This window comes from Phoxinus phoxinus (genome assembly GCF_949152265.1).
Source record: "Phoxinus phoxinus genome assembly, chromosome: 16".
Lineage (NCBI taxonomy): Eukaryota > Metazoa > Chordata > Actinopteri > Cypriniformes > Leuciscidae > Phoxinus > Phoxinus phoxinus.
The window spans coordinates 25901258-26024687 of record NC_136891.1 but is presented as its reverse complement, the minus strand read 5'-3'; the positions used below and the strand labels follow the sequence as shown (position 1 = coordinate 26024687).

The window sequence follows — 123430 nt, the reverse complement described above, 5'->3', positions numbered from 1 at the left end:
GAGAGAGAGAGAGAGAGAGAGAGAGAGAGAGAGAGAGAGAGAGAGAGAGAGAGAGAGAGAGAAAAGAGAGCGTAACAAAGGATCAAGTGTTCCACTGGACTGGCCAGACCATTACTGACAAAACCGAGCACAAAAAAAAAAAAAAACCCTGAAACAAAGGACAGAGAAAGAGTGTGATGAAACATGAAGTATTAAAGGAAATAGGAAAATAACCTAAATATAAAACGCAGGAAGGAGTTTTATATGTGTATATACGTAGAGAGTGTGGAATGAAGGAGATAGCAGCACTGAGAAAAGCTTATTCCCCATCCTTAATGTGACCTTAAGCACAAGACTTCCACTTTTTAGCTCTCTCATTCTCTCAGTCACACACAATGGGACGTGGGGAGGCCAGGCTTTGATGTTGGCACAATAATCTCAGTCCCCAGAGAACGTTAGATAGAGAAGGAGGAGCAAAGGATAGCCCTGAAGGGAGTATAGAAATACACAAGATTATGTGCGTGTGTGTGGACTGTAGACTGACTCAAATGATGGAGGCAGGCACACACAGACCCAGATAATGACCCAGCTGCCAGTAAATACTTTTAAGGTCAAGGTATGCAACGGCATTTCCTTTTTCCATTTAATGGAGCCCATTTAGCATGCATATATACAATTATCTCATTCCAAAACCTAGTGAGCTGCATATGCAGGCAACAGTTTAAGGCATTACAGGCACACTGACTAAAAATTAAAAAAGGCTGTTCAAAAATGTTAAATAAGATATAGAATTTTATCAAAATTCAATGGCAGCAGCAGACGGTGGTCCATAAAGCACCGCTTTGGGCTCAGGGAAAAATGAATCCAAAATGGTGTTTAAGGTGAGATAAATATTATTTATAGATTCAATTCAGTAGTATTATTACAAATGTGAACATGTATATGTATTTTTTTTGTGCTATGTATTTTATTAGTGTTGCATCCAAATAATTTATTTTTCAAGAAACACCAAAATTAGTTTACATTTAGCCGAAAAATAAATCGATAAAGTTTCTGTAATGAAACTTGGGTAAATGGAAAACTGAACCTGGTATGATGTTGGTATGATCAATTAAAGCAGTGGTAGTGAAGTTATTGTATGTACAGTTTGTCCACGTGGTGTGCATGAAATAGATAGTGATTCGATCAATTATTTCCGCCCTCCAAATTTGTTTTGGCTAAAACCGAATCTAGTTTTTGCTGTTTCAGCATTTTCAGTTGCTGACATTTCAGTGCGTCACTTATTTGAGTTTTTTTAAGAGTATAAAAATAGCGTTTAGCTCAGCAACATACAGTACTAACATCAAACACAATCGAAATCAATTGCAAGTCAAGTCTCTCATGTGGAGTGCTATTTGTGATTTGCTACCCATGTAGAGCATTCTAAATCGGTCACTGGTGAGCTCCCATGATGCTTAAGGACCCTGCCTTAGAAGACAGCTGCTAATGCATCAATGTAGCAAGAAAAACCAACAAATCAGCAGTTCCAAAATTAGACTTTTATTGGTCATTTGGGCTGCAATGGGTCATAATATTCAACAAGTAATTGCAAACAGAGCCCACAGAAGTCTGGACAGCCATCGTCCATTAAAAAGCTGTTAATCATCTTATGGCTGTGAGCCTCATGAGTGGACTGGCCTTGTACTTCCATCCTGCTCTTTTGATTGGCCCTCTCTGACGGTATCCAGTGATACACACACGCACGCACACACACACACGCACACACCATTACGGTTCTCTAACAGGCAGAGACAGTTATGATGAGGGCTTAGGTCCACCATTACAGTTTAGTTCAAACGTGAAGATCCCGAAGGATCGTGCATTTAGGAGTATGGCCTCGGAGCCTTGAACGTCAGTCGACCTCTTTGATCCATGAGAGTGGCCCGGGGGAGAAGACAATGGAAATGCAGAACGTAGCAGAGAAGAACAAAGGAAGCGGAAGGTCAACATGGAATCCTTGACGAAAGACGTCAAGTAATGAAATTAGAGAACGGGCAAATGGAAGGTCATTAACTGGGCCAAAAGGGCGAAATGAAAAAGGAATGTTAGGTCATGAAAGGGGAGGGATGAAAACAACGGGTATTTGGACCAAACTTTCGTTCTCACTCATTCGCTTTAGTCTCATTCAAGGTGGGCATTTCTTTATTTGTGTGTAAATCAATTTCAGAAAGACCGTTTTATACGTAAAAGATAAAAACATGCAAAAATCTTTTGTCTGTAGTCCAAATTATACATATACAAGTTCTTCACGCCCTGTTCTTCTTCGTAGACTACATCAAAAGAGGAAAAACAAAACAAAAACTATGTACACGCCATTTAATTTACAGTGGAGTAAAAAATGAAAGAATACCAGGCATGAAAGAATACCAGGATGACTAAGGCAGATGACATTTCAAAAAACAGAATGTTTTCATTTGCAAAATACTAAATCACTTCAAAAAAATGCAGAGAGAGAAAATAAATGAACAAAACGAAGAGTTCTGCTACCAAATCATAATGCTCGTCTCCCATTTTGCAACCGGCTGCATAAGTTAACGTTTTGGTGGAAAAACAGTGAATATATTTGAAAAAAAAAATAGGAAAACGAAAAAAAAAAGGAAAAAAAAAGAACAAAAAAACCTGAAATCTATTTTCTAGCATACTGTACAAAGCTGTTCTCTCTGTCTTGCCTCTCCCATTCTTCCAAAGCTTTCGTTTTGATACGTGACGTGAACGAACAGCGTGATGGTGAGAAACGCAAACAGAAGCATAAACGTTATAAACAGGCTCACGACATTAAACACTCCAAAACTCTGAGCCACCAAAGCCATTGAACAGAAAAACAACATCATCAGATCAAATGAACAAAGACCGAAAAGAAAGAAAAATGTAAAAACGAAACAAAAAAAATGTACAAAAAGGCACGTAATATCCCAGTGCTTCTGTACTGTGAGATTCAAGTGTAACTTAGCATTCATTTAACGTTCTTTAAGCGTTCCTTCATACGTTTCGTACCGATGATCCTTCAAACTTAGGCGAAAAAATCCTGGACTGAACCAAACCTAGGCAGATTTCCTTCATTAGACCCCCTTCCGTCAACAACAGAGGGCCTCGGAGAGACCTGGTTTTGTTTCCATGGTGATCTTCCTTCCACTTTCTTGTCTCTTCATTCTCTGTCTCTTTAGGGTATATTGGTTTCTTCATTGTTTGATTCTGCACACTGTCCACGTCCTGCAATTAAAAAAAAGTGCCACACTGTTTTTTTGATGTTGTTTCTTTTAATTTTCCTCCTCCTCCTCCGGTTCTTCCTTCTCTTTCTGTGGTCCTGCGGTGATGGCGTAAGCTAGTCGTCGTTGCCTCCGTACATGTCGGCGAGTTTGCGGAAGCGAGGGCCCCAGTCTGTTGAGGTAGTCATAGTCCTGGTCGCCTCCGCTGCTGGAGGAGTGAAGGGAGCTGAGCGATCCGGCCGTGAGCCGCTGCCCTCGTAGTCGAAGACCAGCAGGGAGTCGTACGGAGGGGCCGTGGGATCGGTGTCGGCCGCCTTCAGACCCTAGGGAACATGACCACAACGGATGTGCTTTTAAAATAGACACGCTTCAAAGATAGCACATGATCATTGTTTAGTACAAGCGTTTTCTTGTCCAATTACTCATCTGGTACAACGTATTGCTGTTTAAGTGAAGAGGGGGATGGGATGGAGAAGTAGAAGGAACAAAAAGAGGAGGAGGAGGGGAGATGGGAGGAGAGGGAAGCGGAGAAGGATTGGGGTCGCCGTGCAAACAGATGCTGGCTCTGGAACAGGCTAAAGCGTTTATTTATAAGCGGCTGCGTTCTGGAAACGCCACAGCTAAGCGCAGTCTGAGCTCGCACAATTAAACAATGAAACACTGAATACACTGTCAGGGCACTGGATGAGAAACAACCAAAGTGAGAAGAGGAAGGAAGGAAGGAGGAAGGAGTGACAATAGAACTGAAACCCATTAAGTAGAAAATGTGTGTGAGAGCCATTTCACATACTGCTGCACTATTCTCTACTGTTTGGTAGAATGTGCAGGTGAATCCAAAATTTAAATGAACACAAAGACCACTGTGTACTGGCCATTATTTCCTGCTATGAAATATTGTGTCTTGCCTCTCAGGAAATCTGCAGTCTCTCCAACAATTAAAATGATCCTCTGAAGTTCCTCATAAAATGAACTTATAAGAATAAGGTAATCTTTAAACATCATAAATACTAATATATTAATCTTTTTTATTTTATTTTCATCAGGTCCCGACAGGTCGTAATACACACAGTTCTACCGTTATATTTAGCATTACAGCATAACAACCTGACACAAAGCTTGTGCTTTGTTTTGTTTTGCACAATGATCAATTGCATATTAAGCAAATAAATCCAATGATGGTGGAGGGGGTATGGAGTGTGGACACCCAACGGAAGAAACATAATTCCTATCCATGCATGTTTTGTCTGTAATAATAACAAAAACGATATATATTTTTTTAAATAAACTGTATGATGTAGTTCTTCAGCCAAGCAAGCTGATGTGTGGAACGTTGGACATTTCATGCACTTTCCCAGAGAGGAGCTAAACGTGCTAAAGCTAGCATTGGAACCATAGTAGTAAAAACAAGTAGTAATAGGTATATAGTACAGCATTTCTGACGTAACTTAAGATAGATAATGCCACAGAGGCAAACACATTCTATAGACAAGATCACATGTCTACCTAGACAACATTTTGGGGTAGATTCAAATATTTGATTTACATTTGCCCAACCAATTTTGGCAGTGAATCGAACATCCAAATGCATGTTCAATTTGAATGTTTAAAATGCCTCTGGTGCCCAAAAATGCGGTCTAGGTAGGCAGCTCACTTGGTTTTGAAACACCGCCATATTGTACAAATAAAGTTCTATTCTTAGCATAACACTATCCAGACAGAGTGCTAACATAGACTAAACACTGTATAGACGTTCAGCTGACATAATTCTGAATCCTGAAGTCGCTTGTCCAAACAAATCTTTCTGCAGACATAAAATGACTATAAACAAAACTCATAAGTGACAATTTCTTTTCACGTTTGAATGCTAAAAAGAAAAAGAGAGCTAAAAAATCCTAACTGACGGGTTTCTTTAAAATACAGTTTGGTCGAAACGATTGGCAAATGCTGATGTATAAAAAGCCTGTCTGTCTTTTAAGTGCGGCTGCTTACATTTAGCAGTAATGTTTAATTCATTACCTGATTTAAGCAGTTTCTTGCTAATCTCACCCTGCTTTGAGTGCAGTCGCACTGCTTAGAGCGTGTGAGGTCTGCATGTGTGCGTGGGAGGGCGCGCATCCACAGACTGTAGCATGAGTTATTGGATCCCTGAGCCTGGCTAATGATCAACAAAACTAAAAGGACCTTGGTCCAATTAACCAATCAATCACCATTAAGTCTTATCACTGGTGCCATCGAGCCATTTTATATGGCGCAGCTTCAGAAGAGCGGACACACAGCGTACCTCGTGGATGAACTCTCCTATGTCTCCGGGATGGGGTGCGGCCGAGCGGATGGGGTAGTTCGGATGCTCCGAGTGCATCGGTCGCTCGTCCATCCGGCGGATCCCGACGGGCTTGATCATGTCTGGCTCCAGAGTATCGGGCTGTTGCAGCTGGCTCAGATCATAGTCCTAAAGAGAAACACAGATAGACAATCACAAACAGGGTTAGAGGTCTGCTTCAAAGCCCGTGGTTTTCTGGAAACATCTGCATGCAAAACAAGGAACGTTTTGACTATAGTAATGCAATTTAAATTCGCTTTGTTCCATATGAAGGACATTCATGTGGGTTTTCTTTTCAGAAGTTAGCTAAATTTGATTTAAAAAAAACCTTCCTATGGGAAAATTAGGAACGGTCCATATTTGGAATGAAAATACTTTAATCTTGATGTAAAATAAATATATTCTTTATTCATACTGATGTTTCATTTCTTTTAGGTTAGCGAGTGGTGATAATTAGCTTTGTATCGATAGCTTAGACTTGTCATTAGCCGCTATAAGCAAATAACTAGAAGAATAACAAAGTGCAGTAAAAAGTAAAACAATTTGCGCTACAAACTAGTGTGTTTATGACTAAGATGATACATTAAAATAATGTGACAAAAAAAATACCAGTTTGCAATATGAAGCCACATATCAGACTGTTTTTATAAATATCTGAAAGCACATTTAAGTTACAAATGGCGACGCCTGCTGTTACGTTAAACATAAGGTGGATAAAAACAATCGAACTCTACAGTATTTCCTCCTTTACATAGTTAGCCGATAGCCGAAAGTATGTTTCGATTTGCCGCTACATTTTGAAATCAGCAGGGTTGGTGTAATCCAAACTTTGTATGGCGCACACACACATGCCTTTAATTGACTGCACTAATTGGTTGGTCCACTATGTGGCAATACTCACAGTTGGCTCGCTGTTTTCAAGAACTACTTGAAGAAGACGATGGAAAATGCCATTAAAAATAACCAAAGAAGAAGGTGGAAACAACAAAAATGGATATGCAAGAGGTTAGAATATACCCACGACAAGTTTGAAAGATGACATGTTTGTAAGTGCTCATGGTCCATGGTCAAGTACTTTGAAAAGCTAGAACACTCGGCCAAGATGTAGGCGGGTGGAAAAAATGCAGTGTACCCCAATTAAATGTTTTAATTAAAATCCAAAAATGCCAAACGGTTTCTGTGGGGGTTTAGGAGGTAGAAAATATCATTAACTCATAAAAAGTCTTCAAAATGATAAAACTGAAAATGTGTGTGTGTGTGTGTGTGAGCATTGAGACACTTTACAAAAACCAAAGTTTGGTTCAAATGCAAATGCAAAAATATGTGCTCACACCACCAGGCAAAGCAGGAACGGTTTCATCAATTTAAAATGAGTCTCTAGCATACTATGACTTGTAATCATCATTACTTGCAAAATGAGTGCTGGAACTTTTTCATCGATTTCAATCCGCACTACGCAGCTCAAATTAAAATCGTGAAGATTTAACGACTGCTTAAAATCAAATTTTTTAACATGTTTTTATTAAACAAGCTAGATGGTCTCAAGTTATTCTGAGCTGAAATAATTGTGTATGCCCAGCAGCAATAGCAGTAGAGAGGGAGCATGTACCTGGTCTTCCTCTCCGCCGCCCTCCTCGTCGTATTTGAGTATGTTGTCTCGCACGTCGTCCTCTGGATCGATCAGCAGCTGCTTGGCCTGTCTCTCTTTATCCCGTCTCTTCATCCACATCACAAACATCAACACCAGCACTGCAGAGAGAGACGGAAAGTGAGAGAGAGATCAATATAAAAACCAGCAAAATGACTTGAGATCAGACAGTTATAGGTGCAGTGTGTCATTTTTAGCACCACCAACCAAAATGTACATTTCTCCTAGCTCCACCCCCTCAGTTTCTGCTTCCTCAGACAAGATTCAGAAATGTCCGTGAGGAGTGTGATTTTTCAGTAAAATGAGCGCATAAGATTGATATTATTCAGCTATTATGTGACACTGCAAAGTATTTCATCTGACGTTTTTCTTTAAAGTAAATGAACACAAGTAATGCGATTTAAAGCTGTAGAGATGGAGAATCCGAATTGTGCAAGAGCAAACCATAAGCTGTGTTTCCATCCAAGTTCCAAATTGAATTTAACCTGAAAACAGTTTCTACATCCCATGTGTTTGAGAACAAAATTGTCACTTACATAGGAGTTTGAGCAAAATAGAAATGGAAGTTGTGGCCATTGGGAAACTACTGTGGCTCTTTTATTAAATGTAATAAATTACTTTAGAGTGCAGAGACATTCTGACAAAAATGTCATCGCTGGTGAATGGTGGCAGATGCCTTATTTTCGGGAGGCGACAGCATGTCAGACAGTTTTGGTGGTGACAGTAGCCAATCATTTTGATAACAGGCTTTGGCAGCATTTCATGAAGACTAGAACCATATTTATGCAAGAGATTGGTCCAAAGTGAATTATTCATATTACTTTTTTTATGCGCCTCTAGAAATATATTCTATAAATGTTTCCATTGTAGTTTGTTTATGTCTTCTTACTGAACAAAGCATTTATCCACCTCAAGTGTGCTTATACGTTCTTAATGCACATTTTTTGAAACTGCATTCACTTCTTGGTGTTAAACCAACATTTTAAAAATAAATAAAATATAAAATAAAAATGTGGATAGAAACCCAGCTAAAGTCAACCAAAAAGAGAAAAGCATCATTCGATTTCGATTCAACTGATAACATTGGTGTAAGTGAACAGAACTGTTGCTATCATTTTCCACAACAGTCTCGCTATGGAATCTTTTGTGACTATATCGACCAAAAGCAGATCACATGTGCTCGACAGAAATGTGACCAACTGATAAGAAATCCACTGCCTGGAAGAAACAATCTCTGTCTAGTGTGTGTCTTACCCAGCAGGATGATGATGCAGATAAGAATGGCGATGATGGCTCCGGTGCCCAGCCCGGCTGCCATGATGCGTTCCATGTCCACGCAGTCGCCATGGTGATCGCACTGGCACACTTTGATGCGCAGGTAGGTGATGTTGGACATGGGCAGGTTACCCGAGTCTGTGATGCTGATGGGCAGCTCATATATCCCACTTTCCAAGTAACTAATTTTCAGACTTAACTGAGCATAATCGCCTACAAACCAACAAGCATGACAAAACACGTGCGTCAGATAAAGTCTGGCAAGACAAATAAAAGCATAATTGAGAAAAGTGTTTTGATGTGACATTGTGGCGTACCACTAATGCGAGTCAGTGTCCAGTTCCTGCGGATGTCAGAGGGTCGGTTGGGCAGCTCGAAAGCATAGGGCCCAGCGTTGGGGTTGAGGTCTCCGTCTACAGCTGTGATATTGATGGCGTTGGGCTCAGGACGCTCGCACACTTCTGCTTCTTGAGGGAAGACTCGAGGTGCGTTATCGTTTATGTCCAGCAGGTAGATCTGCAGAGTTCCCGTCCCACTCGCAGGGGGGGAACCTGACAATGGACAGAAGAGAAAAAGAAGGGAAAATCAAAACAAACATTGTCTCATGCAGCCAGACTTTTGACTAAGAATAGTCAACTAGTCACATGTTAAAACTGTTAAACACTATTTTCAACACGCAATCTAAAAAACGTAACCAACGTGACGAGATGTTTAAAAACAAAAGATGCAATAAACTTGTGCATCTTGACTCTTGTGCATCTTGAATCCATACAGCCCTTGCTGTATATTGCACATGTTTTTGTGTGCAATATGCTTCATGACTGTGAAAGTTTCGTGGGCGTGACATCTGAGCCCGAGACTAATAGTTGAAAATTGACAATACAGATGAACTACAGCAGTTAACGACTTTAAGGTCCACTCATCTGGGTCGGTTGGCATGATAACTCATTTATAAACCATAATGCACAGTCTATAAGATCCAATCAAACCAGAGCCCCTATAACCACCACAGACTGGACCATCACTACTTAGAAAAGAGCTTAGTTTCTTTTTCAACAAGAGTAACAAGACCTTTCGGCTTCACTGATCTTTAAACAAAGAACAAGAGACAGGCAGGCTGACGGAGCTGAGGCTTTCTGTTCTACTCCTGCTGGCATTCACAACACATTTTTAATCCGTTCCAGCCTGAAAACAACTAAATCAAGTACGACTAAGTATCCTTAATTTATTGAATCAGGTGTGCGAATCAGCATTGAACTAGATACGGCTTCTTTGTGGCAAAGGGTTTCGATCAGCACTATACTGCTATTTGCACACAAAGATTTAACTGAGTTGAGGCAGGAATTCACTAAGAATGCTTAGTTAGCGTTGTGCATTTGCACCCGCTGCCTTAGCGAATTGTTTTAAAAAGTTTACAAATTTAAACTATGCAACTAAAGAGAATTAGCAATGCAATTCTTGCTCCATAACATAACTTTCTGATTAACTACCATAGTACGATGCATCCTTGGAGAAATGAACTAGCTAGTCACAAGTGTTTCCTAACTCAGTCACATGTAAACCATGTTGGTTCAACAACAAAGAGCTGACGTAATTGACGCCACACAGGAGATGGAGTAATAACTTCTGCTATTTAATCGGTTTAGCGATCGAATTAATGACAGATTATTTGTATCTGAAGATTACTTTGCTATGTTTGTTCTCTATTGTTTAGCTTTCTTTACTCCAACCACACAACTTTGTGATGCAGTTTGTGAATGTTCATTGGATCTATGGTTTCGGGAAACACAGAAACACTGAATTATTTAGGTAATGGCTGAACTTGTGACTGTAGTTGGCACTGCAATCTACCTTTAAAATGCCAAAAGTGCACTTTACTACAGCACACAGCTGGATATAACACTCTTCTCCATAATTTCATCAATTACTGATTGCAAGAAAATGTACACAAACATCCCTTTTAAATAAAAATGTATTTAAATTAAATGCAATTAAAAAAGAATTGCTTGATAACATTACCATGCAAGTAGCATTGATTTTGCGCAAATAATGCTGAACAAAAACGACAAGACTAATTTGCATAGAAGAGTGTGTTTGTGCTAAAAAGAATGAGAATGACTTCATTTACATACAGTGCCTTGCTATTTCAGCGCATTTAAAGTGGATAACAGGTGGGGTTTTACACTGAAATACCGCATACAAAAATGGCACAACTGTTTAGTGAGTGTTTCAGGAGACAAGCTTTCAAATTTACAGCGTGTGTGTGTGTGTGTGAGAGAGAGAGAGAGGGGGTTTGTGTCAGAGCTCTGATGCAGCGAGAATGTTAAACACCACAGCAGAATAGGGCCTAGCAGACTTCAGTAGACTCTTTCACACAGCGGGTAGTGTATGTGCATATGTGTGTGTTAGGAAGAGAGGGAGAGCCTGCTTCAAAGAATAACCCAGAGAAAGTGAGTGCATAGGCATTCAGAATGAGTTTGCATATGTTGTTGGTGAGATCATTATCATGGATGTGTGGGCATGTGTATGTCTCTGTTCGGTTGCAATTCCTCCCTAGAGCTAAAATCAATAGAATCACTCGATCTCAAGTGTTTATGCATATATACACATACAAACACAGATGCTCCTACCGTTGTCAGAGGCCATAAATGTGGCATTGTAGAGATTGTTTTTAACATAGGGAGACTCTCGGTCCAAAACAGCAATTGTGGAAATTTGTCCATTGTTTGGGTCAATCTCCAGCCAGCTGGCAGGGTCAAACAATTTAGAGTACCTTTAAAACACAAACACAGATGGTTAACATTTACTTTTACATACAAAAAACACTGAAATGGGGGGGAAATGACAAAACACAAAGGCTATATGTGGAATAGCATACTTTCAATCTACTATTTACTGTACTATATATCCTACTATTTCTGCAGTGTATAGTATGTATTCTACATTTGTCAAAATGAGAAGGATACAACCGAGCATACTACGCTGGGCAATGTATCCCACACTGCAAAGCGTTTAACTTGGCATTCAATTTCCAGTGTGACCAGTGTTGTTATTGTTAACTAAAACTATTAAAACATTTTTTGGTAATTGAAATAAAGCTTTAAAAAAAAAAAATAATAATATCCTAGTCTTTTTCATATTATTTTTAGACCATTTTCATGACCATCCACTTTACATGACTATAACATATTCGGTTTGCTCCTGCACCTTTAAGACTTCTGTATGTAAATAACCTCTGACATGATTGACTGAGCGACAATTTCTGAGTGAATAATTTTTCCAGCTTAGTTTCCATAAATGTTCTGGCTGGACTAGCAGGAAAGCACTGCTTTGTTCTTCATAGTGCATTAAACTCTCCTATTTAAAAAAATCCTTTCCAAACGTGTGTGTGTAGATGCATGTGTGTGTGTTTTAATACCTAATACTCTGCTGCACAAATCTGTCTGGATCATGAGCAGTAAAAGTCGTTAGCCTCGACCACTGTGGAAGCCCCTCCTCCAGTTTGATCTGTTTGGGGTTTGGGTCAAAGTTTGGGCTTTCGTTCACGTCGATGACGCGTATGGATACGCTGGCTGTAGACTGGCGGGTGCGATGGATCCCGCTTGCCAGCGGCACCTCATTTTCAGCGACAACAGTCAGCATGAATGATCGATTCATCTCAAAATCAATTGGCTGTACACAAGGACACACACACACACAATCAAGTTAACGGAGCTGTTAGGGAAAAAAATTAAAAAAAATTATACAATGAATGGATTGTGTTGCAATCAAATACACAGAGGAGAAATGCTTGAATAATAATTAATGAATGACTCATTCTTAATTAAGAGACATAAACCACGAACTCAGCTGAACAGCAGGTGGAAGCTGTTTCCATGGAGACCGTCTTTTACTCTGTATTTGAACCCGTGCCGATAAGACTCTAGCGAGATTTTAGCGAATAGCAACACAACCCAATTGCAGTGTTTAAACAACAATTAGTTCTGGTCCACGGATCTGATTGGCTGGGCAAAGTGCTGGGACTTTTCACTGTTTGAATCACTCCGCTTCTCTGTGTATGCAGCATTGCAGACCAAAGTATGTGAGCGGTGCCGACTTCAAGTAGAGGGACGTTGTGTGATTTTCTCTCATGAGTGAGCAGAAAGTGTAAAACCCAAAGTGGTTCTGAAGCGGAATCGTTCACATCAGTTCCAGACCATCTGTCAGTATGTTTATTCCTCAGTAAGTTTGTGAGTGTTACCTTGACAACGGTGACAAGGCCTTCATTGGTAACGGGGTCAGTGGGGATGGAAAAGCGTCCGTCTGGATCCCCAGATATGATCCGGTACACAGCATTCCATGAAGGAGTCGCCGGTTCATCTTTGTCAGTCACGGTGAGATTCGTCACTATCACATTCACACGGTTCTCTGGGACCTCACCATGGAACTACAGAGACAGACAGAGAGAGATAGATTTTCAGAAAAGATGGCTTTCGCGAGACGCGTGTTCAAGTGTCTGTGTGTGTGTGCCACTCACAGTCTCTCGGGTAAACTCCGGAGCGTTGTCATTGACATCCAGCAGGCGTATGACAGCAGTGGCGGTGTTGGACAGACCATATGAGGGGTTTCCCTCCATATCGGTAGCCTGAATGATCAGGGTGTATTGAGGGACCTTCTGCTCGGCACAAAAAAAACAAAACAAGAAAAATTGGGTTGAAAACAATAGAAGGAAATGGTTTACAGCAGTGGCTCTCAACTGGATATGGAATGTGGGAAGTGTTATGTTTGCAGGGCTGCCAACTGACTCGCACAATTGATACTGTTCAGTACACTGAAAGAAAAGGTTAGTTTTTATTTGAAATAGTCTCAGCTTTCAAATTCTGTCAATTTTATTACGAAATTCAAACAATAAATATTGTTTTGGTGCTCTTAAATGTGACGTGACAGATCACTAAGTTCAAGTGGATGTGAACTGATCATCTCTTCCTCTTTACTACTAGTTAATAGTGAATACAAATGAACATTAGAAAGTATGTTAAAAGATACAGTATTACTTACAGAAAAGTATCATGTCTCATGTAATCGCTCAATCAGTGTTTAAACCGCATAAACAATATGTCACGTAATATTACATTTACCTCAGGAAAGCCATTTAATGACCATAGCATGTTAGTTAGCTAAATTTTTTTTAGCTATACAGGGGAGTATTTAGCTAAATATATGCACTATATTACATATTAATTATATTTTGACTTGTATCAGTAAAAATATTCTAACGTCATTATTATAAAAAACGCATTTTATTAATTTAAGTGGTTATTTTTAACCTATAATAATAATACCAGCTGACAGTGCTCCCTGTATGTTTACAGCATCAGCTGAAATATTTTTTTCCTAGAGAATAACTAGCATGTACTGTAGGTACTGTATTGATATTTATCCAAATCTCAATTTTATGAATTGAAATTGTGAAATTTGTGTCAAGGACTAATAAAAACATTAGCCTACCAGTCATTGTTCCGTGTAAACATTGTAATATTGTCACTTAACGTACTGAAATGATGTTTAGTTACCATGTTTTGAAAATAAAAAATACACTTTTTTTTTATACAATACCCCCAATCCCAAAACCCTCCCCCTCCATAATTCTCACTCCAAGCTAAACTCAAAAGTTGGCATCCCTGTGTTTGCATCTTATTATTTAACCGCATTAGACCAAATAAGCGGCTCATTGTTTTTGGGTTCCAACCCACCAGTTGAAAACAGTGCTGTTACTGTTAACTAAAACTATTAAAAATAGTTTCCAGTAATTGAAACTAAGCTAAAATAAATTTGTATAAGCTATATTTATTGAAAAACAAACTTGAAATAAAACAACCAAATGAAATAAAATAAGTTCAAGTACCAGAATTACTAACTAAAACTGAAATAAAAAATATATTTCAGCTAAAAATAAATAGTTAAAAAAAGACAAAAGTCACACAATTACTTAACCTTGAATTAAAATTTGTATTAAATAAAAAAAGTAAAAGATAATTTAAGACATTTAGAAATACTACATCAAATAATAAAACTGGCTGTAGTGTATTTTTTGACATTCCACTAGAACAAATTTCCTCGTACCTCACGGTCCAGGCCAGCAGCTACAGTGATGATTTTGCCGGTCTTGTTGTTGATAGTGAACATATTGGAGGAGGGGCTCTCCGGGGTCTGGGAGAGGATCTTGTATCTGAGCATCCCATTGGCTGTATTTGGGTCATCCTTATCCTGGGAAGTCACCGTCATAACAAATGTACCTAGAACCGAGCAATAAATGTCAGTTTTCACTTCATTGGTGAAGTCGTGTCATAAACTGTGTCAAAAGCGTGAATGCGTGTGTGTACCTGGTTTGGCGCCCTCATCCACGGTTCCGTTCCAGATCTGGTGTGTGAACTCGGGCCGGTTGTCATTCATATCGATGACATTGATGATGATGTCAATGGGGTTCTCCATCTGGTTCCCATTGATGTCCACGGCATGAGCACGTAGCTGTGAACGCAAACACACATTTAAAGTCACAGTTTACATGAAAACTCTTCATGAAAACAAAAGCTGAAACAATAAACACACAAGTCTACATCTAAGCAGCTATGAAAACATCTTACACTACAGTTCAAAACATTTTCTTCTTCTCTATGCTCACCAAGGCTGCATTTATTTGACAAAACTAAGTAAAAACAGTAATATTGTGAAATATTATTACAATTGAAAAGGTGCTGTTTTCTATTTTAATATATTTTAAAATGTCATTCATTCCTGTGATGGCAAAGCTGATTTTTCAGCATCATTACTCCAGTCTTTAGTGTCACACGATCCTTCAGAAATCATTCTAATATGATGATATAATTTGTTTTGAAACATTACTGTTAACTTTGATCAATAACAAACTAGCTATGCTATGGGATGCATGAAGTGAATTACTCTCAGAATCACGTTTGAACAACAATGAACCTCCACATTATTTTTCAGTGTTTTTATGCCATTATGAGCCATTTTAATGCATCATTCAGAAGAAATTGACAGTACTCGATTCACACATTTTCTGCAGCCAACTGAGAAAAACTGTAACAGCAATGGCAGTACAGACACACTCTCAGTATAAAAGAGGCTATTAACCGCCACACTCATTTACAGCGGTTAGTGGGGTTAAGCAACTGCTGCAGCTGACTTGGTTGCAGTTTGCATGCTAGAGCTGTTTTAAGTCTACTGTATATATGCATGAGCTATCCGAAGGAAGCCTGATGCTCCACCTTTGGCACCATTAGGAAGCAAATAATTTCATATTCATGTAATCTCTGCATAATTTGAATCTGAATGTGGATTAGGTAGACACTGAGGGAGGTTAACAGCCTCTCGGGTCCAGTAGTGAAGTGAAAGGGTATTGAAACCAGTCAAGAAAAGTTTGAAACTACTTCCAGTGGAGATTGAGGATTGTTCTTACTTAGGAAAAGCCAGATTTAGGGAATGCCCCCCTACGAGCACAATGAATGAATGTGTGTGTGTGACTTAGTGTTAGGATAAGCTCCTCCAGAGTTTAATTTTGCCTTCTCTCCTCTTCACGGTACAGTGGATTAGAGGGAAGTCAAAGGTCACATTCTCAGACTGGCTGCCATGGTAACTATGACACATGTAATTTATTGGGAGTTTTAGAGGGCTTCTCTCTGTCCTGGATGGAATGCACAGATCTAAAGACCAAAGGCCTGATGTTTAAACATTGTGTCTGCAAGAAACGGCATTGAAAAGTGCACAGGCTATAAAATTATTTTACTTTACATTAAAATTTAAATAATAAATCAACTCTTTTACTGGGCAATTAGGCGACTCCTGTGGCCAAATAACGAACTGAACAATTATGCTTAATTTATATTTAAATGCTCATTATGCTCGATATGGTTTAGTATCTCTCTGGAATGTAGAACAATGGTATAATATTTATTCTCAACTCCGAATCTGAAACCATATTCCGATGCCACTCCCCAAACCCAAGTATATTTTTAAGTACTTAAATTAATATCATAAATGTCGGACTAGTCGACTAATGGCTTAAATGAGTGAGTACTAGTCAACTAGAAAGTTCTTTAGGCGGTGGCAGCCCTACATATTTGTAAAGGAAATCTTGTGCAATCATTCATACGGTTTCATAAATCTGAATAATTTTGCGCACATGTTATTTAGGATAAAATGTACACAAAAGTTTGACATGACATCTCAGGACATGGAGTCATGAACACACAAACACACTTACAAGGAAGTTGGGGATGTGTTCTCTGTCCAGTGGTTTGGTGACAGATAGGATTCCTGAAATGACGTCGATGATGAACAGGCCATTGGGGTATTGGTCGGCTCCTGGTCCGGTCACACTATAGCGCAGTGTGTTACTCTTGTCCTTATCCGACTGGATCTGAAACACACACGCAAATTTCGCAGGATAAACATTAAATTTAACTCCATGCACGTGAATAGCAACTCAATGAATGAATCACCGTTTATTGTTATCGTACTTTTTCGAATACTTCACATGATGAACCAATGTTGTTTTTCTTTGTGTTTACACTTACTTTCACAAGCTCTTCAGGGAAGTGTTTTCTGGAGTTCTCAAGCACGTTGACAGGAGGAATGACCCAGTCTCTTTTCACGCGATACACACTGCCGTCGCCCTGATCGACCACACTGTGCCGCGGAAACAGTATCACTGGCACCTGGCAAAGAAAAAAAAACGGCGAAAAGAACAACAGTTAGATTCAAAAACACCCACACGGTCAATGTACATAAGGTGATGCGCACACACTCACACACACTGCAGCACTTGCAACACTTTTGCCCCGGCCCCGAATAATTACAGAATTAGTGTTATACAGAACAAAAAACCCTGAGTGTTCAGTTAAGAGTTCATTTCTAACTAACAACACAATACAACGATTGATTTCTTTATGCAAGTACAAAATCTCACAGTGTGTTAGCTTATAACGCGACACAATATTCGTCACTATCACATTCACACGGTTCTCTGGGACCTCACCATGGAACTACAGAGACAGACAGAGAGAGATCGATTTTCAGCAAAGATGGCTTTCGCGAGACGCGTGTTCAAGTGTCTGTGTGTGTGTGCCACTCACAGTCTCTTCTCGGGTAAACTCCGGAGCGTTGTCATTGACATCCAGCAGGCGTATGACAGCAGTGGCGGTGTTGGACAGACCAAGTGAGGGGTTTCCCTCCATATCGGTAGCCTGAATGATCAGGGTGTATTGAGGGACCTTCTGCTTGGCACAAAAAAAACAAAACAAGAAAAATTGGGTTGAAAACAATAGAAGGAAATGGTTTACAGCAGTGGCTCTCAACTGGATATGGAATGTGGGAAGCGTTATGTTTGCAGGGGTGCCAACTGACTCGCACAATTGACCGTTCGCAAAACACCGCCCTCGAACGGTTCTCGTCCAATCCTAGCTCAGCGACTGTAACTAAGGAGAAGGACCTCCGTCAAACATTCCGATTTCAGCAAGATAGAGAAAGGATGCGCCTATGGCAGTGAGGTCTGCACGGGCTTAAAACTTGCTGTATTTTATGATTGCTTGCAACTATTATTAAAAAATAGGCTACATGTACAAACACCGTTTCACTACGGCACTGCGGCCCCTCATCAGTAAGCAAACAAGAGAAAAAAAAAAGAGAAAGAGCACGGACTTACTAAAAACGAAAGTTTGATGTGGTTGAACAGGTACACACAGTCACAAATTCCTCTGGAACTCAAACATTAAACTTCAAAACAAAGTTTTCAGCGCGTCCTCTGATTGCAGTGTTGTGACTGAAATAGCGCGCGCGCATGCGCAAAACAGTTTTGTAAAATAATATAATATGATCAAATAAAAATTATTGATATGATATATAATTTTACAAAACTGTTTTGTGCATGTGCTCCCGTGCGCTATTCTGTCTATACTTTCTGTCGTGCCCTGGAGGATATGTCTGCTGCATTACTCCAAAACCAATCACTTAATGTATGGATCTCAACCCAGCCATGGCTATGGTTCTCAATTGTTTGACGGGCGTAGTAACAATAACTAAGGGGCGTGGCTTTTGCGAACGGTCAATTGATACTGTTCAGTACACTGAAAGAAAAGGTTAGTTTTGATTTGAAATAGTCTCAGCTTTCAAATTCTACAATAAATTCAAACAATAAATATTGTTTTGGTGCTCTTAAATGTGACGTGACAGATCACTAAGTTCAAGTGGATGTGAACTGATCATCTCTTCCTCTTTACTACTAGTTAATAGTAAATTAACACAAATGAACATTAGAAAGTATGTTAAAAGATACAGTATTACTTACAGAAATGTATCATGTCTCATGTAATCGCTCAATCAGTGTTTAAACCGCATAAACAATATGTCACGTAACGTTACATTTACCTCAGGAAAGCCATTTAATGACCATAGCATGTTAGTTAGCTAATTTTTTTTTAGCTATACAGGGGAGTATTTAGCTAAATATATGCACTATATTACATATTTATTATATTTTGACTTGTATCAGTAAAAATATTCTAACGTCATTATTATAAAAAACGCATTATATTAATTTGAGTGGTTATTTTTAACCTATAATAATAATACCAGCTGACAGTGCTCCCTGTATGTTTACAGCATCAGCTGAAATATTTTTTTTTCCTAGAGAATAATTAGCATGTACTGTAGGTACTGTATTGGTATTTATCCAAATCTCAATTTTATGAATTGAAATCGTGAAATTTGTGTCAAGGACTAATAAAAACATTAGCCTCCCAGTCATTGTTTCGTGTAAACATTGTAATATTGTCACTTAACGTACTGAAATTATGTTTAGTTACCATGTTTTGAAAATAACAATACACTTATAGTGATGCAAGTTTTTTTATACAATACCCCCAATCCCAAAACCATCCCCCTCCATAATTCTCACTCCAAGCTAAACTCAAAAGTTGGCATCCCTGTGTTTGCATCTTATTATTTAACCGCATTAGACCAAATAAGCGGCTCATTGTTTTTGGGTTCCAACCCACCAGTTGAAAACAGTGCTGTTACTGTTAACTAAAACTATTAAAAATAGTTTCCAGTAATTTAAATTAAGCTAAAATAAAAATGTATAAGCTATATTTATTGAAAAACAAACTTTAAAAAAACAACCTTTTTGGTTGTTGCTTCAACAACCAAATTAAATAAAATAAGTTCGAGTACCAGAATTACTAACTAAAACTGAAATAAAAAATATATTTCAGCTAAATATAAATAGTTATTAAGGCGAGACACTACAGGTGAATAGGGTACAATTTTAAAATAATAGATATCACCATGAAACTTCCTCAGTTGATTACTTACACAAGTTCATATAAAAAATGTATTACAAGTTTTTGAAATTTGTATGTTTAATTATGCAAATTGGGTATTATCTCATTAAATATGCACACTTTTGCATATATTTTCGGTAGATAGATCTGAACATATGATAAAGCCAGGTGAAAAAAGATGTTTAGAGGGATTTCAGAATATATGCTTTCATTACCTAGGAAATCAAAATATACTGTCCATAGCCTTAAACAAATCGATTTTCGCCATATTTTTTGGATTAAAATGTCCCATAAATCAGGCCAGGAATGATTTATTAACAAATCCCTCTGAACATATCTTCAGAATACTGCTAAGTGTATAACTGGAAAATTTGGTGTACATCGGTGCTACATAGGCTGAGATGTTTCTACTGGAGGATGACAAAAAAACCATTTTGAGAAAAAGGCATTTAAAGATTTGTAATGTAAAAAATCATACTTTTTTAGTAGAAACAACTATTTACTGACACAATATCTTATCAAATAATTAGCAACAACAATACAAACCACCTAAATCACATCAAAACTTATAAACACAGCATTTATGGCCTTCAACTGAGCAGAAAAACAGTCAAAAACACACATCTAAATGTCAGAGCGCGTCACGTGATGCATCTGAACCAATCACGGCGTCATAAATTGACATCAGCCAATGAGATTTCGCTTTTAGGGTTAAATGCCCATTTTACTTTCACGATTGGTTGCTGATTAAAAGGAAATGACCATATTTGGATCTGACAGCATTGTACAGAAGAGAGAGAGCTTTTCAGACGTGTGCGTGATTAAAGGAAGAACACAGAGATCGCGGAGCAGCGCGTTGATTTAGAACGCCAACATTTGTTGAATTTCGGAGAAATCTACAGACGCAAATAGACAAAGTTAGTAAAATAAAGACCTAAATGTGTATTTTGGACTCTTTTTCACCACAAGTCTGAAAGAAGAGATATTATTGAAGACAAATAGCCCAAAATCTCAAAATTGACCATTGAAAAAAACCCCGATGTTTTTGCCTGCCGTGTCTCGGCTTAAAAGACAAAATCACACAATTACTTAAGCTTGAATTAAAATTAAAATTAAATAAAAAAAGTAAAAGATAATTTAAGACATTTAGAAATACTACATCAAATAATAAAACTGGCTGTAGTGTATTTTTTGACATTCCACTAGAACAAATTTCCTCGTACCTCACGGTCCAGGCCAGCAGCTACAGTGATGATTTCGCCGGTCTTGCTGTTGATAGTGAACATATTGGAGGAGGGGCTCTCCGGGGTCTGGGAGAGGATCTTGTATCTGAGCATCCCATTGGCTGTATTTGGGTCATCCTTATCCTGGGAAGTCACCGTCATAACAAATGTACCTAGAACCGAGCAATAAATGTCAGTTTTCACTTCATTGGTGAAGTCGTGTCATAAACTGTGTCAAAAGCGTGAATGCGTGTGTGTACCTGGTTTGGCACCCTCATCCACGGTTCCGTTCCAGATCTGGTGTGTGAACTCGGGCCGGTTGTCATTCATATCGATGACATTGATGATGATGTCAATGGGGTTCTCCATCTGGTTCCCATTGATGTCCACGGCATGAGCACGTAGCTGTGAACGCAAACACACATTTAAAGTCACAGTTTACATGAAAACTCTTCAAGAAAACAAAAGCTGGAACAATAAACACACAAGTCTACATCTAAGCAGCTATAAAAACATCTTACACTACAGTTCAAAAAGTTTTCTTCTTCTCTATGCTCACCAAGGCTGCATTTATTTGACAAAACTAAGTAAAAACAGTAATGAGCTTCTCTCTGTCCTGGATGGAATGCACAGATCTAAAGACCAAAGGCCTGTTGTTTAAACATTGTGTCTGCAAGAAACGGCATTGAAAAGTGCACAGGCTATAAAATTATTTTACTTTACATTAAAATTTAAATAATAAATCAACTCTTTTACCGGGCAATTAGGCGACTCCTGTGGCCAAATAACGAACTGAACAATTATGCTTAATTTATATTTAAATGCTCATTATGCTCGATATGGTTTAGTATCTCTCTGTAATGTAGAACAATGGTATAATATTTATTCTCAACTCCGAATCTGAAACCATATTCCGATGCCACTCCCCAAACCCAAGTATATTTTTAAGTACTTAAATTAATATCATAAATGTCGGACTAGTCGACTAATGGCTTAAATGAGTGAGTACTAGTCAACTAGAAAGTTCTTTAGACGGTGGCAGCCCTACATATTTGTAAAGGAAATCTTGTGCAATCATCAGTGTTTGGAATAACGCCGTTTAAAAGAACGGCGTTAGGTAACGACATTATTTTTTCAGTAACGGGGTAATCTAACTAATTATTTTTCCCGTCGTTACAGCGCCGTTAACGTTACTGGACGTTAAATGCGGTGCGTTATAAGCATTGATTGAATAAACTGAGTAATCCGATTCCGAACGCACCCCTGGCTCACAGCTAGTGAGGAGGTGGGTTAATAACGATGTAAGCGACTATGATTGGCTAAGGCAGTCATGTTTCATGGTAGCCAATCAGAGCCAGTGTTTTTACACACATGCCAGCACACGCGACAGGCGCCACACACACACACACACACAACCGCTAAACAGATTTGACGGAGCAGCAGAGATGGCGAGTCAGGAGCAATCCGATGAAAAGTTGGTGGAGATATAAGCACTACTTCAAATTCATTGTGGTCAAAGGCAAGAACGTGCATGTAATGTGTACATTATGTCCAGGAGCGAAGACTTTGTCGACATCCGTTGTAAGCAACTCTAATTTAATGAAGCATCTCACATTGACATGCGCATCTACAAAGCTAGGGGCAAAAAACCCAGATACCTCCACCACAGATGCTTGTTCGCCAGGTTGTTTTCTTCACCAGTTGTCTCAGGTTGAGAGAGTTTGATTTAATTTGCTAGAGTTATGCACTTTATATGGTGTAACGGTTTACTTTTCTTACAAAGATAATTCTTGAAGTGCAGGATAAACCTCTTGCTGTCTGTCGATGTGCAATAAATATCGAAAGTTATGTACAAACACCCGTCTGTTCTACTAATTTCAACCGAATTGTAAAAACTGCGCAAAAAAATCCAAATTCTTTGGATTATAGCAACTTTTTTTTTAAACTGTAACGCAGATAGTTACTTTCCTTGGTAACGAGTTACTTTTATTATAGAGTAATTCAGTTACTAACTCAGTTACTTTTTGGAACAAGTAGTGAGTAACTATAACTAATTACTTTTTTAAAGTAACGTTCCCAACACTGGCAATCATTCATACGGTTTCATAAATCTGAATAATTTTGCGCACATGTTATTTAGGATAAAATGTACACAAAAGTTTGACATGACATCTCAGGACATGGAGTCATGAACACACACACACACTTACATGGAAGTTGGGGATGTGTTCTCTGTCCAGTGGTTTGGTGACAGACAGGATTCCTGAAATGGCGTCGATGATGAACAGGCCATTGGGGTTTTGGTCGGCTCCTGGTCCGGTCACGCTATAGCGCAGTGTGTTACTCTTGTCCTTATCCGACTGGATCTGAAACACACACGCAAATTTCGCAGGATAAACATTAAATTTAACTCCATGCACGTGAATAGCAACTCAATGAATGAATCACCGTTTATTGTTATCGTACTTTTTCGAATACACTTCACATGATGAACCAATGTTGTTTTTCTTTGTGTTTACACTTACTTTCACAAGCTCTTCAGGGAAGTGTTTTCTGGAGTTCTCAACCACGTTGACAGGAGGAATGACCCAGTCTCTTTTCACGTGATTCACACTGCCGTCGCCCTGATCGACCACACTGTGCCGCGGAGACAGTATCACTGGCACCTGGCAAAGAAAAAAAAACGGCGAAAAGAACAACAGTTAGATTTAAAAACACCCACACGGTCAATGTACATAAGGTGATGCGCACACACTCACACACACTGCAGCACTTGCAACACTTTTGCCCCGGCCCCGAATAATTACAGAATTAGTGTTATACAGAACAAAAAACCCTGAGTGTTCAGTTAAGAGTTAATTTCCAACTAACAACACAATACAACGATTGATTTCTTTATGCAAGTACAAAATCTCACAGTGTGTTAGCTTATAACGCGACACAATATTCGTCACTATCACATTCACACGGTTCTCTGGGACCTCACCATGGAACTACAGAGACAGACAGAGAGAGATCGATTTTCAGCAAAGATGGCTTTCGCGAGACGCGTGTTCAAGTGTCTGTGTGTGTGTGCCACTCACAGTCTCTTCTCGGGTAAACTCCGGACCGTTGTCATTGACATCCAGCAGGCGTATGACAGCAGTGGCGGTGTTGGACAGACCATATGAGGGGTTTCCCTCCATATCGGTAGCCTGAATGATCAGGGTGTATTGAGGGACCTTCTGCTTGGCACAAAAAAACAAAACAAGAAAAATTGGGTTGAAAACAATAGAAGGAAATGGTTTACAGCAGTGGCTCTCAACTGGATATGGAATGTGGGAAGCGTTATGTTTGCAGGGGTGCCAACTGACTCGCACAATTGACCGTTCGCAAAACACCGCCCTCGAACGGTTCTCGTCCAATCCTAGCTCAGCGACTGTAACTAAGGAGAAGGACCTCCGTCAAACATTCCGATTTCAGCAAGATAGAGAAAGGATGCGCCTATGGCAGTGAGGTCTGCACGGGCTTAAAACTTGCTGTATTTTATGATTGCTTGCAACTATTATTAAAAAATAGGCTACATGTACAAACACCGTTTCACTACGGCACTGCGGCCCCTCATCAGTAAGCAAACAAGAGAAAAAAAAAAGAGAAAGAGCACGGACTTACTAAAAACGAAAGTTTGATGTGGTTGAACAGGTACACACAGTCACAAATTCCTCTGGAACTCAAACATTAAACTTCAAAACAAAGTTTGCGCAGTTGCACAACTATTTACACAAATATATCCTTCTCAGTCGGCTACGAGTTATGAATGAAGAGAACAGCATCGAGAGTTGATGGTTTCAGCGCGTCCTCTGATTGCAGTGTTGTGACTGAAATAGCGCGCGCACATGCGCAAAACAGTTTTGTAAAATAATATAATATGATCAAATAAAAATTATTGATATGATATATAATTTTACAAAACTGTTTTGTGCATGTGCTCCCGTGCGCTATTCTGTCTATACTTTCTGTCGTGCCCTGGAGGATATGTCTGCTGCATTACTCCAAAACCAATCACTTAATGTATGGATCTCAACCCAGCCATGGCTATGGTTCTCAATTGTTTGACGGGCGTAGTAACAATAACTAAGGGGCGTGGCTTTTGCGAACGGTCAATTGATACTGTTCAGTACACTGAAAGAAAAGGTTAGTTTTGATTTGAAATAGTCTCAGCTTTCAAATTCTACAATAAATTCAAACAATAAATATTGTTTTGGTGCTCTTAAATGTGACGTGACAGATCACTAAGTTCAAGTGGATGTGAACTGATCATCTCTTCCTCTTTACTACTAGTTAATAGTAAATTAACACAAATGAACATTAGAAAGTATGTCAAAAGATACAGTATTACTTACAGAAATGTATCATGTCTCATGTAATCGCTCAATCAGTGTTTAAACCGCATAAACAATATGTCACGTAACGTTACATTTACCTCAGGAAAGCCATTTAATGACCATAGCATGTTAGTTAGCTAATTTTTTTTTAGCTATACAGGGGAGTATTTAGCTAAATATATGCACTATATTACATATTTATTATATTTTGACTTGTATCAGTAAAAATATTCTAATGTCATTATTATAAAAAACGCATTATATTAATTTGAGTGGTTATTTTTAACCTATAATAATAATACCAGCTGACAGTGCTCCCTGTATGTTTACAGCATCAGCTGAAATATTTTTTTTTCCTAGAGAATAATTAGCATGTACTGTAGGTACTGTATTGGTATTTATATTTATTTATAAATCGTGAAATTTGTGTCAAGGACTAATAAAAACATTAGCCTCCCAGTCATTGTTTCGTGTAAACATTGTAATATTGTCACTTAACGTACTGAAATTATGTTTAGTTACCATGTTTTGAAAATAACAATACACTTATAGTGATGCAAGTTTTTTTATACAATACCCCCAATCCCAAAACCATCCCCCTCCATAATTCTCACTCCAAGCTAAACTCAAAAGTTGGCATCCCTGTGTTTGCATCTTATTATTTAACCGCATTAGACCAAATAAGCGGCTCATTGTTTTTGGGTTCCAACCCACCAGTTGAAAACAGTGCTGTTACTGTTAACTAAAACTATTAAAAATAGTTTCCAGTAATTTAAATTAAGCTAAAATAAAAATGTATAAGCTATATTTATTGAAAAACAAACTTTAAAAAAACAACCTTTTTGGTTGTTGCTTCAACAACCAAATTAAATAAAATAAGTTCGAGTACCAGAATTACTAACTAAAACTGAAATAAAAAATATATTTCAGCTAAATATAAATAGTTATTAAGGCGAGACACTACAGGTGAATAGGGTACAATTTTAAAATAATAGATATCACCATGAAACTTCCTCAGTTGATTACTTACACAAGTTCATATAAAAAATGTATTACAAGTTTTTGAAATTTGTATGTTTAATTATGCAAATTAGGTATTATCTCATTAAATATGCACACTTTTGCATATATTTTCGGTAGATAGATCTGAACATATGATAAAGCCAGGTGCAAAATTCTTTTTTCATTTTGTTTACACACAAGATGAAAAAAGATGTTTAGAGGGATTTCAGAATATATGCTTTCATTACCTAGGAAATCAAAATATACTGTCCATAGCCTTAAAAAAATCGATTTTCGCCATATTTTTTGGATTAAAATGTCCCATAAATCAGGCCAGGAATGATTTATTAACAAATCCCTCTGAACATATCTTCAGAATACTGCTAAGTGTATAACTGGAAAATTTGGTGTACATCGGTGCTACATAGGCTGAGATGTTTCTACTGGAGGATGACAAAAAACCCATTTTGAGAAAAAGGCATTTAAAGATTTGTAATGTAAAAAATCTACTTTTTTAGTAGAAACAACTATTTACTGACACAATATCTTATCAAATAATTAGCAACAACAATACAAACCACCTAAATCACATCAAAACTTATAAACACAGCATTTATGGCCTTCAACTGAGCAGAAAAACAGTCAAAAACACACATCTAAATGTCAGAGCGCGTCACGTGATGCATTTGAACCAATCACGGCGTCATAAATTGACATCAGCCAATGAGATTTCGCTTTTAGGGTTAAATGCCCATTTTACTTTCACGATTGGTTGCTGATTAAAAGGAAATGACCATATTTGGATCTGACAGCATTGTACAGAAGAGAGAGAGCTTTTCAGACGTGTGCGTGATTAAAGGAAGAACACAGAGATCGCGGAGCAGCGCGTTGATTTAGAACGCCAACTTTTGTTGAATTTCGGAGAAATCTACAGACGCAAATAGACAAAGTTAGTAAAATAAAGACCTAAATGTGTATTTTGGACTCTTTTTCACCACAAGTCTGAAAGAAGACATGTTATTGAAGACAAATAGCCCAAAATCTCAAAATTGACCATTGAAAAAAAAACCGATGTTTTTGCCTGCCGTGTCTCGCCTTAAAAGACAAAATCACACAATTACTTAAGCTTGAATTAAAATTTTAATTAAATAAAAAAAGTAAAAGATAATTTAAGACATTTAGAAATACTACATCAAATAATAAAACTGGCTGTAGTGTATTTTTTGACATTCCACTAGAACAAATTTCCTCGTACCTCACGGTCCAGGCCTGCAGCTACAGTGATGATTTCGCCGGTCTTGCTGTTGATAGTGAACATATTGGAGGAGGGGCTCTCCGGGGTCTGGGAGAGGATCTTGTATCTGAGCATCCCATTGGCTGTATTTGGGTCATCCTTATCCTGGGAAGTCACCGTCATTACAAATGTACCTAGAACCGAGCAATAAATGTCAGTTTTCACTTCATTGGTGAAGTCGTTTCATAAACTGTGTCAAAAGCGTGAATGCGTGTGTGTACCTGGTTTGGCACCCTCATCCACGGTTCCGTTCCAGATCTGGTGTGTGAACTCGGGCCGGTTGTCATTCATATCGATGACATTGATGATGAAGTCAATGGGGTTCTCCATCTGGTTCCCATTGATGTCCACGGCATGAGCACGTAGCTGTGAACGCAAACACACATTTAAAGTCACAGTTTACATTAGTGTTGGGTCCGAGTCCACCTTTGTCGAGTCCGAGTCGAGTCCAAGTCCTTAACAACCGAGTACAAGTCCAAGTCCGAGTCCAAAGAGGGTCGAGTCGGACTTGAGTCCGAGTCCTTAATATCCGAGTCCGAGTCGAGTCCGGCCGAGTCCACAAAGATTTAAATGATTTGAAATTGACCTTTCACAAAGACCCGCCCCTTTTGGTTACTGTTGCTACGTCCGACAAGCCATTCCTCTCTCACTCCACATGTTCTCGGTCGGAGCAAAGAGGACACTAACAATGTGCCAACAGACAAGACAGAGCAGGGTACTTTTGGTTTGAAATAAAGTCTCAGCTTTCAATTTTTTTAATTTTTATGAAATTCAAACGATAAATACTGTTTTGTGGTGCTTTAATGTGTAGGCCTCAGTTCAAGCAGCACGTGAACTGATAATCTCTTCTAGTTATAGCACAAATTTCTAAAAAAGAAATCAATACACACTATTTTTCAAGTTCAAGTCCACTGCCTTTAATCTACTAACTGATTTGGTTTGTTTGTCGAACAAAAATGGCGTGTATCTGCATTATAATTGGTCAGATCACCTGTCAATCAAATCCCGGCGAAAGGTCTCAACACTGAGCTCTTAAATTAATATTTTAAACCTTACAAAATGATTGCAATGTATAGTTACAGTCATACGTTTACCTATTGTACATCTTTTAGAATCTGCAAGGTAATGCTTAATAATGCAACACGATGCAGTAAGAGCCAGGGGTAAACTTTTGAGCAAGATGAAGATGTTTAAATTTTTCTTATTGTGTTGTACATGCTAATATCTTATTTAGCCTCTGAAGGGTTGGACTAAATTAATGAATGCATTTTTAAACAAATAAGACCAATTTACACCAATGATCCAGTTCAAAAGTTTACACCTCTTGGCTCTTAACGGATGCTTCCTTCTTGTGCATCACTAAATGTTTGCAGGGTTTGTAATAGTTGTGTATGAGTCCCTCAGTTGTCACCAGTGTGAAAGTATGGATCTTACAATCATAGTCACTGCTAGTAAGGAGTCAAATATGCAGAAGATGCTGGAAAAGCAAAGAATGTGCAGGAGCTGGATGATTTTTCCTCAACCATTAAAAAAAGAAAAAAGAAAAAAAAGTTGTGGATCATTCAGGTAATGACACAATATTAAAATCGAGCCTATGTAATTTGTCTTTATTTTGTGTTTGTATTTTATTTAGGCTATTAAACATCTGTTATGTGAAAAAGCTTTTTCAGGGCAGTACTAAATAGAAACAATGTGTATGATCCGTCTTATTAAAAAAACATATAAAAATAACATTTTGGAGATTCTGCAAGGAGTATGTAAACTTATGACTAAAGTATAAATGCAACAAAAATGATAACATTATTAGACGCCAAAATGTTGCTATGGTTATCACGTTCTTATGTTGCTATGTGTCAAATCATCGCAATTTCATGACTCAAAGGACAAAAATTAAGTGGATTCAATCCCACATTTAAATGCAGTTATCACTATTTATAATTTACAGTGTGAACGTAACCACTGGTCCTCTAGAAGTATGAAAAACAAAACTATTTAGATTGTCAACAGCGCTTCCTTTAAGCCATCACTTACCGCGTTCGGCACTCTCCCTAAAACTCTCGTCATAAACACTGACTGAAGTTGTCTGCACTGCACAGTGAATATCTTATTTATATTGCGTCTAGAGAGACTTTATGAGGGGATTTGCGAAAGGATAAAGCTCGTGCTGATTCTAAACATACATTTTGAGCGAATTATTTGCATGCGGACTCTAAAACGCCTCTGATTTGCCACTGTGTTTATGCACTTAACTGTGATTGGCTACAATGCTCAACGCTGAAACAACGTTGTTTAGTTTAGTTTTTGAATAAAAAAAATTCCCAAAATTTAGTTTTGTGTCATCCAGTGCCCGGACTCGACTGGACTCGGACATTTTTCCGAGTCTAAAATGTCCCGAGTCCGTGTCAAGTCCGAGTACAAATTCATTCGAGTGCGTGACAAGTCCGAGTCCATTCAAAATTGGACTCGAGACCGGACTCGAGTCCGAGTCCGAGTTCGAGTACCCCAACTCTAGTTTACATGAAAACTCTTCAAGAAAACAAAAGCTGGAACAATAAACACACAAGTCTACATCTAAGCAGCTATGAAAACATCTTACACTACAGTTCAAAAAGTTTTCTTCTTCTCTATGCTCACCAAGGCTGCATTTATTTGACAAAACTAAGTAAAAACAGTAATATTGTGAAATATTATTACAATTGAAAAGGTGCTGTTTTCTATTTTAATATATTTTAAAATGTCATTCATTCCTGTGATGGCAAAGCTGATTTTTCAGCATCATTACTCCAGTCTTTAGTGTCACACGATCCTTCAGAAATCATTCTAATATGATGATATAATTTGTTTTGTAACATTACTGTTAACTTTGATCAATAACGAACTAGCTATGCTATGGGATGCATGAAGTGAATTACTCTCAGAATCACGTTTGAACAACAATGAACCTCCACATTATTTTTCAGTGTTTTTATGCCATTATGAGCCATTTTAATGCAACATTCAGAAGAAATTGACAGTACTCAATTCACACATTTTCTGCAGCCAACTGAGCAAAACTGTAACAGCAATGGCAGTACAGACACACTCTCAGTATAAAAGAGGCTATTAACCGCCACACTCATTTACAGCGGTTAGTGGGGTTAAGCAACTGCTGCAGCTGACTTGGTTGCAGTTTGCGTGCTAGAGCAGTTTTAAGTCTACTGTATATATGCATGAGCTATCCGAAGGAAGCCTGATGCTCCACCTTTGGCACCATTAGGAAGCAAATCATTTCATATTCATGTAATTTATTGGGAGTTTTAGAGGGCTTCTCTCTGTCCTGGATGGAATGCACAGATCTAAAGACCAAAGGCCTGATGTTTAAACATTGTGTCTGCAAGAAACGGCATTGAAAAGTGCACAGGCTATACAAATTTTACTTTACATTATTTAAAATTTAAATAATAAATCAACTCTTTTACCGGGCAATTTGGCCAAATAATGAACTGAACAATTATGCTTAATTCATATTTAAATGCTCATTATTATTGTTTAGTATCTCTCTGTAATGTAGAACAATGGTATAATATTTATTCTCAACTCTGAAACCATATTCTGATGCCACTCCCCAAACCCAAGTATATTTTTAAGTACTTAAATTAATATCATAAATGTCGGACTAGTCGACTAATGGCTTAAATGAGTGACTACTAGTCAACTAGAAAGTTCTTTAGACGGTGGCAGCCCTACATATTTCTAAAGGAAATCTTGTGCAATCCAATCATTCATACGGTTTCATAAATCTGAATAATTTTGCGCACATGTTATTTAGGATAAAATGTACACAAAAGTTTGACATGACATCTCAGGACATGGAGTCATGAACACACACACACACTTACATGGAAGTTGGGGATGTGTTCTCTGTCCAGTGGTTTGGTGACAGACAGGATTCCTGAAATGGCGTCGATGATGAACAGGCCATTGGGGTTTTGGTCGGCTCCTGGTCCGGTCACGCTATAGCGCAGTGTGTTACTCTTGTCCTTATCCGACTGGATCTGAAACACACACGCAAATTTCGCAGGATAAACATTAAATTTAACTCCATGCACGTGAATAGCAACTCAATGAATGAATCACCGTTTATTGTTATCGTACTTTTTCGAATACACTTCACATGATGAACCAATGTTGTTTTTCTTTGTGTGTACACTTACTTTCACAAGCTCTTCAGGGAATTGTTTTCTGGAGTTCTCAACCACGTTAACAGGAGGAATGACCCAGTCTCTTTTCACGCGATTCACACTGCCGTCGCCCTTGACGACCACACTGTGCCGCGGAAACAGTATCACTGGCACCTGGCAAAGAAAAAAAACGGCGAAAAGAACAACAGTTAGATTCAAAAACACCCACACGGTCAATGTACATTAGGTGATGCGCACACACCCACACACACTGCAGCACTTGCATCACTTTTGCCCCGGCCCCGAATAATTACAGAATTAATTTTACCCTCTGTAATGGGGTCATAAATATCACTGCTGCTCCATCGTTAACTCCCAGAGCAGTAACACCCACATAGTGAATGTGAAAGTGTGTGTCGAGCTTGCAGTATTGTTCCATTTCCTTTCTCCATGAGCCTTGTTATTCAGAGCCGAAGGCAGCCAGAGATGTGCTTGACCAGACATTTGCCCTGCTCTTAGTGTTACACAGAACAAAAAACCCTGAGTGTTCAGTTAAGAGTTCATTTCCAACTAACAACACAATACAACGATTGATTTCTTTATGCAAGTACAAAATCTCACAGTGTGTTAGCTTATAACGCGACTCAATATTCCCTCTCAGTTGATATCAACTAAGCCTCCCTTTCTCTTGACTTATCTTCTCTCTCTTCCTCCCGGTGGTGAAATATTGCCGGTAATGACAGTGACATGGGGGCGGGCGGCAGTTCGATGTTGAAGGAGGGAGATAGATTCTCTCGTTTTTCTCTCTCGTTGCAATGACTCAGGTGATGAGCTAGCTCATTACCCTTGTACCTACTCACAGTCTCACAATCTCTCCAAATGAACAAACCGACAACATAAACATTGACAGAACTGATGGAAAAACATATTTCACCTCAGTTCGTTCTCGTTTACTTTTCATATCTCCTGTTTTCTCTCTCATTCCACATTAATCGCCTTTCTATCTCTATCGGTTATCTCTAGCTGTATAAACTAGGGATAGGCTTTTGATTATATTTAATGAAAATCGAAATGTTTAATGAAATTAAAAACAATAAAAATCTACTTTCAAATAAGCAAGGCATGGTTTTCCTTTTGCAAGGCATCATGACTTTCTATGATTTATCCATGAATTAGCCATTTGTGAATAAATGATTGGATTTTTATTGAGTTTGCGCTTTATCGAGCCATCTGTATAAATACTTTTGACCATAACTATAAATAATTATATTGTCACCGCCATTTAAGATTTTATTAATTTCCATATATTGTCATGATTTTTAGAGCCCTGGAAAGCACAATACATTCCCTGATATTACCATTTTTTTCAGGATCGCTGGAACCCTGAATATAATCATTTTCATTCAAATGCACCAATAAATGAATGCATAGTAATAAACAGTTATATTTATCTATATTAACTATTTAAAAGTTTGGGGCCAGTAAGTTTTTTTTTTTTTTTTTTTAAAGAAATTAATACTTTTATTCAACAAGGATGCATTAAAGCACATTTCACAAACTGCTTTCAACATTGATAATAATAAATGTTTCTTGGACATCAAATCAGCATATTAGGATGATTTTTTAAGGATCATGTGACACTGAAGCCTGGAGTAATGATGCTGAAAATCCAGCTTTGATCACAGGAATAAATTACATTTAAAAACATATTAAAATAGAAAACAGTTGTTTTAAATTGTAATAATGTTTCACAATATTACTGCTTATACTGTATTTTTGATCAAATAAATGCATCCTTGGAGAGCATAAGAAACATTACAAAAATTGTGAATGCTAATGTTGAGTTTTGAATCGAATTTATTCAAACAAACATGAATCAACCGTACCCATTCAAACAAACATGAATCAACCGTACCCATTCAAACACGGTTTTTGCTACTGACTTTAAATCAGAGATGTAATTAAAACGTCTCACAAGATGACACGTTCTTTAGAAAACTTAATGGTCAAATTAAAAGCTCATTAAAATCACCATATTTCCAGTGTTGCTCGGTTTTAACATCACCAGCAAACTCATGGGTAATATATTATGACTGCCCACCCTTCACCCTCTCCTCCTCGACCATCTCGGCCTTTATCCGCTCTCATCCCCTGCTGGCTCCTCTCGTCCTCCTTCCCCTTGGCGGCAGTGTGTGGGCATGTGTGAGTCAGTAATAAAGAGTAAATTCTCCCTGTCTCTGAGCAGAAGGCAGGGCTATGAGACATATGGTTAGTGTTCCCAAGCTGAGGGTCCAGATCCACACTGTCTAATGTATCCTCCAGCCTTAATGTCTCTTTAGCATCGTTAAACATTAATTACAGCCCTACTATCAACGTGTTAGTGCTCTGCTAATTTTCTAATATAGTTTTATTAGTGCTTTGGCTTTGTCACAGAGGCCCTCGGATGAAGAGAGACATTTTTGTGAGCTCACATTCGCACAATGGCATTTTGATGGTGTAATTGCAGCGTGAGGCTAGTTTAGAAACACCATGCGTTGTTAGCGATCTGACACGGTTATAATTACTGTGATTTTTTGCAGTCACGTAGTCGCCGTTCCCTGTGTTAACGTGCGAGTGAGCCTTACTTCCTACCTGCTTGGGCTGGGTGAAGTTGACGTGTACCAGCCAATGCTCCTGAGACTTCACGTCCTTGGCCTTAATCTCCAAGCTCCGCCCCTTCCCATCAGAGAGCTGCAGTGTTCGCGCTGCGAAAACCGTCCCGTCGGCCTCTATCCGGAAATCTGCGGGGTCTCCGCTCTCGAAGCGCAAGCCAGAACCTCTGCCACAGTCCACGAAATCCACTGCAGAAGACAGAGAGAGAGAGAGTGGACTGAGTGCAAGCCTGTTTTTGTTTTTAAACGGCAAACAGGATTTTTTTTTTTTTTTTGCAAAAAACAAGCACACAGGAAATCACATTCCCGCTCCTCCACAAGGGAATAATGGTTTTACTTGGTTTTAAAAGTGAGGACAAGGAGAGTGAGAGATGGAAAGTGCGCACTGACACAGAGAGAGAGAGAGAGAGAGAGAGCGAGAAAGAAACAGAGAAGAGAAGAGAGAGAGAGAGAGAGAGAGAGAGAGAGAGAGAGAGAGAGAGAGAGAGAGAGAGAGAGAGAGAGAGAGAGAGAGAGAGAGAGAGAGAGAGAGATGGTAGGAAAGGAGAGCAGGTACAACTTCTGAAGCTCTTCTGCATTATTCATGCTGAGACATCCCCTGCAGGCCCCCAGGTGTGCTGAGGAGTGGAGGAACGGGAGGACGAGGAGACAAAGAGAGAGAGAGAGAGGGATGAGGGGAGGGAAAAAGGGAGAAAACGGAGAAAAAGCCGAGTTGAGAGATATCTGCGGCACATTACTGGAGGGAATCGCATTAGAAGTACAGACATAAACAAATGAACGTGCTTTATTTATTATGCCGCAATTAGAGAACACAGACAGACAATTACACGCCCAGAACTGAGGGAGACGCAGGGATGCTCTCCTATCAGGACGCATTTGTTTGCAAGAAGCCTCGTATTGACTGGGCTCATTTGTCTGACATTTTTCATCTTTCAAGCAGAACGCCAGATCTCATTATCCAGCCCAGGTGGACGGCGCACGTGATTTCACGCGGAACGTTAACGTGACACGGTATATAGCTCTAGTGGGCGCACGATTACTGACAGGGATTCATTTTACTGTTCATTAGTTCTGTCAGGACATGAACAATTCATAAAAACACATGTAAGCACATTAGGGAGGGTATGATACTAAAATGTTGGCCACCTCGATGCACACATGCACAGACAGTTGAATATGCAGGATCAATTTGCATTTCATTATAGTCGCATATCATTATCGGCTATACATTATATCACAGCACATAAAATTGGAGTTTTCAATTAAATTCTCCAAATATTTCAGAGCAAAATATGTTTCCTCAAATAGCAATTAACTTTTTTACAAATGAAGTCTGCAGTCCTTGCATGTCGTGCGCAAAAACACACAATGTAGTCCAATTCTAAACCAAATGACTCTTATGAAAGAAATCTTTTTAGTGGATCAAAAATGTGCAACACGACAATTGTAGCCTGATTCCCCGAATTAATGAGTCGGATCTTTTTCAATAAGAAAAATTATAAAGGCTGAAATATGACAACTTATATTATAAATACATCAGTAGCAGAGATCATTTCTTTCATACGTCAGCAAAATGGACATCATTATTATCAAAAAGACATCCAAATCTGTTGTGCCTTAACTTAGCAGTAACAAACTGAACCATGATTCTCATGCAGGAAAAGTTCAGCTCGTGTCACTTCCCGAACACTTCCTGTTCTTTCTCTACTATCACTGTCAATAAAAATGGTGCAAAAGCCAATTTTCCATCTCCATGGAAATTTCCACCCTTTCTCTCACAGAAAAACACACCAGCGAGAACAGGCTACATTTCCTCATCACAGATGAATTTCTCTCTCACAGGCTTTCTACCAATCCGCTCTCAGTGTGTGTGTGTTCCCTTGTTTTTGCGATTCTTTGCTCTCATGCATATGTGCAAGGAAAAAAGCAGATTTGCCGAATAGCAATTACGCACGTCCGTAGGTAAATTACACCTTTCACTCTTGTTAATCACCATTTATTATGCGAGGACCTCTCAGGGTATTACAGTAGTCTAAAATAATCGCTCACTATTATTAGACATGGCAACCAATGAGACCATATTCCTGATTATTAGATAAAGACCTGCTAAATGGGGCGAGCAATTATTACGTTTATCAGATTGTTAATATTGGTAGTCCCGACGTCCTTGTGCATTACTTGCGTAAAGAGCCTCCTATGTTGTTTAATTTTCGTTTTTCAAAATTAAAAGACTCCTCTTCATGGCCCCTGGCACACTGGTAACCATCACGGAGTAATGCGTTTAATGTAACGCGATTGCCCTGGTGGCACAAGATCTGCTGCTCGGCAGGTGCGAGGTAGATGCTTGTGGTGTGTGTGTGTGTGTCAGCCTAGCTTGACGAAGTGCACCGAGTACGTTTTATTAGATGGCTGCACCAGTTTCGCCTGCAGCTGCATTTTCTTGTGCAGTTTTCATGAGGTTGGGGGGAGGGTGTAGCGCTATATGTCTACCGCGCTGTCTCCTTCCATTACCGAATGCTGCTCTTCTAACGGATGAAACAGAGAAAACAGTGTCTTTGAGTCTTTCTTCTCGTCTGCAGTCTCTTTACGCATCCCTGCAAACTCGGCTTAATGCAGCGAGTAAAAGCCGCATTACTCATCACGTCTCGCGAGTAAACACGGTTACGGCAAAACAGTGGAAATTGATTTAATTATCAGTGTGATTTAATGTAAGAAGAGGTAAATGACTGAATTATTTTAAGCAAACTCTGAGGTAGCTTGTGTGTGTTTTCTCAAAGCCCTCAACAAATGAGTGCATGTATAGGTCTTCAAACCGCAATATGATTAGGATAAATAGAACAGCTTAGATGTTATTATACAAACCAGGTTCTCTAGTTACATTTTGTTTCATTATATTCTCGACCCAATGATATTAATCAACCTTGTCCATACCGAAGGGTCTGACATTTATGTCTGGTCTTATTTGTACGGTATTGATGATGTAGGATGTATGACATACAATATGCAATCCTTTAGCTACAAAATCAGGGGACAAACAAGTTTTTGATTTATCTGTAATAAACTGATACAATCTAAATAAGAGGCAATTAAAAAACACAATCCATTTTCTGTCACCTTGACCAATGAGATGGAAAATAATTTGTCAAAGTGCTAAATGCAAGCTGGAGATTTAAGAGGCTTGATATGCGCATGCATGCGTGTCTATGAATTTGCATCTATGTGTGTGACAAGGTGATCAGACACCACAGACGTGTTTGAGAAGCAAGACGAGCGTCGGTTGCCCTTCACTATGTCTCTTCAAAATCACCAGAATGATTTCTAAGAAGCAGATTGAAGAGGAACTGAGAATTTAAAGCAATTCTGCCATTATTTACTCACCAATCATGTCGTTTCAAACCTGTATGCTGTTATTTCTTCTGAAGCACAAAAGTAGAAATCTTTGAAGAACTGTGATGCAATTCTTGTCCAACAAAGTGCACTGTAATCAGAGGCTGTCAAGCTCCAAAAAGGACAAAAAACAATAAAAACATCCAAAAACTCCGCAGTATGACTTGTGCTCTATATTCCAGCTCATCTTAAAATCCCCCTGTAGTCAATCCTTTTATCCCTTAAAATGGATCTTTGATCACCAAAATTACATATTTAAAAGTTTTTTTTCTTGAATTTAGTTTTTCATGCCTTAGAATAGCTTGAATGCAACTCTACCCTTACCTCATTTAATATACGCGGCTCTATGAATATGCAAATGAGCCCCGCCTACGAATACAATCACATGGTGACTTGATTGGTTCAAGGTACTCTGTGGCGTCAGAAACACAAGCGATTTCAAACCTCGTTTTTGAGATTATCTTTGGTTCACTGCTGTTTTAAAGGAAAAATACTCAGCAATGGTGCTGACTTATGCATTTGTACCTGGTTTGTCTTAAAGCACATTTAAAACACATATAAACAACATTAAAAGCTTGGTTTTATGAATAGGCTGAAATTTAGGCCTAAGTCATTATCCAATCATTTCCCTAAAGCTCTCACCAACTTTGTGGACATGGCCAAAACACAACTTTCAGTGAATAACAACTATATTTTGACTTCAGAAAGATTGGATTACACGTCACTTGGACTACTTTTATTTACTTTTTGTCCTTTCTATTGAGTTTACAGCTGAACTGCTGTAGTATGACAAGAGTTGCATAACAAGTGTCTATTTTGCGCTCCACAGAAAATTATATCCATACAGTTTTGAAATGACATAAGGATGAGTAAATAAAGACATCATTTTCATTTTAAGATGAACTATCTTGTATACTTTTGCAAACGAGGGCCCGGCCACACGCTCACGGCTCATATTCAAGCTGAAGTGCTGATTTGGCGAGCCAGCAGAGGTGTGATGTGCTCTGTAAGCAATCTCTTTCATCCATTAGCATTTAGCATTCAACACCAACTACACATCTTTACCGCTCAAAATGTCCCCGCTATTCCCTCCCAATGGGACTCTTAGCTCATTTTAATACGAGCCGGCTACAACTGGTGTGAGCTTTTAGTAGCAGCAAGACATAAATGAGGAAAGTAATGGAAAAATAGTTTTGTTTAGCCCACCACCCCCATGAGAGAGCATAAAATAGCTGTCTTAATGTCGTCGTTTGGGGTTTCATGGTCTCCGAGACGTACTGAGCCTTCCTGTGAAAGAATTCAGATGGATGTGGCACTTAGGACCCCACTCCGCACCGAGCTGAGCTGTCTTTTGTACCGCCTGCCTATAATTGCCCTTTTTCCATGACTTTTCTAAGGGTGAGCTTCCTCTAATGGCCACATCGCTCAGCCACATCCCTCGGTGGGCATGGCAACTTAGGTTTAACTCGTACACACTTCCACGGCCAAAAATACACAAAAAGACAGACACATTCACATATACACCTAAACGCAGACTGAGAAAATGCACCAATGGGACCTAAATCAATTTGAAAACCAAAGTGCACATTAAACTGTTAGAGCTTTTCAGCTCATAAAGGGATTCATTATCTCTATTTGAAACCAGCACAATATGTAGCTCCTATAATGAGCCAATGGCTATTGATTAGTTGCCAAAATGTTATAATGGTGAGTAACAGCTGCTTTTATGTGTTCCTCTGTTAATGTGAATCATCTAAGCCTTTGATCCAAAAGTACAACTAACAACACACCGTATCTACTCGCCTCATGCTGTTTCTCCTCAAACAAAGCGAGTAAAACATAGAAAGATAATATGACATTCCCTCTTAAAATACCCCTCTTTCCTGATTTGTTCAGATTTAAACTTTAGATCAAAAGAACATGGTGAATCTCACGGCTGATTAAACTCAATCTCAACCTGTTAAATGACTTGATCACATGCAAATGCATGCGCGCTCGGATAAATACATGTAGAGAGAACAGCGACATTAAACTCATTTTCTGCCTCGTACCTTTTTCTCACACTAATGTGATGTTAGTGTAACAGAAGGCTTTCTGTGAATTTTGCTGATGTAAAGTACAGTTATCATTGTGAGAATGAGTTGTGATCGTCGTTTGTAAAAATGTGTTGAAAATTGTACATCAATTTCCAGCAAGAGTCTTTATGAATTTATTAATGAGTTTCATTAAAGTGGTATAATAAACAATATAATTATTTAATTTTATTTTAAGAAAATCTTAACATTAAATGGAGTAACATAAAACTTGTATAATATACAATATAGCTGCGATTGTTTTAATCCTAAACACATATTTTAATGACAACATTTTACTAATATATTGTTAGATATATAATGCATTTTGTTTTGTTTTGTTGACGATTGAAATAATAAACCTGGTAATAGAATGTTTTTGGGGGTCCTGTGATACCACACATGGTGGGATTGAATTAGGCTAAATAAAGAATTATTCACTTTTTAAAGCATAAAAAGATTTATATAATCAAAAAGTGCAAAATATCATGACAATGCATCATTATTGTTGTGCCCTGGACATGTTATTGGCATTGTATTTTGAAGTCACACATTATATTTTTGTATGGGTCATTTGGTTACTCCCTGCTAACAAGTCGGACATCTTCATTTGAATATTTTGGATTTACATGCAAATTTTGAGTTCCTGCAAATGCTTTGCACTAGAAGGTGTGTAGTAATGTTTTGTCCATTACCTGCTGGATGCTAAATGCTAATAAAATATATACCGCAATGCAGAATACAACAATACACCACCACATTTCACAAGCAGAGAATTTGCCAGCTTCTAACCATTAATGGCGATCCAGCTGACACCTCCAAAACAGACACAAATAAAATGTGCGATACTGAATGCAGAGGAGAAAAAAACTTTTTTTCTGGCATTCACTGGATAATCTCTGTCACAGACAAACTCAATTATTCATTCTGCATAATAATAGCACTAAGGGCCTTTAGGTTATTTTTTCAATCATAAATTTTTCAGAGCGACACTCCAGTTTTGCATGTGTGTTTGTGTATGTACGCATGCGTGCAGTGCCATTTTAACCTCTGACCTCGCTAGATTGGTGGTGTCTGCAAGGACTTAGGATTTATGACCGTGCACAGAGCCACACACACACATAAACACACACTAAAGCACACACACATGCAGCATATGGCAGGGGCTCCACGCCAACCCGATCCTGAGCACCTAAAGCGGGCAGCGCATTCCACTGTGGTGTGTCCTCCTCACACACAAAAAACACTTCTAACTGCTGTTTTACAAAACATAAACCAATATTTACGGCCTCTGACTAATTGTCAAGCACGTCTTGAACATTCATAAATGCGGTCCAGCAGTTAAACTCAACATTAGACACATTTCAATACCTTAATCTCATACCATTAACCAGAAATTGTTAAACACACCAGACTGTCACAGCAAACGGCTCTATCTTTTCTGCGCTAATTCACATGAAAACATTAATTGCACTACATTAATAACAAACTACATAATTCCATATTACATATTGTTCATGACTTTCTTTTTATATTTACTCATATAATTGCACTCTAACATGGAGCCTATTATTATGTGTGACCAAACGTCCATGACAATTACTATTATTTGGGTTTGAAAACCCAGAAAATTGCTTTTGTGACAACGTTGCCTGTGGGGACGCTGACTGGGTCACAAAATTTGCCGCGTCAATGGGCAAACATTACAGTAGCAACCTTCTTCCACTGCCTCTTTTACGTTCTCATGTCTCTTACACAAACTACACAGATAAAGCACTCACATTTAAGACAGCACGAATATGTGAGGAATATGGCTTCTTATTAGGGTTTCAGAAAGGCATACTTAAAGATCACAAAACGCCATTCACAACACATTTCATTGTGGTAATAAGGGTTTTTCAGGGTCAACCAAAGCATTCAGCAGGCAGTAATGTAGGAAAGAATTGTATGTATCTATTAGAGTTATGATATTAAGTTAATATTCTTTTGCACCTGGCCTTGGTTATGTTTCAGAAACCTACAATTTGATGAAAGCGCACATTTCTTTTCAACACTGTGCACCCATGCACATTATGACCATGGATATTTTTGATAAAGTATACTAGTCCAGTTTGATTTAATGTTGTCTTTAAAGCATCTCTCTGATTCTGCTATGATCTGAAGCAAGAACGAAATCCAAACTGTACGAGTTAAAGAACGGTTCATTGAAACCATATTGATCCGAATATCAATGTGTCCCTCTCAATATCTATGGTGGACACAGCCTGGTTCACTTTAAAGATTAGAAGAGCAGTGAGAGAACCATGTCTGACAGCTACACAACAGAAAAACACTGACCTATACTGCATTATACCAGGACAAAGCAGTGCAGTGTCATGAATGGACAACATTACAAAGAAAGAACTAGTGCGGTAATTTAGGGAGAGGTTCTTTCATTATTGTTTAGTAACAAAGCAGGAAATAAGTAAATGAAAAAAAAATGACATGTTGACTTAAAGCACAAGATCAACAAACAGCCACCCCTCCCCCCTCCTTTTTGACCAATGAATTTCCATGACCTTTACAGTATGGATTCATTCACTAACTCATTATTCAGATGATTTGATTCTTTGAATCCTGGAAAACAGAGAAAATATATAGGCTATAGTATAATTTGAAGAGAAACATTTACTGGGACATTGTGAACCTGTGAACACACACTCACACACTCTTCAGCACAAGTGTTCAGAGTTTGATGTAAAATGGATGGTAAGCCACAGGATTCATTAATTGGAGGTTGATGGAGGGAGGAGGGGATTATACAGGCTCCAGATTATGTGTGTGTGTGTGAGTGATTGAAGACTCCCTCGGGTCAGCAACGTTGACCACTGTAATTGCTCTTCATTGTGTATCACAAAGACTGACAGGAAATAACAAACAGCAAATAATTGCAAACATCTGCACTCTCTCTCACAGCGCTGAACGCAGATGATACTGTAATTTACCAAGATTGCTCAACAAACCGAATTCCGTTTTGAGATTTTGAAATAGCAGTGTGTGTGTAACAGATTTGACTGCCTGTGGTTATACACCTTGCTAAAAACAGTTATTTTAATCTACAAACAGATTTTATAATCTGCCTCTTCTAAAACACATGCCAGTGTTTTTATATACCTGCGTGACGACGCATGTTTTCACGACTTCTTTTAATCTGTATTTAGAAAGCACAGATTGAAAAAGCAAATTGCAAACAAACGAAGACAAAAGCAGGATTAGACTTCCTCAAATCTTGAGTTCCCGGGAAAATATGAGTGATTTTGAGCTCAAGCCCCGATTAAATATTTTTGTGTGTGTGTGCCATGTGTGCTGGCATCCCGGCGTTATTTGTTTAAGAGGTTCTTCCTCTTTGATCTCTTCATCTGACACACAACAGCTGAGGATAGACCGTGTCAATAAAGGTACGTTCACACAGACAAAAGCAAAAAGACAAGCTGTAAAACAAAACCAGAAAACGTTGAGGAGAATCATGGTAAACCCTGAGGGAACGATAGTTTCGTATGAGAAAATCTGCATAGCTCTCAGATGAGGCTCAAATACGATGCAAACGAAATTGTTAACGAACCACATTGTCTATTATGCACTCTCCCAATCACACTCGGATGTGGTGAGGGTGCAGAATTGCAGATATTGATTTTTTTTCTTCTTTTGGCTAGTAGAAATCCATAACCTCCTGTTCAGAACAGATGCCCATTAGATCCTGCAGTTCAGGATAAAAAATCCTTATCGTGGACGCATAAAAATAGAGATACAGAGTGTTTTTGAACAGGGTGTGTGAGGAAGTGAAGTACCTGTCCTCAGGTGTATCAATGATACAGGAAGACCGTGTGAAACAGGACTCCGGCGAGCCTACAGAGGTTTCAAATACACTCGCGCACACACACATAGTGCAAAATGAGCAATGGTGGATCGGCTTTCATTTATCGACGCTCCTCTGAGAGACACTCGATACCTTTTTAAAGGCAAAGGGAGGGTGTATACCTACTACAAATGCTAAAAGCAAATCTAATCTCATGCAGAAAGAAGTTGAAAAGTAATGCGTGTGCCTGAGGTGTTGTTTCTAATACTAGGTCAGAACTACATTACCCATAATGCATCAGGATGGCAGACTGGAGTGTAATGAGATTTGTACAGGCACTGACCCAGATAACCAAGCCCGCAGTGGAGGAGTGTGCGTGCGTGAACGCATTGCCGATTTGTCTTTGTGAGTGCAGAAAAGCAAATGTCAAGAATAAAGTTACACATGCTTTTGGTTTAGTGGACTTCCACGCATATTTAAACGTCTGTCAGAAGAAAGAACAAATGCATTTTGTGTCTCTTAGCACAAGTGTGTCAGCTTCTGTGTGTGTGAACGGTGACAGCTGGGGAGACAGTGGGATACAGTACTGCGGACAAGGGCGGACTTAGTACTTTGATATGTGTGCGAGTGCCGGGAGGTGTGTGTGCGCCTCAGGATTATCGCCAACTGAGCAGAAGAAAAATAAGCAAGAGATGTATTTCAAAACTCTCAAATTACATAACTATGTGCAGATGTAACACGCAGATAAAACTATCAAACATCCATCCTGAACAAGCATACGCGTTTGATTTGTAGTGGACGCCAAAGATTCCTCCGGCTGTGAGGTCACGTTCGTGCCTGGCTAGATTTTGTTGACTCAGGAACAATACTCCCTGCGCAACCACGCTCAGCCAAATGGGACGAATTAGGCCAGGTTGCCTAGCGCCATGATGGTCGCCCCTGACAACCCCAAGGCCTCCAGCTCGGGAGCAAAAGGGAAGGGTTTTGCAAAGGGGCGGAATAGAGTTTCATTCGGCCTCATGCTCTTACAAAACACCTCCCCCCAGGCTCGCAAAACAATGTCGGCCGTGTCAAATCAATCGGCAACGCCTAAGGACATCAATATGGGGCCAATAAATCTCACTTGAGGGAAGCCCACTCTCTCACCTCTCCGGCCATATGGGAAAGATGGTAATAACGTAGCTGCACCGCTCGACTAGCATAGATATGCACATTAAAACATTGCAGCACATGGGCGGTGCCACATTAACCGTGGCATTCGCACAGGTGATAGAGTATCGTGAAAATAAAAGACGGAAAGGTGATAGTGGAATAAAAGTGGGGCTCAGAACAGGGGAGACGGAGAATGTAACAAAAGACACAAAAGCTTGTCTCCTTTGAGGAACGGCTGAGTGTAAAAACCGCGAGAGCGTACACTAGTAAACGATGCTTCAAAGGAAAGGCTGAGACAATACAACACAAAGACGGGAATATCATGATGAGACAGGCAGTGGGAGAGTGAGAAAGAAAGAGAGAGAGAGAAACACAACGATCAAGGCGGAGGGAGACAGACCGAGATGATGTCAGCGCTGTGAGTTTTTGAGATGGCCCCTCTGAGCAAAGCTGTACAGATCCGTAGTTTTAAGGGGATAGTTCTTTCGAAAAATGAGAATACAATCTTCATTTGTTCACCCTCATTGCATTTCGTTCTTTATATTCATCACTGGAACATAGATAAGGATAATACAGTGAAAATGGATGTTGATTTATAATGCCATACCCCATTAAAAAAAAAAAAAAAAACATTTAAGTAATCCATATGACTTGTGCGCTATATAAGTCTTATTGTGAAGTCATATGATTTGTGTAAAGAACAGACCGTATAATTCACTGGAAATCTTCCCCTTCACCACAGGCTCAAAAATAAAATATGGCTACAGTCAATTCACTTGGTGGCCATCTTGGAAAGGTGTTTACTATACTTACAGTGATAATTATGAAACATATTTAAATTCAAGTATGAAACTGTGACAGTGACAACTTTGGTATCAACTGACATCAGTGGTCTCAAAACATTTTTTTTTTGTTCAAATCACATATAAAATAACTTTTTATTCCCAAACAAACAGTCTATGAATAGTCTATGAAAAGCTGACTGGCATATTTAACTGTAAGGCTGGACTACCGTATGCATTTTCATTTGAATTCCATTTCATTCCAATTCCAATCTATTTGTTTTTTGTAGTTACACAACAAACTATAACTATAAACTATAAAAAAGCATATTTGTCTATTTGCAGTAATTGCACAAATTGCTGACAATTAGCATAAAACTGTTAATTGTGAAAACAATTAAGTTTATTCTGTATGAAAATAAATATGAACATGGTTCAAATATGGCTAGCTGTGGAATAAGCAAGATTCAATTAGTTCAAATGTAACCGATTAGATTTTATTGATGATTATATAAAAACCTGATTATTGTGTATTTAAAACACATTCAGTTTATTACTGCTGATTTCAGAATACTTTGAATTAGAGCTGGAGAATTAATCGTTACAAGATTGCAATCTCGATTCAAACACCCACGTGATCTCGTTCCTAAATGACAACGATTCGCCCGTGTCTACAAAATCACACCAGATCAATCAAATCTGCGCTGCCGCTGACCCAGTGAAAACAGCTATCATGTATAGGTATGAAACCGTTTCACAAAAAGTCTTTTCAACCCCACAGTATGATTATTTCTGTGTTACAAATACTCAAATTATCACACTTATATTTCAGATATAAACACTGATGTCTATGGAAGCGATCAAAACAAATCACTTTATGAAAGTAACTTCATGCTTCAAATAACGATTGTATTGATTACATTGTTACACCACTAGGACTAGGTGTTAAACAAAGTATTTGTCATCGAATCATTCATTCAAGAGATTCATTCAAAAAGGCTGATTCATCCAGTAATGAAACAAGTGAAGTACTTATGAGTGAATCAATTAATTATTCATTCAAACCAATTTTTTACAAAAAAAAGATTTGATTTTCAATTTATCCAGAATCGTGCAGCTCTACTTAGAATAACAAGCGTGCATCTCTACTTAGAATAACAAGCAGTATGAACTACAATGATACTTTTCTGATGATTTTTGTGAACGTGGAATGTGTTGACATTACAAACCACTTTCCATATTCATTGTAAAGAGCTGCTTGATTATTCTCCTTAACATCTCCATTGTGTTTCACCAAAGAAAGAATATAACACAGGCTTAGTCCGTCACCGGGGGAAGTAAATGATTTTTGGGTGAACTATTCCTTTAAGCTGGAGAACAGAAGTCACATGAGCCGGTCCAATTATCACCTCCTGCACCCGCTAACTCCTGTGCCAGCTAATGTCTTTTCTCATTAAACACTAGAGAAATCATTTTAATCGCCATTCCTTCCTCTCCTATTGTGCGTGTGTGCATTTAAAAAAGCGGACCCATGTCGGGTACAGCTGCGATCCATTGTCCTGTATTAAGGTCATGCTAGCTTTACCCCGATCTAAATATATCCCTCCATCTTACGGGAAACGCAAGAATTCCACTTCACACTCTCTTCTCTCGCTTAGCTGCTGACACACCTAAATCAGGCGAGCGAGCTGATAGCAGAAGCAGAGGTGTGAGGAGAAGGGAAACGAGAGGAAGGGTGTAATAATGATGGGACAAGAGCGTTTATACTGCAGAAACCTGAGCGGCGATGGACACATGCCAGTCCAGCTGTCCCCTCTCTGATGTAGACTATCCTAACCCCTGTAAAACACACACACACACACACACAAACACACACACACACACACACACACACACACTTACAGAGGGGGAAAAAATGACGCATTTGTCTGAGACATGCCGATCTTGGCTTATCCTGATTGTCGGGGGGCTGGAGGGTAGGGGTACTTACAGCTGTCAACCGGTGGGCTCTGGTGGCATTATATGTCTTTATATATTTACACACATGCATATGTGAAAAACGGAAATCCAGTGCTGTTGTCAGATGCCATTAGGACAGGATTAACCCGTCGTTCACCATTATCAAATAAACGGCCTTTAGATCTGAATAGCTCACACACTCGTGCACAAATACGTCTACAGCTGCAACCTTTTATGGATAAAGATTAGAATAACACAAATACCAGCCAGATTAGGGGTGAGGGGGAGGGTGTTTTGGACGGGTGGCGAGACGGAGACGGGGTAACGTCTGCTGGGTTCGCTGGAATGTGTGCGTCTCTGAAGTGCGTCGACTCGCATTCTTCACGTCCGCGGTAGCCGTCCGCGCCACAAGTCAAGGCAACATAAACACTAATAAAGCATTAAAAGAGCTCCTGCCAGGCATTTTAAACCATCCAACACACACACACAACTGTACGCTAAGAGTGTGTGTCCCATATCTTCCCTCTGCAGGATGGGAGAAGGAGAGATTTGGCAGAGCATGAAATAGATCACGGCTATAGGAGCGCATTTACACACACACACACACACACACACACGCACACACGCACACTCAGACACAGGGAGGAAAGCATTGCTCCATTCAGTGGGCTGTTTTAGCACAGTGGTGTTTTGTTTATGCGCACACTGAATCATTGGGATGGTATTGATGACATCATAATTGGCCTTTCCATGTCACTGCGACACACTAACTGGATTTAGGAATGATTCATAAATTCACAACCACCATCTAAAATTATAAAGAAAGACATAAAGTCCAGTCATTTGTTTCTGTTCTTTTTTTCTGTCTGGGCTGTTTTCTTTGTTCTAACTAGCTGTAAAACTAGCCTACCTAATTTAAAAAAGACTAGTTAACCATTGTTGTTAGGGAAATTCTGTGTAATAATAAGCTAGACGAGACGTAATTGCATATAACATAACATAATAATAACACACATAATTTTATACAGATAAATATTAAAACTTAAATGTAATTCAAATGTAGTATATATATATATATTACATTGTGTTCTCCATTCCACTCCAACATTTGGATCTAACATTCATATCTCTCAATCATCCTCTCCCCCAAAAGCCCCTGACTCGGCCTGATGATTGAAACCAGACTTCAGTGTAGTTCAGCCACCCCCGCATTCTCACAGCGATCCAGAACACAGTCACCCAGGCATGCACCCAACCGCAAACTCCAGGCACGTAGAGGTCAGTGGCGCTGACCAGTGTGTGTGTGTGTGTGGGAGAGATCGTGAGCAGTGGGCTTCTGAACCGCGGGCTCTGTTTAGCAGCGGTCAGCCTACGATGACACAGTGAGGCCCAAGCACACAAAAAACTGCCTTTTACAGCCAGTGCTGCATAAACGCGCTCAGAAACAGAGCTCGGGTTTGCGATCCGATAGGGAACTCTTAGTCTCACCAAGTAACCACGCTGTGATTAGCATACATGCCACATAATTACCCGTTTCCTGCGGTTAAACACCATTACTGCCTAAATGATGTCTAAAATGCCTTCTGTTCAACGATCAATAATCCTCCGAGTATGAAAACTCAAACCACACCCATATTTCCCTCTTTTTCTCCTCTGTTTCTCTCTTTTCCTCTCTCCACCCCTCCTCTTGAACCAATATGGCTAGCACAGTGGGAAGGAATCCATCATTACTACGGAAACTAGGGCATCCCGTATGAACTTGCATAGTGCGCTTGTAAGCATGCGCGTGAGTGCGTGTGTATGCGTGTGACAGTCAAGCACAAAATTAGAGACAACAGTGTTTTTGGGTCACCTGACCTCTGATAACAAAAAACCTGAGAGAATGGAATCAGACAGTTGCCATGACACCAAAGCACCCAATAATAATCCCGCAACAGTCAAAAGTGGCTTACGCGTGCACATGAGAGACAGATAGAGAAGGACAGAAAGACTTGGTGTTGTCTTTGCTCAGTATTCCAACACCCTCAAGCAGTCTCGAAAAGAGGTTCAACAATAAAGACGGCCCAGGGCCCAGTGGGAGAGCGTTTCGGGCCAGTGGACAGGACAGTCTCTTGCTCTTTTGGGCCACTGTTGTGCTGTCACTACATTTACGTTCATTAATCAAGTGTTGTTATGCCTTGCAAATATTTGTGTGACATACTGAACATGATTGTTGAATTCTGCTAATTTAAATGCCACACCAAGGCAATGCTATGACTTTATTAATGCTATGAATTTAAAATAGACAGATAAACAGATCAAGCTGTTAGCTTTCAATTAATGTTCTGCATTTTCTTTATTATGTCATCAAAACAATATTTTGATTTGATTTACATGTTTAAAATTATTATGTATTTATAGTATACTATAGCCTATATTTTATGTACTAAATTTTATATTCATATATTATAGTACATTTATATTTCATAATTTATATTGTATACTTACATGAATATTTTTCTAACACCAAGGTTAAGGTTTGACTTGTCATCGACTTATAAAAGTCAGAATTGGTTAATAATAAACAAATCAGTAATGTTTTCCATGGTGTTTTTAATTATTATATACTACAAATATTCAAATTAAAAATCAAACATATATATTTCATATACTATACTTGTTCATATTTTATATTTTATAATTTCATATTTTATAGTAATTTTTATTTTTAATTATAATGTACAGATTTTTTATTACTGTTTTTCTAACACGTTTTAAAATGCTACTAAAAATAAATCTTATTTGCAGTGGGACCAGTGAAAATGTTGGCAAGTGCAAATCTGATCGACTGGGAAACCACCAAAAAAAAATATATATAAAATAAATCCTTATTGTTGATCCCTGCGTAAGCTTTGCCAAACCTACAATCCAGCTCCATGAGCAGCCAATGACAACCATTGAACACAGCCTGAGTACAGTTGTCTGATGTCATTCTTTACTCTTCGAAAATACAGCTTATGTGTTAGAGCAAAGTACTACTCTAAAAATATCAGTCGAAATGGCTGATGTCACACTGGACAGGTTCCACGCCTCCCCCTGTGGCACCAAACCTTGAGACCAGCTGACTAAAGAAACATTGTGAGATTTTTACAGCGATTTAACGCAACATTAACAGGTGCACATACACACAGACACTAATGAGAGAGTGCCGGATCTCGTGGTCCACAGTAATCCTGGTATGTCTGGTACAGACCACCCGAAATTTATATTGAACTATAACGTTCAAAGGTCTAGTTTTTTTCTTTGTCTTTCCCAGGTTCACAACCCAAGGATGAATCCATTCTTTCTCTTTCTTTTTCTTTCTCTCTTTTCCCACATGCATCAACTCTCTCACATATGCATGCTCTGATCAATACTCTTAGGGTCTTTGTTATGCCAGATCGATTTAGGGTAATGAAGTCCATGTGGCTAAATCCTACACGGAAAAAGAGAGAAGGATTGTCAAGCTCAGAGGTTTGACCGTATGCGGATCAGAGGTTGAGGCTTTAGAGAGGTCACGTTTTATTCTCATCCGTTCTTCTTTACCTCTTTAACACAGACTACATCTCCACACGGTAATTAATTAAGCACGTCCGTCCTCCTGTTGCATAAAGAATCGTGAAGATGCATGCGTGCCCATTTCTCCAGCCTTAAAGAGACAGTTCACCTAAAAATGAAAATCCTGTCATCATTAATTCACCATCATGTAGTTCCAAACCTGTATGAGTTTCATTCTTCTTCAGACAACATATGATCCATTGACTTTTAATAAACAGAAACATTTTTTAAAACAATTTCTTTTGTGTTCCACAGAAAAATAAAAGTCACATAAGTCTGGAATGATTTCAGTTTTCATTTTTGGGTGAACTATCTCTTTAAATGAAGACAGAAAGCGCAGTTGTTGGCGACGTGATCTTTAAAAACTATGACAGCAAAGGCCAAACTGGGTGACTCGCGCTGTCACTCAAGTAAAAGGGGGCGAATTAGGACTGAACTGCACTCTGGGACTCCAATTTTTGCGGTGAACTAAGTAGAGAACAATCCACTCCTGTAAAGCTTCCTCTCAGGGTTTTATGTCCCCGTCTTTTTTTTTTTGGTTAATTAAAAATGTCAGCTCATTATCACATGTATATAAACGCAACAAAGAATTTCGGTGCCTGAACAAATAAGACAATGGCACGCTTGGTAATCTTTAGACAGCTCATTAGGTACTTCATATTAAATTTAAAAACACTGAAAGGACAAAACACCAGGAGTTGCCCACCCCCCTCTCTCCAAATTCTACCTCTCTTTCTCTCTCTGTTTTTTCTCTCGCTCCCCTTGCGCCCTGTATTCCCGTAACCGTTCTTTAATTCCACCTCAGTCAGCCCATTGAGGGGCAGTGAACCGCATGCTGATGACCTCAGTGCCGCGCTCTGATTGGTCAATCTCAGTGACCAACAGCCCCCACATGGGCCAGACAAAAAAGCCACTCTGTCTCTGTCACTCTCTCTCCCCCCTCTCTGTGTTGACTCATTATTGTTTTTCAGCTCTTTTCTTTTACTTGTTCACAGAAAACAGGCAGAGCGGAAAGTTGTGTTTTGTTCGCTCTGATCGGAAGTGTTCAAAAACAAACACTGCCTTCTGGCTTGGTGTGATGCGTGAGCGCCAATACGGTAATCACCTCTCACCCACTGCATCTTCCTCTGATCATTTGCTCTCTCCTGTTTTAAAACAGATCAAACAAGGTACAAAACGAGTTCATGTGAACACAAGGAGAACAGATTGAGAGAGAAATTCGTGGGGTACACATACTCAGCAGTTAAAAGAGGCTTGAGTAAGGTAATTCATGGGAAAAAAGTTACAAAATGACTCCTCCAGTAAAAACAAGTTTGTCTTAAACTTCAAAGCGTTATCTCTGTTCAGAAGAGATGGGAGAATTATATGAGGAAAAGAAAAACAGATGAAAGCTGGAGAAGAGGCTTAGGAGACCTAAAAGGGAAAAAATAGTTTACTGGCATGTAGGGCTGTGCAATAACATGAATATTCATGATATTTTTTCCAATGGATGAATATTTCCATGGATAACACAATGATTTTCCTAAAAATAAAAAAAGTGAATGTGACTATTTGCATTAAACTCGTTTCTCAATCTGAACGTCTCAGGTGGACTTGGTGTGTTTGATTTATTTCCATGAATCAGGTCAAACTGTCCATTCCATATAAGACAATAATATGAAATGTTTCTTGAGCATCAAATCAGCATATTGGAATGATTTCTGAAGGATCATGTGACACTGAAGACTAATGATGCTGAAAATGTAGCTTTGCCATCACATGTAAATAATTTACATTTTACAATATATATTAAAATACAAAGTTATTTTAAATTGCAATGATGTTTTAGTGTATCTTTGATCAAAATAAATTTAGCTTTGGTGAGCATATAAGAACCCCAAACTTTATTATTAACTATAATGTAATAAATAATAATTTTATATATATATATATATATATATATATATAGGCTATATATATACCGGTATAAGTATGTGTTTTTAATTTTTATATGTAAATATTGCTGATTACTACTATCCATATTTGTGTGTACAAATGAAAATAAGTAAATAACTTGTGTTCATTTAATGCAAAATAAGTAGGAAAAACATGCCTTGATTTTTTTCTTACTTGGCTGTTGCCAATTGACATGTATAAAAATAAACATAATAAATAGTCAAGAGGGAAAAAAGTACTTTTGTTTTACTTTTATTATCGACATTTCCAGACTCACAGGAAGGAAATTAAAATCCTTCTGAGCAGCAAAGACTGCATAAGCACATTCTTTGGGTACGAATCACCAAGTGGGCTCAGTGAGACAGCACTAACTGTACATTCCTCTGTCCCACTTAAAAAGAAAAGGAGGGACCGAGGGGGAGAGAGAGTGAAAGAGAGGCTGCAGGGGAGAAGAGAAAGTCTTCATCCCTAAGTCATTTGCCTAAAAAGGATGTGATGAATGAATGTCAGGGACACAAAACATCCACCTCATGTTTAACAAGAGACTCACCCAGTCCTCGGTCAGGAGGGGTGAGATGGAGAAAGAGTGAAGGGGGAGGGAGGAAGATAGAAAGCAAATTCTTGTGTCCATTGGCAAAAGGCACTGTGCCTAACAGAGTTCACATTGACTTGCTAACCGTACAGGCCGAAATGGTAATGAAATGAGAGCCGCTTTTGTGTCCGCGTGGTCAATGCGATACAGCTCACCTTTCCACTGAAAAGGACATAGGAAGTGAATCAGTGAGTCAACTGTGAGATCAAATGACTGGTCTATGTGAGCGCAACACAACTCGGCCATCAGCAGTTCCTGACTCACGCTCACACACTTGGGAAATTCCTATCAGGGTGTGATATGTCGACTCTCAGTGTGAAACTTAAAGCTAGTGTTATCACTTTTATTGTAATTGTCACAGGTCTGTGCGTGTGTTTGTCCCACAGTTCGCAAATAGACCTCAAGAGGCACAAAGCTACAGCTTGCGAGCGTCTGTTCGTATTCCACAACTCGCTCTTCCACGGTAACCCATGAATAAGTCAACGATATGGAAATGTAAAAATAATATGTCACTTGTTAGAAGTCAAGTAATACACAAGTAAAAAAGAACAACTCCCTAGCTCTTTGGGACAAAAAATATTTTGCTTAGTGATACAACCAAAACTATTCTCCCGAAACAGCAAAAAGAAAAATACATTTTCGGTTTCGGCCAAAATAGTTTTTGAGGGACCAAACGGTTAATTAGACGCGCTTTGACTGTTTCAGCATTTGACATATTTCATCCACACAACTATAAGCTCTACATAGATATATGGGTAAGCTATAACAGGTAAACAAGTAGGTAGTGTGGATGCACATTACCACGACTGAAAAATGATGCTAGAGTAGCAATATGTCAAATTTGTCCGGCTGAAATATTGCGGGTCGGCTCGACAACGACCGGTTTAATAAACAACATTCCGAATTCTTTTACTCTAATTTTCGGCTAAATGAAAACTAGTTTTGGTAACACTTTATTTTGACGTTATTGCATGTACTTACTATAGTAATAACAGTAAATTGTGAATAATTACAAGTAACTAACCAAAACCATACCCTAACCGTAACTCTATAGTAAGTACATGTAGTTAATTAATATTACTCAGTACGTATTTGAGAAAAAAATTCGGTGCATCACTAATTTTGCAACAAAATATTTAGACTGAATCATGAGCCATATCTGTAACTGGCGGATTAGTTTCGTTTATCTACTGGAAATGTAATACATGTAGTTATGGCCTTTTTACAACATCATAATTAAGCAGGACGCGAGGATGTTATAAGGCCTCCCGAGTTTACAACCACAGCACAAATGTGGCCCCTGCCGGATTGACAGATTGTATTGAGATGGCTGACTGGGATCTGTGCCATCGACTGACTGTATGGATACGGACTGGTCTAATCAATGCCATCGATCACGACAGGGGGGTTTCGACCACGGCGGGGGAGGGTGATTCAGCCGCCCCCCAAATATTTCACACTGTGACCCTTCAAAACACATTCCACCAAAACACTGAGCTCTTCTCCCTCTCCATCTCCTTTCTTTCACTCACACATATATCCCCCTCTATAAACACCCCCCGCTAAATCAACCCTAACACTTAACCCCCTCCCCCTTCTTGTTCTTTCACATACACACATAAAGCCCACCCTTCCCCCATCCTCCCTCTCTCTTTCTCTTCCCAACAGAATCAGGGTGGAAACCGAAGCATGGTGAGGGAGCGTTTTGCTGCACACGTTCGATCTGCGTTTATTAAGAGAACAAATGCAAAGAAAACATCTTTGTTTACCTTTAAGAAGAAATTGTCCCTCAGTGATGACGTCGGCAGTCATGACGTTGTACTCGTTCTCGGTGAAGCCCGGTTGACATGGCATTGCCCCCGTGCCCTGGACTGCCACCTGCCAAAAAACACAAAAGCACCAGACAAATTAATCCCCTGATTAATGGTGATTAATAAACATCGCCCCTCAGCACGAGCCAACCTCCACCGCGGCGAGAGCCAAATATCCAGAATCCCGAGAGGAATCGATGGACATAACGATCACGCTCTTTCACCATAAACAGAGGAAATGAGGCAGAACTCACCTCAAGAAAAGCACAGCGATGAGACTTTCCAGAGCCGCCGAGTCCATCGATCAAGCTCCAAATGAACTCTTTAAATTAGCAATGCTGTTGTATTTTTCACCGATTACTCGCTAATTTGCAGCAGATCGGCAAAATTAAATAAGGTTCATTGCATGACGATTTACCGGGTTGCTTTTGTATTATGCCATTTTTCTTCATTCTGCTTTCCCCAAAGGATAGCGAGGGGTTTCTATCTCCCCTCCTCCCCCCTCGGGCACCAGGGCATCTGTTATTTTGAGGTGGGTGTAATTAGACTGATGAGGTCAGGAGGGCGAGACGTTAGAAAAGCAGAGCTGACCAGGCTACGCATACTCTGCCTTGAATGGCGTGGTCTGGTGGAGCACTTATCACATAAAAACACAAACACACAGTTGTGCAGCTGCCGTAAGCACTCCGGCGACAAGTCACAAACCCTTTCTTTATGGCTTACGCTTAAAACAGGCGCGCACACCTAGCCTTTAACGGCCAGGACAAAGACTTATTCATCCTTGACTTGTCTTATAAGAAAATAAACCACCAGCATTGAGTCATTCTGTCTTAATAGCATGAGCTGATATGACACACAAAGTCTGAATCTTAGTGTAGGCAAATAGGTGAATTTGTCTTTTAAAGGATGCTTGAGAAGATCAAAGGTGATGTCCACTGTGAAACAGCCTCTTTGTGTTGGAATAAGATCAGAGGCTTGAAGAAGACGGCTGGCTGTGTTTGTTAATGGCCCCATAGTCAATTCATCAAACATGTTAATTACTTGTTAGCTCGGTGGATGCTGACTTAATGCCCTACACACAACGACCAATCAAACATTTGCTTTTGTGCTAACAAAATCATCATCAACCATGAGCTTTAATTGCTCCGTTTTTTGATGTCGTCATCTAGCGCTGCCTGGTGTATCTGCAGAGCCCCTATATAAAGCTGGCACTACATGGGGTGTGTTTGAAAATCTGACTTTAAACTGTCCTGTCAGCAATTGCTTAGCAATATGCTGCCTCTGCACATCCACACAGAGCGAATGATTCTAGATGGAGCCGCACCAGCAGCCCTGCTGACATGAAGAATCAGAGGCAGCACACGCTATAAAGCCAATGGTGATTGTGTAGCCTATACACTGTCAGTATAGGACTTTATAGTACCTGAGATAAATTACAATAAGATTTGTGGTTCAATTAAAAAAATAAATTAAAAAGCATCTTCAAAAAGTGCAGTGATTATTTATTCTCAAACACTTTGCTTCTGAGAACTGCTTCTAAAAAGTTATTATTTTACACCATCGCTTGGTTCTTGACATAGCAGCACGGTGCTGTGCTTGAAACATTCCTGTTAATACAAATAAAAAAAATATTCCTGTTAATTTATTTATTTATTTATTAATAAGTCTATTTATTACAATTTCATGTCTTAAGTTTGTTGCCATCATGATTCAAAACATCAAGCCATTTAGATCCTATAATTTGTATTACACTGTAGACAAACATCATTCGTCTCTCTTGGCTGAAAACGTTTTTGCTATAAAAAGCTATTTTAACCAACTCTGTTTGTGAATTGACTAAACTGGCATTTAAATCAATTTGTAAACATCTTTCCAGTACGTTTAATTTTTTAACAGGATCGTGACGATTCAATAAATCATTCAGTTGTTCGCTTGAGAACAATTCAGCTCAGTTAGCTCACGGAATCGGTTCAAATGATACACTTGAAAGATTCGACTCAAATTGATTCGTTCACCAGTCGGACATCGCTATCAGTATCAAACACCAGAGGGGTTTTAAACATGGGACCGTTATAACACGCACACAAACAACACAAAAATGCGACATTGATGTTGCACTTTAAAAACTTGTCGAAATAAGACATCTACATGGCCAGGACTGCTACTTCTAGGCTACTGCAGACCACAAATACAATAAAAACATTGAAACCCGGACCAAATGGCTCATGACCAAATGTTAACTTTATTGCCACGCAGATTTCAAACGTTTGGTTCCATCATAACTTAAAATTGTGCTATAGTAATTCCTCATTTGAGTGTGATGGAACCATAACACGACGCTCAAATGTTAATTCTGCTGGACTTTGCATTTTCAGCAATTCAGAGGGCAGCAGACCCAAAACCTGACAGCACGACTCATTTCACCGCTCGATGATTCGGGTCAGAGTGATTTGTCATATTTGGGTTACGCACAGACCCGTTGTTCGCCGTGAGATTTCGCATTCGCACATCTAGAAGAGGACAGTCGCCTCGCGGCCGCCTCAATGAGCTGCTCATTAACTGATTATTGTAACATTTGTTTCATCACTCGGAAAGGGACCATTGTGACCTAATCACCTCCTCGAGGGCAACTTTTCAATCTCGTGCCAAAAGAAGCAAAAGCGCGTTAGAAAACCCGCATTCATCTGCGACTGGCTCCGGTTCAGCACGGGACGGTTTGAACGGGGCTGCTAGTACCATCCAACGGCTACACAACATAGAAAAAAACATCGCACACGGAGTCTAAACCTCTTGTGAATAACTGGGAGGCAAGGATAACAGAATAAAGACTGTCTAGAATTGCATTCGAAGAAAATTAGATGCGACATGAAGTCTTTAACCCTTCGAGATCATCAGAAAACCGTTAGTAACGTTAACGTTATTGAATTTGATCTAACGTTAGGCACTGACGCCCTATTTAAATATCCTGCCACTAACATAAAGCGTTCATTTGTATATTGACTAATAAAAGCACAAATACTTGCTCTACAGTTTACACACATCTAGAGTAGCTATAAATAATAGCAAGCAATTACGGACACGCCAAACCCCAAACATAAAGCAGCATCGCTGTAACGCACAGCTCGTGCCCGAGCGCACATCGCTTTTCGGACCCTTCATTTTACCTGCAGAGCGGCGAGAAGCCCCAGCATCACGCCTCCCGAACGGTACATCGTTTAAATTCCGTCCTTTGTGAAGAAACCGATAGAGTTTGGCCGTTTCCCGCTGCGTTATAATGTTCCGTAAGGTAGCGGCGGCATGTAGCGACAGAATCTTTCCTCCGTGTCTCTCTGGCACTGATCCGTGCTGCTCTCGGTCTGGTACTGACGCTCCGCTCGCTCGTGCACTTCTACGGCAGAGACGCGCGCTCAGTGGCGCCCTCTAGCCACGCTCAGTGGTACTGCGCCGGAGAGGGGGCTCCTTTCTTTCTGTCACCCCCTTCAGCCTCCGGAAGACACAGAGAAGAAGACAAGACCCCGCCTCCTTCACTACAACAAAAGGAAGATCTTCTTTCTTTAACCCCACCCCAACCCCCTTAATGCCCACTAAATCGGCAAGAGGGACTGAGCATTCCTGGATTTAAAGTGCATGTCTCTAATGAAAATCTAATGTTGTGGTAGTAGCCTACTTCTGAAAGCATTGTTAAAGAACCTCATGTAAGAGATAATGTACAGTCAGCGGGTTATGATTGCAAAATAAACCTGACAGGGTGATCAGGACGGGAGTCCTAAGAAGCTTAAATAACTAAATGGATAGCCGGAATATTGATTAGAGCTGAAATTATTTTATTTTGTGAGAAGAGACCGCAAAGTGTTACAACAAATTCATGTCCCCGGAGTCCTGATCGAGCTGTCAGAGTGTAGGCCTATCTATCAATGGTCACACTTTAGATTAGGGTCCAATTCTCACCAATAACTATATTAGCTATACTTTTGCCTCAATAAATTCATAATTACTGCTTATTAATAGCTAGATAAGTTTAGGTATTGGGTATGATTAAGGGACGTAAATATGGTCATGCAGAATAAGGCATTACTATGTGGTTTATAAGTACTACTAATATACAGCTAATATCATAGTAATATGCATGCTAATACACAACTGTGAGAATTGGACCCTATAAACTAAAATGTTACCGCCACAATGACTGTATAGCTTACTTATTGGAATATTTTGGAAACCATGAAACATTATTTGTAGAATCCGCAGAGAGATAGTAAACATTGTTTTTTTAGATGAATGGTCAGTTATACAGAATATTTGATCGCTGAAGGACCAATTAGAATCAAGTATACCAGAGACCTGTGTAATAAATCCTGACAAAGTAACTCAATATAAGCCAATTTGGCTTTAGTTATGCCAAAAATCTCATGAGTATCAGATGGGTAAAATTATGCCTGCCCTATGCTGTGAATCTTAAATAGTGTGAATTGACAATGTAAATGGATTTTATGACAGTGCTGAAACTTGATTAGGGGATTTGCTCAGGTGATGTCTTATTCCACTGCTGTCTTGTGGGCATGACTGCGTCTCTAGTCGTGACAGGCAGGGACAGGGACAGGGAAACTGGCACTTGGAGTGCCTGTGACAGCAGCGGATGTCTATGGAGCAGATGTCCTGTGCGCTCTGAGAGAGTCTCCGGTCATCAGCGCGCACCACCATCTGCTCATCATTACCGGCCCGGCCGAAACACACAAACACACACACACCAACCGTGGAGCCGCCGGTCTGTCTCAGTGACATCAGAGAGGTTGGCCTTGACAGAGAGTGAGAGAGATAAGCGGTAAAGAGGGGTGAACAGTGGGGAACCCGTAGTCCTAACATCAATTTTTAAAGGGATAGTTCAACCAAAAAATTAACATTGCACCATTTACACATTTAATACCAACATTAATTTTTGAAGATATTTTTTTAATACTTATAGGGTGGATTTTTTTTTTGTCACATTAAACATTGACAGCCCCAGTCTTCATTCACTTTCATTATGTAAAAGTTAAAATATTTACCTATGAAATTGCCTTTAGGGGTTCCATTGAAGAAAGAAAGAGATACATGTTTAGAATGACTTGAGGGTGAGTAAATGATGACAGAATTTAAAAAACATGCACCCACAAAGTCTATCTTTGTACAGTGGTGTTACCTGGGAATTTCATCACATTCGTATGTTTCAGGATTGTGTATTGTCTTTGGCACTGTTATTTTTCTCTGAATTTATTGTTGACTGGTCTACTAACAGAACTGGACAAGTGATTTCTTGTGTTCTCAATACGACGGCTTAAGAAGGTTTTCAAAGTTATCTGTTATATTATCTTCTTTCCATCTCATTAAGGTCCTGGAACTGCTTCACGGATCCTTATAACATTCTATCAGCTTGTGCAAATTTATACTAACAAAAAGTTAATAAGTGCTATATTGCAGGATTGGGCAAAATTAAGACTTTAAGAATGGGGCTCCTATATTCACATAATGAGTGTGAATTTGGATTCAAATGGTTTCGGTTCACATGATTTCACAACTGGAATTTGAATGGGAATTAAGAAGAGGAATTTCTCTGTTGTTATTCAAAGGAATTCACTACAGTCACAAAACATACAATGCATCCTTAATTTACAAACAATGCAAATATAAAAGTCTCTTCTACTCAACATGGCTGATTTTTTTTTTTAAATACAGTAAAAACAGGAATATTGCAAAATATTAAAAGAACTGTTGTCTATATGAATATATTTTAAAATGTATTTGATTTCTGTGTTTCTTGAGCAGCAAATCAGCATATTAGAATTATTTCTGAAGGCTCATGTGAAACTGAAGACTGGAGTAATGATGCTGAACATTTTTACTGTATTTTTATTTTTCTATTTAAATGCAGCCTTAAATTATGCTGTGAGCATAATAGACTGCTTTCAAAAACATTAACAAATTGTACGTTTCCAAACTTTTGACAGGTACTGTGTGTGTGTGTGTGTGTGTGTGTGTATAATCAAATAAAATAAAATTTGTAAAATAATAAAAAAACATTTTTAATCAGTTAATGTTTATTTTTATTTCAAGTATCAAGTTTTTGTTTTAGTTAACTACAATAACCCTGATTCCATTTTAATTCCACTTCTTTAAATTCAAATTGCATTTGTGCATCGTTGCATCCTGTTTGTTTCAAATTCAGGAAGTGAACGGGAATTTAACATTCCTTCTTAATTCAATTCTCATGGCATGCAATACTGCTACCTTGTGCCTTTACTTGATCGTTATGGTAACAGCAATTCATTGAGGTTGAAATGTTGATTGGCCCATTATGAACAACTAATCACAGCGACTACTTAATAGTCACACATATTTAGCTGCTTAATGAATTAGGTTCCTCTCAAAATCTATATAGACACTGTCCACTACTCTTGCAATGCTAAAAGCTTTATGGTCAGAACAGCACATTTTGGTCAGCTAGCTAAGTAGCCATCGCTTCTCAAGGGAGGCCGCCCCACATTTGAGCTTCAGACTCCCTACAGACTCCAGAAATAATTTGTTTTCCTCCAGACTACATTTTCCATGCTCTGAACCATATTTCAACCATACATGTTTTTCATGCCCTGACGTCCCTTTGAGTCATGAGTCATGCTGAATTGCAGCATCTGCTATATGAATAAAATGAAATTGTGCAAATATTACACTGTCCCATAAGGATATATGGAGATTTACTAGTAAGTCTTCATATGAGCCAGAAGTATTTAGAATCCAAGCATGAATGATGCAGGAGACATGCAGGAAACTGTAGCTCATTATTAATTTACTTCACAGTGATTGGCTTTTGAATGGGGACGCAGAGTCTCATTGGTCCACTGAGAGATGGATATGGATGTATTAGAGTACTTTAACAGTTATTAGGGTTAAAGGTTGCACTGAGAGTGTTTTTTGAGTTCATTGTAAAAGCTTATATGAGATGTGTTTTACATATTCAGGTTGTTGTATCATAGAGGACAGTCTTAAAAGGATTGTTCACCCAAAGATAAAAATCATCATTAAAAGGCCCATCATTCAAGGCCTGATATACTTAAAGCAAAATCGTGTAATATGTACAAAAAGTTCATTTAGGAAGTTTTTAAGTTCGCTTCGGATGGTTCGATCTACGTCCGTCACAATGATGTAATAGGTACCTGGGTGTGGGGGTCTGTGGCTCCGCCTTCTTTGACGCAGAAATCTTCTCCGGTTCATTTCTCCTGTTAAGTCCGTCGAGCCAACGCAATCTCGCGGCAATTCGTACGTATTTTATGATGTGGCTAATTCGAACGAATTCATATGACCTCACTCGTACAAATTAGATTTTTGCTAAATCATACATATTTTTGCCAAATCGTAAACAACGTAGGCTACTCACTCGTACGAATTCGTATGAATTGGTCGTGAGATAGCGTTGGATGAGCTCAGCTCAGATGGGAGTAAAAATATGAGCTCACTGGAGAGCTGCTTTATGAATTGAAGTTGCAATTCTAATAGAAAGGCACTGTTTTTTTGTGTTTTTTTTTTCATGTTTATTACTGTAAAGCTGCTTGTTTTAAGCAATATATGGTATACAGTGCTATATAAACAAGCATGACTTGACTGGAGTGCCGAATTGCAGAATTTGTTCAAACATATCCACGTCACTACGATCAGATGCTTTCTGAACTGTTATTTTTTTCATGTTTATTTTGTCAATGAGAGGAAAGCGTGCAGCAAACACTTAAATTCGTCAAACGGCACTCGTAGCAGTGTAGTGTTCGTCGGGATGTTCGCTAACAATACATCGCTGCAAAGGTATTTCAAACTTATTTTTACCGTATTTGAACATTAATAAACTTGAATATATCGTCGGTATTCAGTATTTACTCACCCTCATGTCCTTCTAAACCTGTATGACTTTCTATTCAACACAATAAGCTATTTTGAAGAATGCCTGTGTCCATATTGAAAGTCACTGGTCCAACATAAAACAGCGACATCAGTGTGAGCCTATAGGATGGCAGAATTAAAAAAAAAATGTGTGTGTGTGTGTGTGTGTGCGTGTGTGTGTGTGTGTGTTGGCTGTCCCTTTAAGACTAAATGCAATTATGTACGGTCAATGACTCTCAGTTTCATTCTCTATCTCTCTTTTTCTGTAGTGATTGTTCCCTGAGGGAGGGAAGTTATGAGAAAGCTCTGATCCTATCTCTTACTTATCCCATTAGCATGCCACTGTGTGTTTTCTTGTGAGTTTGAGATGCTCTGCATGTTGCATGTGTGTGTGTGTGTGTACACGCTTTGAGCTAAGTGGGGTCACATTCTCATGCACTTCACTACAGTGTGTCTAATAGTCTACATTCTAAATCCATTCCTTCACTTTTTCCATCAAAGCATCTTTCCTTTTTTCTTGTCCTGTTTTTCCTCCAGCTTTCACCTTAGGCCTCGAAGCACTGAGACACCTGGAAAAGACAATCCACTTTGAAAGGCTTCTTGACAATCTTCTAAAAGTCACAGTCAAAACAAAGTATCAAACCATATCAAGTGTAAAAAACAACGATGGTGCTGCGTGAATGGTTCTGATCTAAATGTCAGCTGCCACAACAGGTTTATATGAGTGAGCTGCAGAATTTATATTCAATACTCCGCTCTTCGTAACCATTCGTAAACCATCATCTTACAAGCTCAAATGACATGCACACTTTAACATGCCTTTAAGATTCTCTTTGCATCTTTGTATATTATACATGAAGAAGATATGCTTTACTATCTGACACATTTTGTGCAATAATGGTCTGTCACATCCAGGTTGTGAAAGTGAAATCTGTCGTAGTGGCTTGAAATATCATCAAACGCTTTTTCTCTTTTCTTTTGCCGTAGGATAATCTTATTATGCTCAGTTGCTCGACAGAAAACCATCTGGGTTGTTTAGGGAGAGCAGGAATGTTTTATATTTCCATTAACAGAAGATACTTAAAACAAATACTATGGGTGCACTAATCTTAGAAAACACACACACACACAAGCACACGCACACACATCCGAATGTGTTTTATTAAAATATAATTCATGATTCATCAATTGGTTCAAACCAAAATGTATTTTAAATTGATCAAATTTACAACCAACATGAAACCACATACAAAAAACTAGCAAAAAACATACTCAACAGTGGAAACAAGAATAAAAGAATGTGCCATGTTACAGTAATATGAAGGAATTTTATGTATTGATTTTTCACAGGTGTTTTACCAGTATTTTGAACGGTGCTTCGCATTTTGTTATGTTTTATGGTTGAAGGAAATGTCTCCAAGTTAACAGAGAAAACACCTTTGATTACCATATTTTTATACCAGATTTATAAATGAGGACGTCCCTAAAGGGAGGTTTTTGGAGATTTTGTGCACACACACACGAATGTGTTTTTTTTTAACATATAATTCATGATACGGATAATATTCATCCACACTATCTGTTTTTCTACTGAGTTGTTTCTTACAGTGTAGGCTATTTATTATAAAATAATTAGTGTATCTACAAATTTGTTATTTGCTCTGATTAAAAGTAAATTAAAACAACAGGACAAAATGCACTCTGGCATATGGCAAATAAGTATGACACATGGTTTTGAGAATTTGTATGAGTACTTTATGCACATAGCCTATACATATGAATCAGGTAGACTAGGGATTTTTGATAATAATGTCTTTATTTATTTAGCAAGAAATGTTTCATAAGTGAAGTGAAGGTAAAAAAAAAAGAACTAGCAAACATGGTGCATATAGCAAATGCAATGCTGCCTGCCCTCTCAAGTCAAAATTTAAATGTGATGAGCTCGTAATCACGACTTCAGGAGTGGGAAGTGGGAAATGTCCGATAGCGTGAAGGCAGCATAAGTTATGTTGGAAAGATCGTATTTAAGGGATAAATGCACAACCTCACCACAATGTCATAATGCAGACTGGGAAACTTGAGATTTTTTTCAAGCAGTTTTAGAGTTGGAGGCATTCCATGAGAAAACGTCAGATGCAGCATGGTAAATTAAAACACTTTTTTTTTTTTAAATACAATAAAAGTATTAAAGTTGCATTTTCAAAAGACAATTATGAATTATACATTTAATAAATAAATAAAAAAAGCAAAAATCACATCCAAAGCGCATTCTTTATTCAACATTTTGAAGATCTTGAATGTTATCAACATCTTGCCCCAACCAAAGTTATCTGAATGCACCTAAAGGCATTACTACAACTTTCCAACTCATAAATGTAAACTTCCCGGGAGGATTACATTGAACAATAGTCGTGTATATTGGAACTACTTCCGCTTGTCTGGACACAGAAATGCTGAAAAGCACAAGCAGTCAGACAGTGTTCAGTCACACTCACAGCACTCATTCAAACAGAGGGCTTGCCAGAGGTCACGGCAGTGAAAAGAAGCATCATCTGGAGTTATTTCACTCCACTAAATAATGACAAAGCTGAACGGGATATCTATCAAAGGCTCATTGGTTTTGTGCCGTTTGACCTTTAGTAGAAATGTAGAAGTTGTTGATTGATAATGTTCTAATTATTAATAAATGTAATCCTTTATGCTAAATGACTAATTATATCCTCATAAATCATACAAAAATCAGTTTAATAGGATTATTGGTATTGATTTTGATTGTACCTGGGAAGATGAATAACTGGCATTGCTCATCCTCACAAATATGCTGATATATAACAGAAAAATAACATTTAAAATCTCCAAAAAACTCAAAATAAAGTGTGTCTTGATCGCTTAAGTTTCATTAAAGAATGTTTTGTCATTTTAAAGTGCCCCTATTATGCTATTTTAAAGGTTCCTAATTTAGTTTTGTAGGTCTCGTAGACCATGAGTCCAAGATCAAAAAATACTTCAATTCTCTCATACATTGCAGCATCACCCCTGTCTGAATTGGTTCAATAAGGGATTCAGTCTCTCTAAACCCCTCCTTTCCAAGAGCTCAGATTGGTCAGACGGCCCAGTCTGTGTGTTTAGTGATTGCAGCACGTGTCGGAAAACAAAACGCTCATCACCATATCTGAATTTCATCTGAGCTTCCTCGACACTTGTATACACAGTGATATAAACAATAAGGAAGTTACACCGTATCAATTTGAGCCCGATTCCTCATCCTAAGTGCATGCAAAGTGGATTTTTTGATTTCACAGCTCGGAAAACAGCCTCTTCTAAACATGTCGACAACACAAACCAAACACTTCCAGGTCTCAGCTATACAAGTACAGTGTTTGAGGGTCAAATTAGACGTTGTTCGAGGGCGACAAATGAAGACCATAGGCTGGAATTATGCAAATGAGTTTGTGCAGGAAGTAAGACTAGAATACTGACGATTCGTTTCAGGCAGTTCAGAATCGACTCTTTCTTGGGAGACATTAACTCCATTCATCATGCACTTTGATCTTTGAAACCTTTTACATTCACAAACAGCTATATACAGTAACACACTTTATCTGAAAAATCATAATGGGGCACTTTTAACATTATATTTTAGCATTTCAGGGTAAAAACATTAAGCAAATTTTGTTGGGCATTCTAATGTGAAATGTACTTTTTGAGGTTACAATGTCTCTGATATTGATATGCACATGCTGTGCATCATGTTAAGCCAGAAATACTGGCCATTATACACACTTGTTCCTGTCTGTCGCACTCTCTAATGACAATATCCCATGCGTTCTACCCCGGCCCACATCTCTCACGCTCACAATGAGCCAAATTACCTTTGTGCAAAGGAGTTCAGTTCACTGTATTGAGGTGACTTGTTTTTTAGAGGTTGGTGAGCACTCAAACACATGAGTGTGTGTAATGGCACACACTCTCTGGCTCACACAAGGTTTAGGTAGGTGGCATGGGGTGCTGAGCAGATAATTACACCGGAGCAGTGAAGAACAAGAAAAGAGCTGAGAAGAAAAGGAACAGATCCCTCGTTTTCTCCTCTTCACTTTACACACTCCTTTCTTCAGCCTAATTATCAGTATAGCTTTGAGGTTAGGCAAAGGATTCTCACATCTCCCTCTCCTGAGCTTTTCATTTCATGTCAGCCTCTCTCTGAGACGTGGAACAACTCTAAACATGGAGAAAAGACAATCTGCGAAAGACTCAAAACTTGTATGTGAATTTATTTAAGGCTGATATCTGAGGTTCATTGTTCACGTGAACGGTTTCTCTGTGATTTGAGAGCTTTAGAAATGAGCTCAGGAGGCTTCAGTGAGCAAAGCAATGAAACCGATACAGATATACACAAGCACGGTTCTTATTGCTGGAGGCTACGAGGAGTTGCCTTGGGGATAAACATCTTTAACCACCAGCCTTCAGGAATAAGATCATATCTAAGAGTGAGTGACAAATATTATTATTACTCTCATATGCTGCTGAACCAAGCCATTGCACCTGTGCGCATTTGTAACAATAACACCAAGTTCTTTGTTTTATATAATGTTTTTTATTAATACTAGACCACCGTTCGAACATGCTAATGTCAAACTGCACAACATCATCAGTTGCTTCAGCATTATACTTTAGCATAAACATATATCGCTAGACAAGTAGTGATATAGCTATATATTATTAATTTACGGCTGCAGGTATATGTAACAATCAAAGTAACATTAAAAATAATGTCAGGAAGATATTAGTTCTGCTGCTGTTCATAAATACCTGTAACAAGTGCCTGGAGCTCTTCTGGACTGCTTTTCCTGTGTCCTGTCCCGTTTGCCATCTTTGTAGTCCATTGTAGTTTTCCTGATTAGTCTCATTGTTCCCAGGTGTGTCTTGTTAGCCTATTAGCCCTTGTGTATATACAGCCGTTGTTTTTCTCTCGGTCTTTGTCAGTCATTGTTTGTGCATGTGACATGATGGATGTCTTGTGTTCCCATGCTCCCAGTGTTCTTTGACTTCGGTTCTTTTGTTATTGTTTTCTTTTTCATTAAACACTCCTTTGCATTCAAACCTCGTCCATTGTCTCTGCTTGCCATCCTTCCACCCACCCACGCTGTTACAATAACATGTTGTAGAACACTAGCCAAGGACATTATGTCACCGGAAATAGAGGGATAGAGATCCTTACCAGTATCAAAATTTGTGTACATAATTGATTTACAATCTAGGGAGCTGATTGAGACACACCCTCAGTGTCATTAGCTTAGCAACATGCTAATATTAAACCATCAGTGCGTCTGAAATCGCATACTGTCAAATTCATTTGAATTTGAACTTACTTCAGTAAGTAGTAGGTCATCCGGGGACTTTTTGCCTAATGTTTTTCAAATAATATATTCGGACATCTCGTATCTCGTAATATAAATGTATATTCAGCATGTTGGTATGTTTTTCGGATATTGTATATAGGGAAGTATTCGGTTTCGGACGCAGCGTATGTCATGTTTTAGATCATATAAGAGTATTACTCGTATAGTGCTGAATCAAGGATTTTAGCACTATTGCATATGTGCACATTTATAACAATTACACCACATTCTTAGTTTTATTTATATATTTTGTGTTTACTAGACCTTTTTCTGACACTATTCTAGAGTTTAGCTCCGTGCACTAGACATCCTCTAAATCTGACCAAAATTCTATTGTTATCAGCATTATCAGACATCCTGGTTATTATCATTATGTTATTAGTCCTTGACCTCTGACCGGTCACTGTCTATAACCATACGTGTCCACTGGCACCGACTGAGCAAAGCTGAGCAGGCATTTTCAATTCATTATCTTTGGGAGCTGAGCGACAGGCTCGTGTGGGGTATTGTGGGATTGACAGCATTGAGAGCTTTAAAAAGTTGAGAAAAGCTCAAGTTTATGCAAATGAGAGTCGAAAAACACCAGGCGGCGTGTGAAGACAGTGATGTCTGTCATAAGCGTTTCAAAATCTGCAAATAGCACTGTAGGTTCTAGAGGATTCAGTGCTTAAAACACGTTGTGACATAGTCCTATATTTAATTCAGATTTCAAATGCATACTTTCATTACTCATGAAAGTATGCATACTGTTTCATGAGTGATGCATACTGTTACTCTTAGGTTCTAGAGGATTCAGTGCTTAAAACACATTGTGACATAGTCCTATATTTATTTCAGATTTCAAATGCATACTTTCATTGCATTGCTGTAGCTGAGTTAAAAAAAAATGTTTGTTATAATGTGGGTCAATTACATGATGCTTTTGTCCAGATCTAATAATTAATAGAAATATAAAATATGCAATTCATACATGCAATGACTACACCTCTTGATATGAAGCATGTTTTTATTATGAATTTTAAATTAATTTGGATTTTTTGGACGCATAAAGTCAAACGTGTCAGTTTGATGATATTTGACTATTATTTATTAGATAAATAACATATTAACAAAACTTCTTTATTGTTTAATAATATTTGAAAAATGTTTGTCCACCAAATTAAAGTAATTTAATGTGATCAACATGCAGGAAATGTCATTAAAGATAAATCAGGAAATGGTTGTTCAGGTTCTAAAATATAATGTGGTGTGACTACCCAATAACTTAATTTATAGTTATTAATATAAGTATATTAAACAAATATATTTACATTTAAAAACAAAATAAAAACAAATATGATGTGTACACTCACACAAATCATGTATTCAAGAAGAAATGGAAAAGAGCTTACATTTTGCGTGATGGTTGCACCACATGACATTATTCTTAGACATTATCTATATTTAAAATTATCTTGAAAATGGTATAAACGTTTTTCAAAACCAATAAAACCAACATGAATATAAATAGCCCATTTCTTAGGACTTGACACGTCTTTATAACTAGATAATGAGATTGACTCAACTTTGGTCACTTGTATATAGTAGGGCTGGGGGAACTCTTTGTGATTCATTTGAGATGTTTAACGCATTAAAATAATAATGCAATTGACGCAGCACTTTTTTTCCCTCGTTTTAATGACTTCCTGTTGCGGCTGCTATTATGAGTGTGCCGAACCAAGTCACCCTGTCATGATGGAGAAGGACAAGGATGGAGTTTTAGGAGGAATGTTTGCATTTAAAAAGTTGCCTGATGGCGCGTTTGACAAAACAAAGATGCTGTGTACAATTAGCAAAGCTAAATTCAAATACCATAGAAGCTGGATGCACCGAATTTTCGGCCGCTGAAAATGGCATTTTCGTTGTTTGGCCAAAAGAGAAAAAAGGCAGAAAATATAAGCCGAAAATATGCCGCCCGCCCCTTTGCGTTCGGCAATTAGGTTTCACGAGCAGGTCTTTTCCGCTCTCTGTGTGCGCCACGCTCTCCGTTCCGTGTGTGTGTGTCGGCACACTGCGCTCTCTGCTTAAAGCAGGGCTATGCAGGTTCGGGAATTTCTTCGCTGTATTGAGACCTGAGACACATCTCTCTGTAGGCAAGGGCGTGGTTAGCTGGTACCCTCTTACATCACAGGGTACCACAGCTGCCAATAGGAAAATTCAACTGCAGTAGCCACCGTTCAACCTGAAGAGGGCAGCACTAAGACGTTTTTACACCATATATTGTAGAAATAAAACACTTTATACCCAAATGTCAAAAAAATTACTTGAATCAATGAAACAGCATTAATAAAGCCCCAGTCTTACAGATCATTAACTAAAAAAAAGTTGTTTTAGGGTTTAGTTACCCTTTAAGGTTAAAAACCTGCATAGTTCACCTTTAATGTTCCGCTCCGTGTTTGCGCTGCTCTGTCATTCACGGCCCAAACGCTCCAATCATGCACCGATCACGCACTGGAAAAAAAAGTCTGCTCAAATAACATGAAATTTCTTAGTAGACTTCTGTTTGCAGTAGCCCTGCTGAGCTGGTATAGCCATGCTGGGCAACAATGGTAAAATTACCTGCTCTGATCACATACTCTGATAATAAGAGCTTTGTAGGACTATACTTTATTTTGATAAAAAAATAATAATCTGTTAAATCTGAGTATGTTGCATAGAACTGAATGATGAATAATATTGACATATTGAAGTTTAATATTATTTGAATATAGGGCTATTTTTTGTTCCTTTTTTTCCCTCTGTGTTTTTTAATTTAATTAGATGATTCTACGATTAAATGTGGATGATTACAATCTTGGGGAAATGCAATTAATTACAGCAAATTGTCCAATTAATGAGTTCATTTTTTTTTATTGATTCCAAGCCCTAATATAAAGTAAAAGAAAATTCTAAATGCACACATGCATATTATGATTTTATTGACCATGTATTGAAAGCAGTTTTGCAGTTTTTTTCCCTCAGCAGTCGCAGTAAGTGTCAAACTATGAGTCAGTGGCTAAGACAGACATGCACAACCCTGCTGTAACGCTGAGCAAGATGTAATAAATAAGTAAAATGCATAAATACATCCCAGATTAAGTTTAAAAAGTTTTTGTACTTTGCAAAATTTATTTGGCTCACATCTTCAGGATTTTCAGGGTTCTGTTGGATTTTCAGAATATAAACTCTCTCTCTCTCTCTCTCTCTCTCGCTCGGGCTGCCTCGCCAACATGCTTGTTAAATAATGTACTTTGATGTTTTTTAAACACATATCAGACGTGTGGGTTGCTAACCAACGGAGGCCTTTAGGGAGTGCAGGAAAAGAGTTACAGAAACGAGGGATAGTTCACCAGGGCACCACTTCAATTCAGCCCAGAATATAGATATCTCTGCGCTCCTATACCCATTTCTTCAATTGTATATTAAGCCGTGTGCTGAGGGGAAAACGTTTACGCCCTCCTCTGCCACTGTTACTCTTAAACAGACTGCTGAGAGATGTTCGAGCTCTTTCCACATTCTAAAAGATTTTCATCATGCTTTAAAGTTAATTTGAAATGGTTAGTGGTCTTCTTCCATATAAAATGTGTGGGCTTCCTTCCTTTCTATTTAAGAGTCTATTTCCCAGAACCAGTTTAATAAGAAATCTACCGGGCAAGTAATGCAATATTCACCCATATGGAAAATTTAGGTCAGACTAAGTATGTATATATATTCACTTTAATATTAATACGTTTCAGTGGCCCATCAAATATCAACAGTGTTTCATGTTGTCAGTGACCACTGCATAGTCCAAACGCTTCTAGTTTGTATGCCTGGTTCATGAGCCATTTCATACAGCCATCAAATCCCCAAGATGTGGTCCAAAATATCATCCACAAACATAGCTGCCATTTCTGATCAACTGAGAACTTACAGGTAATCAAACCAAATGGTGTTGTTGCAAGTCTGGGCTACGTTCCAAAACCTAGTTGGCAGCTTTTTAAGGCAACATATTTATTATTTTGGCCACATTCTAAGACAGCACTGTGGCAGAATGTATTGCGACAAGCTCAGTGAAAAGATCCATCACATTTGGTTGACAGAGAAAGAGTATTGCCACCTGTAAAAAAAAAAACACTGAAACCACGCCCACTCGCGGGAAAGCTGCTGTCGCCACACTCAACTCATTGATGGGCACGCACTGCCGATGATGGCGCCAGTTGTCGGCGCGACGGGAGGATGAAGGCCGAGGCGGGAGATAGTCGGTTCGGCCCCATTCACCAGTAACAGCGGATTATCAGTGAATCCCAGTTGTCTCCGACGAAAGTTTATAAAACTATACCGTGTAAAATTATCACTACAGAGGCGGGTTTTGGCGGTGATCCTCAGCTCTCCATCACGGTGGCTCTTCACAAAATTAATCCACCTCTTCTTGATGTGATCGTTTTTCGGAAATTTAAATAAGGACAATGATCTGTTTTGTACGTGATCACATCCAGGTAGTACGCATTTCCGTGACGAGGGCAGCTAGCTAGCTAGCAAACTGTAGGCTGTAGTAACTACTGATAGTATCTCACGATTGAGCGGAAAACTGATGTGAATGTGCTCTATTTATACTGTTAGGGCAGGGGCCAGCCTCAGTCGCTCCAGTGCGTCATCAAGTAGGGGCGTGTCCAGGAGCTCAGGGGCTCCAGTGCATCATCGAGCCCCCGTTTTAGCCCCGCCCAAAAAATCCGGAAAACAGCAATGGTGAAAAACTGTTTAACGGTCTAACTCCACAATTTAGTACTTCACAGTTTACAGTCTTTGTAATATGTTTTAGCAATACATTTCTAACATTTATAATGTGTTTAGATTTTTTTTTTTAGAATTGTCTTTACAGGGACTTTAATGCAATTTGTTTTATTTTGAAGAAACGACATTTTAGATGTGATTAATTCATTTGTGTGGATTGGTACTAACTATAAAAAAATCAAATGATACAAAAATACATAAATAAAATCTGCAATCTGTCTTTTAATCATGCCCTTCAATTGTTAGCCTGTTCCATAAATTCAAGCGTTTCATACATAAATAATAAAATATTATTTATATCTTTAGCTTATCAACTGTAACCCAGGTCATTAAAGGTAGGGTAGGTCAGAATTGTCTAAAAAAAACTTTTATTCAAATTTGTTTAAACTGTCTTTATATACCAATGCATAATTAAAATGCAAGTACTCTGAAATAGAGAGTATAAAAAACCGAGTGGCTCTAGTGTATTTAATCTTCAATAAACACAGCTCATTAATTCCATCAGAGAATGTCTAATAAGGGGAGAAGGTTCACTCTCACTACACTTCCGGCTTCTGAACTGGTTGCAGTTCCACTCTGATTCCATATGAGGGCGCTCACAGGACGAGTGCAGAATGAATGGAGGTCTATGGAGCTATACCCCTCAAAATCCACTTTTCTCAAGATATAATTTTTTGTCTAGTAATTTGAATGTTGTATTCGAAAGGAGATGCAAAGAAATTGCACATTGCTGGGTGTTAGATTTTTTAGAGTCACTTATTTGCTTTAAAAAGTCTTTCAAAATGTCAATGACGTCATACACATCGTACGACCAGAGATACTGCTTTACGGTAATCCTTTAGTCACTGTGGTGCTTTCGCGCTCTGCACTTTCTTTTCTCTCGAGGCATCGCCAGCACAGCTGACACAGGTAAATACACGGGCTAGAAGAGTTTCTGCTAGAATACATTCTGTTCCCGCTTCGGATGCCATGATGCCATCAAGCGGTATCTCTGGTCGTAACCAGTCCTTCACTGACCAATCAGCGTTCATTAGCAGAATGCTAGCGTGTTATGGGCAACAACAACTCAACCTGTAAGAAATCGAAAGGACATAAGTACTCGTTCATTCAACTTTCGACCTATAACCCATGTTGAACTTGCCAAACCTACAATCAAATCTGAGATTTCTCAACGGCAATCGGCTGAAAGAGACAAATTTAGCCGTCTAGCCCCATAGACTCCCATTCATTTTGCACTCGGGGACGATCGCCCCCAGTGGAACTCTGGTGGAACTACAACCAAAATTCGGTACAATAGGACTTAATAGGGAGTGAACAGGCTCTCCGTAGAATGGCTCTGATTCCATTCACTCCCACCTAAAAACGGGTGCGCGACTGCGCGCACGTGGGCAGAGCCAGTAATAGCGGCGGTAGTCATGGCGACGGAGAGTGACAGTCGCGCAAGCCAATCCTGTGATTCGTCCCGAATGGAAATAATGAGCTGTGTTTAATGAAGATTAAACGGTCTAGAGTCACTCGATTTTTATACTCTTTTTATCAGAGTACTTACATTTTAATTATGCATTGATATATATAGAAAGTTTAATCAAATTTGGTAAAAAGTTTTTATATAAATCCTACCTACCCTACCTTTAACTTGGTTCACTAATATTAATAATTTGTATTATTTTATTTATATCGCTATAAAACTAATAGTAAGAAAAGAAGAACATGAAGTAAAATGTATTTATTTTATTATAAATAATCCCAAAAGAAAGAAAAGGTTCCTGAACTTTGATTCCTGATTGGTGAGGTGAAAGGTCAGCTCCGCCCCCTGTTGGAAAGTTTCCAGAATATCGCGTACTGCAGAAATGTATGAGATAAACGAAAGTCAGAGGATTGAGTGGATTTGAGAACAAACGGTTTAATAATCCAGCAATAGATTATTAACAAGTGAGAAGTAGATTTATGAGGTATTAATTCTTTAAAAAGCTCACGCTTTGAGAATTCACCTTTGGCTAAGCCCCGCCCCCCTTAGTTATTGTCCCATACTGTCTATGGTTATTGTTGCTACGTCCGCAACAAAGGCGAATTGCCATCGCGACGAGAATTTTTTTTTTTTTTGTTGGTTCTCTGATTTATATTTATCCTTGGTGAGTACCAATTTATTAGAAATGTTATTAGGTAATGTGTGTATACTGTTGTGTAATGTGGTATCATTTAAAAAAAAAAAAGCTTTAGGCCTAAGTGTTTTCTAATAGCCTACATTCTGTGAGTGCATATAGTTATGTTTAAATGTTTGAAAAACGTAGTAACGTTATTTGTTAAGATTATATATTTTTTCTGTTGTGAAGTGTGTGTGCTGTGCCATAAGATACTTAGCTTTGCTAGCTCTGTACATAGACTCTGGTGTGTTAATCAAGCACATGGTGACTAGCATGTGTTGCCTTTATCCAAATAATTGAAATGGACATTTTGATAATTTGAAACTGTTTATTTAAATGAGTTACTGATGATTTTTTCGGCTTTGTTTTTGCAAGGCCGTTTTTTTCTTCTTGTGTTTTATTTTTCTCTTTTGTGCATGTCTGAAAAATTGCTGCTGTAATCCTGAATCCTGTCCTGGCTGTGGATTCTTATCCCTGGTTTGGACTGGCGAGCCATCCCATCGTCTCGTACCTGGAAACTGAGCAAAAAGAGTTGTGAGAGAGTTTTCTGATTGGGTAGGACAGAACTGCATACAGTACATAGCATTTTTCAAGTTTTCCTGGCTTTCCCTGAAGACAAAAGTAAGTTTGTTTTCTTCCTTTTCTGTTTTTTTCCTTTTCTCTTCATGGACTGAACTGCGTTCATTTTTGATGAACATTCCTACTCAGTAATATTTTGGAATTTGAAAACAAGACATTGAACTTGAAACTGAGAAACTGCGGTTGAATATCAGAAATTGATATTGGGATATTTTGACTGTGTTTATCATTTATTTGAAATAGGCGTACAGTGTTACTATAATCTATTTTTTTTCTTTTTTTTTCTTTCATCCTTTCAATTTCAAAAGATACAATTCATGCAAAAGAACAAACCGATAGAAAAATACACTTACCTTTTCATTAATTAGCTGCATTCCAGTGGTCTGAGTGGTTAATTGTTTTTATTGATTCTTACTATCATATTTGCTAATTTGTGCTTTAGTGAGTCGATCCAAATCTTCTGATTCTGGTCCATAGTTTTGCTTTTATAGCGACCTATTAACTGAGCCGTGTGCTACACAACATACTAATGTCAAACAAACTCTGTTATTAGCTTAGCAACATACTAATGTTTAAATTTAAAGGTGCTCTAAGCGATCTCGCGTATTTTTTTTCACATACCGCAAACATCTCCTCACTATCCGCTAGCTGCCTGTCCCCTGAACACACTATAAAAAAACGCGGTCTCTGCAGAGAGCCCAAGATCCACAAACAGCAGCAAAAACAAACTGAGCAATAAACGGAGCGACCCGCACCACGAAACATAACAAACTGTTCCAGCCAATAACCGACAAGAATGATGTGGGGTGGGGTTTGGGGGGTTATTGCGTGGATGAGGAGGAGGGAGGGTCTAGCTAGCCTCCGTTTTGTTTGATAATAATTCAAACATCAACAAGAGGTTACGCCAACCGAGATCGCTTAGAGCACCTTTAAGTTATTAGCTTAACAACATGCTAATGTTAAAATATATTAATCCAGGTCGGTGAATCAACTAAAATACCATAAAACCATAGATATATAAGTAGATTCCAAAGTACAGATTTTTGTGATTTTGCACAATATTACATGTTTTTACTATGGTAGCCTACTTTTAATGTTTTCACTTTTAATATGGTAACTTAGTTGATGCCTTCATCTTCATCTAGCAAAATCATCTGCTGAAATCTATTCCAATTATATATTCAAACATGCGTCTAACTACGGTTGCAGACACTCAGCCAACTTGCTCTCGAATGCTCACGGCTTTGACCGGTCCAATATGGCGGATGGCTTACATAAAACGGCACATAGAAACAGACACTGAGGTATCTATGTATATATAGCTATGAATAAAACAGGCTTAGTCTCGTTTAAGATGTTGTTTTTCAGCAGGGCAGTCACTTATGAGTAATGAAACTCTTACTTTTAAATGTCATATTGACCATCTTGTAAGCAAACTGTCAAAGTATGTCGGCCTGTTTTATAAGATCAGACACTTTCTTCCCATGTCTGCACTTCTTGTGTTGTACAAAACTCTATTTGAACCACATCTTAACTATTGTAATGTGATATGGTGCAACACCTTTACAAGTCATCTAAAAAAACTTCTAACATTGCAAAAGAAAGCCATACGGGCTCTGTCCTGGGCAGAGATAAATTCTTCTACTAAACATCTATTTTATAAATTTGAGTTACTAAGAGTAGTTGAGCTAAATAAATCTCATAATGCTTGCCTCATCTTTAAAATTGTTAATAAACTGAATCTCAGATTGAGTAGCCTTGTTCCTATCTACAGCCCCCAACATGCATACCAAACGAGAACTAAACAACTAATATATGGAAAATATCGCAGATATTTACGCACCAGTATGAGCGTTGCATATAGGGGGCCCCAGATTTGGAACGAGATTGACGATGGCCTTAAGGTGTTGTCCAATATCTCCAACTTTAAGAAACAATTAAAAAAATATTATTTATTTACTTATATTTAGTATAAAATGTATTCTCATGGAGTACTGGGATGTATGAGTATGATTGTATGTGCATGAGTGTATGTGTAGGTATGTATTATATGTATGTCTTGGTGCGTTTTGCGTGCACTTTCATCAATCATTTTAACTCTGTTGACTGTTAGTGATGTCTGTTAGATGATAGTGATGACTGTTGCCTTATCTGAATTATTTTAATTCATGTAAATTAGGGGCCCCACGTTATAAGCTTTTGTAGCTTCATTGGGGGACCCATTCGCATTTATCCAAATGAATGTACAACTACGACTGTATTATTATTGCAATGCTATTTGTGAATAAACTCAAACTCAAACTCAAATGAGGTTCTGTTTGAGTTAGTATGCTGCTTTGGAAGTTAGCTTCATATGTAGGCAGTATACAGGAAGGCTTTGGAACAGAGCCAGTAACTATCAAGCCCATCTGACCACACACACACACACACACACACACACACACACACACACACACACACACACACACACACACACACACACACACACACACACACACGTCTTTCCCCCTCACTTCTCGCTGCAGTTCACACTCTCTTCATCATCTCTGTGCTGCACACTCCTTTCACCTCTGACCCCTGTTGCCATGACGCCCAAATGAATATCCCTGGTGTCACCTGCACTGTCATGTCCTGTTTGTGTGGGCTTGCTTCCCTCTGATGAGTCTATCTCAGTGTGTGTGCGTGTGTGTGTTTGTGCGGATAATACTCCTGACCCAGACTGTCTTTGTGTCATGAAGGTTGTGCTAATATTTGACTGCCAGCTGAAATATTGTGACCTGCCTCGCAAGTCACTGACTTCCAACCTGTCAATCATGATTCGCACAGCTCTTCGCTGTCCGTACGCCTCTAAAGCATCGATTCGTACAACCAAATGACCACACACTGACATTTTCATGTTGCTAGCTCATTCTGATTAGCATGCTGCCCTCTGTAAATGAGATGCAAATGAAACCTGAGGTGAACTGGACAGAGCGGGTCACTCGCACGAGAAATGCCCAAATGAATGTGTGGAATTTGACACGGGCAGGACGACAGGGTTATAACCTCCCATAAATAAGATCAGCAGCTTTTCTTCACCTTTTCTTTTCTTTACTTCACCTGCTTGTGTGTGTGTGTAAGTTCAAAGCAGTGCGACCTTGAGTAGAGATGCATTCGTCTGGGATCAATACCCATCCTGATCCGCTTTCACTGCCTCCACACACACTAGCACACGGGCCACGTATACACAACCTGCCATTTTTATCCAGTTAAACCAGCTCAGACTTCAAAACCTTCATAATCATATACGTAGTGCATAAAACAACAAAGCCCCATAGTGTTCAGTGAAAACAATGCAAAGACAAACACCACTCTGTGTTCCCCTCCACCCACAACCTCACATCCCACTTGAAGCCCCTTAAAGCTCTAGCCGTTTTTTTCCACTTACATCATGTTATTTGAAATAAACAATATAGCAGGCTATTGTGAGGTGCTGTTGTCCTGAAATTTGCCAGAGACAGCTCTGTTCTCATTTCTGGCAGTGCAATCAGATTTAGCTTTGTTTGACTTTCATCTCAGCCGCGTGTTATCAGAGTGGGCTGCTAACTAGTTGCTAGGAGATGGGCACATCCTTTAACTGTCTGACAACACTAGAAGTCTTTGTCCTCTCTTTCTAAAATGCATCTGGAGGCATTTGATGAGCGATGAAAAGAACTGAATATTTTGTGAATGGCAAACTGAGGAGCAATGGGTCATGAACAGATCCCATGGTGATGAACACAAAAGCTAGCTCAAAAAAGGTCTTGAGTTTGCAAATCTGGATGTTATTGGTAATTAGCTGATTCATTCACTTTAGACCTAAGAATAAATAAATTAAAAAATGGTTTAAAAGATGAAGATTAAGATCAGTTAACTTGACATTGATATTTATGTATTTTTAGGGCTATCAATCAATTAAAAATTGTAGGCCTATTTCATTTAGTTGTATGTATTTCAAATGTAAGTGAATGAATATTAAATCACACATGTTATGGAGACGGGGATAGCTGCAGGCTGGAGTAATGGGGGTTCTGAAAAGAGGGGTGCTGAAAGGTGAATTGCTACAACAGAAACTAACCCCTAACATTTAACGTTTAGCCTAAAATTTAAATTTCACACCAAGTTCACACCAAGAACGATAACTAAAAAGATAACTATAACGATAATATTAGCGTCCACACTAGTGCACGGTATTGTTCTGTTTATTATAAGCATGCTCTGCCGCTTGAAATGCTTGAGCTCTTTAAAGCAGGATGGCTCTTAATGTTTTTATCGTTCATCGGCTGGAATTAAACATTCTGAAAGTGATTCCAACTATATTATTTCTCTGTGCCGTTATCGTTGTGATATGGACTCTGCTCTTCTTTTTTATTTAGAACAATTTTTAGGTCTATATCTTTGTGGTTATTGTAATAATTATTGTTATTGGTGTGATCTGTCTTCTATTCCATTATGATGTAATGTTTGGTTATGAGTAATCAGTCATCTTTTTTTCTTCTTCAAATAATTAATCGCACATAATTAAATAACACAAATGGACAGCCTTAGTATTTCGATGCATGATAATAAATGCCAGTTTCCAGCATCAATCATCATAACGTACATACGTTTTTGTACAGCTAAAATAACTGGAAGTGACTGACAAAAATAGCCATGTCCACTCTTACATTAAAAATGTGGATAAAGTCTGATGTTAGCATTTTGATACTAGGCATAAAAATACATAAAATATTGGGTAAAATAGCCTTATTTTCTAAATACTTTTCAGTACTGAATAAAATATTCCTGGATATAGTACAATATATATAGTACTTATATTGGTACAATAAGGTTTCACATGTGAACATTAGTTAACTACATTAGTTAACATGAACTAACAATGAATAATACTTCTAAAACATTTATTAATCTTAGTTCATGTTAATTTCAACACTACTGATATACAAAAAGATGTATATGTTAACATTATTTAATGGACCTGAGCTAACATGAACTAACAATGCAATTTGAATGTAAATAAGCCAATGTTAACAAAAAAACAAATAAATAAATACTGTAACAAATGTATTGCTCATTGATGTTAGTCAATGCATTAACCAATTCTAACAGGACCTTATTGTAACGTGTTGCCAGTAAATGTAAAAAAATTCTTGCCACCATTGTTGATTTATTTTTTACTTTTTATTGAGCAAGTCACAATGCATTGTGAAGAATAAATGAGATGCTGCATCAGAATTTGGCAGAATTAAAGTATCTTAGAAGGCAAAATCTTTCCGGATAGCGTTTGGAACAGACTTTGATGTTTTATGTTAAAATACTGTAGCCTATATTGACAGCTCAATATTGGCAGATAGGCAGCTAACTAGGTTTTGGAACAGAGCTATTTCGTCTGTGTGTGTGAAATAAAACAAAGTGCAAGTAGGCCTATCACCAAAATGAACACCAGATGAATCGGTACAGGCTCTGTTGACCGCTGCACTGTGTTAATGAACTTGTACAGTCTCATTTGTGAGTCATGGTTGTAGCTTCCATTTTCTTTGCAACAACCTTGAATCACTAACAACCTTCAGAGACTCCCATTAGTCTCTATATCCTGCAACGCTAACTCTTAGCTTGCCATTTGTTTCCTGCATGCCATCTTCTCTGCTGTAGACCATTTGCTATCTTTCTCTAAAGTCCTAGTCTCTGTCTTTCCCCCCTCTTTTTATTGGCTCTAATCTGGCAGTGGTGATTTATCTCTTCTGTCTCCACTCTGGACCAGATGCTGCTGACCTTGCAGACAGTCAGAACACAGTGCGCTTGTCTTTTTTCTGTACGCATGTGTGTGGATGTTTTGTTGTTTATACACAAAAGCACATCTGTGAATATATCTGTATGTAGTTTCTCAACCCTCATGTTCTGTTGAGATTGACTCTTCATGGTTTGCTATGTTAAATTATTTGTTTTTCCTCTGACGTGCAATAATTATACACAAAAGTTAGGGGTCAGTAAGATGTTTTTATTTTATTTTAAAGTAATATCAAGGATGTATTAAACTGATCAAAAGAGACAGTAAAGACATGCCGTTCTTTTGAACTTTTTATTCATCGGAGAATCCTTAAAAAATATTAGGCAGCGAAAACCATTTTCAATATTGATAATAATATGTTTCTTGAGCATCAAATCAGCATATTAGAATAATTTCTGAAGGATCATGTGACACTGAAGACTGAAGTAATTGCCGGTATGTTAAAACTTCAGCTTTGCATCACAGGAATAAATTATTTTTTAAAACATATTAAAATAGAAAAGTAATTAAAATTTTAATAATATTTCTCAATATTATTGTTTTTAATGTATTTTTGATCAAATATCATAAAGGAGCATAAAGCTTCATTCAAAAACATACAAAAATCGGTGACAGTTTTTGTTCATTTGCCTCATATGTAAATGCCCTCTTCACATGCGAAATCAGAAACTTCAAGAAAAAAAATATTTCATAACTTCAAATATAGTTACCCCATGTGCTCCCCCATTCTTTAGTAACAGCCTCACTGCAAATTCTACATTGCTTTGGGACAGATTCATAAAACAATGCAGCGTAAACGGATAAAGTTAGATTGAAAGGATCAGGGGCCTCATGTACAAAGACTTGCGTTGAATTCATACTAAAACATTGCGTACGGACAAAGCTGTAAATCTGCGTACGCACAAAAAAACCCAGATGTATGAATCTCTGCGTACGAAGGATCCCACGCATATTCTCTTTGTACATCCCAATTAACGTAAAATTGAGTGCACATGCACGAGCACAACGCCCCACCCAGTCTCTGTCAGGATTCCACCTTCACATCACTCTCCATTACCTCCCAGATCATCAATGACTCCTCCCACTCCTTCAATCACCCGTTCACAGTCCCCTGATTACTGATTCCCATCACCTGTGACTCATCACCAGTTCCCTTTATACCCAGCATTCACCTCACCTCCGTTGTCTGATCTCGTCATTACTTGACCACAGACCCACCGTGAACTCTCTCCTATGCTAACCCGCTACTTACCCGAGCTTACCTGCATTCCTCCTCGGATCCCATCGTCTCGTCTCAGTCCAGTCATCAAGGCTCCTTCTCTTCAACTCCCTCTCCTGGATCCACACCTGAATACACATCACGGAATCAATCATTCAGCTAAGACTCTCCATATTTGCCATAGACTGTCTCACTTACCATTCCACTGTGTGTCCGCAACTGCATTGTTCAATAAAAGTGTGTTTACAACTTACGTCATCTCTCTCCGTGTTTCAAACCCTGACAGAAGATCAGACCAACAACATGCAATCGGATACACGAGACGCTGTTCCTCACCCAGTGCCCACCGCATCAGCGTCTGCTTCAACCAGTCCATCCCCGGATCCACTTCCGCATTCACCCGCTGCTTCGTTCACTGCCTCTTCCAGTCCCATGGCCAAACCAGCGCCTTACTCCGGCGAGGCGGAGGATTGCAGTGGGTTCCTCCTCCAGGTATCTTTATATTTCACTATGAATGAACAACAATTCCATAATGACGCCGCCCGCGTGGCTTTCATCATCTCGTTACTCACCGGTTCCGCCCTCCAGTGGGCTCAATCTCTTTGGAATTCCAATTCTCCGACCATTCGTGTATGCAAGGATTTTATTCAACACTTTAGGGATGTGTTTGGACAGTCCGTGGCTTCCCTCTCTATCCACGATCAGCTGTTCCATCTAAAACAAGGCCGTTCTTCGGTGACTGAATATTCCCTTCGATTCAGAACCCTCGCTGCTGCTAGTGGATGGAACGAACCCGCTTTAATTACTGCATATCGTCAAGGATTAACTCCGAAGATCCGTCAGCTGGTCGTGGTTTACGATGACGTCATGGGCATAGAAGCGCTCATTCAGAAAACTATCAGAGTCTCTCAACTACTAACTGCTTGTGACGTCAATATACCCACTGCACTTCCTCCGCCCCCGGCGTCCCAACCTGCTCATCTTACTCCTCCAGCACCTATTCCTATGGAAATTGATTCTTCTCGACTAACCCGTTCTGAACGACAACGAAGAATGCAAGCCCATCTCTGTCTATATTGTGCTTCTGACAAACATCTACTCAAAAGCTTGCCCCGGCGGAGTTAAACTACGATATCGGGAATCGTGAGCTACTGGCTATTAAGTTAGCCCTGGAGGAATGGAGACACTGGCTGGAGGGAGCTAACCATCCGTTTGAGGTCATCACGGATCATCGAAACCTGGAGTATCTACGAGAAGCTCGTAGACTAAATCCGAGACAAGCCCGTTGGGCCCTCTTCTTCACTCGATTCGACTTCAAGGTGTCATATCGTCCAGGCAGCAAGAATTGTAGAGCTGATGCTCTTTCCAGAATTCATCAAGTCCCTCACGAAGATAGTGAACCTGTGCCTATCCTCCCTCCAGCCTTATTTCTCAGTCCGATTGTGTGGGACATTGACAATCAGATCCACCAAGAAAACCGTCTCCATCCTGCTCCGCCGGGAGGTCCAGAAGGGAGTACCTTTGTACCGGAACATCTAAGAACTCCTCTTCTGGACTCAGCTCACTCCGTACCAGGACAGCTGGAACCGTTACCTTCCCTGGGCTGAGTATGCTCAAAACTCTCTCCGACAAAGCACCACTGGTCTTACTCCCTTCCAATGCATTCTCGGTTACCAACCTCCTCTGTTCCCCTGGTCTGGGGAGTTATCTGAGGTTCCAGCTGTCGACTTCTGGTTCCAGCAGAGCGAGGGGGTATGGGACTCAGCTCACGTTCATCTCCAACAGGCAATAAGGAGACACAAGACCCAGGCTGATCGTCGAAGACTACCAACTCCCTCTTATCAGCCTGGGCAGAAGGTGTGGTTGTCCACCAGGGACATTCGTCTCAAGTTGCCATGTCGTAAGCTGAGTCCTCGATTCATTGGACCTTTCCCCATCGAGAGGCAGTTGAACGAGGTCACCTACAGACTTACACTCCCAAGGCAGTATCGCATCTCACCATCCTTCCATGTGTCATTGTTAAAACCTTACGTTGACCCTGTCCTTCCTCTTCCTTCAGATACACCTGCCATTGACGTACCTCCTCCTCCTCCGGTGCCTGTGGAGGATGAGCCCATCTATAGGATCCGTTCCATCTTGGACTCCAGGCGGCGAGGTCCCCGTCTCGAGTACCTCATTGACTGGGAGGATTACGGGCCGGAGGAACGTTCTTGGGTGCTGCGCGACGACGTAATGGATCCCACTCTCCTTTCCCAGTTTCACGAGGAACATCCCAATCGACCAGCACCCAGAGGTCGGGGTAGACCTCGCCGCCGACAGCATCCTTCACAGGCGTCAAGAGCCGCTTCGGGAGGGGGGGGTACTGTCAGGATTCCACCTTCACATCACTCTCCATTACCTCCCAGATCATCAATGACTCCTCCCACTCCTTCAATCACCCGTTCACAGTCCCCTGATTACTGATTCCCATCACCTGTGACTCATCACCAGTTCCCTTTATACCCAGCATTCACCTCACCTCCGTTGTCTGATCTCGTCATTACTTGACCACAGACCCACCGTGAACTCTCTCCTATGCTAACCCGCTACTTACCCGAGCTTACCTGCATTCCTCCTCGGATCCCATCGTCTCGTCTCAGTCCAGTCATCAAGGCTCCTTCTCTTCAACTCCCTCTCCTGGATCCACACCTGAATACACATCACGGAATCAATCATTCAGCTAAGACTCTCCATATTTGCCATAGACTGTCTCACTTACCATTCCACTGTGTGTCCGCAACTGCATTGTTCAATAAAAGTGTGTTTACAACTTACGTCATCTCTCTCCGTGTTTCAAACCCTGACAGTCTCCTCCCTTAATTAAATACATTTAAATATTGTGATGAGTCCACTTTGGCAAAAGAAAGCAGTAAGAAAATGGCTAAAGCAAGCGGCAAGAAATGAAACTTAACAGAAAGTGTATTGGAGGTGCTATACTATCAGAGGTAGAAACGAGAAAAAAATATTTTATTTGGAACTTTGTCCTCCGGAATTAATAACAACAGGAAAAAATATGAGTGGGAGAGTTTGGCTGATGCCGTCAATGCGGTGGGATCTGAAAGTCGCACTGTAAATGGCCAGAAAATCATTGTGGTCCCTAAAAACTCGTTCTCTTCGGATTCTGCAATTAGCAATGTCTTCTAATAAGGCCAAATCTGCCATTGCCATAGATTAAGGGTTGTATCAATTTGTATGCTTTTATGTGTTCTTACTTAATTGCATAATTGATAGAATATTCCCATAAGGCTCGTGTGACAATATATGTCAATTGTTTTATAAATTGCAAATTAATAGCAATGCTTCCCACAGGTGGTGGAGCGATAGAGCAGTGATGTGCGGGTCAATGTATAAACAACCCGCACCCGACCGATGTTTTCAACTAACCCGCCCGCAACTCGGACCGCAAAAAAAAAGAAAGAAAATATTGTACCCGACCCGCTTCCTTTTTTAAAGTAGCTAGTAAATGCTCATCGTAGCGTCATTGGGCCATAGACGTAGGAACTAGGGGTGCACATTTTTCTGAATGCATGTATGATATAGCCTAGTGTTATGTAATAAAGGCTTGATTTATTCATTTATTTTGTTTCATTTTCTTAACAATTAAGATGCTGCATGTGTTTATCCAGTCTAACCGAAGTGTGCGTCTCTCCCTCGAATTTCCCAACAAAAGTCCCGCCCCCTCTCAGAAAATAGGCTACATAAAACTGACATTACTGAGCTATATGTGTTTAAAAGTAGCCTATTAAAATGGCACAATGGCATTGCTCAGTTCAACGTGTTGGGAAATCGGGCATTTTGCCCCGCGTCAGCTTTTATTCAAATGTTAATAACGCGCTCAACATTCAAAAGGTAAATAAGGATTTCCCACTTTCATCTCTGCCGCAGACATCTCTGCGTCATCTTCGCACCAGTTATTCAGACAATAAAGTAGGCATGTATTTCATAGACAACTGTGTCTAGTAGCCTACTATATAAATTACAAAGGTTTAATTGGCATCTTTATTTCAAACTACCCGACCGACCACGACCCGAATATCATTAAAAATATTTTTGGATGACTCGTAACCGTGGCTGACCGCAGGCACCCGCTCATTTTGGATCAACCCGCGCATCACTGACTTGTAGAACAATTCGTTGTGTAATGTTTGCAACTTCACTTTATTGCCTGTAAGAGTCGCCAACGGACAAAAACAATAAGAAATGTACGTACGCCAGACATGAAATTGGCGTGGAGGAACGCACATTCTCGCGTTAATTTCACTGTTAGTACATCCGACCGTGAGCGTGAAAGCTGGCGTACGCAACGTTTTTGAGCGTACGCTGTGTTGATACATGAGGCCCCAGGCCTCTTGTTAAGAGAACATTTCAGCCACTCTTTCCTAACACTGGATCCCTTCAGAAGGATACGGGATTATGGAGTGGCATATTTTACTTTTATTGTCATATTGTTTCTGGAGTTTATAAGTAATGGCATCCATCCATAATATATATATATATATATATATATATATATATATATATATATATACATACATACATACAGTAGGCCTATATTTATAGAAATCTGTGAGTTCAAAACCAATGCAGCAATAACTCTTCATTATCATCTGCACTCCCAGTGAAATAAATAAATAAACAAACAAAGCAATCTGTATTTGACAACACAATTTCTGCTGCATACTCATTGCTTGGCCTTATTTGACTCAGTGTTTGTCTTGTTGATAAATATACGGCCATATTCACAACAGTGAATGTCACTTTTTTGTTGTCTAAAATTAAATGTGAGAAAGAATTGATTGCAGCAGTGCAGTTCTAGGAAGAATATCTAACTGTGATTGGGTTCACATGGAGTGATTGTGCAATTAGGCTAAATGGAACAGCAAAAAGAGAAAAACCTTTTTAATGCAGATACAGAGAATTAAAGTCATGATTAGATGCGCTTATGGTGCCAAAGCCAAAGCTACTGGTGGATTACGTACAAATACATGCATGAGTATAACTATATGATGCTAAAGGTTTGTTTAACATTTACATTGTAAATGTGTTCTTATCTGGTTTTATAATAGCAATTTTCATTAAACATCAAGTTGTCCTACAGTGTAATGAGACAAGCTTAGACCTAACCCTGTTAAACAAAACCACTTAAACCAGTCTAAGTTTGCTTCCTGATCTTCCAGTATAGTCAAGCTGATGTTTGGCTGGTCAGCCAGCCAACTTTTTCCAAAACATCCTAAAAAAACAGTAAATTATCCACCCAGCAGCATAGCCGTCATTTCACCATCTAGGTTAACTAGGCTATAGACCCGATATAGTCCGACTGAGTAACCACGTCTAGCCAAAATAACCTTGAATTTGAACTGTTCATCCTCAACACGTGCCTTTTTCAGTTGCGGAAAGTACTTTGTAATACTCATCTGAATTGAAGCAGCAAACATTCAGTAAGAGTAAAAAAAAAATACAATATAATAATACGTTTATTTGATTCACAGCTCAGGGTTTTTCCTGGGTCAAAATTGGTCTTCGGTGGTGGCCGACGGACACTGTCATCCTTTCTTGCCCCCTCTTTTTTTATAATTATTTTGGTATAATCATATCAATATCAAAAATTGGAATAAAAAAGTAGCATTAAAAAGTTTATTTTTCTACACATTGTCATATAAATAACCTGATACTGTAGTTTATTAAGGTTAAATCTTGCTAACCACTCTTACTAAAAAAAAATGGGGTAAGCACACTTACATTCTCATTTTAAGAGGTGTACTGAGTAAATGTGGTTTGATTTGTTAACATTAATGTATTAGGCTAACATGAACCATGAGCAATACATTTGTTACGGTATTTATTAATCTTTGTTTATCTTAGTTAATAAAAATACAGCTGTTCATTCATTATTTGTTCATGTTACTTCACCGTGCATTAGGCTAACTAATGTTAACAAATACAACTTTTGATTTCAATAAGGCTACTAGTAAATGGTGAAATTAATATTAACAAAGATGAATAAATGATGTAAAAGTGCAGTTTATGAATAGTTAATGTTAACTAATGTAGTTAACTAGAGTGGAATACATTGAACTTTATTGTAAAGGTGTTACCGATTTGTTATACACCGATTCAGACGTCTGGTGAGTTCAGTGTTGGATAGATCAGTTGTTATAACCATTCATTAAATGGAATCGGTTCAAAGGAGTCATTAGTTCGCGAATCGGAGGTGTCATTAGCGGACGTGTACACGTTGTGTGATTATCCCGGCAGTTTAGGACATCGCACAAGATTTGTGTCAACACAGAAAACATTTCATCACTGGATAGGTTTTCTGGTTTATTGAAAGTGTGGTTTATGTCAGCTGAATGTGCGGAACGCTTTTCAGAGAAGATAAGGCAGGTTTTTTTTTTTGCACAATTCACACCCAGCGGTAATTCAGGAAACAATCTCCGAATGCTCCACGTGAAACTTCGGTCTTCCGACCTTTTACCATCGTGTCAATTCTAAATCGATTTTGATTAACATGTGCAAGGGAGGGAGAGCAGGACAGTGAGAGTGAGTGCGCATGCGCGGCCGGAGGAGGGGCCCTGTCACAAGCGCAACAGTCAGTCATCTACATCACTCACCGATCAAATACGGCTTTGACGGGATAAAAATTCGCTTTGGCGGCCGCCAAAAAACGCAATATGTGGCGGCCGGTGTTGATTCTGTGGCGCACCGTCACGAAGTCTGTGTGGGAAACACTGGACACTGATGCAGAAGCACCTTACCTAACATAAATGGTAAACTTGTCTCTCAAATCTGATTAGTTGATTAGAATGTTGTTCCAGGAACATGTTGCACTTGGTGAAATCAGGTTCTGCATCCTGCTAGAGCCAAGAACCCGAAAATTCTCTAAGACCAGTAAACTAAAGCAGAAAAAACCCTGATCTTATACCAGCCTAGGGTGATTTGCTGGCCTTTGCTGGTTTGGCTTGTCTTCCAGTCAGGCCATGCTGACTGTTGCCAAAAACTCCTCTAAATCCATCAAACAACTTTCTGGCTATCTAAAACAAGCAAACCACCTTACGATGGTTAGAGTTGGGTTTTTTTCCCCCCAGGGAACAACCCAAGGAATATGAAACACATAAACATGAAGAAAATTTAGAAAATATGACAGAAGATCAGTTTGCTTCAGACGAGCCACTAAAGCTGAGTCAACAAGGACTGTAATTCACTTCATGCACTAAGATACATTGCACATCAGTTTATTTGTGTTTCAACAGAGAAATACTTAAAACATTTAGCACAGCTTTTAGTCTTCCACCTGCAGTACACAGATATTTATATATTTCATGATGTCAGCATTAACGTGCAGTGTTATTGTGCCGCCATGCCTAAACTTATTCCATCTGCGGGAGGATTATCCAGGTGTTTTGAGTTCCGAATGACTCACAATCTTGGTGGTTTGAGGAGCAAAAACTCACATCTGTGCATCTCCCTGAAATGTGCTTTTGAGCCCATAGTTAGCAAAGGCTAATAATTCTTGTGCTGCCAATCCGAGGGCATTTCACTGGGGCTGTTTATAACTGAACACATGCAACATCTCAACATAATATATTATTCAGACCTGTAGATTCAATTTGCAGTGCTGAGCTAATGTCTTTAATTTTCCATGGCTGTCAAATGCATTACAGTGTGAAGATTAAAATCACCAAGAGAGCAAAGTACATCTATCAAATATGTCCCCTTCCTGTGGAGTTTTGCAGGCGTTTTTCTTTTCCTCTTAAATTTACTTTATGAATAAATGGAAGTGACAGTTTTGTGTTTTTTTTTTTTTTTGTGTGTGTGTGTGTCACTAAACATGGGAGCCAATGATGCCATATGGAGGGGATGTGCATTTCCATTTCACAAAGAGTCTGACCCTCACGTACAAGGTTGCACAATGTGTGTGTGTGTGTATTGTGGGTTTGCGAAAGGACCTTGAATGTGTGAGGTTGATGGTGTGAAGGTCACAATACACTGTGTCAGACAAACCAAGAGGCATAAAAAATCCTCAGTCTTTTTCTTTGTTTATGTTTCTCTGGCATTCGACGCAGATATTCATCCTAAACGTGAAAATTCCTGTTGAGTTTCATTATAACCGTGTAAATCATTAAGCATGGTAAAATGAAAAGAATCATTGGAAACCTTAAGGATGGTGAATAATATTACCTTGAATGACATACCATAACAGACTAGATTTCTATTTGTGCTTATTGAAAACTTCTCCACGAAGGCCAGGAGGAGGAAAGAGTGAAGCATGAGCAAAGACAATAGCGCCGAATAAAAGAGAAAACTGCTTGGATGTGCTCGTTTTCGAGGTAAATTATTCATTCTGTGATCCACAACATTGTTAGGGAATGTAACACATCACCCACCAAGGGCCAGAAAATAGGAAAAATATTTGTCAAGATCAAAGATCGGCACGTTATAATTCATGACACCAGGGGCGGTGACATGGTTTGGCTTAATGATCAAAGGCAGTCGAGCAGCAGCGTATCAGACAGGCGGCAAGCCAAACAATGAAGCGCAACGCCTCATCATATTACATTCTGCTGACAGACCAGGTTAGCATGAGGCTACGGTAACCTGCCCTCAAACGCCCCCCATTACCAACACGGATCCAAAATAGCCTCCAGCACGCTTAGCATGAAGTTACATTGACACGCACCTTCAGAATCATCACAAGCAGCAATGTCATTATGTCGAGAATTTGCAATAAGGTAATATTGCATGAAATAATATATGACAATAATGAGCTAATTCAAAACATGATCATTTAATGTTATTGCTCTTGTGGGAATTATTGTTGGTTTGTACTTGTGAAATAGCATTAATGTTGCTTTATTCCATGGTGTAAAAATGTATCAGTTTTTTATTTTAGTTTTTGTCCATACAACAGTTGAGACATTCTGTAAAATATATTTTTTGTGAAGATGTCATACAGGTTTGGCCAACAAGCTCATTGGAAAAACAAAACGTACCAAATTCACTGCAGTTTCCAGCTGAAATTAGAACTAGTGGCACAAACAGTTTTTATTTCCTTTCACACAAATTATGATTGCAGGGGCAGATTGTTGATTTTCTCCATTCTACAACACTTATGTTATGACCTCAAAACACCATAGTGCTTTTTGACATTTACATCACCAATCGGCTGGTGTGGAAAACTTGCTCAGTAGCTCACCTAGTACAGCATTGCACTTGTGATGTTGGTACAAGTCTTGATAAATGAGCTCAGAGCCAAAGTAAGAAATCTTGGCAGATACACATTCATCTGCCTCGGATAAAAGTGAATGCACTTTTAGTTCCACTTACTGGACATTTCACTTTGAAGGAGTCGGAAAACATGCAAGAAGCAAAATAATATTATTATGCGTTTTGGGTTGGGTTTGGAATGACATGAGAGTCAGAAATTTATGACAGAAATTTCATTTTTGGGTGAACTATTTTGGGTGAAAAGACAGAAACGTCTTTTCTTTTACATCTTATAATTTCTTTTTTTTTCAAAAATTGGAAAAACATTTTTTTTCAAACCATACCAAATCAGTCCTAATTTAAAACATTCATATGTCCTTAACCATTACATGTTTTTGGACCTAATTAGTAGCAATAATACAATATTCTTAAATACCCCCTGTGGCGAAAATGTTGTTTATGTGTCTATCCTTTTTTTAAAATATGCCTCAAGACAAACCATATGCAAATTCATAAGGCAACACCATTGCAGAGTATTTTCTCCTGAAATATGCAGTGAACCAAAAACAGTCTAAAAAACGTCGTTTGAAACCGCCTGTGTTTCTTACGTCACAAACTACCATGTAAGCAATCATGTCAACGTGTCGGCGGGCTTTAGCATATTATTAACTGCTGCGAAGCAAGGAGTTTCAAGAGAAGCCAGGTTATCCCAGTATTTTTTCAGTTGATCTGAAAAAATCGGGTAGATTTAGCAATATAGTGGGTAAATTATGTTTATGTATATTATGTATTTTATGTATACGATGTCATGACACTATGCCTTTAACACTAAGACACTAAGTTGTTCAAAGCATTTCAGAGTATAGGTAGTGATTTTTGTCTTTACTGATTGAGATGGCGAACAGAAACATGGTTTGTGTAACATTAGCAACACATTATAAGCTCTTTGATAACGTAGTCAAGCAAAAAGCTAACCATATTAATTACCATTATGTGTCCGACGTTGTAAAGAGCAATACCATTGTGCAGCGTTTACCTCAGTAAAGTACTAATTAACATATTCATGAATCCATGGATTCATGGAACACAGACTGTTGTGTAGCCTATACTTGAAGTTTAACTGACTTTTAATTTATTTGATATGGGGACAATAATTCAATATCAATATATATCGCGATATAATTTTTTTCAATAACGGTGATATGATGTTTAAACACATTTCCGTTATTTCGATATACATTACATATACATAGCCTACATTTTCATTTTTACTGCGTGATAAATAAGCAACACGGCACAACGAGTCATGTGTTCATTGTCTCCAAATTGACCGTTCTCAAAGACCCGCCCCTTTAGTTACAAGCTACGCTGCTCTCACGCCACACCATGTTCTCACGCAGTGAAAAACACATCAGAGAGGACACTGACAACGCGCCGACAGACAGGACAGACCAATTCAGGACAGACAGACTGACAATTTTGTCAAGAAATTAAAAAATTAAATACCGTTTTGTGGCTCTTTAATGTGTCTGACAGATCGCTGTCGAGCCTCCGTTAAAGCTGCTTGTGAACCGATCATCTCTTCCTTCTAGTTCATTTATAGCATCAAATAAACATTAATGAACATAAGAAGGAATGTTGTTTTAACCGCGGAAAGACGTCAGTACACTCCGTTTTTCAAGTTCAAATCCTCCAACGTTAATCTACTAAGTTAACTCTCCTGTCTGCTTTGTCGGACAAAAATGGCAAGTTATTATGTGCAAACAGCTGGAAACTATATTTGTGCAGTGTGCGCATGTCAAACAATCTATTCTGATTTGAAGCTTGTGACATAAACGCGCACAACAACCCGATCACTTGTTTAGCGTTCATGTATACACTACATTCAGATTCAATCAAAATTAATTCAGGGTGTCATCAACACTCAAAATGTCACTTGTTTTTGTTGTTGCTCACTTTTTTTTTGGTTTGTTTTCTGCAGCAACTCTGAGCACTTTTCATATTCTTTATCCTGGCTGAAGCACTTTTTTCAATCTATAAGGATAATATAATCAACATATGTTAGCCTATAGTTTAAAGTTAAAGATATTAATAAGTTGAGTTATATGTGATTTCACATTTCTTGTATGAAGGCTAAATACAAATAAAATATTAACAATAATTTATTTGTACCATTTTTATTTTTAAAATATTATATAGTTTTATAGGAGGAGGTTTCAGAGACTTGGCAAATACATTTTTCAGAAGTTTGTAGGTACAGATATTAATTGTGGGCGTTCTTGGCATTTTTTCCTGAGGCTTTTATATTGTTCATATCGATATCGGAATTATATCGTATTGACCGAAATTAAGAAATATATAGTTATATAAATTTTGGCCATATCGCCCAGCCCTAGATATGGGTTATAACAGCTAAAATGGCAAAGATATCTGAAGCAACATTTCAAAGCAAAACATTTTCTGTTAATATAAGCAAAAAAAAAATATATATATATATATATTTTTTTTTACAAATATTCCTGCTCTCATATAACTTTTGAGAATTAATCATTTAGTTTAGGCCTGTAAATGATAAGAAAAGTGACTTCCAAACATTCAATTCACATCTACAAGGTTTTATGCTTATCAAGTGGAAAAATAGAAATTGCATGGATATCTCTATTACTATTCCAAACACGGCTCTTTCGGACAAAGCCTGCAACTCAATCCAGTGCCATGCAAATTCATTCCCCTCGTCATAGATGCAAGATGACAGCCCCCATCATGGATGCATTCTTTTCTCTCCATCTCCCTTAATTTGGTCTTTTTCTGCAGCTTTGTGGAAGCACCAAAAGTTGTGAAAAGAAAATGTTTTATTCAGAGCCAGAGCTGTTCTTCTGTGCGAAATCTTGAATCTAATTTAGAAGTATTGCAACACCTTACTGACAGCACGGTTGAGGATGAACTTTGGCTTTGCTCATTTATTGCCTGCCACCTATTCTGTCTCCACTGTGTTTCCTTGTGTTTAAATGCTGTATCAACATAAGGATGCTTCATTAGCATAACACTTTTTATCGAGGGAATGAAGGTGCTTAGGATGGGTTAAGGTCAGTACAATTGATATTCAGGCAATGCAATCAATACTGGTTCACAATTTGCGCCCCATTGAGTCTACAAGACGTTTTGTGATCAATATTCCTGCTCTCCAAAGAGCTGCTGATAATAAGTATTAGGAAGTTTGTATTGATAAATGTCTTTTTAACATGAGGGTCCTGCAGGAAATCATTGAAACAGTAAGCTCTGTAGACAGCAGTGTTGGGGGAGCGACTTTGAAACTAGCTAATCTAGCTCATTTGAAGCAGTAAAACTACAGTAAAGCTTTTCTTTTGAAGAAGAAGCTATTAGCAGTAAATAACTATTGAAGTTACTTAGGGGGGCAGTATGTTTTAGCAATAAACCTAAAAACAAATAATCCTCTCAATGAACTCAATTACATTACTGTTAGATATAGGCCTAGTAAGTGTCCAAAGACCTATATAATTTGATCAGAGCTATATCTAGGCTGGCACAAAAACAAGGAGATGTTTTGAATGAATCTCAAATAAGGTTACGGGGAACATGTAAATTTACAGCCTATACCATACATAAAATAAAAATATAAACAAAAAATCATAAATCAGGGACTCTAATCTGTTTTTATTAGTTTATTTAGGCTACATAAACCATCTGAACAAAATGATTAACTAGAATGAAATAAATTCCCCAATTTTACATATTTTGGAGGACCGTTTATGGCGAATCAATTCATTAGGCCTACAATAAAGCGGAATTAAGTTATCTTGAACGAAACAGACTTTCCAACGCTTGAAAGAGAACCATCCAGAATAAACCAATTCACTAGAATAAATCAGATTTTACAATGCTTCATATGAGAGGGGACTCTAGAGTCCTGCGGGGATGACGTATTGTTGTCGGCCAAAACCTGTCTGTAAATGAGTTTTAGCACTTCCGGTTCCATCATCCTGAATTCAATGCTGGGTTTTTGCTATAGACTGCTGAGAGGATTCCTGGTGCAGTGGTGCTGCCCTGTCTGCCCTCCTGGACCTCACTTACAAAAAATTAGTAATTTTCAAGTTCACTTTATTTAGTACTTTACTAAAGTTCAAGTATATTTTAACTATATTTACTTAACGTATACTTTATGTAATAATATCACTTTGAGTACACAACTAGTTTACCAACTAAGTTTTTTATTTGTATTGCAACTATACTACAAGTGAACTTACAGGTAGACTGATAGTTTACTTGTCAAATAGCCTACTTGTAGCACATTTTTTAGTTTATGAAAGTACACTTTGAAGTATTGTCACGGTCGGTGGCTGTAATTAAACGCACGACAAAGGAGATACTCAAAATTAATCCAATAATCAAAATAATTACCAGAAGAATAACTCGGCAGAAACACAACCACGAACACACTGACATCAAACAACAGCAATGCAAGACAAAGGATTGACAGAAACTAAGGGCTTAAATACATAAGGGGAACCAAAAGAGCTGATGAGATGATTAACACGACACACCTGAACAGAATACACAATCAATCAGAAACCATAGTGACAAACAGACAGAAAACTGAACTCATTAACAAACTGGCTGCAAACAGAAACAGAACACAATGAAAACTGAGTCAAAACCAGAACCTACACATGAAAAGTATACTCTCAATAAACTACTAGTTTAGTAGTTGTATACTGCAATTATACTTTTTTTTAAGTGAACATAACATCATTATAGTTTACTGTTCATATTATTTTTGCACTTTAAGTATACTACTATGTTCTTGTTTAGATATATTTGTTTTATACTTGAAATGTAACTTTAACTCTAAATTAAATCTATAACTATTTCCATTTTAAAAACATTTTATTCTAGCTTCATGCATCCTTTTTTATCAACACTTGAATGTGGTTAAGTTTCATAAAACATAGCAATATTTTGAACAAAAATATGAGAAAATCGCATTTTTGTCAAAGACTATGTCAGGATCGGATTCAGAACTAGGCCTATGATCAGAACACAGATGGAGTAGATCAAGTCCATTAAGTTTAAATGAAGTATATAGCACACTGGAATACAATTCCATTTTGTAAGGGCTGTATACTTGCAGAGTGAGAGAGAAGGCAAGTAAAATCATCACAGACTGCACTCATGGGCACCACCTGTTTGAACTGTTGCTGTCTGGATGGTGATTCAGCTCACTGGGCACTGTTTTTTTTAAGCAAAGACTGAGAGTTATCGGAAGCTTTTTACTCCTGGTGATTTTATTTAGGTTTCAAAATTCATTAAAGTTGTGTTCATTTGTGAAGATTATCATGACAAAACATGCAAGCATCATAACATTTTTTTGATCACAGAACTTATTTTCTACAATAATCTAAAAAGGTTTTTGTTGAGGGATCCAGGAAGATGCCAACTTCCGGGTTGGCCCATAAAAATACACCACCAATGTAGCGCTCTATTTAGGACAAACCAGTTCAGTAGAATTAAAGGGATAGTTCACCCAAAAAAGACAATTTTGTCATCCTCATGTCGTTCCAAACCTGTAAGACCTTGACTGATACAGAAGAGAAGAAATTACTGAATCAAATCTATATTTTGTTTTTAATTAATGACAGAATTTCCATTTTTGGGTGAACTATCCCTTTAAACTGAACTTCCACTGCTGCATTTGAGAGAGAGTTTCGTCCAAACGAATCAATTCATTAGAATGAGTAAGAGTGAGCATGTTTGATTCATCTGTGGGCTCGGATATTAAAATTGCGTTAGCACCGCACAGTTAACACTTTGGAAAAGTATCTTGCTACTGGGAAGAAAACAAATCCAAACTTAGTTAGTTAGTCGCAACACTGAAAGACAGAAGCAGACAGTGACATATCCAAGATGAATAAGGTGGCATGCTGAGAACTGACTGAGAAATCTGAATATTAGATATTTACCTACATCAAGCCTCTAACCATCTGGAAAGCAAATATATATTACAGAGAAGGACTACAGCTGTGGTCAAAATGAAATAAGTAATATATAACATGATTTATTTCGTGGAGTTTATTGCGGTTTTGGAGGCAGTGCTGGTGCTATAAGTAGTCTCATTAATATGAGGCTACGATCGTGAGCGCTCTAGGCGACTCTGAGATATGATTGATTCAAAGGTCTACTGATATCAGTCTAAATATTTCTGCAGTGCAAGAATATGATTCACTTTGAAAATGAAATTACAGTAGGATTTGGCTCTAAGTGCAATAATAAATGAATTGGAATAGGAATCACCTCTCAGTTTATACATTATGCATGAGGGTATTCAGAAAGTTGAGTAATGGCCCCTGCATTAAAGTCCGAGTCAGAACTGCATCTCGACTCTACAGTATGTGCGAGCGTTCGCCCATGTTGGGAGGAGAGAATGAAAGAAAGACTCGCAGCTTGAGTATGTGAGTTTTATGTAATCGGTCACTTCCATTATCCTCCCTTAAATCATCTCTGCAGGGATCCTTTGTTACAGTACTTTCTCTCACTCTCTTCACTCTTACATCCCCATCTCTCTTAATACCACACTTTCTTTTCTCATTTCTTCCCTGTCAGTAAATCTTGATGTTCTTGGTTTTGTATTGAGGAAGGTTTGAAAAAAAAAAGGTTTCATAGCCATCTAACGTACAGTTTACTGTCACAAGAAGTTAGAGGGACGAAATTCCTCTAGTCTTCTCTGACACAAACACTAGCAGTAAGTAAAAGTAGAAACTTTTTCAGGAGCATGAGTCGTTAAGCTACAAAATGGTGTAGCATTTCCAGAAACAAACTTTTTCCAAAACATAACAGTGTTGTGTTATATTTTTCTACACATTTTATTGTGCCCAATCTGAGGTGTTAATCAAACATGTTCTGTCTTCTCTATCACAGATAGCATTGGGAAGTCTGATTAATTTTAGTGAATTGATCCGTTTGCATGGTTTATATAAATAAATATATCAAATAAATGATTCACTGCTTGACTTTAACCCCTGCCTTAACTGTCAGTGTCAGTAAAGCAAAATGATAATACAGTATGAATGATAATAAATGATAATACATTATTGATATATTAATATATATATATATATATATATATATATATATATTTCTATTTTCACAGAAAATAATGATGTCTTATCCTGCATCAGACAGATTTCTGTCCAATTAAATGGAGGGATGAAGCTTCGGGTGGGCCCAGGTGGGCATAGGAATCCATAGGGTACCCAATATGAATTATAGCCCACCCAAATAGTTAGTATTTTTCAAAATAGATCATGAAATAATTGAATTAACAATAATAATTATAATACGTCTTATCACACTACCTTATAAATTTAGTTGAGAATGATTAAATTAAATGGTCATGATCAAATGCAGGCAGTTTCTTAGTTTTCCCTCTTCCCATAGGCTATACGCTTGTCAAAATGATGTGTAATATTATTCATCAGTTTTTGTTAGTCCCGCCCATAATATTATCTTTACTCTGCAAGGAAGTAATAGTAAGATTTGCGCATTTGTGGAGTTGAATTGAAAATTGCAAAGCAGATATCAATAAATTGATCCTTTAAAAAGCCTTAATGGATTTCAGTTGTACTGCTGCACAAGACACCAAGTCAATGAATCAGAGTGATTCCTTTGAACACAAACTCACAGAGACGCTTGATTATGATGAAATCATCTCTGTGATTAACCAGAAGCCCTGTTGTCTCAGACTAATATTGGACATGTAGGTATACAAACTATTTCTCAATGTAAAAAAAATGTAAACAGCAATACATATAATGTGTTTACACTGTAAACACAAATGTTGTCATTACTTAAACTTTTAAGTAATATGACTGAACATTATTTAAATTAAAAAATTTAATTTAAAAACCTACGTTCATTTAACTAATTTTCCTAAAAAATACATAAACTTAAGAATTCAAGTGTTGAACTCAAAATCATAATTTATTAAAATAGCTTACTCACTCATGGTCTTTATTTGATGTGGTTGGCCATGCATGCAGTTCTGCCTGGCAACAAGAAGACATGCATTGATTGGTAGATAATTAAAAAGAAGGATTTCTCTTTATCTTGTCTGTTGAGGAACTGATAGGCCGCTGAAGTTCAAAACCGGAGTTTTTCCATCGTGTATCATTTTAAGTTATTTTTATGCAGATTTCATCATACTTGTATGTTTGTGGTTTTTAAGATTGGAATATCTTTGGTAACATCGTAATGGTATGTTACTATAAATAACATCGCAGCTGGTGCTGACACTAATTAGGCTGTTTCCTGATCAAACTTTGCCATCGATTAATTAACAATATTTTTCTGAGATATGATAATTCATTTGTAAGATTTAAGCATATATGTCAAAAACTCCATCGTAGGTTAATTGTGGTTAATAACTAACCAATAGTGATTTTTCCATTCAAACTTGATAGAAAATAGGAAGATTTTTTTGTGTGTGTTTGTCATAGTTATTTATATAGGTTGTTTTGTGATTTGCTGTTTTAAAACATTGTGCTTTGTTGTATTTTTTATGGTAATCTGGTGTGTTGTTTCCACCTTGTTTTATAAAGGGTGAACATTTCTGGCCTCGACCCTGGTCTATAGAATCAGAATTTCCCACCCCCTGCACACAACTAGCAAGCAGCAAACCATGATTTATAGCCATGACATGATTTAGTACGTAAATAAATAAATAATAAAGAAGGGACGAGTTCTGTAACTTCCAATAGGAAAACCTGTGCTTATTTGTGTCAGATAATTTATCTAATTGCAGAATTCCATATTGTATAATCTGCTGGATATGCATTTATATAGGTATTGTTGTCCCCCTACAGCTTCAATATAGTTTGTCACTTCCGCAACACTGTTATGATGATGTCGGGTTAAACCACCTGGTGCCTCAACGTGAAGATGAAATTCAAACCACATATACATGGTACATTACATATACATTCCCAATAACCCACATGGCACCAAGTGAGAAATTCAAGATGTGTAATTCGACCCAAGAGATAAAGCTGTCCTTCCGCATCATGCATTATTTACTAAATTTTCTATATTATTCATGGTTATCTTGTATCTGTTAAATATAATTTTCATGCGGTATGAAAATGGTACATTTTTCTGATGATTTCTGATGGCATAAAGCACTGCATATTTGTTTGTAAAGCATTCATATATGTGGGCTACATATAGAGACAATTGGGCCCAAAACACCCCGAACAATGTTTCCATATAATGTTTGTAATGGGAAAGAGTCAAGCTGAATCTAGTTAATTTTTACTATTTCTGTTCCAGCTGCTCTGAATGGCCTACCACATTCCCTATTATCACAGCATCACGTGTCATCAAATCACATTTTGTTCATAATTGGATGAATAACAATTAGAACAATGAACTTTTATTTGTGTAATTATGAACCACCTGTTTCCAATTTACAACCAATGCCCCATAACAACAGGTCTGGAAAAACATCTCTCAGTGCTATAAAAATAATCATGCTCACGGTTAGATGCCAGTTCTGGCAATTAAAATTATTAATTGAATTTGACATAATTAAAACGTCGATAGAGCACTCTCATTGAGTTGCAAATGATTTTCCAAAGTTCTGCAAATACAACAAAAGTGAAGCTCAGTCAGTGCCTGCGGAGATGCTAACTGCTGTCTGCAGTAGCCTTGGATCGATACCAACATTTTTGGCTCTGGTACCAATTCAGGGTACTAAATCGATACTTTAGGCAGCATATAAATAGCCTCCGGTGACTGATGAAATGAAACTGTCAAATGAAGCTGTCACTAGATTCAGCAATTTAATGCCAATAATTTGTGATTAGTCTCATACTGTATTTTTGTGTGCAATTCATTAACACATTAACAGTTCCTTTTTAAGAAAAGAAAAGATAACATGTAACTGTTGGGTTATATCGGACCAGATTGTTTTAGTACCTATGTAGTGTTCAAGCCTAGTTTGTAGGTATGGTATAACTACTTGATCTTCACCATTGTGAGGAAGAGGATGATGATGATGATGATGATGAAGTGGTGGAGGTGACAGATTCGCTCCACTAAACGCATCTCTCACAGATTAAAATGTATGTGAGAAAGTGTGTGCGTGTGTATAGGGGGTGTTTAGGAAGTCCTGTCAGGGCACATCAGGGAATATGAGCCGCTTTCTCTGCGCATGGAAATCAATCACCACCGCCTGAGAGCCACCTGCACTTCCTGCATCTGGAGTCGCCGTGATGCAGAACATTATCCCTCAGAGCCCGAGAGCACCGGAAATACTCCTGCGCTTTACTGCGGCTAGATAGAGTAGAGCATGACTAAGGAAAGAAGCTAGCAAAAACAACAGAAGAATGGACAAAATAGATGGAGCGAGAACGAGGGGGAGGGAGGTGTGATTTATAAAAGCTATTTATTAGAGGTATGTATGAGTTGTTTGTAGCATTGATGGTGATGATTCAGTGCTGTCTCAGACCGGATCTCTTACTCTGCGGCTAAGGTCATTTTACAGAATCAAAACAGAATCATGTCATTATTCCTTATGTGGCCAGAAACCCTCATCTCTCACTGGAAAGGACATGACTTTGAGTCGCTTTGACACAGCAAATCTAAACAAGCCTGTAAACAAGCTGTTCACGGAAGATGCTTCCTTGGAATCAAAAACAGAGCTTAAAAATGCAGCGCAAGGATCAAAAACCTGTCTAAATGTAGACCAATATCTACTCTATATATAGAACAATAATAAAAACAAAAACTAAACCATATATAAACTATACCGTTCAAATTTTTGGGGTCATTACATTTTTTATTATTACATAGGCTAGTTCTGGCATGAAACCCTGAATGGTGCAGGTTGATAGGTCTTTAGGTTATTGGTAGCAATCATGTCGTTATCTACTTAGCACAGCTGATTGGTTGCTGTTGCATCAGTGGCCAATGAGCTTGCTGCTCAAACATTCAAATACTTGGCATTGTTTGCTGTTAACAGTTTGCAGCACACTTTCAGAACCCTCCCCCTTCCCCAACTCCGCCTGTTTAGGTCTGCTATGGGGTTAATTCATGTATGTTGCATGTGCATCAGCATCAGCATGACTTACATGCTCACAGCAATGTCTGTGAATGTATTGGAGGTAGCAAGTCTTGGTACTTGCTCTGCAGCAGCAGCGTAGCAGATCTATTCCGCCAAGAATGCACCAAATGCATTAAAATAGTCATATCCATTACCATGCCAATCTCTATTACCATACCTATCTCCCTAGAGTTGTCATGACAGAAATAATAATTATATTCATCAAGGACAAAAGTGACAGTAAAGACATTTAATGTTACATAAAAAATCTATTTAAAACAAAAGAACATCAAAGAATCCTGAAAAAAGTCTCAAGTTTCCACAAAATAAACAAATAAATAAATAAATAAGCAGCCCAACTGTTTTCAACAAATATTTCACTATATTACTGTTTTTACTATATTTTGATCAAAGAAATGCAGCCTTGGTGAGGATTGAGCATTATTTTTTAAAATCTTACTGACCCCAAAATATATTTAAGAAAAATACATTTTTATATCGTCACAGTTTAATTTTCAAGGACTTTTAGTTTGTCTTCATTATTTCCTGTGTTTCCTGCTCCTGTTTTTCCAACAACAGTGCACTTTTTGGGCAAATTCCAATCGGAAGTGAGCATCCCTATGCCCTACTCACTCCGCAGAACAAAACCAAAAATAAACTAAATTACTCCCTTGAAGTGACCGTTGCATGTTCCCTTCGCTAACAGACCTGTGGAAGGGCCCCTTCGTAAAAGGGATTCAGTTGTTTCCTTTGTTTAGAATGCTCATGCAAATGGCGTCCTTTTCCCGAAGTGCCCTTCAAGGGGGCAAAGACGCTGTTTGTGTGTCTCCCTAATCAAACACATCACCTGATTCAGCTCATTAGAAGAAACTCAAGGAACTGAAATTGTTGTGTCAGACAGAGGAGACTTTCTAAATGTGCAGTGTTGGGGGTCCTCCAGAACCAGGGATAAGAAACACTGCCCTATACCATTAGTGAGAGTGAGGAAGATATCCACTACCCAGTGCTGGCAGTCCATCCCACACACCGTTCTGAGACCATCCAGCCCATCATTGAACCCACCACGAGAAGTGAGCCTGAGCCTACCATGGACCCCTACCATAAATCCCAGTCCGAAGACTAGAACAGCTCCGAATAAAACATCAATGGTTGCAATCTCAAGCCTATAGTAATTACGACAGGGTGTGAACGCAGCATAATGCAGCATAAAGCATAAATACCCTGAGCCAGAGACAATAGCCTCATCCGTCCTGGAGATAAAGCGTGCTGCTCAGTCTGATCAGGTGTCTGCACAAGCCGTTTCCTACATCCGCTCCTGTAGGAGTTTTTGTGGAGCTGGATGAAGATGTGTGTGGTCACCCCTATCCTCAAGCATAGAGGTTGTGTTATCCTCAGTCTGAGATAGATTTCCTGATGACTTCCTGTGGCCAAGCCTAGCCTCCTCCACTGGTTCCGCCCAGCCCAATCGTCAGTGACAGTCTCTAGTCTCCATCGTCGCTGATGGTCCCGCCCAGCCTCCCATTCTCTTATCCAGGTAAGCCATCCAATTCATCGGTGTCGGTATGCTGGTACCGTACAGTTCTTCAGCTCCTCCTCCTCCGCCAACTTAGCCCAGTGATGCTACAATGCCTCGAGCCACCCAGTGGTTTATGGGTGCATACACCCTTGGTGTATGTTCCCTCCGAGGCCTCAGTCCTCACTCACTCCCACTTCGGTCCCCCGGCACCCTGGCTTCACCTCGGCCGCTCATCACCGCTGCTCTGCTTTGGTCTCCTAGTCTTTCTGTGTCACCTAGTGTCTTGGTCCATCGGACTCCGCCTAGGCCGCCTCTAAATACTAGTCAAGACTGTCATTGTCCTGCTATGGATATGTTATGGCACCAGGAGTCGCTTTGTAGGTGGGTGGGGTAATGTCATATTCTGTCGTTGTTTCATTTTCAAGGAGTTTTAGTTTGTCTTCATTATTTCCTGTTTTTGTTGTTGTTATGCTTACCAAGTATGTTTTCATTGGTTGTCATTGTGATTCATTGGTTCATTGATTATCTCACACCAGTATAATATTCAGTTCATTATCCTGCGTATATATTGCCCTTAGTTCTTTCAGTTATTTGTCTAGTGGTGTTTGTGTCTTGCACATTGTTTAGTTTATTTCCTTTTATGCGGATGAAATGTTTATGCTGCTAAAGGTCCACTACGCCTTGCCTCATCATTATCATCACCAAAATGTTACAGATTATATTATATTATTATTATTAGATGGCATTATATAAGCCTTTTTTTTTTTTTTTTTGGAATGCCACAATAATTAAATTACTTTTTATTTGGGGACTTTTCTCAGCAAATATATGCAAATAATTGCATGGGTTAATTAAGCAGCATATCAAAATTAATTAAATGAAACCCCACAATGTAATTCATTCTTATCCATTTATCTCTTTTGTCCTGCCTCAAGTACCAAGGCCAATTCTGTGTGTTTTTACCACGGTAAATGATGAAATGGCACGCCCAACAACAACAAATATGTAGCAGGAATTCACATATTTAACATAGCAGGCAAACAAAGCTGTGCTGATGGATGGATTCTGGTGGGTGGTGTGTGTCCATTTGAGTGTGCGTTTGCAGGATGGGAGGAAGGCAAACGGCACCAAACTCATTCTTCAATTTAATCCAGCCACTAGTTGACTGACAGGCCTACCGTTTGAAGTACGTCCTTGAGAGGGACATGCACGTAATATATAATACACGCGTGCGCACGCCCACGTGCACTTTCAGAGACATTCACTGATCAATAAGATCTCTCCTTTGCAAGAAACAGACGGAAATTGCATGCTAGGAGTTTCCTGTCTCATAGCACCACAGATTAATATTAGAGCCATCTGACAGGAGAAAAAAATAAAAAGTTTGGCTTGTTAGTGGAGAACCTGTCTCATTCCTCCATGCCAGTCAAAGAGCCCACAGGATGTGCTATGAAAACCTGCCATTCCTCCACGCGTTTGTTCAGTGCGCCATTAAGAGTCGAGATGTTATCTTCTGAGGTAAAATATCCTTTTGCTCCTCTGCCTAATAAGTTGTGTGAGAATGCATGTGTGTTTATGTGAGGCTTTAATCAGGCTCTTTGTAGGACATGTCATCCCGTGTGCCTTTTGATATGAGGTGTAATTGGTACAGAAGTCTGAAGGCTGTAAATGAAGTGTGTGATCTCAATATAGAGCATGTATCTGAAGAGGATAGAGGTAGTGGATGTTAGCAGATGGAGTGGGTGTTTGATTTTGCACTATAACGCTATCCAAACGCACGCCTTCTTAAAGCCTTATCTTTAACTTTATTAAGGTGTGGTCACATTTACCATTCCTCTGCAAATTTCACCAGCGATTTCCCTATTCATGTTTTGCAACAAATTCAGTTGGTCCACGAATTTCCCGCATTGACCAATAAAAAGGTGCTTACCGGTAGTTTGAAAACTGTGCCTCATCCCCATACTATTGGCAGACTTTTTTGCATGTGAAATGTGAAATTTTTAAGTTGTGGTTACATTAACCATTGTTCGGCAAATTAACTTCAGCAAGTAACTTCTAAGTGAGCTGTTTCATGCATCACTACACTACTAACAAAATACCTTTTTTGCCCACAAATTGTTGCCAATATTTTGCTAATGTGACCACACTTTTAACCCTTAAATGCATGAATGTTTCGGCGATCATTATTACATATTCGGGTCTTTAGCGACCCAGATCTTTATCTAACACGGATGGATCTCTACCTGTCGCGATAGTATAAAGCTCCCCTGATATTAGAGTAACAATTACAGAAGAATAAAATAAAGCATATTTTTTGTTTCTTTTTGGAGTTTGGAAGGGTTCAGTTTGAGCAAATGTTGTATACCATCATCACTGTCCTCATCAGAGCTCATTTCCCAGTACATTCAGCATCATGGCTCATATTCGCGAAACTATCCTTTTCAAAATCTTCAAAATTAATTTCTTCAATATCTTAGCTTCTTCACCAGATCGACCATCAGTGACAGTGGTCTGGAGATGGTGTGACCGTGACACTAATATTTATTTGCTTTCAGTACTTGTTTTGCAGTAAATCTCTGAGCCATTAGAAGTTTTGCTGATGGAAGATTTTCTCACACAAATTTCAGTGAAATATTCAGTGGGTCACATAAATCCTTCGCTTTGACAAAACCAAAGTGTTGGCTTGAAAGCAGCTTTTTTTGTAAGCTGTGCTTTATCCGTCGCTACATTAATGACAACAGACAATAGACCTTTTTCAGCGGGTCACGTGAATCGACAATAGTCCTTTTTTTGCCCACAAATTGTTGGTGAAATTTTGCTAATGTGACCACACTTTATTTTCATTGGCCAAATCCTGTCATTTTAAAAAAAAGAAATCAGTGTGATCATGAATTTCATGTGAGGGCGAGAGATTTTCCCACACAAAATTCACGACGGGTTCAGTTGTTCTAGACAATTTGCCGCGTTGACTATCAGAAAGCTGCTTGGTTTGCAAGTGACTTCTGTGTGAGCTGTGCTTTATAAATCTACACAATTGACAATAGACAACTCATCTTTCTTTGCAAAATTTCAGGAATGTGACCGCAGTCAGCCACATTAAGAGCATTTCTCCTTTCCTGGCACATACAGGTGTGTGAGTCTATGTGTTTGCGGTGTCAAGTCAGTGACTTCACGTCTCACTTCTTGATAGCAGATGTAAAATCTTAATTAGAGTCAGGGGAGCTTTCCTAGACCAGGTGCGCGGTTCTTTGTACATGAAAGAATGAGAAAACAAAAGGAAAAAGATACAGACGAATAGCGAGACTGTGTGTGTGTGGGTTTGAGTGTGCGTGTGGGTGTGAAACAGGGTGACAGGTGTATTAGTTAAAGCCCTGCTGGGGGCTGATCTCCAGGTGAACAGAGACTGAAACATGGTGCTTATGTTAAGTCACAGCTCTGGGCTCTTCCTCTGTAAATAGGCTCATATTTCACACTCCCAAAGTCTGTTTGTCCATGGGTACTACTACTGTAACTGCCTTACTATGACAGACATTAATCTCAACCACTCATAATGCCGGTGGGAAACACTGCGGCCAATCAGAGCTATTATGTGTCATGCCAACCAATGGGGATTTCTGTAACAAAGTGGCACTTTGGAATTTCCCTGATAATTAATACTGACAAGGTGTTTGTGATTCAGTGAATCAATCTGTTGCCATTTCATTTATATATATATATATATATATATATATATATATATATATATATATATATATATATATATATATATATATATAATACTCAATAAAAGTGATCAAGAGATGTAAAACAAACATTTATGTCATACAGTCAACACAATGCTATTTGACACACTAGGCCCTATCTTGCACCCAGCGCAATTGACTTTGTACACCGACGCATGTATCATTCCTATTTTGCACCCGTGCACAGCGGACTTTTCCCTCCACAGACGCATGTCGGTAAATTAGGGAATGAACTTGCGCTCGCGGGGGCGGTGCAATGAAAAGAGGAGGCGTGTTCCAGCACAAACGTCCCCTGGTGCTATTTTGCAGATTCAGAAAACAATTCCACCACTGACCAGGAAAAACCTAGTCTAAAGACAGTGGCGCGTTGCGCGTTAGTCTGTATTTTAAGGGCGCATGCTTGGCCATTATGTAGCGTGTGAACAACACGCATACATTTTGATTCTTTAATCTAAACAGACGCAGTTTTCATTTTTGCAAATTATACATTATTACAAGGAAACATATTAAAGCACAAGGGAAATAATTGTTGTGTCCTTGAAGATGTGAAAAAAAATAGGCATAAATCTAGCTTACACATTTACCCAAATTATTATACACCGTATAACCGAAGCTAATTTGGGTTTGTTTCTCCCATCCCCATACAATGTCACTTCTCTGTCTTTTACAGCCCTGACGAGAAAGCCGGCTATGAACCGCTCCTGGCGTGCGCCTGGCAAATCCGCTGTTATAATAGCAATCCGCCATGGAACAAGCGCACCTGCTCTTAAAGGGAATGTGAGATGACGCTCTGATTGGTTTATTTCACGTTACGCCCAAACCACACCTATGAATAATGAAGCTACATCAGACCAACCCATTCTAGATTTCCGGGATCCGCCCACAAAGTTACTTGCGTTTCGCGTTTGATATTTGCATTTCAGATCGTTAAAATAGGGCCCTAATTCTGTTCTGTTCTGATTTCTAAAGGGAATGGTGCTATTTTGAGTGCTATATACCTAACCTATGTGTTCAATACAAACAACAGTCCTTTACAGACAGTTTTTAATGGACATTAATTTTTAATGTAGGCTAATTTAATTTTGAGAGAGAGAGGACTTGCAAATGACCTCAAGCAGCAACTAAAACACTGAGACGTAATATACATTGGAGTTATGACCACAAGCCTATATGGCTCTGACATATTAATGGACGTTCAACAATTATGACATACTGTATCTTTTCTTTGCTTTGAAGAGCAATTGAATGCCTTGAAACTGAATGTACTACAATTAAAAAGGAACAAAATATTTTACAGGAACATTTATTTTATTTTATTAATGATTATAATTTGTAGTTTATGCTTGTCAAACTTTATTAAAAGCAACAAATTGAGAATAATTAACTTAATCGTAAAAAAATGTAATTAATCACAACACATTTTACAGGTAACTTTTTTTCAATTATAATATATTTATAAAGTTTTGTCAAATAAAAAGTGTGAGAATAACTAACAAAAAAAAGATTGAAATGAATCACAATCAATTATTTATTATATTGACTATGTCCCCCATGTGTTCTTTGTTGCTAACAATTTTTGTAGCATTCCACATTTGTAAGCCACTTTTCATAAGAACATCTGCTTAATGAATAAATGTAAATGCAATCAAATATTCATTAACTAGTCTCACATCAGCTAGGTAATGGGCAAATTGCAAGCAATATAGCTATTTTCCCATGACTGTATAATGTAATTTAATAATTTTGTATAATTTTTTCTTTTTTGTTGTTGTTGTTGCTGCTGTAAGTTACAGTTAGAGTGCAATATACTACATAATGCTGTTTTCTTATTGTGGTTTCAGTCACAGACAGAAAGGAAAAATGTAACACAAAGTTAATGCAAAATTGTATAAATCAGTGAACGCATTAACTGTTGCATCTTACATGAAGTATTCCAAGTATTGTATCTTAAGCTAAAATATATAAAAGTACAGTATATCACATGAAAAAAAAATACACAGCAATACACATTTCACAGTATTTAATGACAGACAGTGATATTATAAAATAGCAAAAGTTTATTATCACAAACGGCCAGAATAATTCTCTAAAATATTTGTAAAACGAATAGGCTACCCGTTCAGCACCAGTATATATTACACTGAATATTTGCCTAGCACAGAAGCAGCATTGTGCAGTGAAGTACACGTGGTGTCTGATACAGTAGTTCAGTCCTATGGAGCCATCAATAATGTTTAGACGTAGTAGTTTGGATGAAGAAAGAGCCCCAGGACCACTAGTCAATAGCAGAACTGTAACGGCGCTCTGTGGTTATTTAGTCTCACCTGGCTGCTTCTGTCATACATCAACACTGATTTCAAACAGAGGCCAAGGAAAGTACAGCAGAAATCTGAGCTGACAACATCTAAAATTGAATAAAATATTACTGGTGGTCTGAAAGAATTGGTACTTTCCACAAATAAGGGTCTGTGAATGGAGATGCCTAGCCTTAATTCAGAAGATCTCAGGAGGTCAAGAAAATAGGAATTATTTAGAGAATAGTTAATTCCCTCGTTTTAGGTAAATTGTGGCCACATAAATGTTTCCCTTTTCTGATCTGCCTGTGTTCCAGTTAGTATTTTTGGTTAAAAATGAGCGCTACCTGTTCTGTTTTATCTTGCTTACTCCGTCTGTGTATTTACGTTCGTTTCCTCAGTTCTGTGTTCCGTGTCGTTGATATGTGGTAGTTACAGCGACCCTGGTATTCTCCTGCTTATTTCCTTCTTGTTTCTTGATTCTGCGTTATTGTGCGCTTCTTTATAGTAGTGATAAAGTCCGATTCATTTTCGCGAACCAGTTCTTTCGGACAGTTCGTTTCAATGAACCGGATCAAAAACAGATGAATCGGTTCCTTACGTCATCAACCAATGAGGGTACTACGAATTTCTTTTCTAACAACTCAGTGCCATGTTAAATGAAACATTCAAATAGTCATTTGTGTCAATGCATATTGAAACATTCAAATAAAACTAATTTTTTTGAACGTATATTGCTGATTATTGCCTGTCATTCAATTAAGTTAATGTTGTTTCTGGTCACAGTTTAATTCACAGATCTTTTGTCGGATATGACTGACAACTAATATTCAGTAGCCTACATCTGGGATAAGATTCTTAAGAAGTTTACATTACAGTCAGCCTATAGAAAGTCTAGATGGTCTTTTAAACTCCTTGATTTCGCTTAACAACTTATCTGAATGCACAATAAACTATAGTAAGATTTATTTGCGGCTATCGACAAAAATGTTTTTGCAGGTTTTAATAAAATGTTATTTAATAACAGTAGTCATAATAAGCATATTTCAAGTACATGTCACAGGCTTGCATAGTATCGCCAACTCGCTCATCAGATTCGGTAATCCTCGGCAAACTTCGACAGCTGGTTGAACCGGCTCATTCGGTTCTTTTTAAATCGGACGTGCTCACTGCGGCTTGTTCTTGCATCTTGCGTCATCAATCCTGAACTAAAATTCTATTTAGTTTGATTAATGATCCGGCTCGACCGGGTACTTTACATGAACCGGCTCAAAATAACGATTCGTTCAAGAACCGAACATCCCTACCTTATAGCAATTATACATGACAGTTTGTCATACAGTATATACTTTAAAAAAAGTCATAGGAGACCAAAGTATACCATTCTTGGACATTGCTAGTGTGTTTGTGCGCCTGTACATTGTTGTCAGGCCCAGTAAATATCAAGTAGCTCTCATCAGACACTTCTTTCCCTCTTATCCCTTTTATTACCTCATTTCTTTCTCTGTACTATCCTCCTTTCCTATCTTCACCCTTCAGCCCCTCTCATTCTTTCATCTCTGGTGTGATTTTATGCTGTCAGTGTATGCGAGTGTGATATTCCAGTGATTTTATTATGTAAATGAATCTCCATTTCACAAGTGCTGCACATCTCCCACTGACGCCATGTATTAATCAAAGTGTCTGTGTGCATGCAGGACGGTGTGTGTACTTTGTGCACATGTGAATAATTCTGTAGCACTGTGGGTATTTCTTCATGTCTTTGAACCTCCTACGGCTTTTAAGACAACAACATCAGTAAGTGTTCTCAAAGGACAAAGAGTATTCCTCTTCTGTAACTCCCTCATTCATTCATTATAGCAACAGCACAAACATGTGTTTTACCACAAATTTAAAGTCAACATGAACCCCATTTAGTATCTTAATGCCCATATTGTGAATTTTTTTTTTGCTTTACGTTACTCCAAAGAAAAAAGTTTTTCATAAGCTTAAATCAAAATGTAACTTGCTCTTCCTCTGAAATGACTTTCCTGACTTGACTTCGTGGCTGTGTGGGCGATGCAATCTCAGGAACAAATTACTGGGGTGGTGCCTTTTCAATGGGTACACCTTTGTACCTTATTTACCTCTAAAAGGGGCATATTAGTACCTGAAAAATACATATTAGTACCTAATCTATTCCCTTTTGAAAGAGGCCCTAATATACTGCTTTTATACCTTTGTATATAGTTTTGGATAATGTTAGCAAAATAGGCATTGTTTTGGTAATAATGTTTTTACGTCACATTATAGAGTTGCACCAAATCCATATTGACTTAAAAAAAATGCGTATGGTTCCAGTCCTTATTATCCACATGATTTTAATGATGTTTGGTTTCGTTAACAGTTCTCTTGCATTCTGCTGAGGATACAGATGGAACACCTTGTAAAATACTTTGAAAGTGTTCTCTGCATTACTATTAATATTACTTTATATAGCACAGTCAGTGAAGTCTGATTCTCTTTTCTTCCATATTGAAAGTGAAAGTGTGAATTTGTCCTTTTTTTTGTGCATTAAACCCACTTTCTGTCGGTTTTGAGACTTGAATTTGCAACCTTCGGGTTACCAGTCTGACCATTAGACCACGATTTCCTCCTTATTGTGAAGTACATCAGAGTGAAACGGATTATACGAAAATAAAAAATTGTAGGGCGAGGATTTGGTTCTATGCATCACTTTGCTAGTTAGATGCAGGTAGGCCCGAATTGTGAGCTTGCAATCAAAAAAGTGTCAGGATTTAAGCAGACTAAATTATTGGAGAAGTCCGGCATACATGACCACAGTATAAGTCATTTCAGATTTAGTTTTTATTAACAATTCGATTTCATTTCCATTAATCAATTACAAGCTCAGATAAAAATAAAGGGAAAAAAACACAATATCAATACGATGCATTTGGATCAGTGCTGGGTAACTCTGGCCCTTAAAATTAATTTTCATGCAGAATCTAGCTCCAAAACATATCAAACTCATAGCTTTTTTTAATCCTGAAGACACTGATTAGCTTGACCAGGTATGTTTGATTGGTATTGGAGATAAATCTGCAGAAAAATGGATATCGAGGGCCAAAATTGCCCACCCCAATTTAGGTGAATTTCCATTTCATGCCGAATTAAACAGCAATCAGAAGCAGAATTGTTCAGTTCCTTATGTTTTCCATCCCTCATGATTTATATGCGGATAGTACCACTCATTATTATGCCATCTGACCTTAGAGGAGATCACACAAAATAAACAAGCCATTTTGCATTTACATCTGGTGTAAGGACAGAATAGGTCACCTATAGGTCAGGTAAAGGTCATAGATATATGGGCTCTTTGTGTCTTTTGAAATGTAGCTAGATCAGGGTAATGAATAGTGCACATAAATACAGGATACACACACACACACACACACACACACACACACACACACACACACACACACACACACACACACACACACACACACACACACACACACACACACACACACACACACACACACACACACACACACACACACACACACACACACACACACACACACACACACACACACACTATTAAACTGATCACTCTTTGAGCTCTGTAGGTGGCTCTGTTTACAGCCCACCATGTTACAGAGCATTCTAACCCAAAGACATTAAAAAGCTATGTAAACACACACACAGCAAGATTTCCCTTTTGAAACATGCCGTTTCATTTCATCATCGTTTGTGTTGTTAATTGTCTCATGGATGAATATGTAAATTGATACAGAACATGCATTTGGGACAATGGCTTTTTTCTGTTGAATATCTTTCTTATGTTTAAATGACACTGACTACAACACATTCCACCCTCAGAAACAAAGAACAACAACACTCATCCTCTTGTATTCTCCTACTCAAAGTTTTAGTGCTTTATCTAATTTAAAGATGAAAACATGATTGTGTGTGTGTGTGTGTGTGTGTGTGTGTGTGTGTGTGTGTGTGTGTGTGTGTGTGTGTGTGTGTGTGTGTGTGTAATGGTGCAAATGGGTTTGATGCTTGTCTTGAGTGAGATGCCCCCCATGGCTGCACTGATTCTCATTAAGGGTAAAAGAGACATGGAGGCATTTTCACAGCGGGACTGGAGCAATCAGCCTCACACATTTACCTGGACTAATGCCTTTGAATTAGACCCCCAAAATGCCCCTTTATGGATATGCTGGGACTCCACACGTCTCTCCACCAGTTTCTTTTTTTGGCAGAGAAAATAAATTCAATTGGCAAATCACTGGAACATATTCTAATTGAATTTCACATTGAAGTGGGAAACCAATTTAGGTCTGAATTCCCACGTTAGTGCTTCCATTACTCATAGTGTGCGTGTAGAAAAGCATATTCTGGAATAAGAACGCAAGACCTGTTCTGGAAGATTTTCATGTAACATGAATGTTTATTAAAATGCAGGAGGTAGAATAATTAAAGAGAAGTACGTCTAGCCATTTCATGTTAACAACACAGGCTGATATTGTTGCTGATATGTGCTTTTCAACTAGTTTTGCTTCTGTGTAAGTTCTATTTTTTTATTTTTTTTATTCTAGACTGGCCATGAATATTAGCTGCACAACCTTGAAATATTTTTAAAGTGATTTAAACTAAAGATGCTAAATGTTTTTTTTTACTATTTGTTTAGTGTCATTGTTTTTAAAAACACATTAATGTTTCTTTTATGCTCACCAAGGCTGCATTTATTTGATCAGGCAATTAAAACAGTAATATTGTAAAATATTATTACTGTTGTTTTACACTAACTATTACCGGTAACTGTTTTCTCATTTAATGTACATTAACATGTAATGTATTCCTGTGACGCAAAGCTGAATTTTCATCATCATTACACAGCGTCACACGGACCTTCAGAAATCATTCTAATATGATTTGATGCTCAAAAACATTTAATATTATTACATTTAATATTTTTCTGGAAATCATGATATTTTAATGGGGGTGGGTAGGATTCTTTGACGTATAGGAAGAATATGAAAATGTATAGGTGACATGTATAGGTTTGTTTTTCATAGGAAAATACATGATATATAAATTATTCTATTATGATTATCCAAAGCATGTATTCTAATATTCTATATGTACAGCTCTTTAAACTTGACAAAAAAAAAAAGACGTAAAACTGAATGCATCTCTTAAATCAAGAAAAAAACCTTGATAATAAATGTTATATTATCATGAAGGTCATGGAGGACTTTAGTTGCTCCTACTTAATGCAAAATGTACGAATATATGAATATGTTTATTGTTAAGCTATTATGAGGAGTGTGGCAGTCAATTTAATTTGAGGTTTAAAAGTACAAAGAGCTGTTTTATAATTCATAGACCCTTCTTTGAGAGAAGAACTCCATCAAACTCTCTATTTCAGTTTTCACTTCCTCAGCGTGAAAACATGAAATATTAAACAGAGGTTGTTGTTGTTGGTGTATGTGTGTGTGTGTAATACATTAATATCTCTGCACCCCTTTTGACAGCAGATTAATGTAGAGGGTGTTCATAATCCTCAAATCCCAAAATAAAACCAAACACAAAAATATAAACAAACAAAAACAAAACATTTTTGCTGGAATCCTCTTCGCACAAGAACAGTAAAGGAGTTAGAGAGAAAAGCGCACTCTTCTTTTCTATTTTCTTCACTGTGCTATTTAATTACTAACATATCTCTGACCTGACACAAAAGAATGATTCATTCACAAATCATTGATGATTTCAATCAGACATTATGTCTAATTGAATTCCTAGAGAGCTGACGTGAATAATTTTAGTGAATAACAGTTTCAATCTGAATGATTAAATGTTCAAATTCAATCAAATGATTAAATGTAAATGTCATGGCTTTGAGTTCAGGCCATTGTAACTAGTAAAAAAAGAAAGAAAATCTTTGCACTGTAAAAAAAAAAAAAGGTGCTGCCTTACATTAAGTACAATCAACTTTGTTAAAGCGAAGTCATTTCAATTTAAATCGCATTAAACTGACTTAAATTTATTGAATCTTGTATAATATAAAAATGTTGAAAATGAACTTATTTTGATGAGTTAAAGCAATGTAAAACATATGTTGTCATAATTTATTGATCTTTTTTTTAAAAAGTGTGTTAGTGTTTTTTACTCATCAATTTTTCAAAAAAAGAAAGAACAAGAGTTATATTAACAAAAATAAAAGTATCGATATTGTACACTTGCCCATACACTTACTCGATACCCATAATACAATTTCAGAACATTTTTACACAAAATTATATAAAGTGCTTTCAACAAAATGTTATGTTTTTAAATTAATAAAAAAAAGCAATAATAAAGCAACAACTATGTATTAATTTAGTAAACTCAATAGAAAAAAAATAAAAATGTCAATGTTTTGTGTCAGTCTGTATTTGGATCCTGTACATCCAGTTTCTTTTGGCATATAGATATGTTTCTAATACCAATAGCTGGCAGATACTGTAGTTGTTGTTATAATCTGTCAGTTACTATTGCTGCCCGTTTCTCCAACTTCAATTGCTTTGGGAATGTTGGAATTTCTTACAAATATCCGCTGACACTGTGTTTTGAGAGAAAGAGAGCGAGGAATTTATTGGGCAACATTGGAGGGAGAAACTAATAATGAAGACTGTTTGTTGAGGAACCCAGAGGAAATCATCCTGTTCTCTGAACACTGAGCGGGTCAGTAATATGAGCACCTGAGCCCTACACAAAGGAACTTGACCAATCTATATCAGCAATAATGCAACTTCGTGTTCTCAGAAAGCAACGGTTCGGCTTTCGTTCTAATCACAGAAACAGAAACTCTGTTTTTCTTTCCTTCGAACTGTATTCATCTGCTCTTCCTCCAGCTCTATTCACATGAGGCCACATGATGTACACTGGATAGTATGTGTCATGGCATGGGAGCAAAAGGTCATCCAGCTGCCGCCATGTGGATGTGAGCGCGGAAGAAAGCATTGTAATGAATATGTATCAGAGTGTGCATGTGTGCGAACATGGCTGCATGCAAATACGCCTGTGTTGGCATCAGGATGTGTGTGCATGAGTGTGTTCAGGTCTTTCTAAGCTTCAGGGTCAGTGTGTGGGCAGTGGACCGGCGTACTAACAGAGTCACACGTCTGGAAAGCTCTTTTTCATCTCTGCTCTATTTTTTCTTCTCTTTGAAGTAGCCTGAGGTTGCGTGCACTCATCTCGTATGCTGGCCTTTCACTTATTTATGTATTGTGTGGACTGAAGTGAGGTTCGGCTGATGTCTTGTGATCACAAAGCCATGTTGCACTTTGTACTGCTCCGCACTGGTCAAAATGTCCTAAATCACTGGCGGTTTGCTGCCATCAGAGAGTGTGAGAAAAACATCGCTCCCTTTCTCCCTCTTTTGGTTATTCGGGGGTGTAGTCGAGGTATCTCAGGTGGTATCTCCTCTAGGATTTGAGATGCATGCGAGACATAATATTCCTGTACTGATATCACGACATGCTTGAAAATATTTAGCCCGAGTGGGTTCGCTGGTCTTATCTAGTTTACGTTGGTGGCTTGGTCACACAGATGTTCAGGTTTAGCTGGTCAGCCTGATAGTCTTCCAGCATGACCAGCTATAAAAATGCCCCTAAAAAACCCTGTTAATTAAAAATATGAATCATCCTAGGTTGGTTTACTGGTTTTAGCCTGGTCAGAATACTCTTTTTGGCTGATCACAAAAAAATAATAATAATACATAAAATAAGGTAGGTTTGTATTACATAAAAATAAAATAAAAAATTAAATGCATTATTCAACAAATTTGGAATATAAAATAAATTTATATTTCCATAATAGAATTTAGCTTTGTTTTTTCTACATTTAAGAAAACGGTTAAAACTGTTCAGAACGAGTGAATGTGTAACCGTGCAAAGAACATATTACCTTTTGACACCAATTAATATGAATATTGTATTATCAACTTTCATAATTCATGTTTGATAATGTATTGTGTAAGTGGATTGCTTGGAAGACTAAACATAAAATGTTCTAAATTATAGAATACAAACATTAGATTTTTTTTTATGACACTTGAACTGTTTGATCCACCGTAAAGCATTATGAAGAATTCTCATCCAGGACCGCTGGTTTGTGATAATTGATTTATTACTCACTCCAGTGGCTAATGTAGTGCAATTTCATTTAATGGATTTCTGAAGTCTGAAAACTTTTATTCATTCTTATATAAAATTGAGTTGAGCAAAATAAATGAGCGGAGATAAATCTAAATTATGTATTTGGTAATGTGCATTTAGCAAATACAAGTAATTTGTTTTATTATTATTCTTTACTTTTTTTAATTTAATAGATTTACTTTTAATACAATTACCTTTAAATACAGCTGAAAAATGAATTGCTTTTTACTTACCTCATATGTGTTTTGATGATTGATGCACTGTGTCCTGCCTGAAGCTACATATCCACTAATAGTGCACTTCTATTTTGAAATGTGTACATATGTGCAGCACTTGCACATGCGGTTTGGATAATTTCATGGGAATAAGGGAGGTTTGATGACAGTATGCACAATATCTCACAAAACTATAAACCTGTCTACATTTGTTTCCTTCAAACCACTTGACAAACTGTGGACACTAGATGCACATCTACTGAGCCCAAAGAAACCTTTTATTTTATGTTGCCATCAATTTGAAGATTATGTCAAAGTCCTCTTGCTACTCGTTGCTAGATTTTTTTTTTTTTTTACATCATTCAAAAGACAATGAAAACATGTTTTCTGGAACCATTTCTGAAGCACCAAATTGTCCTTTTCTAAACATAGACATTCAGGTTTAATTACAGTTCTTGGAACATGCACTGAAAAACCTGTATCTTCCAAAATAATGGTTAAAATCATATAATTGTGATGGCTATTGTTCTCTAAAATGGAGGGCGAGGACATGTGACTGATGTAGACTAACTCATCTGCATGGATCTGCACTCATCTCTACAGTGCTGACTTCTCTAGTGCGTCAGTCTTTTAAATACAGCCCTTATAGATGCAGGCAGACAGTAAATGAAGCAATTTGCAATCCAGACACAACCCTGCATGACCTAGAATACAGTCATTTACCTCTGGCCCTCATTCAAATGATTGGGTGGTTGTGTTTTTGAAAGAAACATATGTTAACCAGAGAAATAACTTGTAATTTATTGTTAATTTTCGATGATGAGAAGACATTTTCAGGAGATGGGAACATTATTTATTTGAGATAATGTTGTTGCTCTTCATTTCTCTTTGTGCTTTATTGAATTGTCCCTGTCTTCGACAAATTAGGAGTGTTACATAACAGTCAGTATCATAAAGCCAATATCAAACAGCTGGAATCTTTTGTTCAATAAGTTAAGCTCAATTAACAGCATTTGTGAAGTCAGTTACGCAGAAATGGATTGAGATGACTGAAAACAACGCATTCCTTAGCTAATAAAAGTTGCGGTTACAGTAAGGCATGTACAATGGATGTATAGGGGACGGCAAGTTAACATGAAAAACACATGGTTTAGTCAAATTTGAAGCTCAAATTACAGATTAATTAATACATGAAAAAAATATGAAATTTAAAATTATTTATTTAACATTTTTGGCGTGCTACTGATAAACCAATCATTATTATAATGTTGTGGCCAGTAAGCAGCAAATAACTGATATGAAGATTCTTTACTATTTTGTCTGAATAAATAAAAATGAAAATGCTAAAAAACTAAACTTATTTTTGTAAATGTGATTATTAATTTGATTCATTTTAAGATTTGCTAAAGATTACATTTAACAGTGTTATATAATTGTACATTTTTGATTAACTTTAAGCAAGCATTAGATGATGTAAAATGTAAAAAATAGTGCACATTAAAGTTTACAATATTGACCAAAACCGATAAATTAAAAACAAAATCAGCTAATTACCAATATGGTACAAATATAGTACATGTCCCAACAGTTAATACACAGCAACTACAATGTAGAATAAGCACAAGCAGATCTCTCAGGACATGCTAACAAATACTAACACAACACACTTATCAAACTCCTCATTAAAGCCATCAAAGCAGAACCATTGCACATCACTGTGAAAACAATAATCTTAACTATAAAGGGTACAGTATGCTGAGTGAGCTGACAAACATTGGCCATTATGTTGTAGCAGGTTCTCTTATTAAGCGCTGATGGCCATGCGAGTGGCTCCATAAACATCCAGCAACCAGCTGGAAATGGAGCTCCACTTCCATAATGAGGCGCTACAGCTCAAATGCATTCTCTTAAGTCCCACATGACATTTGTAAAGGCTTGCACATCTGTCTCCATGTGGGTGTGTAGGGGTCCTTAGTGCTTTTCCCCCCAGGTGTTTCCATCAGCTTTGATCCGTTTAGCTGTTAGCTGCGACCGACAGCTAACTTTTCATTCTTTAATGGCTCCGATAAAGAAAAAAGTTCTTGTTTTCAGCCACGTTTGACGAAGGCACCAATCAAAGAGCGAGAAGCAATCTGCGAAAGCTGTAAATAAGCCTTTGAGTCAGGCACAAATGAGCAGTGCAAATGAAGCTTGGACCGAGCGAGAGAGTGTCAAAGGGCTGATGCGTCCCCTTCTCCCGCTTGCTTTGACAGGCTTTTGATGCTCAGGCTTGGTCTAAGCCAGTATTTTGCCGGGTTGAGCTGTCGCAATGACATTCAGCAGATCAATGGTGCGCCTGAGCTGATGTGAGGCCGTTGTATCATTCCTCCCAGAAGCATTAAGATGACAACAAAACAGCTGCCTTTAAATCTCTGTCACTCTCCCTCCACTGATCAAAGCCTCAGGCTTCCCACTTTTTCTCCTTGTTTCTCGTTCGACTCTCTTGCTCTCTCTGTCTCTGGCATCTCCTAAACATCGTAATATTCATATCCACTCTTTGAGAACGGCTTTCAGGCAGAGAGAGACGCGTGCGTGAGGGTTCGAGAGGGCTATCGTTTCCCGCCGATAACCCGCAGAGGCAGAGCCCAAATTAATTCATGTGAAATCGCCCAACAGGCCTCACTTTTAACTTCTAATAGGAAGATCAAACGTCTACTCCTCTTTCTCTCACCCCTCTCGTCTCCCTTGCCCCTTCTCCCTGCCTTCAGATAAGTCATAAATTAAGATTGTGCTCTGACTTTTTAATTAACTCCAAAAATCCTCACTTCAGCCCTACTCGCTCCAATTTCCACCACACAGACGGCATAGTTGAATAAGTCTCTCTCCTTCAGCCTGTCACTCTTGGAACGAGGGAACGTCATCGATTATGTATGTCGGTGTGTGATTGTACGTCCTCATGAAAGTGAAGAGCCCATCACGGCGCTGAGATGTCCATTAATTTAAAGCTACGAGACAGGCAGTTACAGTGAATTTGTGCTGTAATATAGCCGCAACATCAGTCATTAACTCATCGATTTCCACACGGTTGGCAACGGCTTTTTTTAGCCCCCATTAAACAGATTCACTCCTTTTAAATCTGTCAGGAATCAGCACTAATAAGGAGGGAAGGCATCAAATAAAGGCCCATTTTCCAAATGTGGCAGAGGCTGGGCAGCGTGATTGGATGATACATCAGTAATGCTAAATCCCAAGTGGTGCTAATGGACATCAATATGACACATTTCACTTTCAGGCTAAGGCTTAAACTTCTGACCCTTATGGATTCAGAAGCAGAATTCTGACTTTTGGAATGAAGTCTGGTTGTGTTTTTCATACTTACTCTGTCCAAGAATCACTCTCTCAAAAATACAGGTTCTTTATTGCCATATGGTTTTGACATATGGCTTTGATTTTCTAGTGACTTTTCTAGAAATAGAGTCCAAATTATTTTTTTATATATATATATATATATATATATATATATATATATATATATATATATATATATATATATATATATATATAAATGTTTGGTGCAGTAGATTTGCTTTACAGTAAACTTATTTTTGATGCTGCCTTCAAACTTCAGATCTATGCTCAAAAGCGGGTGACAAAAAATGTTAATCAACGGCATTGCTGCAAACAAAAAAAGGCA

At 38.3% G+C, this 123430-nt stretch overlaps 1 protein-coding gene across 1 annotated transcript; it reads right to left on the bottom strand.

Moving 5' to 3' along the window:
- Positions 1-2142: 2142 nt before the first annotated feature.
- Positions 2143-58985, bottom strand: cdh2 (cadherin 2, type 1, N-cadherin (neuronal)). Its single transcript, XM_079583432.1, is given in 28 exon segments — positions 2143-3397; positions 3399-3469; positions 3472-3547; positions 5506-5673; positions 7154-7293; positions 8447-8680; positions 8785-9018; positions 11098-11240; positions 11886-12139; positions 12708-12893; positions 12984-13121; positions 14570-14742; positions 14830-14974; positions 16731-16886; positions 17044-17184; positions 17602-17742; positions 21030-21202; positions 21290-21434; positions 23240-23395; positions 23555-23695; positions 24113-24253; positions 27651-27823; positions 27911-28055; positions 31568-31723; positions 31883-32023; positions 34481-34689; positions 55560-55668; positions 58766-58985. Coding segments are annotated over 28 exon segments (4194 nt in total). The 5' UTR covers positions 58814-58985; the 3' UTR covers positions 2143-3340.
- Between the last annotated feature and the right edge of the window lie 64445 nt (positions 58986-123430).